At 46.3% G+C, this 120,782-nt stretch overlaps 3 protein-coding genes across 4 annotated transcripts; 2 read left to right on the forward strand and 1 right to left on the reverse strand.

The window, feature by feature from the left end:
- Positions 1 to 2,482: 2,482 nt before the first annotated feature.
- LOC110510110 (ubiquitin-conjugating enzyme E2 D2) lies at positions 2,483 to 9,426 on the reverse strand. The gene is made up of 7 exons (XM_021591449.3): positions 8,745 to 9,426; positions 6,106 to 6,169; positions 5,778 to 5,809; positions 5,612 to 5,689; positions 5,297 to 5,402; positions 3,943 to 4,036; positions 2,483 to 3,847 (listed from the first exon to the last, which is right to left on the reverse strand). The coding sequence occupies exons 1-7, from the start codon at positions 8,766 to 8,768 to the stop codon at positions 3,802 to 3,804; spliced, it is 444 nt and encodes a 147-aa protein (XP_021447124.1). The 5' UTR covers positions 8,769 to 9,426; the 3' UTR covers positions 2,483 to 3,801.
- Positions 9,427 to 13,967: 4,541 nt separating this feature from the next.
- Positions 13,968 to 112,840, forward strand: ppp3ca (protein phosphatase 3, catalytic subunit, alpha isozyme). Of its 2 annotated transcripts, XM_036968361.2 has the most exons (14): positions 13,968 to 14,287; positions 40,527 to 40,727; positions 86,839 to 86,963; positions 88,076 to 88,187; positions 89,719 to 89,864; positions 90,117 to 90,256; positions 96,043 to 96,120; positions 96,269 to 96,363; positions 106,038 to 106,163; positions 106,434 to 106,517; positions 106,775 to 106,859; positions 107,041 to 107,138; positions 108,728 to 108,778; positions 110,954 to 112,840. In XM_036968361.2, the coding sequence occupies exons 1-14, from the start codon at positions 14,233 to 14,235 to the stop codon at positions 111,142 to 111,144; spliced, it is 1,587 nt and encodes a 528-aa protein (XP_036824256.1). In that variant the 5' UTR covers positions 13,968 to 14,232; the 3' UTR covers positions 111,145 to 112,840. The 2 variants fall into 2 exon arrangements, with proteins under 2 accessions (XP_036824256.1, XP_036824257.1); XM_036968362.2 differs by lacking the exon at positions 108,728 to 108,778.
- Positions 112,841 to 112,922: 82 nt separating this feature from the next.
- ecscr (endothelial cell surface expressed chemotaxis and apoptosis regulator) lies at positions 112,923 to 117,208 on the forward strand. The gene is made up of 11 exons (XM_021591445.3): positions 112,923 to 113,646; positions 113,937 to 113,987; positions 114,159 to 114,275; positions 114,378 to 114,440; positions 114,630 to 114,752; positions 115,167 to 115,298; positions 115,415 to 115,510; positions 116,347 to 116,380; positions 116,480 to 116,550; positions 116,745 to 116,833; positions 116,962 to 117,208. The coding sequence occupies exons 1-11, from the start codon at positions 113,589 to 113,591 to the stop codon at positions 116,968 to 116,970; spliced, it is 843 nt and encodes a 280-aa protein (XP_021447120.3). The 5' UTR covers positions 112,923 to 113,588; the 3' UTR covers positions 116,971 to 117,208.
- The last annotated feature ends 3,574 nt before the right edge of the window (positions 117,209 to 120,782 follow it).

Consider the following 120,782-nt stretch of genomic DNA (forward strand, 5'->3'; position numbering starts at 1 on the left):
ATGGTGGGGGGACGATGACACATAATTACAAATCATTTGTAGACTGAAAATTGACTGCAAGAAGCCCAAACAGATACGTTTGACTGAAACAAAATCATTTTGAACCTTGCTTACATTTGTATATGATCAAGGGTCTCTCTATTATGCGTGGGAATACTTGGGAACACATTTCTTGAATTCAAATAATTTGGAGCTGATTTCCTGATGTTATTACTGACTTATGTTCAACAATGAAAATTCCACACAAAAGTATTATTTTTTTGCTCAGAAAACTTGGGAGCCAAATAAAACCACACGGGCAGCCAGTTGGGGCAGCCAGTTGGGGCAGCCAGTTGGGGCAGCCTGATGTAGGGTGTACATGTAAAAGAACAGCTCATTGGCGTTTGCACTGCAAGTGGTCCATATTTACCAAGTTACCAAAAGGTGGTGTTGTGACACTATTTTAACTCAAATCTTGCAATTGGTCACATAGGCCTACTCATTTCAAATTGATTGAAAGCATGCAGACTACAGTCCTCACTTGAATTTGGTATCCTGAAGAGCACGGGGCTTTTCCTTTTACAATGCCCAGACTGACCACATTCCTGTCCGCTCTACGCTTGTCTACATTCCTGCTCTTGACCCTCAGAAGTCAATCTTTCGCACTCTCTCTCACACACATATTAGGCATCAAAGTTTTAAAAAATGACATTTTTTCACGTGGTGGGTGGTGAGTCAGTCAGAGAGAGAGGGGACATAAAGTGAGTGAGTGAGAGAGAGTCCATGGGTAGGAGGGAGCAGCAAGCTGTGACAGGAGACGTTCTGGTGGGCGCACTGAGCCCTGGGGCTGCAGCCACACTCAGCTCTTTGTTGTTTTCTCTCTGTGCGAAGCGAGGCAGAGTACTTTCCTGAGCCGGCCGGGGGATTAGTGTTACACGGCCTCCTCCAGCTGCACACATGACCAGCGCCACAGGAGAGCCCCTAAAAACAACCTAAAAGTGGAGTGAGTGTAGGGAGAAAGAGAGAGATGAACGTCCGGTTTCTCAGACACTGAGGAATGTTGCAAGCTATGCAAGCTCTCCAAACAGTGCAGTCCCCCTTTCCCACTCCCCCTCTGACCTGCCTAACCCCACATCACTACCTCACCTCTATTGTTTTTCCCATTTTACACCTCCTGTCTTAGTCAAGAGGCTCATCCTATTCATCTGGCTGGCCCGTCTCTGTAGCTACCCCTGATCCACACCTCCCTTCCTCCCCTCTACGCTGCTCTCCTCCTTCTGGCTCATCAGTCCCCTCAGCATTGCCGAATTCAAGGACACAGACATTGGAGAAGGGGATTGGGCCCTGAAGTGAATGAAGAAAAAAAAATGTAGGTGATATGGGTACATTTCTTCACCACAAAGTATAGGATGTAAACATGCAGTGGAGTAGACTATACCTGAGCCTCATCACTCCAAGCTGCTGCTGGTCAACACTGGTGGGATGTTAAACAAGGATTTGCTGTTCAGGCAGCAACCAATCACATGCTCATTCTCTGCACTCGGAAGATAATTGGCCACAAACTACCCATAATATGTTCATATAGGTTATAGGTCATATCTATATAATGACTGTTTGTGGTATCTAATAACATTTAACCTAATTTATACTTCCACAAATCTGGTAAATTCCATAGTGACTAGCTGATTGTGGCCCTCATGAATGGCACAAGCAGTTAGGTACATTATGAAAAATTAAACAAACATGTTTGCCAAACCCAATGATAGAGCTCCATCTAGTGGCACAAAAATATTGAAAAATCGAATTTGCTGCCCGAAATAATTTAGTGTCATGGTGAGGCCATAGGAATAGGTCCATGTATATTATGCTGATCTGGCCCAGCTTTGTTGTTGTAGTCTTTCTCACAAGTCAGGACAGTTGTTTCTGAAATATGACATAATGCGAACTATCAGAGCAGCGTAGCACTAATATATACGACTGGAAATCATACAGTCCCTGGTTCGAATTCAGTCTGCATCACATCTGGCCGTGATTGTGACTCCCATAGGGCGGCGCACAGTTGGCCCAGCGTTGTCCAGGGTAGGCCGTCATTGTAAATAAGAATTTGTTCTTAATTAACTGACTTGCCTAGTTAAATAAAGTTAAAAATAAGAATAATCGAGGATAGTGTAGTTGCAGGTTCTGTAACTGTGCTTCAATAATGAATGAAATGAGTTGGCAGAAATAAGAACAGCAGCCAGGTGAAGTCCTAAGCTTCAATGTAGTTCGCTGTAAAACGGACATAGGTGAGACAAAGTGATAGTATTTTTATTCCAGCTGATTCATACCAAGTGTCCTTGTTGCTATCAAAACCTCAGCAATATACCTAACATAAATAGGACACATGCAAAATGAATAAATTGTACAAAATACTAATTTCTTTTCAAAATGACAAAGCTTTCATATAAATACCAAAAGTACGCATATTTGCGCATCAATGGCAAATAAAAACAGTGATAACTCATAACTTTAATAATCATGTTTATTACAGTTGAATTAAGACACAAGCTCAATGAGCTCTCAGGTAATTAAATATACAGAAGTTTGTTTGTCTGGAACTCAAGTCCAGGGTTCTGATCCAGACAGGGAGTAGTTGGAGCTTCAATGTCAACGATGGCAGCTCAAATATACAAAGTGTGATTACAGAATGAGGTCACTGTTCTATTTTATGAAAATACACCCCAATCAGACTGATTTCCTTCCATTTAGCCCACTTGAGGTAAGACTTTAAATTCATCATATTAGATTTTAGATATTGTCATTCGGCGTTGCCTTCGAACAACATGCTTTATTACTAATGCCAAATCGTTGTCCTTTCAGGCTGGACTTGAAACCAGAGAAAGAATGTAGATAAAAATAGAAGATCCAGATATATTAATACCATTTCAGTGTACTAGTACCACCCAATTTAGCTGCCAAACTTAGATCCAAACTAACTTTGGCCGTTTTAAAAATCAGACCATCACCCAGAAGACAAAGACTTGCCACAATTGAGAGAACTAAAATAATTTGATGAAGGCGCAAAGGGCGATCTAAAAGGGTACTATTTTTTCCTTTAGCAAAATCAACATCACAAGAGTATTTCATTTGACTAGGGTGAGGGAGAAGTTATTTTGGATGTAATATTCAGTAGATATATAGATATCAGTCTCATTACTTTATTGTCCCACGTCATACAGTGTGGAGGGTTCCATGGGTAACTACGATCTTAAATGATAGTGATTCACATTGTGGAGGGGCTATGAGGCAGGATCCTGGGCATCCCATTGCCAAACAGAGAAAGTCCCCTCGAGGTTTGCAGAACGATTGACAGATTGAAGGCTATTTCTTATTATAGCCAAATAGAAGACAAAAACATTCTCCAAGCCCCTTCTCTTCCCACCCCTCCCATCCGCTCACAGGACAGCTGGAAGCACAGAGGGAGAAAAACAACCAGAGAAACAAAGCACATACATAAAATCCCTCAATCTTGGAAAAAGCAAACCTTGGGTTCATAAAAATGATAAGGAATGCTTCCTGGAATCAAATAAGAGTGGTCCTACATGGGTCCTGGTGGACATTGTGGAGTATACAATTTGCTGTCTCAAATATGTACATCATGGCAGCTGGACAGGTTGAAGGGGGTGAGGCAGGGGGAAGGAGGTCAAGTGCGTAGGGAGAGGGAGGGTGTGGCTCAAAGAAATCACTCCAAAGGAAACCAACAATACTTTTTTCCTCTTTTCATTCAAAGCTCCCCCAAGCCTTTGAATATAAAGGCAGATTTTCCACTGTATTGCCTTGAGACTACATAGCATATTTCTGGGTCCATTCCCGGGCTATTCTGTTGTATCTGGAATGACAGGAGAATAAATAAATAAATAACTATCCTTGTAGCAGACAGGTTGTACAAAAAAAAAAATGGAATGTTGAAACTGTAAGACCTACTTTTCCCTGTCTGTCTTGTAGATGCGTGCGATCTCAGGCACTAGTGGATCGTCTGGGTTTGGGTCACAGAGAAGTGAGCAGATGGACAAGAGGACTGTAGGATGACCGACAACAACAGAGTCAACACAGTTCTGACAAATTACTGTAAAAATCAATGTAAATCTCCGACCACTTTATATACAAAAGTATGTGGACACCCCTTCAAATGAATAGAATCGGCTCTTTCAGTCACACCCGTTGCTGACTGGTGTATAAAATTGAGAACACAGACATGCAATCTCCATAGACAAACATTTGCACTAATTAAATTTGACAAACTGACTTGTTGGAAAGGTGGCGTCCTATCACGCTGACATGTTGAAAGTCACTGAGCTCTTCCACTGCAGTTTGGAGTGTTGCAACCGAGGACAGGCGATTTTTACGCACTTCGGCACTCGGCGGACCTGTTCTGTGAGCTTATGTGGCCTACCACTTCACATCTGAGCCGTTGTTGCTCTTATAAGTTTCCACTTCACAATAACAGCACTTACAGTTGACAGAGGCAGCTCTAGCAGGGCAAACATGTCCTCCATAACAACACTCACTACCTACCGGGTTCCAAACTGCCTCTGGAAGCAACGTCAGCACAAGAACTGTTCGTCAGGAGCTTCATGACATTGCCGAGCAGCTGCACACAAGCCTAAGATCACCATGCACAATGCAAAGAGTTGGCTGGAGTGGTGTAAAGCTCGCCGCCATTGGACTCTGGGGCAGTGGAAACGCATTCTCTGGAGTGATGAATCATGCTTCACCATCTGACAGTCTGACGGACGAATCTGGGTGCCTGCATCAATCATAGTGCTTCCAACTTTGTGGCAACAGTTTGGGGAAGACCCTTTCCTGTTTCAGCAGGACAATACCCCTGTGCACAAAGCGAGGTCCATACAGAAATTATTTGTCGAGATCAGTGTGGAAGAACTTGACTGGCCTGCAGAGCCCTGACCTCCATCAAACACATTGGGGATGAATTGGAACGCCAATCGCGAGCCAGGCCTAATCGCCCAACATTGGTGACCGACCTCACCAATGCTCATGGCTGAATGGAAGCAAGTCCCCAGATGCAATGTTCCAACATCTAGTGTAAAGCCTTCCCAGAAGAGTGTTATAGCAGTAAAGGGGGGACCAACTCCATATTAATGCCCATGATTTTGGAATGAGATGTTCAACAAGCAGGCATCCACATACGTTTGGTTATGTAGTGTACTTACCAGAATCTGCAGTTAAAAATTCAAAACCATACTGGTTTAAAACTAGCCATAACAAGTGATCTAACCCACATACAAAACATCAACCAAGAGCCCCATTCCGGAATTACCTTTGGAGATGGTGAGTGCTGGCGACCACTGCGACCTCAGGATGTCCAAGCAGATGCTGCCATTGCTGTTGATGTTTGGGTGATAGATTCTTGTGGTGAATGCAACCTTTAGAGGACACAAATGTATTGCATTTACAGCATCTCCTTTAGCACACTGACGGGACAGAAATGGTTGTCGGTTACATCTCATGTACTGAAAACAAACCGTTGTGAATTATTATTTCCCATCAATGTAGGTCTAATTCATAGCTCCATTAAAATAAATCTGTCACCACTTTTCTAACGTATAGCTGAGTTCCAGGACACATCCCTTACCTTTGGTGGTTTGAAGGGATAGTCCGTGGGGAAGTGAATGGTCAAGAAGAACACACCACCCTGATACGGACTGTCATTCTGTAAAAAGAAAAATAGATGGTTACTATTACATGACCCAGAGCAAAGCTGTGAACCACCAAACAACAGGACAGGAGGATATACTTACTGGTCCCATTATGGTAGCCTGCCAGTGAAACACTAGGTAAGAGAGGAGAAAACACTTAATACACTATAAGCACCTTTATAAAGTACATTGTTTGAATTAGATTTTTGTGCCATGATGCAGAAGAACACTGGTCATTCATCTTTATTGGCTTGTATCTACAGACTAGATTTCATTGCCAACAGTTTTCTTTTGGAGTCAAATCCTGTATTCTATGATAAACAAAGATATAATCCATCAACAATATTGAATGAAATGGGTAGTAAGTGATGTGCTTTGGATGGTGAACATAAACTGCGGGTGATGGTGTTGTGTGGTTGAGGAGACTTACTGTCATCTCCAACAGGTCCTGCGGAGCACTGTGCTGGAGGGTCACGAGCCAAATCATTTAACTCCTAGGGACAAAGACAAGAGCTTTAATTTCCTCAGAAAAGTATAATACTTTAACAATATGTATTGTTTCAGTGGTTTCAGTAGTTCAGCGAAACTGCATACCATGTCTCTAATGCTGAATGTGGGCTGGAAGTAGTAGACCTAAGCTTGTAGGCCTAGACTATCCCAATATTAGTTTATTATTTCATTAATTAATAAGATGAGGTATCTTTGGCCATTCCATTGCAACTACATTGAAGATAACTCATGGTCCAATGACTGTACCTGCTAGCAGCAATTGTCCCGTGTTTGAAGATATATCCATAAAAATTGGTTCTGATTGGACTGCGATTGCGTCGCCGGGCAGTGAAAAGAAAATGAAATCCCATTTAGATACCCTAAAATCAAAATCTAATATGGATCTCAATGTTTTGTTCTAGCTTCACACTCCAAGTAGTGGATTTGGTGGTGTGTGTGTGTGGGGGGAGGAGGGGGGTAAATCATTTAAACTAGATTTAATAGTTCCTTGTTTACGATGCAAAAAGCCAATAATGGATGTCGCTTCAGACATGGGACAGATGCTGCTCAACCTGGTCTCAGTGCATTTCGTATTATTCCATACGTAAATCCGATACACTCCCATTTAGTATGATATGTTACGTTTCGTTTGGTATCTAATAATTGTGGATGTCCATCACCAATTTCCGTCGGACTGCTAGATGGTGAAGAGTGATTCATCACTCCAGTGAACGGGTTTCCACTGCTCCAGTCCAATTGCGAGCTTTACACCACTCTAGCCGACACTTGGCATTGCGCATGGTGATCTTAGGCTTGTGTGCGGCTGCTCGGCCATGGAAACCCATTTCATGAAGCTCCCGACAAACAGTTATTGTGCTGACGTTGCTTCCAGAGGCAGTTTGGAACTCGGAAGTGAGTGTTGCAACTGAGGACAGACTATTTTTATGCTCTTCAGCACTTGGTGGTCCTGTTCTGTGAGCTTTTGTGGCCTATCACTTCGTGGATGAGCCCTTGTTGCTCCTAGACATTTCCACTTCACAATAACAGCACTTACAGTTGACCGGACCAGCTATACTTGTTGGAAAGGTGGCATCCTATGACGGTGCCACGTTAAAAGTCACTGACCTCTTCAGTAAGGCCATTCTACTGCCAATGTTTGTCTATTGAGATTGCATGTCTGTGTGCTCGATTTTATACACCTGTCATCAATGGGTGTGGCTGAAATAGCCAAATCCACTAACTTGAAGGGGTGTCCACATATACTTTTGTATATTTAGTGTCATACAAATTTGAGTGTCTCTGATTTACTTTTACTATGTTACATCTAGTCTATGAGACCAGGCTGTCCTGTTAGCAGGTACAGTCATTGGACCATGAGTTCTCGAATGTAGACGCTATGGAATGCCCTTAGACCTTGTCTTATTAATTAAATAATTAATCCGAGGTCTAATAGTGGGCTAAGGCCTACATCATCTGACAACAAATCTTTCAAGATTAAACTAATGTCACTCAAGGTCTACCAACAACATTGAGGTTAGACCTGAGCGAGCATCGTTTCTGCAGCAAGTCAGTGAATTCTCCAAATTGAAACACAGGAAAAGTACTGGATTCAGAATGACATTGATGGATATTTTTTATATTTTAAATTCAAATAAGTGTACTTCAGCAATCTGTCAACATCAATCATTTTCATGGATCATTAATCAGTCAGTGTCAGATGAAAGCAGCAGAGCATAATTTACTTTTGATACTGAAGACAACGGTAGAACAAAGTCTGCGTTTACCGATTTGTAACGAATTTAGCTAACATTATGCCAAACGTGAATTGCCATGGACTAAAGTGAACGATGCCAGCTAATGTGCATCTGTTTACTACTACTACAGTAGGAAGTAGCTAAGTGGGACAGTAACGATACTGGCAAGGAACGCGGAATAACAGGCCTATGACGGACTGAGGACTTCCCTGAAAACTAACGTCAGCTAACGTTACACTTGTCAAGTTAGGATTAAAACTAGTCAGCCAAACTAGCGAGCTAACGTTAATTAGTATATTGCCTACCTAACGTTAGCTACATACAGTATCAGTAACTAGCTAGTTAGGAGGCTAGTAGCTAACGTTACCGTTAATTGCATTTTATTTTTATCTAACTAGCGTGTTAATCTAGCTAACTGTTATCTAGCTACCAAGTTTAGCTAGTAGACAATCATTTCTAGTTATCTAGCTTGTTAGCAAGCTACATTCACCAGTTATCGATGTTGTCATATGCCGCTAAACTGTGTGAGCTAACTTTACTTGGGCTACTAGCCAGCTAGCTAGCATTCAAAAGCAAATTAATCAGTGATCACAAGTAGCCATCACAAGTAGCCATCACCAATATATGGCTTTGGTAGCCACTGACCAGGCGGCAGACGACGAAAGTGGTATGAAATAGCTAAGCAATTTGGGCTAGCAAGCTTTCTTGCTGTAGCCTACCAGTAGCTCGAAAGCGTGCCGAAAAAGAGAAGGCCAAAAGCGGCTAACGATTAACGTTAGATAGCCTGCTAGCTAGGTAGGTAAGCAAGCTAACGTTACTTCCTTACCTTATGAATTCTTTTCAGGGCCATTGCTGTGCTTGTGCGGCTGTCAATGTAACCTCGGTTTACCTATGTGAAATTAAGATTTTACTGCTAGCTACGTTTTTAAATTGTTCTTCTACAATACACTGCAACGACTGGGTAGCGGAGTAGTCTAGCGAAACTGAAATACACTACGGCTCATACTAGCAGCTGAGAGAACTGGGCACCGCATCACTTCTCCGAAGAGCTGTGATGCATTGCAAACGTCCGCCCACGCTACATCCGCTGGAAGCCGTGAGACAGGTTAGAGCTATGCAATTGACATAATTTCTGACTCACATGGGAATAAAGAAGGCATCCAAATTGAAGCAAATCATAAAAACTCGAAGTTTCAGAGCAACCTATACTGTGTGGCCACAGTTTAGGCTGCACTATGGTCAACCATAGCTGCATGTAATGAAAAGCGCGTTCGTAAATTCCCTCTGGTTATCTACTCGGATTTCAGAGCGTTCTCGTCTGAGTGTGCCAGACCGCAAAATAACTGATGAATTTACGAACGCTCAACACCTGTTGAATATGACCCGTGTCAGTAAACGTCGGCAAAAATAGGCGTAATTGCATTTTTGCCAGCAGCACAGTTACAGTCACGCTCTGGGTAACATGAAAACAGTCTAACCAGCTCCTCTATGGCGAGAAAATTGTCAGTGAGGTGTTCTCGTATTTGTGTCTGGCAAGCTAGCCACCGTTAGCCAGTTAGCTTGGGCGCTTGACTGCCATTGTGAGGTCAGAACGCTCGGACCAACCTTACTCCCTGGCTAGGGCGTCCAGTGTGCACTCTGAACGCTCCGAGAACGAAACGCTCTGAATTTACGAACGCCCAGAGCACACTCTGAGCAGAGTGAATTTACGAACGCACCCATAGTCAATTGTAACGTGTGTATGCAATAGACAGGTATTCAAGACACAGGTAGACTTCATGATAGCATTTACATTTTAGTAATTTAGCTGTCGCTCTTATCCAGAGCGACTTACAGTTTGTGCATTCATCTTAAAATAGCAAGTTGGGACAACCACATATCACAGGCATAGAAAGTACATTTTTCCTCAATAAAGTTGCTAACAGTAGAATCAGAGCTAGAAAGGGGCAAGTGCAACTGCTGGTTCAGGATGGGGGGGTCGAGGTAAGGAGGCAGATTATTTAAGATACTGTTCGAAAAGGTAGGGTTTCAGTTGTTTTCGGAAGATGGGCAGGGACTTTGTTATCCTAGCTTCATGGGGAAGCTGGTTCCACGCACCATAGGGTACCTGGCCGGCTAAAAAAGATTGATGGTAGGAAAATCGGAAAATAGTTTTGTGACAACACAGCCCCCTGTGTCTTTGAGTTGGCAGAACAAGTTGTTTGTCTTTTGTAACTGAAATTATAGAAATCACAGTGAATCGAATTAGCCTCAGGGAATGTGCAAACATTCAGCACCATGGACAGCACTGTGATGTCCATAAACTGACTGGTCACTGGTTCAGAACCACAGCTGCTGAACAGTGCTGAGCTCTGGCAGCTCATATAATGAGAAGATTCATTCAATGCACCTGTTGTGGTGCTGCAGTGGATAGCTTCCATCTTACACATTCTGCTATTTTGTGTTTTTTTTTAAAGCTGATCTTATCTTTTTTTGTGCAGAATATTTCTGCCAGCATTTCCTATGAGCGAAAACAGCTTCTGGACATCAGAACAGCGATCACTAATCTCGATTTGGATGAAGATTTCTACTTCAACGAGTTGTCAGCTGTGGATGGACTGGTCATTCCGACCCAGGCCCTATTCCCCGGGACTCGAAAGAGGAAGAGGCGGCGCAAGAGAGGTCAAAAAAGTGGGCTCCCTCAGAGAGTAAATAAACCGCCTCTATCCTCTGTTCTACTGGCAAACGTACAATCATTAGAGAACTAAATGGACATCATCAAAAGGTAACTGAAGAAAACTAATCCAGAAACTTACAAGAAATCCCGCTACGACCTCCCGTCGGAGGTCATCAAACTCCTCAGTAAAAGGCCAAAAGGCACCTAAAAGACACTCAGATCATGAGAAACAAGATTCTCTGGTCTGATGAAACCAAGTCTGGAGGAAACCTGGCACCATGCATGGGAAAGTTTTTCAGCAGCAGGGACTGGAAGACTAGTCAGGATTGAGGGAAATATGAACGGGGTAAAGTACAAAGAGATCTTTTTTTTTATTTTTATTTTATTTTTACCCCTTTTTCTCCCCAATTTCGTGGTATCCAATTGTTGTAGTAGCTACTATCTTGTCTCATCGCTACAAGTCCCGTACGGGCTCGGGAGAGACAAAGGTTGAAAGTCATACATTTTCCTCCAATACACAACCCAACCAGCCGCACTGCTTCTTAACACAGCGCGCATCCAACCCGGAAGCCAGCCGCACCAATGTGTCGGAGGCTACACCGTGCACCGGGCAACCTTGGTTAGCGCGCACTGCGCCCGGCCCGCCGGTGCGCGATGAGACAAGGACATCCCCACCGACCAAGCCCTCCCTAACGCTAAGCCAATTGCGCTTCGCCCCACGGACCTCCCGGTCGCGGCCGGTTACGACAGAGCCTGGGCGCGAACCCAGGGACTCTGATGGCACAGCTGGCGCTGCAGTACAGCGCCCTTAACCACTGCGCCACCCGGGAGGCCACAAAGATATCCTTGATGAAAACCTGCTCCAGAGTGCTCAGGACCTCAGACTGGGGCAAAGGTACACCTTCCAACAGAACAACAAGCACACAGCCAAGACATCTTAGAAGTGGTTTCGGGAAGAGTCTCTGAATGTCCTTGAGTGGCCCAGCCAGAGCCCGGACTTGAACCCAGTTGAACATCTCTGGAGAGACCTGAAATAGCTGTGCAGCGACACGTCCCATCCAACCTGACAGAGCTTGAGAGGATCTGCAGAGAAGAATGGGAGACGTTCCCCAAATACAGGTGTGCCGAGCTTGTAGTGTCATATCCAAGACTCGAGGCTGTAATCACTGCCAAGGGTGCTTAAAGAAAGTACTGAGTAAAGGGTCTGAATAAGCATGTAAATTTAATTTTTCCGGTTTTAATTTTTAAAACATTTTCTAAAATTTTCCAAAAACTGTTTTTGCTTTGTCATTATGGGGTATTGTGTGTAGATTGATGAGGGGGGGGGGAAACGATTTAATCTAATTTAGGATAAGGCTGTAAGGTGACAAAATGTGGAAAAAGTCAAAGGGTCTGAATACTTCCCGAATGCACTGTGCATGTTTTAAACAGAACACCGTAGTCCCTGTGCCCGCCCATGGTCATGGCTGACACCAACAGCATCATCCCAGGCACCCTGGACCCACTCAAAGTCGCATACTGCCCCAACAGATCCACAGATGACGCAATCTCTATTGCACTCCACACAGCCCTCTCCCACTTGGACAAGAGGAACACCTACTGTATGTGAGAATGCTGTTATTTGACTATAGCTCAGCGTTCAACTCCGTAGTGCCCTCCAAGCTCATCACTAAGCTCAGGACCCTGGGACTGAACACCTCCCTCTGCAACTGGATCCTGGACTTCCTGATGGACCGCCCCCAGGTAGTTACGGTAGGCAACAACACGCTGACCCAACACAGGGGCCCTCAGGGGTGCTTGCTTGGTCCCCTCCTGTATTCCCTGTTTACATACGACTGTGTGGCAGCGCACAACTCCCATCCCATCATTAAGTTTGCTGACAACACAGCAGCGGTTGGCCTGATCACCAATGACAATGAGACAGCCTATAGGGAGGAGGTCATTGACCTGGCAGTGTGGTGCCTGGACAACAACCTCTCCCTCAACGTCAGCAAGACAAAGGAGCTGATCGTGGACTACAGGAAATGGAGGGCCGAACACGTCCACATCGACAGAGCTGTAGTGGAGCGGGTCGAGAGCTTCAAGTTCCTCTGTGTCCACATAACTAAGGAATTATCATGGTCCACACACATCAACACAGTCGTGAAGAGGGCACGACAATGCCTCTTCCTCCTCAGGAGGCTGAAAAGATTATAAGGATCTGAGGGCCCATACCTAAAGTTATACAGCTGCACCATTGAGAGCATATTGACTGGCTGCATCACCGCTTGGTATGGCAACTGCTTGGTATCCGCCCGCAAGGTGATACAGAGGGTCGTGCGTACGGCCCAGTACATCACTGGGGCCGAGCTCCCTGCCATACAGGACCTCGATACCGGGTGGTGTCAGAGGAAGGCCCTAACAATTGTCAAAGACTCCAGACATCCAAGTCAGACTGTTCTCTCTGCTACTGCACGGCAAGCGGTACCGGTGCATCATGTCTGGAACCAACAGGACCCTGAACAGCTTCTATCCCCAAGCCATAAGACTGATAAATAGTTAGTCCGGATAGCTTTTAGTTAACTATTTAACTATCTGCATTGACCCTTTTTGCACTTACTATTTTGACTCATCATATACGCTGCTGCTACTGTATATTATCTATCATGTTGCCTAGTCACTTTATCCCTACCTATATGTACATATCTACCTCAATTACTTTGTACCGCTGCACATCGACTCTGTACTGGTACCCCGTGTATATAGCCAAGTATCGTTACTCATTGTGTATTTATTCTCTTTTTTTCTCCCTGCATTGTTGGGAAGGGCCCTTTGTTGTTGATGAAGCATGTGAAACATAACATTTGATTTGATTTGTGGCTGTAAGAAAGTCTTCTTCTGTTAGACTGATGTTTTTGGGATTGTTCAAGTCCCCATTTCCCCTGATAGGCATACTGCTCCCAGATTCTTTGGTATAAAAGCTACAAAGTTGTTGAGGCAGAACAGTTTGCCCCTGGCCATGCACACACACACATACACACACACAAGCCATTTTGACTTGTCTTTTGATTATTTGAAAATATTGGATAAATAACATCTTCCACAAAAAGGAATGACACAATGTTTTACCCCGGGAAGCTTCACTGATATAACCATAATTAATACCGTGCAGACCTATGCGTCTCAGGCCGCACCCCATCAGCAAGTGCATCGAATATAAAATCATGGCGTGCGTGTGTTGTTGGGAAATCCCGGCTCTGCCTCCACCTGATGGCAGCATCAGGCAGCCCCGTGAAACATTAGCGTGGGAGTTCCCTTCATTGCTAATGTCGGGGTGGTGCAGCGTGCAGTGAGGATCTCCTGAGCAGAGCCCCCCCCCCCCACACACACACACACACCCTATCTCGCTCTCTCACTCTCACTACCGCCCCCTCCCAATTCGTTCCCTCCATCCTCCCCCACACGACTGCTTAGCACAGCCTCCTCAGCAGCATCCACCTTAACTGTGTAGCAGTAGTCATCCCCAGACCCCAGCGCAGGCAGTGATAAACTGAGGGACGCATCCAAGTGATGCCACTGCACCAACCGCATCTCGCAACCGCGAAAACACACCGAGAGTAAAACAGTCACTTCTACAAGGAGGAATACACACGCATTTGCCTCGAGACCGCACCTGCCCATGAAGATGTCTAACGCTGACATAGTCTTAAATGCCACCGATCGGGTAGTAAAAAGTGAGTGCATTTTCATTATTTAAAAACATCTATTTTATATAGGCTACAAAAGGTATATGATATCAATTATTTACTGTATAAGATCTCGTAGGCTACAGAGTTGGGTATTGCGTCCTGTGGATGTCGGATGTGTTAAATGATATACAGAATGTTCTTTGCTCTAGACCTGTGATGTTGATAAACAGTGAAAGGCAGTGACTTGGTTTATGACTATAGGCCTACTGTCTGTGTGGGGGATGGGATGTTTTCTTAATAATCGTGTTCCGAGCAATATATTTTTCACTGTCCCAATGTGATTGAATTTAGTCACGGACAGGCAGAAGAGGAGACTAAATGAGGCAGAGTTGCCGATGAAGTCTTTGCGGTTAAGGCAGTGATGCAGCAGGATTTCGCTGGCGCTGTGATAAAGGGCGCTTGGCGAATACCTGGATCTGCTCATTGGGGGGGAAGGGGTGGTTTGCTATCTATATTGGCATTTATGTAACCGTTTTCACTGTCAATGAGTAAACCATAGGATGGCTATAGTGTTGCTTGGATCTTGAGTTTGAAACCACGCACTCATTTCGATTAGGCCTATATTCATATTTGTTCGGCACGCGTGCCAATACCGTCTGTCATTAACAGACTATTAGTCGAGATTTCATAAAAATATAGCCTACCACCAGTACATGTTATTACAGTGTAACTATGTGTTATTGCAATTAACTACAATACTTGTTACAGTGTAATTACATATTTAATTAGGCTAAACTGTAATAAGGATCCCTTAAAATTGAAGTGTTACCAAAATATAATATAATGTAGGCCTGTAGTAGTTTCTTTCAATAGGTCCAATGTCTCTACAATAACCTTTTCTTCCGTCAAAGGTGTTGTGGTCTGCAATGAAATGAATGGAGGCTGTGCCACAAGTACATGAGTGTTGACTGAGCTTCAGGAATACATAACTGTCTTTGCAGTCTCATTCATGTTAAATGGCGTTTCATTATAAATGTTACCGCTTTCCAATATTGGAGTTGTTTATTTCTGATGCATTTTATTTACTATTCGAGTCCCAATTGCACACCAAACGCTATTGCAGTTTTCTGCAATCGCAGACGAGGTTTAATTCAATGTAAACCCGAGTTCGACGCTGCACCTATCCAGGCTCGGACAGCAGCGCTGTGATATAAGATGCATTGTTCAAACAATAATAATACTTTAGCACCTAATTGAAAATAGGCCGGCAGGTTAACTCCTCGGTTTATCATAATGTGACCGGGTAGGAGCCATATATTTGGTCTGTGTTTCATAGGGGACTGTAATTAATGCAAAACACGTCAAAAGTATAAAACTATCACTGCCTGATATACCTACCAAGACCTTGACGACTGTCACATACACGCTTGATAGGCCTACAACACTGGGATAATGGCCAGTCTTGGATGTTGCCTCGGTTTTCTCTCCTCATGCAGGATTGGTAGTATTTTGATATGTTCCAGAACTAGCGGGCTCTTCAAAGCGTCTACAGTCGTATTTAGTATTTTATTAGGATCCACATTAATAGCTTTCAATAGCCGCTACTCTTCCTGGGGTCCAAACAGGAACAAAATGACATCTCAACAACAACAAAAAACTGTCTACATCATTAATAAAAACAACACATCACACAAGACATTGTGCACTATACATATTTTGCCTGCTCCACCATTATGAATGTACAATATAAAATGCCCAACTATGATGGGCAACATGATCTAATGATGATGGGACTATCCCCACCCACACCTCCAATACAAGACACATCAAATGTAGCCTATGATCATTTTTCACATACTGTAGCAGGCTCAGGCCTAGTTCTATACCGTTTAATTTTGCTTACAGGTACAGTATATGAAAATCAATGGCCCATAAGACTGGTACAGGATACATCTACTTATGGGGTGAATATTCATAGGCTATGTCTTCTCGTAATGTATTCTTGCATATTATCTCACGTATTGTTGCTAAGTAACCATTTACCTTTAATATATCAATCCTAATTTATTTGTTATTTATAGTCATTCTGGGGCTTTGCCAATGGGGGAATTGAATAAACTCTTTAGAAGCATAGCATATTTAAGTCATACTGAATTAGCAAATGAATGTGCTACAGGATAGTAAAGACTCTATTCACTCCACATCGTGGAAGTTCAGCTTTACAGTGTGATTGTAATCTAAAGCCAATGTTCTCTCATTAGCGGAGACTGCGTTTTACGGTAAACGCTGTGTTTATACCTCGATCGGAAATCACCTTTACATTTCCATCTCATAATCTGTAATGCTTCAGCGACACAGATTTAATAGAGCCCTGAGTTAGCAGACATTGCAAATATGGATCCCTTATTTCTCAATTCCATTCTGATGGCATAGCTACATATTTACGAACAGGTGACAGTACAGAGACAGCTTACGTGTGGCTTTGTTGCATCCCAAAGAGGGAGTGTTTGCAGAGAGGAGGAGGAGGGGTTAACAGTGGAATGGGTTCACTCAAAGTTGACTGTAGTTGTTTGTAATACAGAACACTATTATCTCGAAGGAACATCCCATCTGCTGTGGGCCAGTCTCATCATAAGGGAAGAGGGATTTGATGGATGAACCACGACGACTGTGTGTTTAATTTGAAGGGATTTCTACATAGAGAATCTATTCATGGCCACAGCAAGATCAATGGGAGGAGGAGGAGGCTGTACCGTCTCTGGTGGGACTGGTAAATGCACTATCGCGTTGCACTAGAAATTGATTAATCAATTGCAGCAATTCCTTCATGCTGCTCACACAAACATCTCGTTTGAGGTGGCTGAAGATTGCTGCATTGTGGCACTACTTAGTACTTGCTCAGAGATCCCAGTACCTTATACAGCTGTGGCAAATATGTAAAGGGTGCCATCACAAACGTGTTCGTCTAAACATATACCCTGGCAGCTGGAGGGCGGGGCGCTGCTATGTGCCTACTGTACTTTGATCTGTATTGTTGTGTTCTACAGGGCTCATCTGAAAAAGACACCATCGTCTCATCTTTGACTCCTTGTCAAGATAAAGGTTAAATAAATAAAAACATTTGGAAATTTACACTGGTCATTCTTTTGGGTTTGTAGTGCATCACTATTGGCTTCTCTATACCAACATACAATAGATTCTTAAAATAATCCAGATCAAAGCTGTGAGAGGGATGCCACTGTGGCAGGTGCATGTGCTCCTATTTCTCATCGAGTTAGACTGTAACAGTGTGGATGCATGGCACACGCAATGGGGACCTGCTGGAGCATCAGTGGTGGCAAAGTGGCTCCTCCACATCACAATAGGATTCTGCTCAACTCCTAAACCTCTCATTCCTGCTGAGAAACTGCTCAGAAATAGGGTTGGACCCCTCCCAGTTGATGTATAATTGACTAATTGTATCATGTACAAAGATAGCCACATCAATAAATAACTGCATATCCAATCCCAGTGATGTTGCAAGCGGAAATTGCATCCAATTTAACACACTACTTTCCTGCAGCACAGCTCAGCACATAGCTACACACACTGCCCTGTAAATGACTCATCTGTTTGTAAGTGTTTGTTTTCCTGTTTGATGTTACTCAGCGCTTATTTTTGCAATGTCACACTTACTTGTATGTTCTCTTACAGAATGAGGTGATACGATATTAACCTTTTCACGCTTCACAGATGTCATCACACAATTTTCCTCCCCTACTCAGCAATAGATTCTGTTATATTTCCACTTGCTACACTCTTAGAAAAAAAGTTTCCAAAAGGGTTCTTCAGTTGACCCCATAAGATAACCCTTTTTTGGGTCCAGGTAGAACCCCTTTTGGCTCCAGGTAGAAGCCTCTGTGGAAAGGGTTCTACCTGGAACCCAAAAGGGTTCTATCTTGAACCAAAAAAGTTCTTCAAAGGGTTCTCCTATGGGGACAGTCGAAGAACCCTTTTAGGTTCTAGATAGCACCTTTTTTTTCCAAGAGTGTACAATTCCAAGACAAGAATGGTCTCAGAATTGTAGTGTGTCTTGACCTCACTGATTGGCCCACACAGGAAATGGAACGGAGGGGGAAGATGGTTCTTTGAAAAAGCTGTCCTAGTGGCTGTTCCTCTCTGGCACACAGCTGGACCACTGTACCTACTCTGTGTTGGAAGGTGGGATCATGTGATTTGGAGTCTTGGTAGAGGAATGCTGATGTTAGTGATGTCTAGGAGTAGGGTTGTTGTGACCATGCAGGCAAGGGACTGGTTATTGGAGGAGACAGTGTCAGCCACTTGGCCTGGTCCCATGTCTGGGCCTCTCTGGGGAATGTGAACAGGCTCCAATAGGCCTACTTTCTCTTAGAGTGATTCTAGGACATTATCTGTGTTAGTTCTGGTGGGGCTTGGTGAATCACTGTGGATCCTGTGGATCAAATGCCTTTTGTCTGACAGAGGGGACCCTCACAATACCAGATTTATTTTCAGAACAAAACCGAGACAATCATGGAAAGGGCTGACCGATCAGTAAAGGCACTGGTGGATTTAGAGAGTCAGTCAGTCAGCACACGGCGAATCTCTCTTCTGAAATATGAATATGAAATAGAGCTCTGTTTTTGTCTCCCATAGATAATGCTGGAGAGAGATAATGCTGGAATGGTGACCATCCTTTGTACCTCCATATTTACAGTAAACATTCAGCCGTTTCTGATCCATTTCTCCACACCCACAATTAGATTTCTGACATTCACTGTGAAATGCAGCCTCATTGTGTGGTTGTGTTCTCACTGGTTGTGAAAGTAGTGGACAGGTGTCTGTTGACGGAAAGGTGTCACTCTTTGTTTATGTTTTGCTGTAGAAGTGTTGCTGTAGATATGTTTGTTGACAGGTCCTATTTTCATTGTGTGTAACTATATTAGAGGGTGTGTGTTTGGATATGTTTGGGATCGGAGGTGTGTAGGTCTGTTTTTATTGTGTGTTTATTTTTGAAAATAAGTTACACAGTGGCTCATTGGCCAGACACCGTAGAGTCCACCCCCTGAGATGGCCAATTGCGCCAGAGAGCATAAAGCCCACCCCCCTGAGATGATTCATTGGCCAGAGTACGTAAAGCCCATCCCCCTGAGTTTGCTCATTGGCCAGAGAGCGTAAAGCCCACCCCCCTGAGATGTCAAAATCAAATCAAAATCAAATTTATTGGTCACATACATGTGTTTAGCAGATGTTATTGCGGGTGTAGCGAAATGCTTGTGCTTCTAGCTCCGACAGTGTAGTAATATCTAACAATTAATATCTAACAGTTTCATAACATATACCCAAAATACACATACATCTAAGTAAGGAATTAAATATATATATATATACATGTATGTCAGAGTGGCATTGGACTAACACACCGTGGCATAGTATAGAATAAAGTATATACATATGAAATGGGTGATGCAATATGTAAACACAATTTAAAAGTGACTAAGATACCGTAGAATAGTGTGGAGAGCAGTTTATACATACAGTGCCTTGCGAAAGTATTCGGCCCCCTTGAACTTTGCGACCTTTTGCCACATTTCAGGCTTCAAACATAAAGATATAAAACTGTATTTTTTTGTGAAGAATCAACAACAAGTGGGACACAATCATGAAGTGGAACGACATTTATTGGATATTTCAAACTTTTTTAACAAATCAAAAACTGAAAAATTGGGCGTGCAAAATTATTCAGCCCCTTTACTTTCAGTGCAGCAAACTCTCTCCAGAAGTTCAGTGAGGATCTCTGAATGATCCAATGTTGACCTAAATGACTAATGATGATAAATAGAATCCACCTGTGTGTAATCAAGTCTCCGTATAAATGCACCTGCACTGTGATAGTCCTGGCCGTCCCTCTAAACTTTCAGCTCATACAAGGAGAAGACTGATCAGAGATGCAGCCAAGAGGCCCATGATCACTCTGGAAGAACTGCAGAGATCTACAGCTGAGGTGGGAGACTCTGTCCATAGGACAACAAATCTGCACAAATCTGGCCTTTATGGAAGAGTGGCAAGAAGAAAGCCATTTCTTAAAGATATCCATAAAAAGTGTCGGTTAAAGTTTGCCACAAGCCACCTGGGAGACACACCAAACGTGGAAGAAGGTGCTCTGGTCAGATGAAACCAAAATTGAACTTTTTGGCAACAATGCAAAACGTTATGTTTGGCATAAAAGCAACACAGCTCATCACCCTGAACGCACCATCCCCACTGTCAAACATGGTGGTGGCAGCATCATGGTTTGGGCCTGCTTTTCTTCAGCAGGGACAGGGAAGATGGTTAAAATTGATGGGAAGATGGATGGAGCCAAATACAGGACCATTCTGGAAGAAAACCTGATGGAGTCTGCAAAAGACCTGAGACTGGGACAGAGATTTGTCTTCCAACAAGACAATGATCCAAAACATAAAGCAAAATCTACAATGGAATGGTTCAAAAATAAACATATCCAGGTGTTAGAATGGCCAAGTCAAAGTCCAGACCTGAATCCAATCGAGAATCTGTGGAAAGAACTGAAAACTGCTGTTCACAAATGCTCTCCATCCAACCTCACTGAGCTCGAGCTGTTTTGCAAGGAGGAATGGGAAAAAATGTCAGTCTCTCGATGTGCAAAACTGATAGAGACATACCCCAAGCGACTTACAGCTGTAATCGCAGCAAAAGGTGGCGCTACAAAGTATTAACTTAAGGGGGCTGAATAATTTTGCACGCCCAATTTTTCAGTTTTTGATTTGTTAAAAAAGTTTGAAATATCCAATAAATGTCGTTCCACTTCATGATTGTGTCCCACTGGTTGTTGATTCGTCACAAAAAAATACGGTTTCATATCTTTATGTTTGAAGCCTGAAATGTGGCAAAAGGTCGCAAAGTTCAAGGGGGCCGAATACTTTCGCAAGGCACTGTATGAGATGAGTAATGCTGGATACGGAACATTATTAAAGTGGCTAGAGATCCATTTCTAAAAGTGACCAGTGATTCCTCATCTATGTCTATAGGCAGCCGCCTCTGATGTGTTAGTGATGACTGTTTAGCAGTCAGATGACCTTGAGATAGAAGCTGTTTTTCAGTCTCTCGGTCCCAGCTTTGATGCATCTGTACTGACCTCGCCTTCTGGATGATAGCGGGGTGACCAGGCAGTGGTTGATGTCCTCTGATCTTTTTGGCCTTCCTATGGCACCGGGTGCTGTAGGTGTCCAGGACAGCGGGAGGCTTGCCCCCGGTAATGTGTTCGGCAGACCGCACCACCCTCTGGAGAGCTTTGCGGTTGCGGGCGGTGCAGTTGCCGTACCAGGCTGTGATACAGCCCGACAGGATGCTCTCGATTGTACATCTGTAAAAGTTTGTGAGGGTGTTAAGCCAAATTTCTTTAGCCTCCTGAGGTTGAAGAGGCGCCGTTGCGCCTTCCTCACCATTCTGTCTCATTGGCCAGAGAGCGTAGAGCCCACCTCCCTAAGATGTGTGTGAGTAGACGTGGTGGATCTTGATGGTGTGATAGCCTTCAGAGGAAGAGAGGGGGCGAGCTGGGCGCAGGGTATCTGCATGCATGATATGTACAGGCTTTATTTAGCAGTGTGGGTGAATTATTTAAGCATTGGTTTTTCAGCAGTGTTTTACTGCACACAGGCCACTTACATAATGAAACTTCCCTGAGGTCTAGTGTTGAGAGTGTGTAGAGGAGGAGGGAGACAGAGATGGAGAGGCAGAGGAACTGAAGGGAGGGATAGAGACAGAAGGGAAGAAAAGAGGAACGATTGGAAGAGCATGGATATAGGAAAGGAGGGAGAAGGAAAGAAGATATAGGAAAGGAGGGAGAAGGAAGGAGGATATAGGTTAGGAGGGAGAAGGAAGGAGGATATAGGTTAGGAGGGAGAAGGAAGGAGGATATAGGTTAGGAGGGAGAAGGAAGGAGGTAAAGGAAATGGAGACAGAGAAAAGGAAAATAAGAGATGTATTAAAGAGAAAGCAACCCTCATACTACCCCCCCACACACACACAGCCTCACCCTCCACCCTCATACTACCTCCCCCCCACACACACACACACACAGCCTCACCCTCTACCCTCATACTACCCCCCCCACACACACAGCCTCACCCTCTACCCTCATACTACCCCCCCCACACGCACACTGCCTCACCCTCCACCCTCATGCTACCTTCCCCACACACACACTGCCTCACCCTCCACCCTCATACTACCCCCCCACACACACACAGCCTCACCCTCCACCCTCATACTACCTCCCCCCCACACACACACAGCCTCAACCTCTACCCTCATACTACCCCCCCCACACGCACACTGCCTCACCATCCACCCTCATGCTACCTTCCCCACACACACACTGCCTCACCCTCCACCCTCATACTACCTTCCCCCCCACCCTACACACAGCCTCACCCTCTACCCTGAAGCGACTTTCCTCCCCCTCTTCCCAGACACAACCTCAGCCCCTACCCTAATGCTACCTCCCCCCCCCCCCACACACATGGCCTTATCCCCTACCCTCATGCTACCTTCCCCCCCCCCCACACACATGGCCTTATCCCCTACCCTCATGCTACCCCCCTAAGGTTTTTATCAGAACAAGCGTAGATTACTTTCACCTTTTTTCTTTTCCCGACATTTGTTGTGTTTAAAAAAAATATTTATTAAAATTATAGCTCACGACTGTGTGGGGGGAGAGGGGTGGAGACACTAAGAAGTGCATTCACTTAAATCTACACACTTTCATACACACACCATTTTTTGTATTTTGTCATTACATTTTTTTATTCCCCCCCCCCCCCCACGGCCTAAACCCCTCCCCTCCCCTACCCTTATACTACCTTCCCCCCCACCCTACACACAACCTAAGCCCCTACCCTCATACTACCCCCGCACCCACCCTACACACAGCCTCAGACCCTACCCTCATCCTACCCCCCCAACACACAGCCTCAGCCCCTACCCTCATACTACCCCTACACACAGCCTCAGACCCTACCCTCATCCTACCCCCCCAACACACAGCCTCAGCCCCTACCCTCATACTACCTTCCCCCCACCACCCTACAAACAACCTCAGCCCCTACCCTCATACTACCCCCCCCCCCCCCCCCCCCCAAATAATGAGTTCTGTTCTGTCATTTTGTGAATATTCAAATGAATGCTCTACGCATAATTTAAGAGCCATGTGCATGTGACCTGTTATGGTTGTGGGCCATCATCAGTAATGTAGACTGGTCAACACACACTGCCTAGTGCCTGGCCTGTCCTGGCTTCTCTGTTCAGATCCCTGCTTCCTCATTGGCTCCTTCTCCTCCCAGTCTCTAGCATATTGGAGTTTCATGCATGGGCTGATCTGAAGGCTGCAAGCTGCCATTCGGCCAGGCAGACTATGCAAGCAGGCAGGAAGGATGCACTCACTTTAGGGGCCCTGCGCATTTGGTGCTTTGCACAGGAAAGAAATGGAGTCAGTGTAGGTCCAATCGGCGAACACACACATTTAGCCATTTGAAACATGTGCATCTCCGCCTGTTGAGTGCTATGATAACAAACCCTTCAGTTAGCCCAACAGCTACACTATCCCAATTAAATGAAGGAACCAGTTAATCAGGACAATACTAACAGACTGAACAATTGGTATTGTCTGGATAGTTAAAGGTCAGAGATATTCACGGTGCTCTGGAGATGGTACCACAGCAAAACATCTTGTCACCCAAATGAATATGCAACATTGTTTGCCAAGGTATTTATATTATCTCCAATGTTTGTCTGTTCAGTAAAATAAATGCTGGCAGCACTGCATATGGCTTAGGGCATCTGTAGCCAAGTAGTGTGATTCAGCAACTTGGAGTATTAGACATATGGTTCATCCCTCAATTGTGTGCAGAGTCCATTAAGGTTTTGAATTCCACTCCTAGTTATTATGCACATTACAAAGTTAGGATGACATAAACCACAAGAGCCATAGTCCTGGACCAACATCCCTCCCTGCTACATTATTGGGTGGTAATGAATATGTTACAGGCTCAGACAGAGGGGGTCAGCAGGTGTGGTAGAAGCAGGACTGAGACAAGGTAGAGGTGCAGCTAGCTAACACTGGGCCAGAGACCTGACAGACAGACAGACAGACAGACAGACAGACAGACAGACAGACAGACAGACAGACAGACAGACAGACAGACAGACAGACAGACAGACAGACAGACAGACAGACAGACAGACAGGTGCATCTAGTGGGGGCGTAGTGTGCTGTACATGTAAACATATTTGACTGGATGTCAGGGCTGGATGGAGAGTATTAATGTACTCCAGTGTCACTGCTGCCATGTGTTCTATAAGTTCAACCTACAGTCCTCTCGCTCTGCTAGACATTTCTCTGTCAGTCTGCAGCATCGAGAGAAAAGTAGCTGTGGTGTATTCTGGTGTGTTGTAGTATGGGGATGATTTAGGTACAAGGAACATCCTTCTGCTGTAACAAAGGAAAATGCATATATTACCATGAATTACTGAAGGTTGTTTCTTAGAAGTCTATCTGGTGGTAACGTTAATTAGCGTAGGCTACACAATGATGATAAGATGTTGGAATAACAGAATGGGTCAAAAGCTATATTTGTTTTGTTGGTCTCCAGTGTCCAGACAGCAGGAGTGGTAGAGATACTCTCAATGATCGGCTATGAAAAGCCAACTGACATTTACTCCTGAGGTGCTGACCTGTTGCACCCTCGACAACTACTCTGATTATTATTGTTTGACCATGCTGGTCATTTATGAACATTTTAACATCTTGGCCATGTTCTGTTATAATCTCCACCCTGCACAACCAGAAGAAGACTGATCACCCCTCATAGCCTGGTACCTCTCTAGGTTTCTTCCTAGGTTTTGGCCTTTCTAGGGAGTTTTTGCTTCTACACTTGCATTGCTTGCTGTTTGGGGTTTTAGGCTGGGATATAGGCTGGGATTCTGCAGATATCAGCTGATGTAAGAAGGGCTATATAAATACATTTTATTTGATTTGTTGAAATCCTTTTTCAATTTATTATAATGTCAAATATAAGGTTCCTTCCCTTTCAGTTGAGAATCGCTGCTCTTGGCAGGTGGGTCGCAACCTAAATTTGGGTCGCAGGAGGTTTTGAATGAGTCCCGAGTGTCTGAGTAAAATGTTTTATTATATACAGTACCAGTCAAACGTTTGGACACACCTACTCATTCCAGGGTTTTTCTTTATTTTTACTATGTTCTACATTTTAGAATAATAGTGAAGACATCAAAAATATGAAATAACACATATGGAATCATGTGTTAAACAAATGAAAATTGAGATTTTTCAAAGTAGCCACCCTTTGCCTTGATGACAGCTTTACACTCTTGGCATTCTCTCAATCAGCTTCACCTGGAATGCTTTTCCAACCGTCTTGAAGGAGTTCCCACATTTGCTGAGCACTTGTTGGCTGCTTTTCCTTCACTGTGGTCCAATTCATCCCAAACTATCTCAATTGGGTTGAGGTCGAGGTCGGGTGATTGTGGAGGCAAAGTCGTTTGATGCAGCACTCCATCACTCTCCTTCTTGGTCAAATATTATTATTATTTATTCATTTTTATGAAAAATACTCCAGTCTGAACCTAAACGACTAAAACCAGGTAGGTGTGTAGAAATGATAATGAACTTATATTTCTTCTAATTTAACCTCAGAACAAAAATAGTTCAATCACAGTATTTCCAATATAGAGTTATTAGCAGTGATACTTACTGTATTTGGTTGATTTTTGTGGTCTCAAACCAGTGAGCTTAACATTCTTCATCAAGAATATGGGCAAAATGGAATTACTACAATGAAAAAGGTGGAACTGTTCCCTTGTCATATAATTGGTATATTTACTATCAATGTAGTATTAAAAATAGTTTTCCAGATTGCAAAAAATAGTGATGCGAATATTGGATCGCAACTGAGACAACCTGGTTCAATTTGTGTCCCAATGCAAAACCAGTTGAGAACCAGTGCCCTAGAGCATTTTTTGGGGTAACGTGTGCTTCAGATAAGGAGAAAAATAAGGACTATATAGATCTGCATCTATGTGAGCCTCCCATGCAAATCACAGTATACAGCACTGGCTCTACTCCAATAGTCAGCTGCTGTTGCCCGGCAACATGCACCACAGTTCAACTCAGCCTGGGCTCCCAGTCGAAGTGAGCTGTCTCACATCTCACCCCTCTCTCTTTCTCTTTCTGTCCTCTGTCTCTCTCTGTCTGTTTGTCTGTCTGTCTGTCTGTGTCTCTCTCTCTTTCTGCCTCTGGCTTTCTCTCGTTAACTCTCAATGTACTAATGTGTTTTCACCAGGCCTCATGTTCTCTTCCTCATTACTGCCTTCCATGTGATTCAGAGGAGTTGGGTTAAATGTGGAAGACACAGTTCAGTTGAAGGCATTCAGTTGTACAACTGACTAGGCATCCCCCTTTCCTTTCCATTTCTCTCCGTCTAAATCCTCCCTATTTTTCTCGGTTTCTTCAAAGGTGTCTTTCTCTTTCTCTTTCTCTCCGTTCTCACCTCTCTCCCTCTTGCCCTCTGTTTGTCCCCGTCTCTAATTAACCTCCAGTATCTTTTAGAGTTGGAGAGTATCAGAAGGACAGTACGGTCTATTGAGTTAATACATACACAAGTCAATGATGCACACTCACATACTCAAACACACGTGTAATATTATACAGAACATGCAGTATCAGTATCTCTAGTCTCTTTATTTGGTCTCTACTATTACAGTTCTATCATTCTGGCTCTTTGGGTCCATTAGAATTGCTGTTCAGTGACGTCTGTTGGTCAGACTGAGTCACAGACGCATCAGACAGACCACTGAGATTGTGACACGTTCTCTTGATCAAAGAGATCTGCCTCTCCCCGTTTCTGCTAACAATGAGAACGCGATCTGCTTCATAGTATCGAGGGGGAACACTGGAACCTCCAAATTCACTAGAATGTACAGCGTGTCCTGACACAAGCACATTTATTTGGCTCCAAGTAGTTGCACAAACTTGTAGATATGCCTATATGTGGAAACACAATACAGTCAGGCATACATACCTACAGTCTATGTAAGCTCAGAAACAATCAGATTAACATTTACTGTTCAGTCAAATACAGAAGCCCAAAACACATATAGTATTAAGGCACAAGGCGAGACCCAGATGCAGACCCAGAAGGGAGATGGTTGGAGTCTTACAATGTTTAATAATCCAAAGGAGTAGATAAGAGAATGGTCGTGGACAGGCAAACATGTCAAAACCAGATCAGAGTCCAGGAGGTAAAGAGTGGCAGACGGGCTCATGGTCAAGGCAGGCAGAATGGTCAGGCAGGCGGGTAAAAACCGGGAGGACTAGAAAAAGGAGAATAGCAAAAGGAGTACGGAAAAAACACACTGGTTGACTTGACTGAACATACAAGACGAACTGACACAGAGAGACAGGAAACACAGGGATAAATACACCGGGGATAATAAGCGACACCTGGAGGTGGTGGAGACAGTCACGAGGACAGGTGAACCAGATCAGGGTGTGACATGACGAGCCGTCAGAAAGTTCACACCCCTTGACCTTTTCCACATTTTGTTGTGTTAAAGCCTGAATTTAAAATGGATTAAATCACTTTTTTTGTCACTGGCCTACACACAATACCCCATAATGTCAAAGTGGAATTCTGTTTTTAGATATTTTTTTACAAATTAATAAAAAATGAAAAGCTGGAATGTCTTGAGTCAATAAGTATTCAACCCATTTGTTTATAGAAAGCCTAATTAAGTTTAGGAGTGAAAATGTGCTTAACAAGTCAAATAATAAGTTGTATGGACTCATTCTTTGTTCAATAATAGGGTTTAACATGATTTTTGAATGACCACCTCGTCTCTGTACCCACACATCTGTAAGATCCCTCAGTCAAGCAGGGAATTTCAAACACAGATTCAACCACAAAGACCAGGGAGGTTTTTCAATGCCTCACAAATAAGGGCACCGATTGGTAGATGGGTAAAAAAAAATAAAAAATAAGACATTGAATATCACTTTGAGCATGGTGAAATTATTAGTTATGCTTTGGATGGTGTATCTATACACCCAGTCACTACCAATATACAAGCGTTCTTCCTAATATAGTTGCCGGAGAGGAAGGAAACCGGGTAGGGATTTCACCATGAGGCCAAGGGTGACCTTAAAACGGTTACATAGTGTAATGGCTGTGATAGGAGAACTGGGGATGTGTTGTATTTACTCCATATTATTCATCTAATTGACAGAATGGAAGAATTAAGCCTGTAAAGAATAAAAATATTCCAAAACATGCATCCTGTTTGCAACAAGGCACGAAAGTAAAACTGCAAAAATGTGGCAAAGAAATTCACTTTTTCTCCTGAATAAATGTTTGGGGAAAGTCCAATAAAACACATTACTGGGTACCATTCTCTATATTTTCAAGCCTGGTGGTGGTTTCATCATGTTATGGGTATGCTTGTAATCGTTAAGGACTGGGGAGTTTTTCAGGATAAAAAATAAACGTAATGGAGTTTAGCGCAGGCAAAATCCTAGAGGAAAACCTGGTTCAGTCTGCTTTCCACCAGACACTGGGAGATTAATTTACCTTCCAGCAGGACAATAATCTAAAACACAATATCAAATATACACTGGAGTTGCTTACCAAGAAGACAGTGAATGTTCCTGGGTGGCCTAGTTATAATTTTGACTTAAATCTTATTGAAAATGTATGGCAAGACTTGAAAATGGTTGTCTAGCAATCATCAACAACCTACTTGACAGAGCTTGAAGAATTAAAATAATAATAATGGGCAAATATTGTACAATCCAGGTGTGCAGAGCTCTTAAAGACTTATTCACAACTGTAATCACTGCCAAAGGTGATTCTAACATGTATTGACTCGGGAATGTGAATACTTATGTAAATTGATTATTTTTGTATTTCATTTTCATTTCCAATTTCTTGGAATACGTTTTCACGTAGTCATTATGGGGTATTGTGTGTAGATGGGTGAGAAAAAAAACATGTATTCAATTCAGGCTGTATCACAACAAGGTGGAATAAGTCAAGGGGTATGAATAGTTTCTGAAGGCCCTAACAAACCTACTTTCTCACACACACACACACACACACACACACACACACACACACACACACACACACACACACACACACATACACACACACACAGTTGACTGGGATGTCTTTACCCCAAAATTCCATGCCAAGCCTGGCTCATTATCCCAGCAGCAGCAACATGAGATTTCCCTTTTTCCCCCTCTAGTCAAACATCCATTATTTAGCAGCATGTTGATCACGTTGAGCCTCAAGTCACAGATCTCTCTCCTCTCTCTGTTCCATTCCATTCCCCAAGTGCTCAGCTCAGCAGCTCCCCATAGCCACATGCACAGAGCAACACAAATCACTAGACGAAAAACTTGGCCATAGTGCTATATAGACACTACAAGACCAAAAGTATGTGGACACCTGTTTGTCGAACATTTCATTCCAAAATCATGGGCATTAATATGGAGTAGGTCCTCTTTGCTGCTGTAACAGCCTCCACTCTTCTAGGAAGGCTTTCCACTAGATGTTGGAACATTGCTGCTGTAACAGCCTCCACTCTTCTAGGAAGGCTTTCCACTAGATGTTGGAACATTGCTGTGAGGACTTGCTTCCAAGTCATTAATGAGGTCGGGCCAGAGCCCGTCAGAATGTTGGACAATTAGGCCTGGCTCGCAGTCTGTGTTTCAATTCATCCCAAAGGTGTTTGATGGGGTTGAGGTCAGGGCACTGTGCAGGTCAGTCAAGTTCTTCCACACCAATCTCGACAGAATTGTCTAGAATGTCATTGCATGCTGTAGCGTTAAGATTTCCCTTCACTGGAACTAAGGGGTATAGCCCGAACCATGAAAAACAGTTCCAGACCATCATTCCTCTTTAACCAAACTTTAAAGTTGGCACTATGCATTCGGGCAGGTGGCCTTCTCCTGGCTTCCGCCAAACCCTGATTCGTCCATTAGACTGCCAGATGGTGAAGCGTGATTCATCACTCCAGAGAATATTCCACTGCTCAAGAGTCCAATGGCGGCGAGCTTCACACCACTCCAGCCAATGCTTGGCATTGCACATGCTGATCTTAGGCTTGTGTGCGGCTGCTCGGCCATGGAAACCCATTTCATGAAACTCCTGACAAACCGTTCTGGTGCTGACGTTGCTTCCAGAGGCATTTTGGAACTCGGTAGTGAGAGTTGCAACCAAGGACAGACGATTTTTACTCGCTACGTGCTTCAGCACTCGGCGGTCCCATTCTGTGAGCTTGTGTGGGCGACCACTTCGCGGCTTAGCCGTTGTTGCTCCTAGATGTTTCCACTTCAAAATAACAGCACGTACAATTAACCGGGGCAGCTCTAGCAGGATGTGACGGTGCCACGTTGAAAGTCACTGAGCTCTTCAGTAAGGCCATTCTATGGCCAATATTTGTCTATGGAGATTGCATGGCTGTGTGCTCAATTTTATACACCTGTCAGCAACGGGTATGGCTTAAATAGCTGAATCCACAAATTTGAAGGCGTGTCCACATACTTTTGAATATGCACTGTATACTGAGTGTACAAAACATTTAGAACACCTTCCTCATATTGAGTTCCACCCCCTTTTGCCCTCAGAACAGCCTCATGGACTCAACAAGGAGTCAAAAGCATTCCACAGGGATGCTGGCCCATGTTGACCTCAATGCTTCCCACAGTTGTATCAAGTTGGCTGGATGTCCTTTGGGTGGTGGACCTTTCTTGATACACATGGGACATACGGGAACTGTGTTTCAGTTCTTGACCCCAAACAATGAAAATAAAACCTAATATAACTCAAACGGAAAGCATTTGCATTTTTGTGCAGTCCAGGCAGTGCTGAGAGGGGTAGTTTGGCCTGCTATTTGTTGACCCTCTACCATACCCCGTTCAAAAGGCGCTCAAATCTTTTGTCTTGCCCATTCTGTCAGGTGCGTGAATGAGGACCCAAAAGCGAATTAACAAAACAGAGTTTCTTTAATGATGAAACACACGTAGGCTCAGATGGACAGGCAGATTCCGACAGGACAGGACAAGGTTAGATGAACAGGCAGATTCCGACAGGACAGGACAAGGTTGCAGCAAACACGACGATAGTCTGGTTCAGGCATGAGTAACACAAACGAGAATCCGACAAAGACAGAAGCAGAAAGAGAGAGAGATATAGAGACCTAATCAGAGGGAAAAAGGGAACAGGTGGGAAAAGGGGTGAACGAGGTAGTCAGAGAAGACAAGGGACAGCTGGGGGAAAGAGGGGAAGAAAAGGTAACCTAGTACGACCAGCAGAGGGAGACAGGGTGAAGAGAAAGGACAGAAACAAGACACAACATGACAATACATGACAGTACCCCCCCACTCACCGAGCGCCTCCTGGCGCACTCGAGGAGGAAACCTGGCGGCAACGGAGGAAATCATCGATCAGCGAACGGTCCAGCACGTCCCGAGAGGGAACCCAACTCCTCTCCTCAGGACCGTACCCCTCCCAATCCACTAGGTACTGATGACCACGGCCCCGAGGACGCATGTCCAAAATCTTACGGACCCTGTAGATAGGTGCGCCCTCGACAAGGATGGGGGGGGGGGGGGGAAGACGAGCGGGGGCGCGAAGAACGGGCTTAACACAGGAGACATGGAAGACCGGGTGGACGCGACGAAGATATCGCGGAAGAAGAAGTCGCACTGCGACAGGATTAATGACCTGAGAAATACGGAACGGACCAATGAACCGCGGGGTCAACTTGCGAGAAGCCGTCTTAAGGGGAAGGTTCTGAGTGGAGAGCCAAACTCTCTGACCGCGACAATATCTAGGACTCTTAGTTCTACGCTTATTAGCAGCTCTCACAGTCTGCGCCCTATAACGGCAAAGTGCAGACCTGACCCTCTTCCAGGTGCGCTCGCAACGTTGGACAAAAGCCTGAGCGGAGGGGACGCTGGACTCGGCGAACTGAGATGAGAACAACGGAGGCTGGTACCCGAGGCTACTCTGAAAAGGAGATAGCCCGGTCGCAGACGAAGGAAGCGAGTTGTGGGCGTATTCTGCCCAGGGGAGCTGTTCTGACCAAGACGCAGGGTTACGAAAAGAAAGACTGCGTAAGATGCGACCAATAGTCTGATTGGCCCGTTCTGCTTGACCGTTAGACTGGGGGTGAAAGCCGGAAGAGAGACTGACGGAAGCCCCAATCAAACGGCAAAACTCCCTCCAAAATTGAGACGTGAATTGCGGACCTCTGTCCGAAACGACGTCTGACGGAAGGCCATGAATTCTGAAAACATTCTCGATGATGATTTGTGCCGTCTCTTTAGCAGAAGGAAGCTTAGCAAGGGGAATGAAATGAGCCGCCTTAGAGAACCTATCGACAACCGTAAGAATAACAGTCTTCCCCGCTGACGAAGGCAGTCCGGTGACAAAATCTAAGGCGATGTGAGACCACGGTCGAGAGGGAATGGGAAGCGGCCTGAGACGGCCGGCAGGAGGGGAGTTACCGGACTTAGTCTGCGCGCAGACCGAACAAGCAGCCACGAAACGACGCGTGTCATGCTCCCGGGTGGGCCACCAAAAACGCTGGCGAATGGAAGCAAGCGTACCCCGAACGCCAGGGTGGCCGGCTAACTTGGCAGAGTGAGCCCACTGAAGAACGGCCAGACGAGTAGGAACGGGAACGAAAAGAAGGTTCCTAGGACAAGCGCGCGGCGACGGAGTGTGAGTGAGTGCTTGCTTTACCTGCCTCTCAATTCCCCAGACAGTCAACCCGACAACACGCCCCTCAGGGAGAATCCCCTCGGGGTCAGTGGAGGCTACTGAAGAACTGAAGAGACGAGATAAAGCATCAGGCTTGGTGTTCTTAGAGCCCGGACGATAAGAAATCACGAACTCGAAACGAGCGAAAAACAGCGCCCAACGCGCCTGACGCGCATTAAGTCGTTTGGCAGAACGGATGTACTCAAGGTTCCTATGGTCAGTCCAAACGACAAAAGGAACGGTCGCCCCCTCCAACCACTGTCGCCATTCGCCTAGGGCTAAGCGGATGGCGAGCAGTTCGCGGTTTCCCACATCATAGTTACGTTCCGACGGCGACAGGCGATGAGAAGAATACGCGCATGGGTGGACCTTGTCGTCAGAGAGGGAGCGCTGAGAAAGAATGGCTCCCACGCCCACCTCTGACGCGTCAACCTCGACAACGAACTGTCTAGAGACGTCAGGTGTAACAAGGATAGGAGCGGATGTAAAACGATTCTTGAGGAGATCAAAAGCTCCCTGGGCGGAAACGGACCACTTAAAGCACGTCTTGACAGAAGTAAGGGCTGTGAGAGGAGCTGCCACCTGACCGAAATTACGGATGAAACGACGATAGAAGTTCGCGAAGCCGAGAAAGCGCTGCAGCTCGACGCGTGACTTAGGGACGGGCCAATCAATGACAGCTTGGACCTTAGCGGGATCCATCTTAATGCCTTCAGCGGAAATAACAGAACCGAGAAATGTGACGGAGGAGGCATGAAAAGTGCACTTCTCAGCCTTCACAAAAAGACAATTCTCTAAAAGGCGCTGGAGGACACGTCGAACGTGCTGAACATGAATCTGGAGTGACGGTGAAAAAATCAGGATATCGTCAAGGTAAACGAAAACAAAGATGTTCAGCATGTCTCTCAGGACATCATTGACTAATGCCTGAAAGACAGCTGGAGCGTTAGCGAGGCCGAAAGGAAGAACCCGGTATTCAAAGTGCCCTAACGGAGTGTTAAACGCCGTCTTCCACTCGTCCCCCTCCCTGATGCGCACGAGATGGTAAGCGTTACGAAGGTCCAACTTAGTGAAAAACCTGGCTCCCTGCAGGATCTCGAAGGCTGAAGACATAAGAGGAAGCGGATAACGATTCTTCACTGTTATGTCATTCAGCCCTCGATAATCTATGCAGGGGCGCAGAGACCCGTCCTTCTTCTTGACAAAAAAACCCCCCGCTCCGGCGGGAGAGGAGGAGGGGACTATGGTACCGGCGTCAAGAGCTACAGACAAATAATCTTCGAGAGCCTTACGTTCGGGAGCCGACAGAGAGTATAGTCTACCCCGGGGGGGAGTGGTTCCCGGAAGGAGATCAATACTACAATCATACGACCGGTGTGGAGGAAGAGAGGTGGCCCTGGACCGACTGAACACCGTGCGCAGATCGTGATATTCCTCCGGCACCCCTGTCAAATCACCAGGCTCCTCCTGTGAAGAAGAGACAGAGGAAACAGGAGGGATAGCAGACATTAAACATTTCACATGACAAGAGACGTTCCAGGAGAGGATAGAATTACTAGACCAATTAATAGAAGGATTATGACAAACTAGCCAGGGATGGCCCAAAACAACAGGTGTAAAAGGTGAACGAAAAATTAAAAAAGAAATGGTTTCGCTATGATTACCAGAGACAGTGAGGGTTAAAGGTAGCGTCTCACGCTGAATCCTGGGGAGAGGACTACCATCCAAAGCGAACAAGGCCGTGGGCTCCCTTAACTGTCTGAGAGGAATGTTATGTTCCCGAGCCCAGGTCTCGTCCATAAAACAGCCCTCCGCCCCAGAGTCTATTAAGGCACTGCAGGAAGCTGACGAACCGGTCCAGCGTAGATGGACCGACAAGGTAGTGCAGGATCTTGAAGGAGAGACAGGAGTAGTAGCGCTCACCAGTAGCCCTCCGCTTACTGATGAGCTCTTGGCTTTTACTGGACATGAAGTGACAAAATGACCAGCGGAACCGCAATAGAGACAGAGGCGGTTGGTGATTCTCCGTTCCCTCTCCTTAGTCGAGATGCGGATACCTCCCAGCTGCATAGGCTCAGCACCCGAGCCGGCAGAGGAAGATGGTAGTGATGCGGAGAGGGGGGCAACGGAGAACGTGAGCTCCTTTCCACGAGCTCGGTGACGAAGATCAACCCGTCGCTCTATGCGAATAGCGAGTTCAATCAAGGAATCCACGCTGGAAGGAACCTCCCGGGAGAGAATCTCATCCTTTACCTCCGCGCGGAGACCCTCCAGAAAACGAGCGAGCAAAGCCGGCTCGTTCCAGTCACTGGAGGCAGCAAGAGTGCGAAACTCAATAGAGTAGTCTGTTATGGATCGATTACCTTGACATAGGGAAGACAGGACCCTGGAAGCTTCCTCCCCAAAAACAGAACGATCAAAAACCCGTATCATCTCCTCCTTAAAGTCCTGATACTGGTTAGTACACTCAGCCCTTGCCTCCCAGATTGCCGTGCCCCACTCACGAGCCCGTCCAGTAAGGAGAGATATGACGTAGGCGATACGAGCTGTGCTCCTGGAGTAAGTGTTGGGCTGGAGAGAAAACACAATATCACACTGTGTGAGGAACGAGCGGCATTCAGTGGGCTTCCCAGAGTAACACGGCGGGTTATTGATTCTGGGCTCCGGAGATTCGAAAGCCCTGGAAGTGGCCGGTGGATCGAGGCGGAGATGGTGAACCTGTTCTGTGAGGTTGGAGACTTGGGCGGCCAGGGTCTCAACGGCATGTCGAGCAGCAGACAATTCCTGCTCGTGTCTGCCTAGCATCGCTCCCTGGATCTCGACGGCAGAGTGGAGAGGATCCGAAGTCGCTGGGTCCATTCTTGGTCGGATTCTTCTGTCAGGTGCGTGAATGAGGACCCAAAAGCGAATTAACAAAACAGAGTTTCTTTAATGATGAAACACACGTAGGCTCAGATGGACAGGCAGATTCCGACAGGACAGGACAAGGTTAGATGAACAGGCAGATTCCGACAGGACAGGACAAGGTTGCAGCAAACACGACGATAGTCTGGTTCAGGCATGAGTAACACAAACGAGAATCCGACAAAGACAGAAGCAGAAAGAGAGAGAGATATAGAGACCTAATCAGAGGGAAAAAGGGAACAGGTGGGAAAAGGGGTGAACGAGGTAGTCAGAGAAGACAAGGGACAGCTGGGGGAAAGAGGGGAAGAAAAGGTAACCTAGTACGACCAGCAGAGGGAGACAGGGTGAAGAGAAAGGACAGAAACAAGACACAACATGACAATACATGACACATTCACCCACTGAAGGTTGACAATGCCTTTACCCCCTCAGGAGACTGAAAAGATTTGGCATGGGTCCCCAGATCCTCAAAAAGTTCTACAGATGCACCATCGAGAGCATCCTGACAGGTTGCATCACCGCCTGGTATGGCAACTGCTCGGCATCCGACCGTAAGCAATGACAGAGTGTAGTGCGTGCAGTCCAGTACATCACTGGGGCCAAGCTTCCTGCCATCCAGGACCTATATACTAGACGGTGTCAGAGGAAGGCCCAAAAAATTGTCAAAGACTCCAGTCACCCAAGTCATAGACTGTTCTCTCTGCTACCGAACATCAAGCGGTACCAGAGCACCAAGTCTAGGTCCAAAGGGCTCCTTAACACCTTCTACACCCAAGCCATAAGACTGCTGAATAATTAATCAAATGGCCACCCGGGCTATTTACATTGACCCCCCCTTGTCTTTACACGGCTGCTACTCGCTGTTTATTATCTATGCATAGTCACTTTACCCCTACCTACATGTACAAATTACCTCAACTAATCTGTACCCCCTTACATTGACTCTGTACTGGTATCTCCTGTATAGCCTCATTATTGTTATTTTATTGTGACTATATTATCAAAGTAGATTCCCCAAAACTGATCAAGGTCCTCAGCTCTATATAACTAGGAGTTCACAGGTATATTGTGCTGTAGGTCATAAAGGACCTGCCTGATGTTTGCTGCTGTTTATTCTAACAGGTCTCTGAGACACACACACACACACACACACACACACACACACACACACACACACACACACACACACTCACACACACGGTACCAGTACCGAGTTGAAGAGCATGGGTACGAGGTAATTGAGGTAGATAGAGTGCCTTCGGAAAGGATTCAGAGCCCTTGACTTTTGCCACATTTTGTTACGTTACAGCCTTATTCTAAAACGGATAAATTATTTTTTATCCCTCATCACTCTACACACAATACCCACTAATGACAAAGCAAAGAACTGTTTTTAGAAAATAAAAAAATGGAAATAATACATTTACATAACTTTTCAGACCCTTTACTCAGTACTTTGTTGAAGCACCTTTGGCAGCGATTACAGCCTCGAGTCTTCTTGGGTATGACGCTACAATCTTGGCACACCTGTATTTGGGGAGTTTTTCCCATTCTTCATTGCAAATCCTCTCAAGTGCTGTCAGGTTGGATTGGGAGTGTCGCTGCACAGCTATTTTCAGGTCTCTCCAGAGATGTTAGATTGGGTTCAAGTCCGGGCTCTGGCTGGGTCACTCAAGGACATTCAGAGACTTGTCCCGAAGCCACTCCTGCGATGTCTTAGATGTGTGCTTAGGGTCATTGCCCTGTTGGAAGGTGAACCTTCGCCTCAGTCTGAGGTCCTGAGTGCTCTGGAGCAGATTTTCATCAAGGATCTCTCTGTACTTTGTTCCAATCATCTTTCCCTCACACCCGACTAGTCTCCCAGTCCCTGCCACTGAAAAACTTTCCCATAGAATGATGTTGCCACCACCATGCTTCACCATAGGGATGGTGCCAGGTTTCCTCCACGCGTGACACTTGGCTTCATCAGATCAGAGAATCTTGTTTCTCATTTTTTGAGTCCTTTAAGTGCCTTTGGGCACTCTGCCATAAAGGCCTGATTGGTGGAGTGCTGCAGAGATGGTTTTCCGTCTGGAAGGTTCTCCCATCTCCGCAGAGGAACTCTGGAGCTCTGTCAGAGTGACCATCGGGTTCTTGGTCACCTTCCTGACCAAGGCCCTTCTCCCCCAACTGTTCAGTTTGGCCAGTCGCCCAGCTCTAGAAAGAGTCTTAGTGGATCCAAACTTCTTGCATTTAAGAATGATGAAGGCCACTGTGTTCTTGGGGTCCATCAATGCTGCAGAAATGTTTTGCCACCCTTACCCAGATCTGTGCCTCGACACAATCCTCTCTTGGAGCTCTACAGACAATTCCTTCAACCTCATGGCTTTGTTTTTGCTCTGACATGCACTGTCAACTGTGGAACCTTTATATAGACCGGCAGGGTGCCTTTCCAAATAATGTCCAATCAATTGAATTTACCACAGGTGGACTCCAATCTGTCACGCTGGTATAAAGGATTTGGAGACAGGCGCAGGAATACACAATAGGGTTTTTTAATACACCCAAAACAAACAGGTATACAAAAACACTGGGCTGTACCCAAACAAAAGAGCGAGGGTAAACCTCGTTGACCGACACGGGACGATACCCGTAATACACAATATATAAAGCACGCAGCATAACAGCTGCACTAGCTGCACTAGGTACTCACACAACCAACGGACATGGGAACAATAACCAACAAAGACAGAGGGAACAGAGGGCGCATATATAACATACTAATCAGGGGTAATGGGAACCAGGTGTGTGTAATCAGACAAGACAGTCTGGGGTTGATGATAATGATTCCCGTTCAGTGAAGCCTAGAAAGCCGGTGACGTAGACCTCCGGAACTGGTGAACAGAATGAGCATCAGTACCGAAGGGATCTGTGACACAATCAAGTTGTAGAAACTTCTTAAGGATGATCAATGGAAACAGGATGCACCTGAGCTCAATTTTGAGTCTCATAGCAAAAGGTCTGAATAACTATGTAAATAATGTTTTTTTATTTATAAATTTGCAAACATTTCTAAAAAACTGTTTCCGCTTTGTCATTATGGGGTACTTTGTGAAGATTGCTGAGGATGTTTTTTTTATTGAATCCATTTTATAATAAGGCTGTTATGTAACAAAATGTGGAAAAAGTGAAGGGTTCTGAATACTTCATGAATGCACTGTACTTAAGGGCACAATGGTGTCAGATTTATTTTAGTATCCAATCTGAATTAAACATAATTGCCTATGATTGATTGGAATGCAAACCTGAGTTCATAGTAAGGCCTCAGGTCCAGCAATGAGAAAGGCTGCTGCAGCAGCACGCGTGGCTACTTTGTGACTTTATATTAGGCAGAACACAAAAGACAACCAGTGTCTTCGACCACTGACACACACAGATCAGCTTCAGTGCAGAACATTACCTTTGTTGCTCCCAAAGCAATGAATTTGGGTTTGATGTGATGTTTCAGAAGATGCCTTATTTGGCAGTGGCTATCTAATTCAAGTATCGTTCAAGTATCGTTTCCTGTGCATTACAGTATTATTAGCTTTGCATCAGAAGACACTGCATCCCATGTTTGGATACAATACAATAATTTCCCTCATATTAGGGTTTAGAAATACATACAGTAACTACTCATTTGGACAGTGGTGGTAAATTAAGGGCTTTTTACTCTCTGTTGATCAGACATTAAACTGCTCATACATATTTCAGAATATGGATTGTTGAGCCTCGCATTAAAAGAGTCCATTTTTATTCTACACGTCACTTTGTCAATTTACAGCGATGAATAAATGATAATAGACTCTGGAAGCATCCATAATTAAAGTAGGCCACATTTTGGGAGGACTGACGGTAGACCTCACACACTCTGTTTACAGTCATGCAATCTGAGACAGAACTTTTCACCCTCTGCAATTTATAAGACACTTTTAGGGTTCTCTAAGGGCAGGGTTAGCTTTATGCATACAAACACCGTAATTGAAAAGTGGGTTGAGCAGTTTAATCTACAGTATTGGAGGATAGAGTCTATATAGGCCTTGTTGTGTCCTTATAGCGCCGCACAACCCTTCAACACCGCGGACAGCAACACGATCTGAACAGACTTAAACAAGGGACTGGTAAACCGGTTCAGCACCATGGCCATTGAACAGCGACATGCCGCAGCTCTTAACTAGCATTTGTATTTTTCCTCGCCACACAGCTCCGCCCATAATTTGGTTGCTAGCAAGCCGACAGCATGCTAAGTAGTGTTAGGTATCAACAGCCTATCCAGTAGGGGCTGGAAGGTGTAGTGAGCTTCGATTGGTCAATTGTGGCACAATCGCCTAGTATTTATATAAAGTTCAGCTTTCCCTAACTTAGGTCCTGCCCTGTTCACACTCTGTCACCCATGCTCACATCGCCCACTTCACTTCTCTTCCTTTGAAAATGAATGGCTTTCCATAGTTTCACTGTGTTCTCTGTCCCATTGAGTGGTGTTGTCTCTGTTCTCTCCACAGCCGTGCCCTTCCCCCTGAGTCATCGCCTCACGTTGAAGGAGGTGTTTGACTGTGAGGGGAAGCCCAGGGTGGACCTGCTCAAAGCCCACCTCACCAAGGAGGGCCGCGTGGAGGAGGCCGTGGCACTACGCATCGTCAACGAGGGCGCCGCCATCCTGCGCCAGGAGAAAACCATGCTGGACATAGAAGCACCAGTCACAGGTTAGGAGGAGGGATCACCTGTAACTCACACTCTGGTGAAACACACTTTGACTGACATTCCCAGTGTTCACGTAATGGTCCAACAGAGAGAAGGAAGGGTGGAAGTAGCATCAAACTGTGGAAGATGCCCATTCTGACAGTTGTATGATTTATGCTGGTTATTTTGACCAGTGGCGAGTGAGATAGAGTATTATGCCTAGGTAACTGGGAAAGTGGGTCAGTGTGCTTAAAGTGCTTCAGATTGAGGGACTCTTTTATGAGCAGGTTCGTCTGAGAGTCTGAGCTCTGGAGTAAACTCTGGGAGAATGTACTTTTGTTTGGTGTAGAAATATATGTCTGTGTATGAAGGTGTAGGATTGTAAGCAAATACTAGCAGGGAGACAAGAGAGACTGGGAGTGAATTCAATAGCAGAAATACAAAAATAAACTCCAAAGTACCTGTAGAGACATCAAAGCAGGACTGTATATGCAGCATCCCATAGCAGGTAGCTGTCACTTTCAGTATCATCTGCATTATGGTCATGTAAGAATAATACATTTCTTAAACACATCAGCACATCAAAAGCTCTGCATCTCTCTTTATCTTTTCAAGAATCAGATCAATGTTGAGTGTTGTTCTGCCTCTCAGACAGACATGGATAGACAGGCACTACAGTACGTGATGAGGAACACAGTCCATTGAGGCTTGTTCAACCAATCAATGCAGCAGTTTATCCTATGAGCCGTAGTGAAAGATAGTCACCTCACCTGCATATGACCTCACCATCATGTTGGGGTAACTCACCTCAATATATATGAGTACAGATGTATGATCTTAATTTGATCGCACTGTAATCCTGAAATGCAGGACATTTTATGCTTTTAGTGTATTTTAGGTTTAGAAAGGCTTCTGAAATTTCCACTTTGAAATATCATAGTTGATTTTTCCTTTTTTTTATGTATCAACCCCTACAAAAATGTCCTTTAATTATAATCCACATAATATTTCAAATTTCCTGTTGCTGCAGGATTATTTTCCTGCTGTAGCAAACTGGCTCAAATTAAGATCCTACATCTGTAGATGTGTTTCCTTTTTAAATCAATATGGCTGAACAGTCCAGCATATAGTTTGTGTGGTATTCTTCAGGCTTTTAGCTTGCTTATATTAAAATGCTTAGGTATGCCCTACTCTCTATGGGGACAGCCGAAGAACCTTTTTAGGTTCTAGATAGCACCTTTTTTTCTAAGAGTATAGTTATCAGTAAAGGCAGTGCTAGTAAAAAAGACAAGTGCAGGTTTGTTAAGCTGTGGGAATTATATTTGCTTGTTTGTTTACTCTAGCACCATTTGACTTTTTTACTATTGTGACAAGGTCACACAATACCCCTCTGGATTCCCCTAGTTCGGTATGCCTCTACACTGAGCACAGTGGCCCCTTTTGTCCCTGGGCTGACAGCCATCTAGCCCACAGTGATAGTAGTGTTGAACAACCCCTCAGTCCTGACTCATCCACACCACAGAGCATGATCACATCCCAGCCACAGCTGCCTGCCTGCCTGCCTGCCTGCCTGCCTGCCTGCCTGCCTGCCTGCCTGCCTGCCTGCCTGCCTGCCTGCCTGCCTGCTTGCTGTAGCACCAGCCAGGTGGTCCAAATGGACTGATATACCCTTTCAAAAATCTTATGCTCCTTTTGGATATTTTAAGTGTGAGAAGCCATTTAGATGCAGTTGCGAGAAAGGGAGATAGTTTATGTGTGCGAGCATGTTGGTTGTAGATAGACATATGGTATAGCTACACTGCTTTCTGATGGTACTGGGAAGCATGAGTAATGAGTATATTTGCCATTACGTCCAATCAGATAGGAGGTAGACCTATTTACTATGACAGCTACTAAGCATGCACATAGTTTATTGCATATTTGATAGTCTTGACATTAATAATACATGTTTTCAAGGTTTAATTCATCCTAGTTTTGACGAATCTGAGCAAGCTATTATGAACAAAGGGGTCAGACTAACTCACAACAGGTGAACACAAACAACCCTCACACAAAGGCGCTTACTGTAAAAACAGGCATGCACACACATAAACCTGAAAACACACAACAGCGCAGCAAAAGCACACTCACTCGCGCATCTCTTGATGCTGGATCACATACACATCCTCGTTGTTATCGGATTTAGTCGTTCCTCTGTCATTAAGCCCAGTAGTCATGGGATGCTAGATGCAGACAAACTTACATAATACTGCCTCCAGAAATGAAGACATTGAAGAATGCTGTTAGAGAGTGACAGAGAAGGGAATGACATAGAGGGAAACAGAAAAATAGTGGGCATGGGGGAAATGTGAACGAGTGAAAAACAGAATGGTAGTAGAGAGAAAGAGATAGAGAGATAATGGTAGAGGGAATAACAGGAAGGGGTGGTAGTGGTGGTTCTGTTCTGTTCTGTGCATATCAGCCTTTTCTCCCCTCCCCCAATGCTGAAAATCTTCCCATACTGAGGCCATGCAGGGACAGGATGGCTGGAATAAGGTATTAGAAATGGAGGAGAGGACGGCTGGAGTAAAATATTAAAGATGGAGGACAGGGGGGCTGGAGTAAGGTATTAGAGATGGAGGGAGAGGAGGACTGGAATAAGGTATTAGAGATGGAGGGAGAGGAGGACTGGAATAAGGTATTAGAGATGGGGGAGAGGAGGACTGGAATAAGGTATTAGAGATGGAGGACAGGAGCGCTGGAGAAAAGTATTAGAGATGGAGGGAGAGGAGGGAGAGGAGGACTGGAGTAAGGTATTAGAGATGGAGAGAGACAGGAGGACTGGAGTAAGGTATTAGAGATGGAGGGAGAGGAGGGAGAGGAGGACTAAGGTAAGGTATTAGAGATGGAGGACAGGAGGGCTGGAGTGAGGTAATAGAGATGGAGGGAGAGGAGGGAGAGGAGGACTGGAGTAAGGTATTAGAGATGGAGGGACAGGAGGACTGGAGGAAGGTACTAGAGATGGAGGGAGAGGAGGACTGGAGTAAAGTATTAGAGATGGAGGGAGAGGAGGACTGTAGTAAAGTATTAGAGATGGAGGGAGAGGAGGACTGGAGTAAGGTATTAGAGATGGAGGGAGAGGAGAGGAGGACTGGATTAATGTTTTAGAGATGGAGGGAGAGGAGGACTGGAGTAAGGTATTAGAGATGGAGGGAGAGGAAGGCTGGAGTAAGGTATTAGAGATGGAGGGACAGGAGGGCTGGAATAAGGTATTAGAGATGGAGGGAGAGGAGGGAGAGGAGGACTGGAGTAAGGTATTATAGATGGAGGGAGAGGAGGACTGGAGTAAGGTATTAGAGATGGAGGAGAGGAGGACTGGAGTAAAGTATTAGAGATGGAGGGAGAGGACGACTGGATTAGGGTATTATAGATGGAGGGAGAGGAGGACTGGAGTAAAGTATTAGAGATGGAGAGAGAGGAGGACTGGAGCAAGGTATTCGAGATGGAGGGAGAGGAGGGAGAGGAGGACTGGAGTAAGGTATTAGAGATGGAGGAGAGGAGGGTTGGAGCAAGGTATTAGAGACGGAGGGAGAGGAGGACTGGAGTAAGGTATTAGAGATGGAGGGAGAGAAGGACTGGAGTAAAGTATTAGAGATGGAGGGAGAGGAGGACTGGAGTAAGGTATTAGAGATGGAGGGAGAGGAGGGAGAGGAAGACTGGAGTAAGGTATTAGAGGAGGAGGGAGTGGAGGACTGGAGTAAGGTATTAGAGATGGAGGGAGAGGAGGAAGGTATTAGAGATGGAGGGAGAGGAGGACTGGAGTAAGGTATTATAGATGGAGGGAGAGGAGGACTGGAGTACGGTATTAGAGATGGAGGGAGAGGAGGACTGTAGTAAAGTATTAGAGATGGAGGGAGAGGGGGACTGGAGTAAGGTATTAGAGATGGAGGGAGAGGAGGCAGAGGAGGACTGGAGTAAGGTATTATAGATGGAGGGAGAGGAGGACTGGAGTAAAATATTAGAGATGGAGGTAGAGGAGGGAGAAGAGGACTGGAGTAAAGTATTAGAGATGGAGGACTGGAGTAAAGTATTAGAGATGGAGAGAGAGGAGGACTGGAGCAAGGTATTCGAGATGGAGGGAGAGGAGGGAGAGGAGGACTGGAGTAAGGTATTAGAGATGGAGGAGAGGAGGGTTGGAGCAAGGTATTAGAGACGGAGGGAGAGGAGGACTGGAGTAAGGTATTAGAGATGGAGGGAGAGGAGGACTGGAGTAAGGTATTAGAGATGGAGGAGAGGAGGACTGGAGTAAAGTATTAGAGATGGAGGGAGAGGAGGACTGGATTAGGGTATTATAGATGGAGGGAGAGGAGGACTGGAGTAAAGTATTAGAGATGGAGAGAGAGGAGGACTGGAGCAAGGTATTCGAGATGGAGGGAGAGGAGGGAGAGGAGGACTGGAGTAAGGTATTAGAGATGGAGAGAGAGAGGAGGACTGGAGTAAGGTATTAGAGATGGAGGGAGAGGAGGGAGCGGAGGACTAAGGTAAGGTATTAGAGATGGAGGACAGGAGGGCTGGAGTAAGGTAATAGAGATGGAGGGAGAGGAGGGAGAGGAGGACTGGAGTAAGGTATTAGAGATGGAGGGACAGGAGGACTGGAGGAAGGTACTAGAGATGGAGGGAGAGGAGGACTGGAGTAAAGTATTAGAGATGGAGGAAGAGGAGGACTGTAGTAAAGTATTAGAGATGGAGGGAGAGGAGGACTGGAGTAAGGTATTAGAGATGGAGAGAGAGGAGGCAGAGGAGGACTGGAGTAAGGTATTATAGATGGAGGGAGAGGAGGACTGGAGTAAAGTATTAGAGATGGAGGTAGAGGAGGGAGAGGAGGACTGGAGTAAAGTATTAGAGATGGAGGACTGGAGTAAAGTATTAGAGATGGAGGGAGAGGAGAGGAGGACTGGATTAATGTTTTAGAGATGGAGGGAGAGGAGGGCTGGAGTAAGGTATTAGAGATGGAGGGAGAGGAAGGCTGGAGTAAGGTATTAGAGATGGAGGGACAGGAGGGCTGGAATAAGGTATTAGAGATGGAGGGAGAGGAGGGAGAGGAGGACTGGAGTAAGGTATTATAGATGGAGGGAGAGGACTGGAGTAAGGTATTAGAGATGGAGGAGAGGAGGACTGGAGTAAAGTATTAGATATGGAGGGAGAGGAGGACTGGATTAGGGTATTATAGATGAGGGAGAGGAGGACTGGAGTAAAGTATTAGAGATGGAGAGAGAGGAGGACTGGAGCAAGGTATTCGAGATGGAGGGAGAGGAGGGAGAGGAGGACTGGAGTAAGGTATTAGAGATGGAGGAGAGGAGGGTTGGAGCAAGGTATTAGAGACGGAGGGAGAGGAGGACTGGAGTAAGGTATTAGAGATGGAGGGAGAGAAGGACTGGAGTAAAGTATTAGAGATGGAGGGAGAGGAGGACTGGAGTAAGGTATTAGAGATGGAGGGAGAGGAGGGAGAGGAAGACTGGAGTAAGGTATTAGAGGAGGAGGGAGTGGAGGACTGGAGTAAGGTATTAGAGATGGAGGGAGAGGAGGAAGGTATTAGAGATGGAGGGAGAGGAGGACTGGAGTAAGGTATTATAGATGGAGGGAGAGGAGGACTGGAGTACGGTATTAGAGATGGAGGGAGAGGAGGACTGTAGTAAAGTATTAGAGATGGAGGGAGAGGGGGACTGGAGTAAGGTATTAGAGATGGAGGGAGAGGAGGCAGAGGAGGACTAGAGTAAGGTATTATAGATGGAGGGAGAGGAGGACTGGAGTAAAATATTAGAGATGGAGGTAGAGGAGGGAGAAGAGGACTGGAGTAAAGTATTAGAGATGGAGGACTGGAGTAAAGTATTAGAGATGGAGGGCGAGGAGGACTGGAGTAAGGTATTAGAGATGGAGGAGAGGAGGACTGGAGTAAAGTATTAGAGATGGAGGGAGAGGAGGCAGAGGAGGACTGGAGTAAGGTATTATAGATGGAGGGAGAGGAGGACTGGAGTAAAATATTAGAGATGGAGGTAGAGGAGGGAGAAGAGGACTGGAGTAAAGTATTAGAGATGGAGGACTGGAGTAAAGTATTAGAGATGGAGAGAGAGGAGGACTGGAGTAAGGTATTAGAGATGGAGGGAGAGGAAGGCTGGAGTAAGGTATTAGAGATGGTGGGACAGGAGGGCTGGAATAAGGTATTAGAGATGGGGGGAGAGGAGGGAGAGGAGGACTGGAGTAAGGTATTATAGATGGAGGGAGAGGAGGACTGGAGTAAAGTATTAGAGATGGAGGGAGAGGAGGACTGGAGTAAGTTATTAGAGATGGAGGGAGAGGCGGGAGAGGAGGACTGGAGTAAGGTATTAGAGGAGGAGGGAGAGGAGGACTGGAGTAAGGTATTAGATATGGAGGGAGAGGAGGACTGGAGTACGGTATTAGAGATGGAGGGAGAGGAGGACTGGAGTAAGGTATTAGAGATGGAGGGAGAGGAGGACTGGAGTAAAGTATTAGAGATGGAGGGAGAGGAGGGAGAGGAGGACTGGAGTAAAGTATTCGAGATGGAGGGAGAGGAGGGAGAGGAGGGAGAGGAGGACTGGAGTAAGGTATTAGAGATGGAGGGAGAGGAGGCAGAGGAGGACTGGAGTAAGGTATTATAGATGGAGGGAGAGGAGGACTGGAGTAAAGTATTAGAGATGGAGGGAGAGGATGGAGAGGAGGACTGGAGTAAGGTATTATAGATGGAGGGAGAGGAGGACTGGAGTAAAGTATTAGAGATGGAGGACTGGAGTAACGTATTAGAGATGGAGGGAGAGGAGAGGAGGACTGGATTAAGGTTTTAGAGATGGGGGGAGAGGAGGACTGGAGTAAGGTATTAGAGATGGAGGGAGAGGAGGGAGAGGAGGACTGGAGTAAGGTATTAGAGATGGAGAGAGAGGAGGACTGGAGTAAGGTATTAGAGATGGAGGGAGTGGAGGGAGAGGAGGACTGGAGTAAGGTATTATAGGTGGAGGGAGAGGAGGACTGGAGTAAGGTATTAGAGACGGAGGGAGAGGAGGACTGGAGTAAGGTATTAGAGATGGAGGGAGAGGAGGAAGAGGAGGGAGATGAGGACTGGAGTAAGGTATTAGAGATGGAGGAAAGGAGTGTTGGAGCAAGGTATTAGAGACGGAGGGAGAGGAGGACTGGAGTAAGGTATTAGAGATGGAGGGGGAGGATGACTGGAGTAAAGTATTAGAGAGGTAGGGAGAGGAGGGAGAGGAGGACTGGAGTAAGGTATTAGAGATGGGTTGTAGAGGAGGACTGGAGTAAGGTATTAGAGGAGGAGGGAGAGGAGGACTGGAGTAAGGTATTAGAGATGGAGGGAGAGGAGGACTGGAGTAAGGTATTAGAGATGGAGGGAGAGGAGGGAGAGGAGGACTGGAGTAAGGTATTAGAGATGGAGAGAGAGGAGGACTGGAGTAAGGTATTAGAGATGGAGGGAGAGGAGGGAAAGGAGGACTGGAGTAAGGTATTAGATATGGAGGGAGAGGAGGACTGGAGTAAGGTATTAGAGATGGAGGGACAGGAGGACTGGAGTAAGGTATTAGAGATGGAGGGAGAGGAGGACAGGAGTAAAGTATTAGAGATGGAGGGAGAGGAGGGAGAGGAGGACTGGAGTAAAGTATTATAGATGGAGGGAGAGGAGGGAGAGGAGGACTGGAGTAAGGTATTAGAGATGGAGGGAGAGGAGGCAGAGGAGGACTGGAGTAAGGTATTATAGATGGAGGGAGAGGAGGACTGGAGTAAGGTATTATAGATGGAGGGAGAGGAGGACTGGAGTAAAGTATTAGAGATGGAGGACTGGAGTAAAGTATTAGAGATGGAGGGAGAGGAGAGGAGGACTGGATTAAGGTTTTAGAGATGGGGGAGAGGAGGACTGGAGTAAGGTATTAGAGATGGAGGGAGAGGAGGGCTGGAGTAAGGTATTACAGATGGAGGGAGTGGAGGGAGAGGAGGACTGGAGTAAGGTATTAGAGATGGAGGGAGATGATGGAGAGGAGGACTGGAGTAAAGTATTAGAGATGGAGGGAGAGGAGGACTGGAGTAAGGTATTATAGATGGAGGGAGATGAGGGAGAGGAGAGCTGGAGTAAGGTATTAGAGATGGAGGGAGAGGAGGACTGGAGTAAGGTATTAGAGATGGAGGGAGAGGGGGACTGGAGTAAGGTATTATAGATGGAGGGAGAGGAGGACTGGAGTAAGGTATTATAGATGGAGGGAGAGGAGGACTGGAGTAAGGTATTAGAGATGGAGGGAGAGGGGGACTGGAGTAAGGTATTATAGATGGAGGGAGAGGAGGACTGGAGTAAGGTATTAGAGATGGAGGGAGAGGAGGGAGAGGAAGACTGGAGTAAGGTATTAGAGGAGGAGGGAGTGGAGGACTGGAGTAAGGTATTAGAGATGGAGGGAGAGGAGGAAGGTATTAGAGATGGAGGGAGAGGAGGACTGGAGTAAGGTATTATAGATGGAGGGAGAGGAGGACTGGAGTACGGTATTAGAGATGGAGGGAGAGGAGGACTGTAGTAAAGTATTAGAGATGGAGGGAGAGGGGGACTGGAGTAAGGTATTAGAGATGGAGGGAGAGGAGGCAGAGGAGGACTGGAGTAAGGTATTATAGATGGAGGGAGAGGAGGACTGGAGTAAAATATTAGAGATGGAGGTAGAGGAGGGAGAAGAGGACTGGAGTAAAGTATTAGAGATGGAGGACTGGAGTAAAGTATTAGAGATGGAGAGAGAGGAGGACTGGAGCAAGGTATTCGAGATGGAGGGAGAGGAGGGAGAGGAGGACTGGAGTAAGGTATTAGAGATGGAGGAGAGGAGGGTTGGAGCAAGGTATTAGAGACGGAGGGAGAGGAGGACTGGAGTAAGGTATTAGAGATGGAGGGAGAGGAGGACTGGAGTAAGGTATTAGAGATGGAGGAGAGGAGGACTGGAGTAAAGTATTAGAGATGGAGGGAGAGGAGGACTGGATTAGGGTATTATAGATGGAGGGAGAGGAGGACTGGAGTAAAGTATTAGAGATGGAGAGAGAGGAGGACTGGAGCAAGGTATTCGAGATGGAGGGAGAGGAGGGAGAGGAGGACTGGAGTAAGGTATTAGAGATGGAGAGAGAGAGGAGGACTGGAGTAAGGTATTAGAGATGGAGGGAGAGGAGGGAGAGGAGGACTAAGGTAAGGTATTAGAGATGGATGACAGGAGGGCTGGAGTAAGGTAATAGAGATGGAGGGAGAGGAGGGAGAGGAGGACTGGAGTAAGGTATTAGAGATGGAGGGACAGGAGGACTGGAGGAAGGTACTAGAGATGGAGGGAGAGGAGGACTGGAGTAAAGTATTAGAGATGGAGGAAGAGGAGGACTGTAGTAAAGTATTAGAGATGGAGGGAGAGGAGGACTGGAGTAAGGTATTAGAGATGGAGAGAGAGGAGGCAGAGGAGGACTGGAGTAAGGTATTATAGATGGAGGGAGAGGAGGACTGGAGTAAAGTATTAGAGATGGAGGTAGAGGAGGGAGAGGAGGACTGGAGTAAAGTATTAGAGATGGAGGACTGGAGTAAAGTATTAGAGATGGAGGGAGAGGAGAGGAGGACTGGATTAATGTTTTAGAGATGGAGGGAGAGGAGGACTGGAGTAAGGTATTAGAGATGGAGGGAGAGGAAGGCTGGAGTAAGGTATTAGAGATGGAGGGACAGGAGGGCTGGAATAAGGTATTAGAGATGGAGGGAGAGGAGGGAGAGGAGGACTGGAGTAAGGTATTATAGATGGAGGGAGAGGACTGGAGTAAGGTATTAGAGATGGAGGAGAGGAGGACTGGAGTAAAGTATTAGATATGGAGGGAGAGGAGGACTGGATTAGGGTATTATAGATGAGGGAGAGGAGGACTGGAGTAAAGTATTAGAGATGGAGAGAGAGGAGGACTGGAGCAAGGTATTCGAGATGGAGGGAGAGGAGGGAGAGGAGGACTGGAGTAAGGTATTAGAGATGGAGGAGAGGAGGGTTGGAGCAAGGTATTAGAGACGGAGGGAGAGGAGGACTGGAGTAAGGTATTAGAGATGGAGGGAGAGAAAGACTGGAGTAAAGTATTAGAGATGGAGGGAGAGGAGGACTGGAGTAAGGTATTAGAGATGGAGGGAGAGGAGGGAGAGGAAGACTGGAGTAAGGTATTAGAGGAGGAGGGAGTGGAGGACTGGAGTAAGGTATTAGAGATGGAGGGAGAGGAGGAAGGTATTAGAGATGGAGGGAGAGGAGGACTGGAGTAAGGTATTATAGATGGAGGGAGAGGAGGACTGGAGTACGGTATTAGAGATGGAGGGAGAGGAGGACTGTAGTAAAGTATTAGAGATGGAGGGAGAGGGGGACTGGAGTAAGGTATTAGAGATGGAGGGAGAGGAGGCAGAGGAGGACTAGAGTAAGGTATTATAGATGGAGGGAGAGGAGGACTGGAGTAAAATATTAGAGATGGAGGTAGAGGAGGGAGAAGAGGACTGGAGTAAAGTATTAGAGATGGAGGACTGGAGTAAAGTATTAGAGATGGAGGGCGAGGAGGACTGGAGTAAGGTATTAGAGATGGAGGAGAGGAGGACTGGAGTAAAGTATTAGAGATGGAGGGAGAGGAGGCAGAGGAGGACTGGAGTAAGGTATTATAGATGGAGGGAGAGGAGGACTGGAGTAAAATATTAGAGATGGAGGTAGAGGAGGGAGAAGAGGACTGGAGTAAAGTATTAGAGATGGAGGACTGGAGTAAAGTATTAGAGATGGAGAGAGAGGAGGACTGGAGTAAGGTATTAGAGATGGAGGGAGAGGAAGGCTGGAGTAAGGTATTAGAGATGGTGGGAAAGGAGGCTGGAATAAGGTATTAGAGATGGGGGGAGAGGAGGGAGAGGAGGACTGGAGTAAGGTATTATAGATGGAGGGAGAGGAGGACTGGAGTAAAGTATTAGAGATGGAGGGAGAGGAGGACTGGAGTAAGTTATTAGAGATGGAGGGAGAGGCGGGAGAGGAGGACTGGAGTAAGGTTTAGAGGAGGAGGGAGAGGAGGACTGGAGTAAGGTATTAGATATGGAGGGAGAGGAGGACTGGAGTACGGTATTAGAGATGGAGGGAGAGGAGGACTGGAGTAAGGTATTAGAGATGGAGGGAGAGGAGGACTGGAGTAAAGTATTAGAGATGGAGGGAGAGGAGGGAGAGGAGGACTGGAGTAAAGTATTCGAGATGGAGGGAGAGGAGGGAGAGGAGGGAGAGGAGGGAGAGGAGGACTGGAGTAAGGTATTAGAGATGGAGGGAGAGGAGGCAGAGGAGGACTGGAGTAAGGTATTATAGATGGAGGGAGAGGAGGACTGGAGTAAAGTATTAGAGATGGAGGGAGAGGATGGAGAGGAGGACTGGAGTAAGGTATTATAGATGGAGGGAGAGGAGGACTGGAGTAAAGTATTAGAGATGGAGGACTGGAGTAACGTATTAGAGATGGAGGGAGAGGAGAGGAGGACTGGATTAAGGTTTTAGAGATGGGGGAGAGGAGGACTGGAGTAAGGTATTAGAGATGGAGGGAGAGGAGGGAGAGGAGGACTGGAGTAAGGTATTAGAGATGGAGAGAGAGGAGGACTGGAGTAAGGTATTAGAGATGGAGGGAGTGGAGGGAGAGGAGGACTGGAGTAAGGTATTATAGGTGGAGGGAGAGGAGGACTGGAGTAAGGTATTAGAGACGGAGGGAGAGGAGGACTGGAGTAAGGTATTAGAGATGGAGGGAGAGGAGGAAGAGGCGGGAGATGAGGACTGGAGTAAGGTATTAGAGATGGAGGAAAGGAGTGTTGGAGCAAGGTATTAGAGACGGAGGGAGAGGAGGACTGGAGTAAGGTATTAGAGATGGAGGGGGAGGATGACTGGAGTAAAGTATTAGAGATGGAGGGAGAGGATGGAGAGGAGGACTGGAGTAAGGTATTATAGATGGAGGGAGAGGAGGACTGGAGTAAAGTATTAGAGATGGAGGACTGGAGTAACGTATTAGAGATGGAGGGAGAGGAGAGGAGGACTGGATTAAGGTTTTAGAGATGGGGGGAGAGGAGGACTGGAGTAAGGTATTAGAGATGGAGGGAGAGGAGGGAGAGGAGGACTGGAGTAAGGTATTAGAGATGGAGAGAGAGGAGGACTGGAGTAAGGTATTAGAGATGGAGGGAGTGGAGGGAGAGGAGGACTGGAGTAAGGTATTAGAGATGGAGGGAGAGGAGGCAGAGGAGGACTGGAGTAAGGTATTATAGATGGAGGGAGAGGAGGACTGGAGTAAAGTATTAGAGATGGAGGGAGAGGATGGAGAGGAGGACTGGAGTAAGGTATTATAGATGGAGGGAGAGGAGGACTGGAGTAAAGTATTAGAGATGGAGGACTGGAGTAACGTATTAGAGATGGAGGAGAGGAGAGGAGGACTGGATTAAGGTTTTAGAGATGGGGGGAGAGGAGGACTGGAGTAAGGTATTAGAGATGGAGGGAGAGGAGGGAGAGGAGGACTGGAGTAAGGTATTAGAGATGGAGAGAGAGGAGGACTGGAGTAAGGTATTAGAGATGGAGGGAGTGGAGGGAGAGGAGGACTGGAGTAAGGTATTATAGGTGGAGGGAGAGGAGGACTGGAGTAAGGTATTAGAGACGGAGGGAGAGGAGGACTGGAGTAAGGTATTAGAGATGGAGGGAGAGGAGGAAGAGGAGGGAGATGAGGACTGGAGTAAGGTATTAGAGATGGAGGAAAGGAGTGTTGGAGCAAGGTATTAGAGACGGAGGGAGAGGAGGACTGGAGTAAGGTATTAGAGATTGAGGGGGAGGATGACTGGAGTAAAGTATTAGAGAGGTAGGGAGAGGAGGGAGAGGAGGACTGGAGTAAGGTATTAGAGATGGGTTGTAGAGGAGGACTGGAGTAAGTATTAGAGGAGGAGGAGAGGAGGACTGAGTAAGGTATTAGAGATGGAGGGAGAGGAGGACTGGAGTAAGGTATTAGAGATGGAGGGAGAGGAGGGAGAGGAGGACTGGAGTAAGGTATTAGAGATGGAGAGAGAGGAGGACTGGAGTAAGGTATTAGAGATGGAGGGAGAGGAGGGAAAGGAGGACTGGAGTAAGGTATTAGATATGGAGGGAGAGGAGGACTGGAGTAAGTATTAGAGATGGAGGGACAGGAGGACTGGAGTAAGGTATTAGAGATGGAGGGAGAGGAGGACAGGAGTAAAGTATTAGAGATGGAGGGAGAGGAGGGAGAGGAGGACTGGAGTAAAGTATTATAGATGGAGGGAGAGGAGGGAGAGGAGGACTGGAGTAAGGTATTAGAGATGGAGGGAGAGGAGGCAGAGGAGGACTGGAGTAAGGTATTATAGATGGAGGGAGAGGAGGACTGGAGTAAGGTATTATAGATGAGGGAGGAGAGACTGGAGTAAAGTATTAGAGATGGAGGACTGGAGTAAAGTATTAGAGATGGAGGGAGAGGAGAGGAGGACTGGATTAAGGTTTTAGAGATTGGGGAGAGGAGGACTGGAGTAGGTATTAGAGATGGAGGGAGAGGAGGGCTGGAGTAAGGTATTACAGATGGAGGGAGTGGAGGGAGAGGAGGACTGGAGTAAGGTATTAGAGATGGAGGGAGATGATGGAGAGGAGGACTGGAGTAAAGTATTAGAGATGGAGGGAGAGGAGGACTGGAGTAAGGTATTATAGATGGAGGGAGATGAGGGAGAGGAGGGCTGGAGTAAGGTATTAGAGATGGAGGGAGAGGAGGACTGGAGTAAGGTATTAGAGATGGAGGGAGAGGGGGACTGGAGTAAGGTATTATAGATGTAGGGAGAGGAGGACTGGAGTAAGGTATTATAGATGGAGGGAGAGGAGGACTGGAGTAAAGTATTAGAGATGGAAGGAGAGGAAGACTGGAGTAAGGTATTATAGATGGAGGGAGAGGAGGACTGGAGTAAAGTATTAGAGATGGAGGGAGAGGAGGACTGGAGTAAGGTATTAGAGATGGAGGGAGAGGAGGACTGGAGTAAGGTATTATAGATGGAGGGAGAGGAGGACTGGAGTAAGGTATTAGAGATGGAGGGAGAGGAGGACTGGATTAGGTTATTAGAGATGGAGGGAGAGGAGGACTGGAGTAAGGTATTAGAGATGGAGGGAGAGGAGGACTGGAGTAAGGTATTAGAGATGGAGGGAGAGAAGGGAGAGGAGGACTGGAGTAAGTTATTAGGATGGAGGGAGAGGATGACTGGATTAAGGTATTAGAGATGGAGGGGAGAGGAGGACTGGAGTAAAGTATTAGAATGGAGGGAGAGGAGGGAGAGGAGGACTGGAGGAAGGTATTAGAGGAGGAGGGAGAGGAGGACTGGAGTAAGGTATTAGAGATGGAGGGAGAGGAGGACTGGAGTAAGGTATTAGAGATGGAGGGAGAGGAGACTGGAGTACGGTATTTGAGATGGAGAACAGGAGGGCTGGGAGTAAGGTATTGATAGATGGAGGGAGAGGAGGACTGGAGTAAGGTATTAGAGATGGAGGGAGTGGGGGGAGAGGAGGACTGGAGTAATGTATTAGAGATGGAGGGAGAGGAGGCTGGAGTAAGGTATTAGAGATGGAGGGAGAGGAGGACTGGAGTAAGGTATTAGAGATGGAGGGAGAGGAGGACTGGAGTACGGTATATGAGATGGAGAACAGGAGGGATGGAGTAAGGTATTATAGAAGGAGGGAGAGGAGGACTGGAGTAAGGTATTAGAGATGGAGGGAGTGGAGGACTGGAGTAAGGTATTAGAGATGGAGGGAGAGGAGGAATGGAGTACGGTATTAGAGATGGAGAACAGGAGGATGGAGTAAGGTATTATAGATGGAGGGAGAGGAGGACTGGAGTAAGTTATTAGAGATGGAGGGAGTGGAGGGAGAGGAGGACTGGAGTAAGGTATTAGAGATGGAGGACAGGAGGGCTCGAGTAAGGTATTAGAGATGGAGGGAGAGGAGGGAGAGGAGGACTGGAGTAAGGTATTAGAGATGGAGAGAGAGGAGGGCTGGAGCAAGGTATTAGAGATTGAGGGAGAGGAGGGCTGTAGTAAGGTATTAGAGATGGAGGACTGGAGTAAGGTATTAGAGATGGAGAGGAGGACTTGGAGTAAGGTATTAGAGATGGAGGGAGAGAGGACTGGACTAAGGTATTAGAGATGGAGGGAGAGGAGGACTGGAGTAAGGTATTATAGATGGAGGGAGAGGAGGACTGGAGTAAGGTATTAGAGATGGAGGGAGAGGAGGGAGAGGAAGGAGAGAGGAGAGGAGGACTGGAGTAAGGTATTAGAGATGGAGGAAATGAGGGTTGGAGCAAGGTATTAGAGATGGAGGGAGAGGAGGGCTGGAGTAAGGTATTATAGATGGAGGGAGAGGAGGACTTGATTAAGGTATTAGAGATGGAGGGAGAGGAGGACTGGAGTAAGGTATTATAGATGGAGGGAGAGGAGGACTGGAGTAAGTATTAGAGATTGAGGGAGAGGAGGACTGGAGTAAGGTATTATAGATGGAGGGAGAGAAGGGAGAGGAGGACTGGAGTAAGTTATTAGAGATGGAGGGAGAGGAGGACTGGATTAAGGTATTAGAGATGGAGGGAGAGGAGGACTGGAGTAAAGTATTATAGATGGAGGGAGAGGAGGGAGAGGAGGAATGGAGTAAGGTATTAGAGATGGAGGGAGAGGAGGCAGAGGAGGACTGGGGTAAGGTATTATAGATGGAGGGAGAGGAGGGAGAGGAGGACTGGAGTAAGGTATTATAGATGAAGGCAGAGAGGACTGGAGTAAGGTATTATAGATGGAGGGAGAGGAGGGAGAGGAGGACTGGAGTAAGGTATTATAGATGAAGGGAGAGGAGGACTGGAGTAAAGTATTAGAGATGGAGGACTGGAGTAAAGTATTAGAGATGGAGGGAGAGGAGAGGAGGACTGGATTGAGGTTTTAGAGATGGGGGAGAGGAGGACTGGAGTAAGGTATTAGAAGTGGAGGGAGAGGAGGGCTGGAGTAAGGTATTACAGATTGAGGGAGTGGAGGGAGAGGAGGACTGGAGTAAGGTATTAGACATGGAGGGAGATGAGGGAGAGGAGGACTGGAGTTAAGTATTAGAGATGGAGGGAGAGGAGGACTGGAGTAAGGTATTATAGATGGAGGGAGATGAGGGAGAGGAGGGCTGGAGTAAGGTATTAGAGATGGAGGGAGAGGAGGACTGGAGTAAAGTATTAGAGATGGAGGGAGAGTATGCCTGGAGTAAGGTATTTAGAGATGGAGGGAGAGGAGGATGGAGTAAGGTATTATAGATGGAGGGAGAGGAGGACTGGATTAAGGTATTAGAGATGGAGGGAGAGGAGGACTGGAGTAAGGTATTATAGATGGAGGGAGAGGAGGACTGGAGAAGGTATTAGAGATTGAGGGAGAGGAGGACTGGAGTAAGGTATTATAGATGGAGGGAGAGAAGGGAGGAGGACTGGAGTAAGTTATTAGAGATGGGAGGGAGAGGAGGATCAGATTAAGTTATTAGAGATGGAGGGAGAGGAGGACTGGAGTAAAGTATTAGAGATGGAGGGAGAGGAGGACAAGAGGAAGGTATTAGAGGAGGAGGGACAGGAGGACTGGAGTAAGGTATTAGAGATGGAGGGAGAGGAGGGAGAGGAGGGCTGGAGTAAGGTATTAGAGATGGAGAGAGAGGAGGACTGGAGTAAGGTATTAGAGATTTAGGGACAGGAGGACTGGAGTAAGGTATTAGAGATGGAGGGAGAGGAGGACCGGAGTAAAGTATTAGAGATAGAGGGAGAGGAGGCAGAGGAGGAGTAAAGTATTAGAGATGGAGGGAGAGGAGGGAGAGGGCGGACTGGAGTAAGGTATTAGAGATGGAGGGAGAGGAGGCAGAGGAGGACTGGACAGATGGAGGGAGAGGAGGACTGGAGTAAAGTATTAGACATGGAGGGAGAGGAGGAGAGGAGGATGGGAGTAAGGTATTATAGATGGAGGGAGAGGAGGACTGGAGTAAAGTATTAGAGATGGAGGACTGGAGTAAAGTATTAGAGATGGAGGGAGAGGAGGACTGGAGTAAGGTATTATAGTATGGGAAAGAGGAGGACTGGAGTAAGGTATTACAGACTAGGGAGAGGAGGACTGGAGTAAGGTATGCAGATGGAGGGAGAGGAGGACTGGAGTAAAGTATTAGAGATGGAGGGAGAGGAGGACTGGAGTAAGGTATTATAGATGGAGGGAGAGGAGGACTGGAGTAAAGTATTAGAGATGGAGGGAGAGGAGGACTGGAGAAGGTATTAGAGATGGAGGGAGAGGAGGACTGGAATAAGGTATTATAGATGGAGGGGAGAGGGAGGACTGGAGTAAGGTATTAGAGATGGAGGGAGAGGAGGACTGGAGTAAGGTATTAGAGATGGAGGGAGAGGAGGACTGGAGTAAGGTATTAGAGATGGAGGGAGAGAAGGGAGAGGAGGGCTGGAGTAAGTTATTAGAGATGGGAGGGAGAGGAGAACTGGAGTAAAGTATTAGAGATGGAGGGAGAGGAGGGAGAGGAGGACTGGAGGAAGGTATTAGAGGAGGAGGGAGAGGAGGACTGGAGTAAGGTATTAGAGATGGAGGGAGAGGAGGGAGAGGAGGACTGGAGTAAAGGATTAGAGATGGAGGGAGAGGAGGACTGGAGTACGGTATTAGAGATGGCGAACAGGAGGGCTGGAGTAAGGTATTATAGATGGAGGGAGAGGAGGACTGGAGTAAGGTATTAGAGATGGAGGGAGTGGAGGGAGATGAGGACTGGAGTAAGGTATTAGAGATGGAGGACAGGAGGGCTCGAGTAAGGTATTAGAGATGGAGGGAGAGGAGGGAGAGGAGGACTGGAGTAAGGTATTAGAGATGGAGAGAGAGGAGGGCTGGAGCAAGGTATTAGAGATTGAGGGGGGAGGGCTGTAGTAAGGTATTAGAGATGGAGGACTGGAGTAAGGTATTAGAGATGGAGAGGAGGACTGGAGTAAGGTATTAGAGATGGAGGGAGAGGAGGACTGGACTAGGTATTATAGATGGAGGGAGAGGAGGACTGGAGTAAGGTATTAGAGATTGAGGGAGAGGAGGACTGGAGTAAGGTATTAGAGATGGAGGGAGAGGAGGGAGAGGAGGGAGAGGAGACTGGAGTAAGGTATTAGAGATGGAGGAAAGGAGGGTTGGAGCAAGGTATTAGAGACGGAGGGAGAGGAGGGAGAGGAGGACTGGAGTAAAGTATTATAGATGGAGGGAGAGGAGGAGAGGAGGACTGGAGTAAGGTATTAGAGATGGAGGGAGAGGAGGCAGAGGAGGACTGGAGTAAGGTATTAGAGATGGAGAGAGAGGAGGGCTGGAGCAAGGTATTAGAGATTGAGGGAGAGGAGGGCTGTAGTAAGGTATTAGAGATGGAGGACTGGAGTAAGGTATTAGAGATGGAGAGGAGGACTGGAGTAAGGTATTAGAGATGAGGCAGGGAGGACTGGACTAAGGTATTAGAGATGGAGGGAGGCCACCTGGAGTAAGGTATCATACACGGAGGGAGAGGGAGGATGGAGTAAGGTATTAGAGATGGAGGGAGAGGAGAGGGAGAGGAGGGAGGGACTGGAGAGGCACTAAGATGGAGGAAAGGAGGGTTGGAGCAAGGTATTAGAGACGGAGGGAGAGGAGGGAGAGGAGGACTGGAGTAAAGTATTATAGATGGAGGGAGAGGAGGAAGAGGAGGACTGGAGTAAGGTATTAGAGATGGAGGGAGAGGAGTCAGAGGAGGACTGGAGGAAGGTATTATAGATGGAGGGAGAGGAGGGAGAGGAGGACTGGAGTAAGGTATTATAGATGAAGGGAGAGGAGGACTGGAGTAAAGTATTAGAGATGGAGGGAGAGGAGAGGAGGACTGGATTGAGGTTTTAGAGATGGGGGAGAGGAGGACTGGAGTAAGGTATTAGAAGTGGAGGGAGAGGAGGGCTGGAGTAAGGTATTACAGATGGAGGGAGTGGAGGGAGAGGAGGACTGGAGTAAGGTATTAGAGATTGAGGGAGAGGAGGACTGGAGTAAAGTATTAGAGATGGAGGGAGAGGAGGACTGGAGTAAGGTATTATAGATGGAGGGAGATGAGGGAGAGGAGGGCTGGAGTAAGGTATTAGAGATGGAGGAAGAGGACTGGAGTAAAGTATTAGAGATGGAGGGAGAGGAGGCCTGGAGTAAGGTATTAGAGATGGAGGGAGAGGAGGGAGAGGAGGGAGAGGAGACTGGAGTAAGGTATTAGAGATGGAGGAAAGGAGGGTTGGAGCAAGGTATTAGAGACGGAGGGAGAGGAGGGAGAGGAGGACTGGAGTAAAGTATTATAGATGGAGGGAGAGGAGGGAGAGGAGGATTGGAGTAAGGTATTAGAGATGGAGGGAGAGGAGGCAGAGGAGGACTGGAGTAAGGTATTAGAGATGGAGAGAGGAGGGCTGGAGCAAGGTATTAGAGATTGAGGGAGAGGAGGGCTGTAGTAAGGTATTAGAGATGGAGGACTGGAGTAAGGTATTAGAGATGGAGAGGAGGACTGGAGTAAGGATTAGAGATGGAGGGAGAGGAGGACTGGACTAAGGTATTAGAGATGGAGGGAGAGGAGGACTGGAGTAAGGTATCATAGATGGAGGGAGAGGAGGACTGGAGTAAGGTATTAGAGATGGAGGGAGAGGAGGGAGAGGAGGGAGAGGAGGACTGGAGTAAGGTATTAGAGATGGAGGAAAGGAGGGTTGGAGCAAGGTATTAGAGACGGAGGGAGAGGAGGGAGAGGAGGACTGGAGTAAAGTATTATAGATGGAGGGAGAGGAGGGAGAGGAGGACTGGAGTAAGGTATTAGAGATGGAGGGAGAGGAGTCAGAGGAGGACTGGAGTAAGGTATTATAGATGGAGGGAGAGGAGGGAGAGAGGAGGACTGGAGTAAGGTATTATAGATGAAGGGAGAGGAGGACTGGAGTAAAGTATTAGAGATGGAGGGAGAGGAGAGGAGGACTGGATTGGATGGTTTAGAGATGGGGAAGAGGAGGACTGGAGTAAGGTATTAGAAGTGGAGGGAGAGGAGGGCTGGAGTAAGGTATTACAGATGGAGGGAGTGGAGGGAGAGGAGGGATGGAGAAGGGATCTAGATTGAGGGAGAGGAGGACTGGAGTAAAGTATTAGAGATGGAGGGAGAGGAGGACTGGAGTAAGGTATTATAGATGGAGGGAGATGAGGGAGAGGAGGGCTGGAGTAAGGTATTAGAGATGAAGAGGAGAGGAGGACTGGAGTAAGAGTATGAGACTGGCAGGGAAGAGGAGGAGGGGAGAAGGGATTAAGAGATGGAGGGAGAGGAGGAGACTGAGTAAGGTATTATAGATGTAAGGTATTATAGATGGAGGGAGATGAGGGAAGAGGCAGGGTCAGTAAGGTATTAGAGATGGAGGGAGAGGAGGACTGGAGTAAGGTATTATAGATGGAGGGAGAGGAGGACTGGAGTAAAGTATTAGAGATGGAGGAGAGGAGGACTGGAGTAAGGTATTATAGATGGAGGGAGAGGAGGACTGGGAGAAAGTATTAGAGATGGAGGGAGAGGAGGACTGGAGTAAGGTATTAGAGATGGAGGGAGAGGAGGACTGGAGTAAGGTATTATAGATGGAGGGAGAGGAGGGATGGGAGTAAGGTATTAGAGATGGAGGGAGAGGAGGACTGGAGTAAGGTATTAGAGATGGAGGGAGAGGAGGACTGGAGTAAGGTATTAGAGATGGAGGGAGAGAAGGGAGAGGAGGGCTGGAGTAAGTTATTAGAGATGGAGGGAGAGGAGGGAGAGGAGGACTGGAGTAAGGTATTAGAGATGGAGGGAGAGGAGGACTGGAGTACGGTATTAGAGATGGCGAACAGGAGGGCTGGAGTAAGGTATTATAGATGGAGGGAGAGGAGGACTGGAGTAAGGTATTAGAGATGGAGGGAGTGGAGGGAGAGGAGGACTGGAGTAAGGTATTAGAGATGGAGGACAGGAGGGCTCGAGTAAGGTATTAGAGATGGAGGGAGAGGAGGGAGAGGAGGACTGGAGTAAGGTATTAGAGATGGAGAGAGAGGAGGGCTGGAGCAAGGTATTAGAGATTGAGGGGGGAGGGCTGTAGTAAGGTATTAGAGATGGAGGACTGGAGTAAGGTATTAGAGATGGGAAGAGGACTGGAGTAAGGTATTAGAGATGGAGGGAGATGAGGACTGGACTAAGGTATTAGAGATGGAGGGGAGAGGAGGGCTGTAGTAAGGGATTAGAGATGGAGGACTGGAGTAAGGTATTAAGAGTATGAGAGGAGGACTGGAGAAAGGTATTAGAGATGGAGGGAGAGGAGGACTGGACTAGGTATTAGAGATATAGGGAGAGGAGGACTGGAGTAAGGTATCATAGATGGAGGGAGAGGAGGACTGGAGAGGCATGCAGAGATGGAGGGAGAGGAGGGAGAGGAGGACTGGAGTAAGGTATTAGAGATGGAGGAAAGGAGGGTTGGAGCAAGGTATTAGAGACGGAGGGAGAGGAGGGAGAGGAGGACTGGAGTAAAGTATTATAGATGGAGGGGAGAGGGAGGGAGAGGAGGACTGGAGTAGGCATTAAAGATGGAGGGAGAGGAGGGCAGAGGAGGACTGGAGTAAGGTATTATAGATGGAGGGAGAGGAGGGAGAGGAGGACTGGAGTAAGGTATTATAGGATGAAGGGAGAGAGGAGGATGGAGTAAAGTCTTAGAGATGGAGGACTGGAGTAAAGTATTAGAGATGGAGGGAGAGGAGAGGAGGACTGGATTGAGGTTTTAGAGATGGGCGAGAGGAGGACTGGAGTAAGGTATTAGAAGTGGAGGGAGAGGAGGGCTGGAGTAAGGTATTACAGATGGAGGGAGTGGAGGGAGAGGAGGACTGGAGTAAGGTATTAGAGATTGAGGGAGAGGAGGACTGGAGTAAAGTATTAGAGATGGAGGGAGAGGAGGACTGGAGTAAGGTATTATAGATGGAGGGAGATCAGGGAGAGGAGGGCTGGAGTAAGGTATTAGAGATGGAGGGAGAGGAGGACTGGAGTAAAGTATTAGAGATGGAGGGAGAGGAGGCCTGGAGTAAGGTATTAGAGATGGAGGGAGAGGAGGACTGGAGTAAGGTATTATAGATGGAGGGAGAGGAGGACTGGAGTAAGGTATTAGAGATGGAGGGAGAGGGGACTGGAGTAAGGTATTATAGATGGAGGGAGAGGAGGACTGGAGTAAGGTATTATAGATGGAGGGAGAGGAGGACTGGAGTAAAGTATTAGAGATGGAGGACAGGAGGGCTCGAGTAAGGTATTAGAGATGGAGGGAGAGGAGGGAGAGGAGGACTGGAGTAAGGTATTAGAGATGGAGAGAGAGGAGGACTGGAGTAAGGTATTATAGATGGAGGGAGAGGAGGACTGGAGTAAGGTATTAGAGATGGAGGGAGAGGGGGACTGGAGTAAGGTATTATAGATGGAGGGAGAGGAGGACTGGAGTAAGGTATTATAGATGGAGGGAGAGGAGGACTGGAGTAAGGTATTAGAGATGGAGGGAGAGGGGGACTGGAGTAAGGTATTATAGATGGAGGGAGAGGAGGACTGGAGTAAGGTATTATAGATGGAGGGAGAGGAGGACTGGAGTAAAGTATTAGAGATGGAAGGAGAGGAGGACTGGAGTAAGGTATTATAGAACGAGGGGAGAGGAGGACTGGAGTAAAGTATTAGAGATGGAGGAGAGGAGGACTGGAGTAAGGTATTATAGATGGAGGGAGAGGAGGACTGGAGTAAGGTATTAGAGATGGAGGGAGAGGAGGACTGGAGTAAGGTATTATAGATGGAGGGAGGAGGACTGGAGTAAGGTATTAGAGATGGAGGGAGAGGAGGACTGGAGTAAGGTATTAGTAGATGGAGGGAGAGAAGGAGAGGAGGACTGGAGAAGGTATTAGAGATGGAGGGAGGAGGACTGGAGTAAAGTATTAGACAGGAGGGAGAGGAGGGAGAGGAGGAGAGGAGGACTGGAGGAAGGTATTAGAGGAGGAGGGAGAGGAGGACTGGATTAGGTATTAGAGATGGAGGACTGGAGTAACGTATTAGAGATGGAGGGAGAGGAGAGGAGGACTGGAGTAAGGTTTTAAGAGATGGGGGAGAGGAGGACTGGAGTAAGGTATTAGAGAAGGAGGAAAGGAGGGTTGGATCAAGGTATTAGAGACGGAGGGAGAGGAGGACTGGAGTAAGGTATTAGAGATGGAGGGGGAGGATGACTGGAGTTAAGTATTAGAGAGGGAGGGAGAGGAGGACTGGAGTAAGGTATTAGATATGGAGGGAGAGACTGGAGTAAGGTATTAGAGATGGAGGGACAGGAGGACTGGAGTAAGGTATTAAGAGATGGAGGGAGAGGAGGACGGGAGAGAGATTAGAGATGGAGGGAGAGGAGGGAGAGGAGGACTGGAAGACAGTATTCAAGATGGAGGGAGAGGAGGGAGAGGAGGCAGAGGAGGACTGGAGTAAGGTATTAGAGATGGAGGGAGAGGAGGACTGGAGTAAAGTATTAGAGATGGAGGGAGAGGAGGGAGAGGAGGACTGTAGTAAGGTATTATAGATGGAGGGAGAGGAGGACTGAAGTAAAGTATTAGAGATGGAGGGAGAGGAGGGAGAGGAGGACTGGAGTAAAGTATTCGAGATGGAGGGAGAGGAGGGAGAGGAGGGAGAGGAGGACTGGAGTAAGGTATTAGAGATGGAGGGAGAGGAGGCAGAGGAGTACTGGAGTAAGGTATTATGGAGGGAGAGGAGGACTGGAGTAAAGTATTAGAGATGGAGGACTGGAGTAACGTATTAGAGATGGAGGGAGAGGAGAGGAGGACTGGATTAAGGTTTTAGAGATGGGGAGAGGATGACTGGAGTAAGGTATTAGAGATGGAGGGAGAGGAGGGAGAGGAGGACTGGAGAAGGTATTAGAGATGGAGGGAGAGGAGGGCTGGAGTAAGGTATTAGAGATGGAGGGAGTGGAGGGAGAGGAGGACTGGAGTAAGGTATTATAGGTGGAGGGAGAGGAGGACTGGAGTAAGGTATTAGAGATACGGAGGCAGGAGGACTGGAGTAAGGTATTAGAGATGGAGGGAGAGGAGGAAGAGGAGGGAGAGGAGGACTGGAGTAAGGTATTAGAGATGGAGGGGGAGGATGACTGGAGTAAGGTATTAGAGATGGAGGTAGAGGAGGACTGGAGTAAAGTATTAGACATGGAGGGAGAGGTGGAGAGGAGGCCTGGAGTAAAGTATTAGAGATGGAGGGAGAGGAGGACTGGAGTAAGGTATTAGAGGAGGAGGGAGAGGAGGACTGGAGTAAGGTATTAGAGATGGAGGGAGAGGAGGACTGGAGTAAGGTATTAGAGATGGAGGGAGAGGGAGGGCTGGAGTAAGGTATTAGAGATGGAGGGAGAGGAGGGAGAGGAGGACTGGAGTAAGGTATTAGAGATGGAGAGAGAGGAGGACTGGAGTAAGGTATTAGAGATGGAGGGAGAGGAGGGAAAGGAGGACTGGAGTAAGGTATTAGATATGGAGGGAGAGGAGGACTGGAGTAAGGTATTAGAGATGGAGGGACAGGAGGACTGGAGTAAGGGATTAGAGATGGAGGGAGAGGAGGACAGGAGTAAAGTATTAGAGATGGGAGGGAGAGGAGGGAGAGGAGGACTGGAGTAAGGTATTAGAGATGGAGAGAGAGGAGGACTGGAGTAAGGTATTAGAGATGGAGGGAGAGGAGGGAAAGGAGGACTGGAGTAAGGAATGGCCATATGGAGGGAGAGGAGGACTGGAGTAAGGTATTTGAGAGATGGAGGGACAGGAGGACTGGAGTAAGGTATTATAGATGGAGGGAGAGGAGGACAGGAGTAAAGTATTAGAGATGGAGGGGAGAGGAGGGAGAGGAGGACTGGAGTAAGGTATTAAGAATATGAGGTAGAGGAGGACTGGAATAAGGGTATTAGAGATGGAGGTAGAGGAGGACTGGGTAAAGTATTAGACATGGAGGGAGAGGTGGGAGAGGAGGCCTGGAGTAAAGTATTAGGGATGGAGGGAGAGGAGGACTGGAGTAAGGTATTAGAGGAGGAGGGAGAGGAGGACTGGAGTAAGGTATTAGAGATGGAGGGAGAGGAGGGAAAGGAGGACTGGAGTAAGGTATTAGATATGGAGGGAGAGGAGGACTGGGAGAAGAGGATCAGAGATGGAGGGACAGGAGGACTGGAGTAAGGTATTAGAGATGGAGGGAGAGGAGGACAGGAGTAAAGTATTAGAGATGGGAGGAGAGGAGGGAGAGGAAGACTGGAGTAAAGTATTATAGATGGAGGGAGAGGAGGGAGAGGAGGACTGGAGTAAGGTATTAGAGATGGAGGGAGAGGAGGCAGAGGAGGACTGGAGTAAGGTATTATAGATGGAGGGAGAGGAGGACTGGAGTAAGGTATTATAGATGGAGGGAGAGGAGGACTGGAGTAAAGTATTAGAGATGGAGGACTGGAGTAAAGTATTAGAGATGGAGGGAGAGGAGAGGAGGACTGGATGACCTAGATGGGGAGAGGAGGACTGGAGTAAGGTATTAGAGATGGGAGGGAGAGGAGGGCTGGAGTAAGGTATGACAGATGGAGGGAGTGGAGGGAAGAGGAGGACTGGAGTAAGGTATTATAGATGGAGGGAGATGAGGGAGAGGAGGGCTGGAGTAAGGTATTAGAGGAGGAGGAGAGGAGGACTGGAGTAAGGGATTAGAGATGGAGGGAGAGAGGAGGACTGGAGTAAGGTATTAGAGATGGAGGGAGAGTAGGGCTGGAGTAAGGTATTAGAGATGGAGGGAGAGGAGGGAGAGGAGGACTGGAGTAAGGTATTAGAGATGGAGAGAGAGGAGGACTAGAGTAAGGTATTAGAGATGGAGGGAGAGGAGGGGAAAGGAGGACTGGAGTAAGGTATTAGATATGGAGGGAGAGGAGGACTGGAGTAAGGTATTAGAGATGGAGGGACAGGAGGACTGGAGTAAGGTATTACAGGGAGGGAGAGGAGGACAGGAGAGGAGCATGATGGAGGCAGAGGAGGCAGAGGATGAGAAGGTATTAGATGGAGAGAGAGGAGGACTGGAGTAGGTATTAGAGATGGAGGGAGAGGAGGGAAAGGAGGACTGGAGTAAGGTATTAGATATGGAGGGAGAGGAGGACTGGAGTAAGGTATTAGAGATGGGAGGACAGGAGGACTGGAGTAAGGTATTATAGATGGAGGGAGAGGAGGACAGGAGTAAAGTATTAGAGATGGAGGGAGAGGAGGAGAGGAGGACTGGAGTAAGGTATTAGAGATGGAGGTAGAGGAGGACTGGAATAAGGTATTAGAGATGGAGGTAGAGGAGGACTGGAGTAAAGTATTAGACATGGAGGGAGAGGTGGGAGGAGGTTGTAGAAGAACATGCAGATGGAGGGAGAGGAGGACTGGAGTAAGGTATTAGAGGAGGAGGGAGAGGAGGACTGGAGTAAGGTATTAGAGATGGAGGGAGAGGAGGACTGGAGTAAGGTATTAGAGATGGAGGGAGAGGAGGGCTTGGAGAGGAGGACTGGAGTAAGGTATTAGAGATGGAGGGACAGGAGGACTGGAGTAAGGTATTAGAGATGGAGGGAGAGGAGGACAGGAGTAAAGTATTAGAGATGGAGGGAGAGGAGGGAGAGGAGGACTGGAGTAAAGTATTATAGATGGAGGGAGAGGAGGGAGAGGAGGACTGGAGTAAGGTATTAGAGATGGAGGGAGAGGAGGCAGAGGAGGACTGGAGTAAGGTATTATAGATGGAGGGAGAGGAGGACTGGAGTAAGGTATTATAGATGGAGGGAGAGGAGGACTGGAGTAAAGTATTAGAGATGGAGGACTGGAGTAAAGTATTAGAGATGGAGGGAGAGGAGAGGAGGACTGGATTAAGGTTTTAGAGATGGGGGAGAGGAGGACTGGAGTAAGGTATTAGAGATGGAGGGAGAGGAGGGCTGGAGTAAGGTATGACAGATGGAGGGAGTGGAGGGAGAGGAGGACTGGAGTAAGGTATTATAGATGGAGGGAGATGAGGGAGAGGAGGGCTGGAGTAAGGTATTAGAGATGGAGGGAGAGGAGGACTGGAGTAAGGTATTAGAGATGGAGGGAGAGGGGGACTGGAATAAGGTATTATAGATGGAGGGAGAGGAGGACTGGAGTAAGGTATTATAGATGGAGGGAGAGGAGGACTGGAGTAAAGTATTAGAGATGGAGGGAGAGGAGGACTGGAGTAAGGTATTATAGATGGAGGGAGAGGAGGACTGGAGTAAAGTATTAGAGATGGAGGGAGAGGAGGACTGGAGTAAGGTATTAGAGATGGAGGGAGAGGAGGACTGGAGTAAGGTATTATAGATGGAGGGAGAGGAGGACTGGAGTAAGGTATTAGAGATGGAGGGAGAGGAGGACTGGAGTAATGTATTAGAGATGGAGGGAGAGGAGGACTGGAGTAAGGTATTAGAGATGGAGGGAGAGGAGGACTGGAGTAAGATATGAGAGATGGAGGGAGAGGAGGGAGAGGAGGACTGGAGTAAGTTATTAGAGATGGAGGGAGAGGAGGACTGGATTAAGGTATTAGAGATGGAGGGAGAGGAGGACTGGAGTAAAGTATTAGAGATGGAGGGAGAGGAGGGAGAGGAGGACTGGAGGAAGGTATTAGAGGAGGAGGGAGAGGAGGACTGGAGTAAGGTATTAGAGATGGAGGGAGAGGAGGGAGAGGAGGACTGGAGTAAGGTATTAGAGATGGAGGGAGAGGAGGACTGGAGTACGGTATTAGAGATGGAGAACAGGAGGGCTGGAGTAAGGTATTATAGATGGAGGGATAGGAGGACTGGAGTAAGGTATTAGAGATGGAGGGAGTGGAGGGAGAGGAGGACTGGAGTAAGGTATTAGAGATGGAGGACAGGAGGGCTCGAGTAAGGTATTAGAGATGGAGGGAGAGGAGGGAGAGGAGGACTGGAGTAAGGTATTAGAGATGGAGAGAGAGGAGGGCTGGAGCAAGGTATTAGAGATTGAGGGAGAGGAGGGCTGTAGTAAGGTATTAGAGATGGAGGACTGGAGTAAGGTATTAGAGATGGAGGGAGAGGAGGACTGGACTAAGGTATTAGAGATGGAGGGAGAGGAGGACTGGAGTAAGGTATTAGAGATGGAGGGAGAGGAGGGAGAGGAGGGAGAGGAGGACTGGAGTTTGTTATTAGAGATGGAGGAAAGGAGGGTTGGAGCAAGGTATTAGAGACGGAGGGAGAGGAGGGAGAGGACTGGAGTAAAGTATTATAGATGGAGGGAGAGGAGGACTGGAGTAAGGTATTAGAGATGGAGGGAGAGGAGGCAGAGGAGAACTGGAGTAAGGTATTATAGATGGAGGGAGATGAGGGAGAGGAGGCAGAGGAGTAAGGTATTATAGATGAAGGGAGAGGAGGACTGGAGTAAAGTATTAGAGATGGAGGACTGGAGTAAAGTATTAGAGATGGAGGGAGAGGAGAGGAGGACTGGATTGAGGTTTTAGAGATGGGGGAGAGGAGGACTGGAGTAAGGTATTAGAAGTGGAGGGAGAGGAGGGCTGGAGTAAGGTTTTACAGATGGAGGGAGTGGAGGGAGAGGAGGACTGGAGTAAGGTATTAGAGATGGAGGGAGATGAGGGAGAGGAGGACTGGAGTAAGGTATTATAGATGGAGGGAGATGAGGGAGAGGAGGGCTGGAGTAAGGTATTAGAGATGGAGGAAGAGGAGGACTGGAGTAAAGTATTAGAGATGGAGGGAGAGGAGGCCTGGAGTAAGGTATTAGAGATGGAGGGAGAGGAGGACTGGAGTAAGGTATTATAGATGGAGGGAGAGGAGGACTGAATTAAGGTATTAGAGATGGAGGGAGAGGAGGACTGGAGTAAGGTATTATAGATGGAGGGAGAGGAGGACTGGAGTAAGGTATGAGATATGGAGGGAGAGGAGGACTGGAGTAAGGTATTAGAGATGGAGGGACAGGAGGACTGGAGTAAGGTATTAGAGATGGAGGGAGAGGAGGGCTGGAGTAAGGTATTAGAGATGGAGGGAGAGGAGGGAGAGGAGGACTGGAGTAAGGTATTAGAGATGGAGAGAGAGGAGGACTGGAGTAAGGTATTAGAGATGGAGGGAGAGGAGGGAAAGGAGGACTGGAGTAAGGTATTAGATATGGAGGGAGAGGAGGACTGGAGTAAGGTATTAGAGATGGAGGGACAGGAGGACTGGAGTAAGGTATTAGAGATGGAGGGAGAGGAGGACAGCAGTAAAGTATTAGAGATGGAGGGAGAGGAGGGAGAGGAGGACTGGAGTAAAGTATTATAGATGGAGGGAGAGGAGGGAGAGGAGGACTGGAGTAAGGTATTATAGATGGAGGGAGAGGAGGACTGGATTAAGGTTTTAGAGATGGGGGAGAGGAGGACTGGAGTAAAGTATTATAGATGGAGGGAGAGGAGGACTGGAGTAAAGTATTAGAGATGGAGGACTGGAGTAAAGTATTAGAGATGGAGGGAGAGGAGAGGAGGACTGGATTAAGGTTTTAGAGATGGGGGAGAGGAGGACTGGAGTAAGGTATTAGAGATGGAGGGAGAGGAGGGCTGGAGTAAGGTATGACAGATGGAGGGAGTGGAGGGAGAGGAGGACTGGAGTAAGGTATTATAGATGGAGGGAGATGAGGGAGAGGAGGGCTGGAGTAAGGTATTAGAGATGGAGGGAGAGGAGGACTGGAGTAAGGTATTAGAGATGGAGGGAGAGGGGGACTGGAATAAGGTATTATAGATGGAGGGAGAGGAGGACTGGAGTAAGGTATTATAGATGGAGGGAGAGGAGGACTGGAGTAAAGTATTAGAGATGGAGGGAGAGGAGGACTGGAGTAAGGTATTATAGATGGAGGGAGAGGAGGACTGGAGTAAAGTATTAGAGATGGAGGGAGAGGAGGACTGGAGTAAGGTATTAGAGATGGAGGGAGAGGAGGACTGGAGTAAGGTATTATAGATGGAGGGAGAGGAGGACTGGAGTAAGGTATTAGAGATGGAGGGAGAGGAGGACTGGAGTAATGTATTAGAGATGGAGGGAGAGGAGGACTGGAGTAAGGTATTAGAGATGGAGGGAGAGGAGGACTGGAGTAAGGTATGAGAGATGGAGGGAGATAAGGGAGAGGAGGACTGGAGTAAGTTATTAGAGATGGAGGGAGAGGAGGACTGGATTAAGGTATTAGAGATGGAGGGAGAGGAGGACTGGAGTAAAGTATTAGAGATGGAGGGAGAGGAGGGAGAGGAGGACTGGAGGAAGGTATTAGAGGAGGAGGGAGAGGAGGACTGGAGTAAGGTATTAGAGATGGAGGGAGAGGAGGGAGAGGAGGACTGGAGTAAGGTATTAGAGATGGAGGGAGAGGAGGACTGGAGTACGGTATTAGAGATGGAGAACAGGAGGGCTGGAGTAAGGTATTATAGATGGAGGGATAGGAGGACTGGAGTAAGGTATTAGAGATGGAGGGAGTGGAGGGAGAGGAGGACTGGAGTAAGGTATTAGAAATGGAGGACAGGAGGGCTCGAGTAAGGTATTAGAGATGGAGGGAGAGGAGGGAGAGGAGGACTGGAGTAAGGTATTAGAGATGGAGAGAGAGGAGGGCTGGAGCAAGGTATTAGAGATTGAGGGAGAGGAGGGCTGTAGTAAGGTATTAGAGATGGAGGACTGGAGTAAGGTATTAGAGATGGAGGGAGAGGAGGACTGGACTAAGGTATTAGAGATGGAGGGAGAGGAGGACTGGAGTAAGGTATTAGAGATGGAGGGAGAGGAGGGAGAGGAGGGAGAGGAGGACTGGAGTTTGTTATTAGAGATGGAGGAAAGGAGGGTTGGAGCAAGGTATTAGAGACGGAGGGAGAGGAGGGAGAGGAGGACTGGAGTAAAGTATTATAGATGGAGGGAGAGGAGGACTGGAGTAAGGTATTAGAGATGGAGGGAGAGGAGGCAGAGGAGGACTGGAGTAAGGTATTATAGATGGAGGGAGAGGAGGGAGAGGAGGCAGAGGAGTAAGGTATTATAGATGAAGGGAGAGGAGGACTGGAGTAAAGTATTAGAGATGGAGGACTGGAGTAAAGTATTAGAGATGGAGGGAGAGGAGAGGAGGACTGGATTGAGGTTTTAGAGATGGGGGAGAGGAGGACTGGAGTAAGGTATTAGAAGTGGAGGGAGAGGAGGGCTGGAGTAAGGTTTTACAGATGGAGGGAGTGGAGGGAGAGGAGGACTGGAGTAAGGTATTAGAGATGGAGGGAGATGAGGGAGAGGAGGACTGGAGTAAGGTATTATAGATGGAGGGAGATGAGGGAGAGGAGGGCTGGAGTAAGGTATTAGAGATGGAGGAAGAGGAGGACTGGAGTAAAGTATTAGAGATGGAGGGAGAGGAGGCCTGGAGTAAGGTATTAGAGATGGAGGGAGAGGAGGACTGGAGTAAGGTATTATAGATGGAGGGAGAGGAGGACTGAATTAAGGTATTAGAGATGGAGGGAGAGGAGGACTGGAGTAAGGTATTATAGATGGAGGGAGAGGAGGACTGGAGTAAGGTATGAGATATGGAGGGAGAGGAGGACTGGAGTAAGGTATTAGAGATGGAGGGACAGGAGGACTGGAGTAAGGTATTAGAGATGGAGGGAGAGGAGGGCTGGAGTAAGGTATTAGATATGGAGGGAGAGGAGGGAGAGGAGGACTGGAGTAAGGTATTAGAGATGGAGAGAGAGGAGGACTGGAGTAAGGTATTAGAGATGGAGGGAGAGGAGGGAAAGGAGGACTGGAGTAAGGTATTAGATATGGAGGGAGAGGAGGACTGGAGTAAGGTATTAGAGATGGAGGGACAGGAGGACTGGAGTAAGGTATTAGAGATGGAGGGAGAGGAGGACAGCAGTAAAGTATTAGAGATGGAGGGAGAGGAGGGAGAGGAGGACTGGAGTAAAGTATTATAGATGGAGGGAGAGGAGGGAGAGGAGGACTGGAGTAAGGTATTATAGATGGAGGGAGAGGAGGACTGGATTAAGGTTTTAGAGATGGGGGAGAGGAGGACTGGAGTAAGGTATTAGAGATGGAGGGAGAGGAGGGCTGGAGTAAGGTATTACAGATGGAGGGAGTGGAGGGAGAGGAGGACTGGAGTAAGGTATTAGAGATGGAGGGAGATGATGGAGAGGAGGACTGGAGTAAAGTATTAGAGATGGAGGGAGAGGAGGACTGGAGTAAGGTATTAGAGATGGAGGGAGAGGAGGACTGGAGTAAGGTATTAGAGATGGAGGGAGAGGGGGACTGGAGTAAGGTATTACAGATGGAGGGAGAGGAGGCCTGGAGTAAGGTATTATAGATGGAGGGCTGGAGTAAAGTATTAGAGATGGAGGGAGAGGAGGACTGGAGTAAGGTATTATAGATGGAGGGAGAGGAGGACTGGAGTAAAGTATTAGAGATGGAGGGAGAGGAGGGCTGGAGTAAGGTTTTAGAGATGGGGGAGAGGAGGACTGGAGTAAGGTATTAGAGATGGAGGGAGAGGAGGGCTGGAGTAAGGTATTAGAGATGGAGGGAGAGGAGGGATGGAGTAAGGTATTAGAGATGGAGGGAGTGGAGGGAGAGGAGGACTGGAGTAAGGTATTAGAGATGGAGGGAGAGGAGGGCTGGAGTAAGGTATTAGAGATGGAGGGAGAGGAGGGAGAGGAGGACTGGAGTAAAGTATTAGAGATGGAGGGAGAGGAGGACTGGAGTAAGGTATTATAGATGGAGGGAGATGAGGGAGAGGAGGGCTGGAGTAAGGTATTAGAGATGGAGGGAGAGGAGGACTGGAGTAAGGTATTAGAGATGGAGGGAGAGGGGGACTGGAGTATGGTATTATAGATGTAAGGTATTATAGATGAGGGAGAGGAGGACTGGAGTAAGGTATTATAGATGGAGGGTGAGGAGTTCTGGAGTAAGGTATTAGAGATGGAGGGAGAGGAGGACTGGAGTAAGGTATTATAGATGGAGGGAGAGGAGTTCTGGAGTAAGGTATTAGAGATGGAGGGAGAGGAGGACTGGAGTAAGGTATTATAGATCTGGAGAGGAGGACTGGAGTAAGGTATTATTGACGGAGGGAGAGGATTTCTGGAGTAAGGTATTAGAGATGGAGGGAGAGGAGGACTGGAGTAAGGTATTATAGATGGAGGGAGAGGAGTTCTGGAGTAAGGTATTATAGATCTGGAGAGGAGGACTGGAGTAAGGTATTAGAGATGGAGGGAGAGGAGGACTGGAGTAAGGTATTATAGACGGAGGGAGAGGAGGACTGTAGTAAAGTATTAGAGATGGAGGGAGAGGAGAGGGGGACTGGTGTAAGGTATTATAGATGGAGGGAGAGGAGGACTGGAGTAAGGTATTATAGATGGAGGGAGAGGAGTTCTGGAGTAAGGTATTAGAGATGGAGGGAGAGGAGGACTGGAGTAAGGTATTATAGATGGAGGACTGGAGTAAGGTATTAGAGATGGAGGGAGAGGAGTTCTGGAGTAAGGTATTATAGCTGGAGGGACAGGAGGACTGGAGTAAGGTATTAGAGATGGAGGGAGAGGAGGACTGGAGTAAGGTATTATAGCTGGAGGGAGAGGAGGACTGGAGTAAGGTATTATATGGAGGGACAGGAGGACTGGAGTAAGGTATTATATGGAGGGACAGGAGGACTGGAGTAAGGTATTATAGATAGAGGGAGAGGAGGACTGGAGTAAGGTATTATAGATGGATGGACAGGAGGACTGGAGTAAGGTATTATAGATGGAGGGAGAGGAGGACTGGAGTAAGGTATTATAGATGGAGGGAGAGGAGGACTGGAGTAAGGTATTAGAGATGGAGAGAGCGGAGGACTGGAGTAAGGTATTAGATTTGGAGGGAGAGGAGGACTGGAGTAAAGTATTAGAGATGGAGGGAGAGGAGGACTGGAGTAAGGTATTAGAGTTGGAGGACAGGGGCCTGGAGTAAGGTATTATAGATGGAGGGAGAGGAGGACTGGAGTAAAGTATTAGAGATGGAGGGAGAGGAGGGCTGGAGTAAGGTTTTAGAGATGGGGGAGAGGAGGACTGGAGTAAGGTATTAGAGATGGAGGGAGAGGAGGGCTGGAGTAAGGTATTAGAGATGGAGGGAGAGGAGGGATGGAGTAAGGTATTAGAGATGGAGGGAGTGGAGGGAGAGGAGGACTGGAGTAAGGTATTAGAGATGGAGGGAGAGGAGGGCTGGAGTAAGGTATTAGAGATGGAGGGAGAGGAGGGAGAGGAGGACTGGAGTAAAGTATTAGAGATGGAGGGAGAGGAGGACTGGAGTAAGGTATTATAGATGGAGGGAGATGAGGGAGAGGAGGGCTGGAGTAAGGTATTAGAGATGGAGGGAGAGGAGGACTGGAGTAAGGTATTAGAGATGGAGGGAGAGGGGGACTGGAGTATGGTATTATAGATGTAAGGTATTATAGATGAGGGAGAGGAGGACTGGAGTAAGGTATTATAGATGGAGGGAGAGGAGTTCTGGAGTAAGGTATTAGAGATGGAGGGAGAGGAGGACTGGAGTAAGGTATTATAGATGGAGGGAGAGGAGTTCTGGAGTAAGGTATTAGAGATGGAGGGAGAGGAGGACTGGAGTAAGGTATTATAGATGGAGGGAGAGGAGTTCTGGAGTAAGGTATTATTGACGGAGGGAGAGGATTTCTGGAGTAAGGTATTAGAGATGGAGGGAGAGGAGGACTGGAGTAAGGTATTATAGTTGGAGGGAGAGGAGTTCTGGAGTAAGGTATTATAGATCTGGAGAGGAGGACTGGAGTAAGGTATTAGAGATGGAGGGAGAGGAGGACTGGAGTAAGGTATTATAGACGGAGGGAGAGGAGGACTGTAGTAAAGTATTAGAGATGGAGGGAGAGGAGAGGGGGACTGGTGTAAGGTATTATAGATGGAGGGAGAGGAGGACTGGAGTAAGGTATTATAGATGGAGGGAGAGGAGTTCTGGAGTAAGGTATTAGAGATGGAGGGAGAGGAGGACTGGAGTAAGGTATTATAGATGGAGGACTGGAGTAAGGTATTAGAGATGGAGGGAGAGGAGTTCTGGAGTAAGGTATTATAGCTGGAGGGACAGGAGGACTGGAGTAAGGTATTAGAGATGGAGGGAGAGGAGGACTGGAGTAAGGTATTATAGCTGGAGGGAGAGGAGGACTGGAGTAAGGTATTATATGGAGGGACAGGAGGACTGGAGTAATGTATTATATGGAGGGACAGGAGGACTGGAGTAAGGTATTATAGATAGAGGGAGAGGAGGACTGGAGTAAGGTATTATAGATGGATGGACAGGAGGACTGGAGTAAAGTATTATAGATGGAGGGAGAGGAGGACTGGAGTAAGGTATTATAGATGGAGGGAGAGGAGGACTGGAGTAAGGTATTAGAGATGGAGAGAGCGGAGGACTGGAGTAAGGTATTAGATTTGGAGGGAGAGGAGGACTGGAGTAAAGTATTAGAGATGGAGGGAGAGGAGGACTGGAGTAAGGTATTAGAGTTGGAGGACAGGGGCCTGGAGTAAGGTATTATAGATGGAGGGAGAGGAGGACTGGAGTAAGGTATTAGAGATGGAGGAAGAGGAGGGAGAGGAGGACTGGGTTAAGGTATTAGAGATGGAGGACAGGAGGGCTGGAGTAAGGTATTAGAGATGGAGGGAGAGGAGGGCGAGGAGGACTGGAGTAAGGTATTAGAGATGGAGAGAGCGGAGGACTGGAGTAAGGTATTAGAGATGGAGGGAGAGGAGCGAGAGGAGGCCTAAGGTAAGGTATTAGAGATGGAGGACAGGAGGGCTGGAGTAAGGTATTAGAGATGGAGGTTGTGGAGGGAGAGGAGGACTGGAGTAAGGTATTAGTGATGGAGGGAGAGGAGGACTGGAGTAAGGTATTAGAGATGAAGGGACAGGAGGACTGGAGTAAGGTATTAGAGATGGAGGGAGAGTAGGACTGGAGTAAAGTATTAGAGATGGAGGGAGAGGAGGACTGGAGTAAAGTATTAGAGATGGAGGGAGAGGAGGGAGAGGAGGACTGGAGTAAGGTATTAGAGATGGAGGGAGAGGAGGCAGAGGAGGACTGGAGTAAGGTTTTATAGATGGAGGGAGAGGAGGACTGGAGTAAAGTATTAGAAATGGAGGGAGAGGGAGAAGGGCTGTCCTGGAGTGAAGTATTAGAGATGGAGGGAGAGGAGGACTGGATTAAGGTTTTAGAGATGGAGGGAGCGGAGGACTGGAGTAAGGTATTAGAGTTGGAGGGAGAGGAGGACTGGAGTAAAGTATTGGATATGGAGGGAGAGGAGGGAGAGGAGGCCTAAGCTAAGGTATTAGAGATGGAGGACAGGAGGGCTGGAGTAAGGTATTAGAGATGGAGGGAGAGGAGGGAGAGGAGGACTGGAGTAAGGTATTAGAGATGGAGAGAGAGGAGGACTGGAGTAAGGTATTAGAGATGGAGGGAGAGGAGCGAGAGGAGGCCTAAGGTAAGGTATTAAAGATGGAGGACAGGAGGGCTGGAGTAAGGTATTAGAGATGGAGGGAGAGGAGGGAGAGGAGGACTGGAGTAAGGTATTAGAGGAGGAGGGAGAGGAGCGAGAGGAGGCCTAAGGTAAGGTATTAGAGATGTAGAGAGAGGAGGACTGGAGTAAGGTATTACAGATGGAGGGAGAGGAGCGAGAGGAGGCCTAAGCTAAGGTATTAGAGATGGAGGACAGGAGGGCTGGAGTAAGGTATTAGAGATGGAGGGAGAGGAGGGAGAGGAGGACTGGAGTAAGGTATTAGAGATGGAGAGAGAGGAGGACTGGAGTAAGGTATTAGAGATGGAGGGAGAGGAGCGAGAGGAGGCCTAAGGTAAGGTATTAAAGATGGAGGACAGGAGGGCTGGAGTAAGGTATTAGAGATGGAGGGAGAGGAGGGAGAGGGGGACTGGAGTAAGGTATTAGTGATGGAGGGAGAGGAGGACTGGAGTAAGGTATTAGAGATGAAGGGACAGGAGGACTGGAGTAAGGTATTAGACATGGAAGGAGAGTAGGACTGGAGTAAAGTATTAGAGATAGAGGGATAGGAGGGAGAGGAGGACTGGAGTAAGGTATTAGAGATGGAGGGAGAGGAGTCAGAGGAGGACGGGAGTACGGTATTATAGATGGAGGGAGAGGAGGACTGGAGTAAATTATTAGAGATGGAGGGAGAGGAGGACTGGAGTAAGGTATTATAGATGGAGGGAGATGAGGGAGAGGAGGGCTGGAGTAAGGTATTAGAGATGGAGGGAGAGGAGGACTGGAGAAAAGTATTAGAGATGGAGGGAGAGGAGGGAGAGGAGGACGGGAGTACGGTATTATAGATGGAGGGAGAGGAGGACTGGAGTAAAGTATTAGAGATGGAGGGAGAGGAGGACTGGAGTAAGGTATTATAGATGGAGGGAGATGAGGGAGAGGAGGGCTGGAGTAAGGTATTAGAGATGGAGGGAGAGGAGGACTGGAGTAAGGTATTAGAGATGGAGGGAGAGGAGGACTGGAGTAAGGTATTATAGATGGAGGGAGAGGAGGACTGGAGTAAGGTATTAGAGATGGAGGGAGAGGAGGACTGGAGTAAGGTATTATAGATGGAGAGAGAAGAGGACTGGAGTAAGGTATTAGAGATAGAGGGAGAGGAGGACTGGAGTAAGGTATTATAAATGGAGGGAGAGGAGGACTGTATTAAGGTATTAGAGATGGAGGGAGAGAAGGACTGGAGTAAGGTATTATAGATGGAGGGAGAGGAGGACTGGAGTAAGGTATTAGAGATGAAGGGAGAGGAGGGCGAGGAGGACTGGAGTAAAGTATTAGAGATGGAGGGAGAGGAGGACTGGAGTAAAGTATTAGAGATGGAGGGAGAGGAGGACTGGAGTAAGGTCTTATAGATGGAGGGAGATGAGGGAGAGGAGGGCTGGAGTAAGGTATTAGAGATGGAGGGAGAGGAGGACTGGAGTAAGGTATTAGAGATGGAGGGAGAGGAGGACTGGAGTAAGGTATTATAGATTGAGGGAGAGGAGGACTGGAGTAAGGTATTAGAGATGGAGGGAGAGGAGGACTGGAGTAAGGTATTATAGATGGAGAGAGAAGAGGACTGGAGTAAGGTATTAGAGATAGATGGAGAGGAGGACTGGAGTAAGGTATTATAGATGGAGGGAGAGGAGGACTGTAGTAAGGTATTAGAGATGGAGGGAGAGAAGGACTGGAGAAAGGTATTATAGATGGAGGGAGAGGAGGACTGGAGTAAAGTATTAGAGATGGAGGGAGAGGAGGGAGAGGAGGACTGGAGTAAGGTATTAGAGGAGGAGGGAGAGGAGGTCTGGAGTAAGGTATTAGAGATGGAGGGAGAGGAGGACTGGAGTAAGGTATTAGAGATGAAGGGAGAGGAGGGCGAGGAGGACTGGAGTAAGGTATTAGAGATGGAGAGAGGGGGGGACTGGAGTAAGGTATTAGAGATGGAGGGAGAGGAGCGAGAGGAGGCCTAAGGTAAGGTATTAGAGATGGAGGACAGGAGGGCTGGAGTAAGGTATTAGAGATGGAGGTAGAGGAGGAAGAGGAGGACTGGAATAAGGTATTAGTGATGGAGGGAGAGGAGGACTGGAGTAAGGTATTAGAGATGAAGGGACAGGAGGACTGGAGTAAGGTATTATAGATGGAGGGAGAGTAGGACTGGAGTAAGGTATTATAGATGGAGGGAGAGGAGGACTGGAGTAAAGTATTAGAGATGGATGGAGAGGAGGACTGGAGTAAGGTATTATAGATGGAGGGAGAGGAGGACTGGAGTAAAGAATTAGAGATGGAGGGAGAGGAGGACTGGAGTAAAGTATTAGAGATGGAGGGAGAGGAGGACTGGAGTAAGGTATTATAGATGTAGAGAGAAGAGGACTGGAGTAAGGTATTAGAGATGGAGGGAGAGGACGACTGGAGTAAGGTATTATAGATGGAGGGAGAAGAGGACTGGAGTAAGTTATTAGAGATGGAGGGAGAGAAGGACTGGAGTAAGGTATTATAGATGGAGGGAGAGGAGGACTGGAGTAAGGTATTCGAGATGGAGGGAGAGGAGGGAGAGGAGGACTGGAGAAGGGATTAGAGATGGAGGGAGAGGAGGACTGGAGTAAGGTATTAGAGATGGAGGGAGAGGAGGACTGGAGTAAGGTATTATAGATGGAGGGAGAGGAGGACTGGAGTAAGGTATTAGAGATGGAGGGAGAGGAGGACTGGAGTAAGGTATTATAGATGGAGAGAGAAGAGGACTGGAGTAAGGTATTAGAGATAGAGGGAGAGGAGGACTGGAGTAAGGTATTATAAATGGAGGGAGAGGAGGACTGTATTAAGGTATTAGAGATGGAGGGAGAGAAGGACTGGAGTAAGGTATTATAGATGGAGGGAGAGGAGGACTGGAGTAAGGTATTAGAGATGAAGGGAGAGGAGGGCGAGGAGGACTGGAGTAAAGTATTAGAGATGGAGGGAGAGGAGGACTGGAGTAAAGTATTAGAGATGGAGGGAGAGGAGGACTGGAGTAAGGTCTTATAGATGGAGGGAGATGAGGGAGAGGAGGGCTGGAGTAAGGTATTAGAGATGGAGGGAGAGGAGGACTGGAGTAAGGTATTAGAGATGGAGGGAGAGGAGGACTGGAGTAAGGTATTATAGATTGAGGGAGAGGAGGACTGGAGTAAGGTATTAGAGATGGAGGGAGAGGAGGACTGGAGTAAGGTATTATAGATGGAGAGAGAAGAGGACTGGAGTAAGGTATTAGAGATGGAGGGAGAGAAGGACTGGAGAAAGGTATTATAGATGGAGGGAGAGGAGGACTGGAGTAAAGTATTAGAGATGGAGGGAGAGGAGGGAGAGGAGGACTGGAGTAAGGTATTAGAGGAGGAGGGAGAGGAGGTCTGGAGTAAGGTATTAGAGATGGAGGGAGAGGAGGACTGGAGTAAGGTATTAGAGATGAAGGGAGAGGAGGGCGAGGAGGACTGGAGTAAGGTATTAGAGATGGAGAGAGGGGGGGACTGGAGTAAGGTATTAGAGATGGAGGGAGAGGAGCGAGAGGAGGCCTAAGGTAAGGTATTAGAGATGGAGGACAGGAGGGCTGGAGTAAGGTATTAGAGATGGAGGTAGAGGAGGAAGAGGAGGACTGGAATAAGGTATTAGTGATGGAGGGAGAGGAGGACTGGAGTAAGGTATTAGAGATGAAGGGACAGGAGGACTGGAGTAAGGTATTAGAGATGGAGGGAGAGTAGGACTGGAGTAAGGTATTATAGATGGAGGGAGAGGAGGACTGGAGTAAAGTATTAGAGATGGATGGAGAGGAGGACTGGAGTAAGGTATTATAGATGGAGGGAGAGGAGGACTGGAGTAAAGAATTAGAGATGGAGGGAGAGGAGGACTGGAGTAAAGTATTAGAGATGGAGGGAGAGGAGGACTGGAGTAAGGTATTATAGATGTAGAGAGAAGAGGACTGGAGTAAGGTATTAGAGATGGAGGGAGAGGACGACTGGAGTAAGGTATTATAGATGGAGGGAGAAGAGGACTGGAGTAAGTTATTAGAGATGGAGGGAGAGAAGGACTGGAGTAAGGTATTATAGATGGAGGGAGAGGAGGACTGGAGTAAGGTATTCGAGATGGAGGGAGAGGAGGGAGAGGAGGACTGGAGAAGGGATTAGAGATGGAGGGAGAGGAGGACTGGAGTAAGGTATTAGAGATGGAGAGAGCGGAGGACTGGAGTAAGGTATTAGATTTTGGAGGGAGAGGAGGACTGGAGTAAAGTATTGGAGATGGAGGGAGAGGAGGGAGAGGAGGGAGAGGAGGACTGGAGTAAGGTATTATAGATGGAGGGAGAGGAGGACTGGAGTAAGGTATTAGAGTTGGAGGACAGGGGGCCTGGAGTAAGGTATTATAGATGGAGGGAGAGGAGGACTGGAGTAAGGTATTAGAGATGGAGGAAGAGGAGGGAGAGGAGGACTGGATTAAGGTATTAGAGATGGAGGACAGGAGGGCTGGAGTAAGGTATTAGAGATGGAGGGAGAGGAGGGAGAGGAGGACTGGAGAAAGGTATTAGAGATGGAGAGAGAGGAGGACTGGAGTAAGGTATTAGAGATGGAGGGAGAGGAGGGAGAGGAGGACTGGAGAAAGGTATTAGAGATGGAGAGAGAGGAGGACTGGAGTAAGGCATTAGAGATGGAGGGAGAGGAGGGAGAGGAGGCCTAAGGTAAGGTATTAGAGATGGAGGACAGGAGGGCTGGAGTAAGGTATTAGAGGTGGAGGTAGAGGAGGGAGAGGAGGACTGGAGTAAGGTATTAGAGATGCAGGGAGAGTAGGACTGGAGTAAAGTATTAGAGATGGAGGGAGAGGAGGACTGGAGTAAAGTATTAGAGATGGAGGGAGAGGAGGGAGAGGAGGACTGGAGTAAGGTATTAGAGATGGAGGGAGAGGAGGCAGAGGAGGACTGGAGTAAGGTTTTATAGATGGAGGGAGAGGAGGACTGGAGTAAAGTATTATAGATGGAGGGAGAGGAGGGAGAGGAGGACGGGAGTACGGTATTATAGATGGAGGGAGAGGAGGACTGGAGTAAAGTATTAGAGATGGAGGGAGAGGAAGAAGGGCTGTACTGGAGTGAAGTATTAGAGATGGAGGGAGAGGAGGACTGGATTAAGGTTTTAGAGATGGAGGGAGAGGAGGACTGGAGTGAGGTATTAGAGATGGAGGGAGAGGAGGGAGAGGAGGGCTGGAGAAAGGTATTAGAGATGGAGGGAGAGGAGGGAGAGGAGGGCTGGAGTAAGGTATTAGAGATGGAGGGAGTGGAGGACCGGAGTAAGGTATTAGAGATGGAGGGAGAGGAGGACTGGAATAAGGTATTAGAGATGGAGGACAGGAGGGCTGGAGTAAGGTATTATAGATGGAGGGAGAGGAGGACTGGAGGAAGGTATTAGAGATGGAGGAAGAGGAGGGAGAGGAGGACTGGAGTAAGGTATTAGAGATGGAGAGAGAGAAGGACTGGAGTAAGTTATTTGAGATGGAGGGAGAGGAGCGAGAGGAGGCCTAAGGTAAGGTATTAGAGATGGAGGACACAAGGGCTGGAGTAAGGTATTAGAGATGGAGGGAGAGTAGGACTGGAGTAAAGTATTAGAGATAGAGGGAGAGGAGGGAGAGGAGGACTGGAGTAAAGTATTAGAGATGGAGGGAGAGGGGGGAGAAGAGGACTGGAGTAAGGTATTAGAGATGGAGGGAGAGGAGGCAGAGGAGTACTGGAGTAAGGGTTTATAGATGGAGGGAGAGTAGGACTGGAGTAAAGAATTAGAGATGGAGGGAGAGGAGGGAGAGGAGGACGGGAGTACGGTATTATAGATGGAGGGAGAGGAGCACTGGAGTAAAGTATTAGAGATGGAGGGAGAGGAGGACTGGAGTAAAGTATTAGAGATGGAGGGAGAGGAAGAAGGGGTGGACTGGAGTGAAGTATTAGAGATGGAGGGAGAGGAGGACTGGATTAAGGTTTTAGAGATGGAGGGAGAGGAGGACTGGAGTGAGGTATTAGAGATGGAGGGAGAGGAGGGCTGGAGTAAGGTATTAGAGATGGAGGGAGAGGAGGGAGAGGAGGGCTGGAGTAAGGTATTAGAGATGGAGGGAGAGGAGGGAGAGGAGGACTGGAGTAAGGTATTATAGATGGAGGGAGAGGAGGACTGGAGTAAGGTATTAGAGATGGAGCGAGAGGAGGGAGAGGAGGACTGGAGTAAAGTATTAGAGATGGAGGGAGAGGAGGGCTGGAGTAAGGTATTATAGATGGAGGGAGAGGAGGGAGAGGAGACTGGAGTAAGGTATTAGAGATGGAGGGAGAGGAGGACTGGAATAAGGTATTATAGATGGAGGGAGAGGAGGACTGAATTAAGGTATTATAGATGGAGGGAGAGGAGGACTGGAGTAAGGTATTATAGACGGAGGGAGAGGAGGACTGTAGTAAAGTATTAGAGATGGAGGGAGAGGAGAGGGGGACTGGAGTAAGGTATTAGAGATCGAGGGAGAGGGGAACTGGAGTAAAGTATTAGAGATGGAGGGAGAGGTGGGAGAGGAGGACTGGAGTACGGTATTATAGATTTAGGGAGAGGAGTTCTGGAGTAAGGTATTAGAGATGGAGGGAGAGGAGGACTGGAGTAAGGTAATAGAGATGGAGGGAGAGGAGGACTGGAGTAAGGTATTATAGATGGAGGGAGAGGAGTTCTGGAGTAAGGTATTATAGATGGGCAGAGGAGGACTGGAGTAAGTTATTAGAGATGGAGGGAGAGGAGTTCTGGAGTAAGGTATTAGAGATGGAGGGAGAGGAGGACTGGAGTAAGGTATTAGATATGGAGGGAGAGGAGGACTGTAGTAAAGTATTAGAGATGGAGGGAGAGGAGAGGGAGGAGGACTGGAGTACGGTATTATAGATGGAGGGAGAGGAGTTCTGGAGTAAGGTATTATAGATGGAGGGAGAGGAGTTCTGGAGTAAGGTATTATAGATGGAGGGAGAGGAGTTCTGGAGTAAGGTATTAGAGATGGAGGGAGAGGAGGACTGGAGTAAGGTATTATAGCTGGAGGGAGAGGAGGACTGGAGTAAGGTATTATAGATGGAGGACTGGAGTAAGGTATTATAGATGGAGGACTGGAGTAAGGTATTATAGATGGGGAGAGGAGTTCTGGAGTAAGGTATTAGAGATGGAGGGAGAGGAGGACTGGAGTAAGGTATTAGAGATGGAGGGAGAGGAGGACTGGAGTAAGGTATTAGAGATGGAGGACTGGAGTAAGATATTATAGATGGAGGACTGGAGTAAGGTATTAGAGATGGAGGGAGAGGAGGGAGAGGAGGACTGGAGTAAGGTATTAGAGATGGAGGGAGAGGAGTTCTGGAGTAAGGTATTAGAGATGGAGGGAGAGGAGGACTGGAGTAAGGTATTAGAGATGGAGGACTGGAGTAAGGTATTAGAGATGGAGGGAGAGGAGTTCTGGAGTAAGGTATTAGAGATGGAGGGAGAGGAGGACTGGAGTAAGGTATTATAGATGGAGGGAGAGGAGGACTGGAGTAAGGTATTAGAGATGGAGGGAGAGGAGGACTGGAGTAAGGTATTAGAGATGGAGGGAGAGGAGGACTGGAGTAAGGTATTAGAGCACACAGGAACCCCCAGTTCTTCACCATGTTACATCAGTATTACAAGTGTTCATCCAGCAACAATGAGACTGGGCTGTAACATGAGGCTTTTGCTTTCTCGGATAACTGACATTTGTATTTTTATCTTGTGTTTATACAGGTGATCCCATTGAGATTAGAAGTCTATTTGTACAGGGGGCAGGGGCTATCCTGTGCTATGATTTACTTTAAAATAGGCACACTGTGTATCACTGACATTAGGGGACATAGGTTCTTAAAAATATTTGATTAATTTGGTATCATTACCCATTTTCATTTAATTCCTGCTCTTAAAGTCCTTAGTTGCCATTGTACACATGATGCCAGTTGTACACAATATGAATTAACATAGCACACAGACGTTTCCTCCGCTTGGGACTGTCTAATTGGTAGACAGACCTTGACTGATTGGTGGACTGACTGATGAAATGGTTGATTGATTGTTGGGAGATGGTAAATGGAGACAGGATACCTTAGTTACAGTGCAGGAGTAGTCCTTGCCCCCTCCGGTAAACTAGCACCACAAAAGGAGGCTAACATGCTTTATTTATTCAGCATGAAATATGGATGATGATGTGTATATCAGTGCATGGACATCTGTCTGCATGGAGCTGCAACTGTGGAGCTCTATGTAGGACTACTGGACTACTGTGCCCTCGCTAGCACTGTGTGTAAACATATGTGCGTACTTGTGCATGAATGTGTGTCTGTGTGTGTTTATGCATTCATGTACTACTGTATGTGGTGTTCACATATGCTATTTGTGCGTATGTCTGTGTGTGTGTTTGATTCCTTTAGTCACACAAGCAGAGGCTCCCACATACTCACATTGCTCTGAGCTTTGAGTGGGCGAAGGCCAGAGTGGAGCTGATAGGAGGAGAGAATAGGGGGGAAGGGGGAGAGGGCAGGGGATGCAGGAGTGGAGTGGGAGGAGAGGAGAGAGGATGCAGGAGTGGCGTGGGAGTAGGGGAAGGAGGAGTGGAGAGGAGAGGGATGCGAGGAGAGGACAGAAGAGGAGGAGGAGAGGAGGAAGAGAGGAGACGAGACGAGACGAGACGAGAGGAGAGGAGAGGAAGGAAGGAAGGAAGGAAGGAAGGAAGGAAGGAAGGAAGGAAGGAAGGAGAGGAGAGGAGAGGAGAGGAGAGGAGAGGAGAGGAGAGGAGAGGAGAGGAGAGGAGAGGAGAGGAGAGGAGAGGAGAGGAGAGTGGGAGAGAAATAGAGTGAAAGAGTAGAAAACAGGGGAAAGATGAAATAATAAAATGTATGTTTGCACTGTAGTGCCACAGTGTTGAGCTTGCAGAGTCCAGTTGTTATTGTCTTCAGGGGAGTGGAGCAGCCAGCCAGTCCCAAGCTCCCAGGCTCCCTCTCCCAAGCCCAGGGTCACGGAGCCACCCACACCTCCTACTAGGGGTAGAAAGAGAGAGGCATCTGGGGCATAAACCCAGGCAGCATCTCCATGCCAACACTGCGTGAGGGCGAGAGAAATGAAAACTATTTTATTTCATTATTTCTTCTCATAAAAATCACGTTGCCACGGCAACAAGAGTTTGCAACTTCTACAGCTCTCTCTCTCTCTCTTTCTCACTCTTTCTTTCTCTCTCTCTCTCTCTCTCTCTCTCTCTCTCTCTCTCTCTCTCTCTCTGGGAGAATCAATGAGCCAAGAAGCGGCACAGATCTTCTACTGTCTAACTTACACAGGGAAAGCATGCATCACACACTCTCTTTTTTTCTCTGTACCACACACACAGACAAGCATCCAAGCACACACACACACACTTGTATCCTTCATCTTCTATAAAAATCCCCTCTGTTATGTACAGTATGTAGTAGTGCTAACAGACCCAGTGATAATGTGTTAATGTGTTCTCATGGTGTGGGAATTGATGTTTTGCAGTGTGTGGGGACATCCATGGGCAGTTTTTTGACCTTATGAAGCTGTTTGAGGTGGGTGGCTCACCGGCTACGACGCGGTACCTCTTCCTGGGAGACTATGTGGACCGGGGATACTTCAGTATCGAGGTAAGAGACACCCACCGAACATCCTCCTCCCTTAATCCTCATAAACTATTAGTATCTTTGTCTGTACGTATACCAGTGTTTAATTCAACACCTCAATTGAATCCAATGCACAGAGAGAGATATACCATATACACACACAAGACCAGTGGAGGCTGGTGGGAGAAGCTATAGGAGGACAGCAAATTGTAATGGCTGGAATGGAACGGAGTCAAACGTGGTTTCTATATGTTTGATACCGTTCCATTGATTCCATTCCAGCCATTACAAGGAGCCCCGTCCTTCTATAGCTCCTCCCACCAGCTTCCTCTACTCCAGACCTGGTTATGATGATTTCTGCCCAAGCTCCCAATCCCCGAATATTATCTCTCTACCTGTTTGGTTGTGACTGGAGGGCTTTCCTATAAGGAGCCATCGGGAGCTCTCCTTTAAATTGAAGGCATTCTGCTGTTTCCACCGAGATGTGATCCCTCCCTGTGCCCCTCCTTGCACTCTGCTGCTTCCACGCTCTGCGTGACGAGGAGCTATAGTGCACTGAAGCCCTGGAAAAACCGCGAGGAGGAAGGACGAATCATCAGTCACAATGCAGATGCTGACACGCTGCATTTGCATAAAGGAGGGCTTTCCTGTTGGCATGAGGGGTTGATTGTCCTTAAACAGACTGGCTCCACCAATTCTCATGATTATCATACTATCTTTATCAGCTGTCACCAAATCAATGACTGGGGGTCGCTCATCTGAGGTGATGCATAATCATCTATGATTAGATGGAGGACAATTAGAGTTCAAATAAAGGTCAATTTGAGACTTTTTTCTGATTTGAGCTTAGGGCAGTCATTGATCGTGTTACAGTCTGATTTTATCATTCTGATTTGAGCTTAGGGCAGTCATTGATCGTGTTACAGTCTGATTTTATCATTCTGATTTGAGCTTAGGGCAGTCCTTGATCGTGATGCAGTCTGATTTTGGCATTCCTATGTCATGTTATACAACGTTGATTTGTTATTGTCAAGCTGCAGCCTGGTGCATGGCCCCGAACTGTGTATTTTATCATGGTGTGTATTTGTGTGTATATAAACTGAGCTAATAACCCTCTTTATCTACTCTCTTGACAGTGTGTTTTGTATCTTTGGTCGTTGAAAATCCTCTACCCAAAGACGCTATTTTTACTGCGAGGAAACCACGAATGTAGACATTTGACAGAATACTTCACCTTCAAACAAGAATGTGAGTTCTGTCTCTCCAGACACGTTCTATTTCTTTCTGTTTACTTCTGACGGGGACTTATCAATACCATGTCTCACCTGGAGCACTATTGATGAAAACATATCTCATGCCTTGTTCCTTGAGACAGAAGGTTAGGAGGACAGGTAGATATGGGAGAGGAGCAAGCAAGAGGTGAGGAGGTAGAGTTGTTGTCTGGAGAGGAATTGGACAGAAGGTAGAGTTGTTGTCTGGGGAGGAATTGGACAGAAGGTAGAGTTGTTGTCTGGAGAGGAATGGGACAGAAGTTAAGGTGTTGTCTGGAGAGGAATGGGACAGAAGGTAGAGGTGTTGTCTGGGGAGGAATTGGACAGAAGGTAGAGTTGTTGTCTGGAGAGGAATGGGACAGAAGGTAGAGTTGTTGTCTGGGGAGGAATGGGACAGAAGGTAGAGTTGTTGTCTGGAGAGGAATTGGACAGAAGGTAGAGTTGTTGTCTGGGGAGGAATGGGACAGACGGTAGAGTTGTTGTCTGGGGAGGAATGGGACAGAAGTTAGAGGTGTTGTCTGGGGAGGAATGGGACAGAAGTTAGAGGTGTTGTCTGGGGAGGAATGGGACAGAAGGTAGAGGTGTTGTCTGGGGAGGAATGGGACAGAAGTTAGAGGTGTTGTCTGGGGAGGAATGGGACAGAAGTTAGAGGTGTTGTCTGGGGAGGAATGGGACAGAAGTTAGAGGTGTTGTCTGGGGAGGAATGGGACAGAAGGTAGAGTTGTTGTCTGGAGAGGAATGGGACAGAAGTTAGAGGTGTTGTCTGGGGAGGAATGGGACAGAAGGTAGAGGAGTTGTCTGGGGAGGAATGGGACAGAAGTTAGAGTTGTTGTCTGGGGAGGAATGGGACAGAAGGTAGAGGAGTTGTCTGGGGAGGAATGGGACAGAAGTTAGAGTTGTTGTCTGGGGAGGAATGGGACAGAAGGTAGAGGAGTTGTCTGGGGAGGAATGGAACAGAAGTTAGAGTTGTTGTCTGGGGAGGAATGGGACAGAAGGTAGAGGAGTTGTCTGGGGAGGAATGGGACAGAAGTTAGAGTTGTTGTCTGGGGAGGAATGGGACAGAAGGTAGAGGAGTTGTCTGGGGAGGAATGGGACAGAAGTTAGAGTTGTTGTCTGGGGAGGAATGGGACAGAAGGTAGAGGTGTTCTCTAGGTCTCTATTCATACATCCATGAAGAAGTGCATGATGAGGGTCATCTTGTTTATCTCTGCTCAGTTTCATCTCACAATACAGCATATCTTCTGTGTGTGTGTGAGTATAGAAAGAGGATGGTTGGATGCTCTTGAGGATGAGATATTGTGTTGGATCTTTCTTGGAGTATCCATTCCAGGCTGAAATCTCTGTTACTTTTGAATCATGCGTTAATGTCAATGGTCAGCTTCTATAACAATTGAAGCTATTAGCCCATATCTGATATCAGGCTTTCACCTTTACTGATGATGAGTCCCTGTGTGTATCATTATTTTGATCTAGTTGTCTCTCTGTCTGCCCCTCTCTGTGGAAATCAGGTAAAATCAAGTACTCGGAGCAAGTGTACGATTCATGTATGGACGCTTTTGACTGCCTTCCCCTGGCTGCCCTCATGAACCAGCAGTTCCTGTGTGTCCACGGAGGACTCTCACCAGAAATACACACCTTAGATGACATAAAGAAGGTACTGAACCACACCCTAGCAGTACCGAGCCATGCATAGGAATATCACATTGACTGTGTCTCTTGTCCTTGCGTACTTGAGTACAGTATATGTGCATTTTGTTTGTGTGTGTGTGTGTGTGTGTGTGTGTGTGTGTGTGTGTGTGTGTGTGTGTGTGTGTGTGTGTGTGTGTGTGTGTGTGTGTGTGTGTGTGTGTTTGAAAATGTGTGTATTTGCTTGTGTCTGAATTCAGCATGTTTCTCTCTGCTGTAGATAGACCGGTTCAAGGAGCCTCCAGCGTTTGGGCCCATGTGTGACCTACTGTGGTCTGATCCTCTGGAGGACTTTGGCAACGAGAAGACCCAGGAATTCTTCAGCCACAACACAGTCCGAGGCTGCTCCTACTTCTACAGGTCAGCTCTCTCTCCACCTCAACCCTTTCTCTCATTACTGTTCCTTGTGTTTTAGAGCCATCAGGTACCACCGTCTGGATCTGTTGTCCAAACAATTACAGGTGTAGGATCTTAATTGGATCACTCTTTTGTTGTTGAGAATTTTCCTGCACAACTGGAAGTGCACGTTTGTTGGGCATTTTAGTTTTAAAACTTCTTTTAAAGTTTGCCATTTCCACTTTAAAATGTCAGACTTGATTTGCACTAAGGAAAAATGTATCAACTGTTACAAAAAAATGTATATTAATTACAATGCACATAATAATTCACATTTCCTGTTGCTTCAGGGTTATTCTCCTGCTGTAGCAAACTGGCTCAAATGAATATCTTACATCTATAACTCCAAACCAAAAGGAATAAATCCTATCTCACACACACACACACACACACACACACACACACACACACACACACACACACACACACACAATTGTACAGACACACAGATATACAGCACATAAATACACACCACATATGTGCATCCGTGTTGCCTCTGCTCTGTATCCTGTAAGCCATAGTGTGTGGCGTCATATGTCATGTCTGTGTGAGATGCAGCCGCTGCTCTGACCTACATTCTGGGTGCAGAGGGAATTTGGGCGGAAAGCCCTGGATCTATGGACTTCATACAATAGGCTCTCCAGGAGCTCAGGGCACGGACGTTATTCTGTTGTTTGTTTTTCTTTCCTGAGTAAACCTTCTCACACTTAAATATTTAACACGCTGACGAAACTTTGATGGGGCTGTGGATGGCAGTGGCTGAGGTGAGGGGTAGAGGGGTTGGTGGCAGGAAGGATGGGTCAGCTCAACCTCTGCCTATACACAGACTACAGACTACTGCGGGTATCCTACTGCGGGTATACTACTGCGGGTATATTACTGCGGGTAGACTAATGCCCTCCTCGACCGCTAGGGGGCCCCCAAAAAAGAAACTCAATCTGGGTCTCAAATTAGTTTTGAGAGTTAGCAAGTAGAGCGGTCTAAGGCATTACATCTCAGTGCTTGAGGTGTCACTACAGAAACGAGTTTGATTCCGGGCTGTGTCGCAGCCGGCCGCGACTGGGAGACCCATGAGGCGGCACACAATTTGACCGGGTTAGGGGAGGGTTTGGACGGCAAGGATGTCCTTGTCCCATCACGCTTTAGCGACTCTTGTGGCGGGCCGGGCGCATGCACACTGACTTCGGTCACCAGGTGTACGGTGTTTCCTCCGACACATTGATGCGACTGGCTTAAGGGTTAAGCGTGCAGTGTGTCAAGGAGCAGTACGGCTTGGCAAGGTTGTGTTTTTGAGGACGAAATGGCTCTCAACCTTCGCCACTCCCGAGTCCGTAAGGGATTTGCAGCGATGGGACAAGATTGTAACTACCAATTGGATATCACGAAATTGGGGAGAAAAAGGGGTCAAAAGTACACACACAAAAAGTAGAATACACAATGTGCAATTTCAAAATTTGGTAGTGCATCAGCAGTTTTGAAATTGAGTTTCATTCCAAAACGCTATATCCATTTTCAGAAATGTTGTTAAATTAGGTTTTATTGTTTACAGAAATTATGGAAGAGATTGGTGTGTTTTTTCACTATCTAATAAAGGCATGGGTTTGTTCAATGACAGACCTGTATTTGTTTCAAATCTATCACTTGATGGTTTCATTTCAGAGAGACAAATACTCGTGTTTTTTTTACAAAAATGTTATATACCCGGCTCACTCTCAGAGAAATAAGTAGCGCTGCTAGGTTTTACACAGTTTTACACAGTCAAATGTAACAAATAACTATATTTTTTAATAAATAAATGTACAAATAATAGATTTGTGACACCAATATTAACACAAAAAAAGAACAATAATAATTCAGTACAGTAATATGAGATCTGTATGTAGAACATTTACATTTGACATTTGAGTAATTTAGCAGACGCTCTTATCCAGGGTGACTTACAGTTAGTGCCTTCATCTTGAGAGAGCTAGGTGGGACAACCACATATCACTGTCAAATACACAGGATACGGACATCGCATTCCAACTAAACACTGGATATATCATGAATGGTAAATTATGTATTGTGTCATTGTGGAGGCAATTTATTGCAAATAAGAATAGAATATGTTTCTTAACACTTCTACATTCATGTGGATGCTACCACAGATAATCCTGAATAAATCCTGAATAATAATGAGTGAGAAGGTTACAGAGGGTCAAAGATCATACCCCCAAGACATGCTAACCTCTCACCATTACCTCTCACCATTACCAATAAAAGGGGAGGTTAGCATGTCTTGGGGATATGATCTTTGACCCTCTGTAACTTTCATTTCATAATTCATTCAGGATTATTCATAATCATGGTAGCATCTACATTAATATAGAAGTGTTTAGAAACATATTCTATTCTTATTTACAATAAAAGTGACTCCAAAATGACACAATACAAGATTTACCGTTCATTCCCATTGGGCACAAAATCACATAAAATACAACCAAAACAAACTGTAAAATGCATCCAACTAGTATGTAGAGTCACAAGCTTGATGTACTGTACTCATTGCATGCGAATATGGGACCAAATTCTAGACTTTTGACTACATTATTCATAAGAATCTTTAGGGGTGTCTAATTTTGACCCTTACCTTTTCTTTTATTCTCAAACAGAATCTCTTTCTCTGAGCAATTATATTAGAATAAAATAATAGAATTTCAAAATGTTTTGAGCACGCAACGTACTCAGTATTTTAATTATTTATTTTATACAGTCATAATTCCTCATCTTTATTAAGGGTGTCAATCATTTTGGACCCCACTGTATCTAAACCTTGTAGTAATTATCACCAAATTACCAACTGGGCAAGAAGGGCATGTGCCCATGGGCCCTGACCCCCAGGGGGCCCTCAATGATTTTGCTAGTCACTCTCACTCAGATATCATTTGAACATGGCATAAGTCATGGCAAAAATATTTAGAACTGCAGGAAATTAACTTTAAAACTACAAAACTTCTCTCCACTTCATGGTAAAATGTGTAGAGTTGCGGGAAATTAAGTCTAACACTGCAAAAAAAAAATCCACTGCCAAGAGGGAGGGCACTAAAATGTTTTGCCCGCAAGGTGGGCCACCCCAAAAAACTAGGGGTGGCCCTGGGATGGGATGGAGAGTTTTGTACAATGCATGGCTGTGTTAGATTAACACATCCTCATTAGATGCATTTACACACAGAAACAAGTGCACCTCTCAGGGCGTTGGCCAGTCAGTTTGTGAGGGGGACTATGGTATCCCTGGTGATAGTAGGTGGTGTGGATGCATCCCAGCTGGCTTATGTCCATGTTTAAAAGGCTTTGTGTGTTTATGTGTGCTGTCTCATTCTGACTGACCACAGTAATACATTAAGGGAACTATCAGACAGCAACAAAACACTTTATGTAGTTCCACCCAGCATCCTTGTTGCTAGGTGATGGACTGAGCTTGTTTTGATATGATGAGGTGAAAAGGCTTATGGCCTGGTTTGTCAGTGAGGGGTTATAATGTTTTCTTCAGGGAAATTCTCTGTAATGATTCTCATCAGTCACTCTGTAACCCTAAGGTTTCAGCACCTGAACGTTTTACCAGTACACAGGTTCAGAGAAACGCCCCAGGTGCCAAATCTGACACAGATATGAGAAGACCCCCTCCTCTGACCCACTGAGCCATGGATTAAAAAACTATGCACATTCGGGCCAATCAATATGTGAGCTTGAGTCGTCAGCATGTGCATACCATTTTTTCATAACCTTTGTTATCCTGTTATTTTATGAATCTGATAATTTAACAGAAATGTGCATGTTTTAATTATGGCGATCATAGTCTCTCTTTTTTCTGTTCATCATCTCACAAAATAGACTATACGATTATATGACCATATACATTTTCAGACCTTCAGGAATTGGAATGGAATCAAGCTGAAGCTAAAACTGTATCTCTGTCTGAATCAGCAGGACGGAGTGACATACAGAGGGGTGATACATTAGACTGCTGGTGGGGGTTGTGAGGTTGAAGGAGAGGGATGTAGAGGAGATGAGAGGAGGAGTAGACATGTGCATAGGAACCTCCTACTCCAAACCAGGCGGTTGAAATGCATCATGGGTGTAAAACAAGAGTCCGGGCAGGGGCCGGTATCAGCTCAACACTGCCATCTATCCCACAATTCCCCTGGGGCTCTGGAATGAGCTGTTGCTATGACAACCCACTCCTCCAGCCCAAACTGGAGCACGTGATAGGAAGAGAGATGGAAGGGAAGGAGTGATCTGTGTCGAGGGAGAAGAGAGAGGCGGAGGAACAATGCTGTCAAACCGGCCATCTTGTTAACAGTTGGCTTAAAGGATGGGGAAATGTAGCAAAAAATCTCACATTACCTGTCAGGGTAGAACTGACAGCCAGTTAGCAGTCAAATAATAGCTGACATGGTTTGTTGTGTTTTTGAGCCAGTGAGTGGTATTAGGTTGCTTTGGGGTGAACTGGGAGCTGTGTGATGTGATGGGCTGGGCTGGGATGGGCTGGGTTGGCCTGGGATGGGCTGGGCTGGGCTGGGTTGGCCTGGGATGGGCTGGGTTGGCCTGGGCTGGGCTGGGCTGGGATGGGCTGGGTTGGCCTGGGATGGGCTGGCCTGGGATGGGCTGGGTTGACCTGGGATGGGCTGGGCTGGGTTGGCCTGGGATGGGCTGGGTTGGCTTGGGATGGGATTGGCTGGGTTGACCTTGGATGGGCTGGGATGGGCTGGGTTGGCCTGGGATAGGCTGGGTTGACCTGGGATAGGCTGGGCTGGGTTGGCCTGGGATGGCTTGGGATGGGATTGGCTGGGTTGACCTTGGATGGGCTGGGATGGGCTGGGTTGGCCTGGGATGGGCTGGGTTGGCCTGGGCTGGGCTGGGCTGGGATGGGCTGGGTTGGCCTGGGATGGGCTGGCCTGGGATGGGCTGGGTTGACCTGGGATGGGCTGGGCTGGGTTGGCCTGGGATGGGCTGGGTTGGCTTGGGATGGGATTGGCTGGGTTGACCTGGGATAGGCTGGGCTGGGTTGGCCTGGGATGGCTTGGGATGGGATTGGCTGGGTTGACCTTGGATGGGCTGGGATGGGCTGGGTTGGCCTGGGATGGGCTGGGTTGGCCTGGGATAGGCTGGGATGGGCTGGGCTGGGTTGACCTGGGATGGGCTGGGCTGGGATGGGATGGGTTGGGCTGGGATGGGCTGGGCTGGGCTGGGATGGGCTGGGTTGGCCTGGGATGGGCTGGGCTGGGATGGGCTGGGCTGGGCTGGGATGGGCTGGGTTGGCCTGGGAAGGGCTGGGTTGGCTTGGGAAGGGCTGGGTTGGCTTGGGATGGGCTGGGTTGACCTGGGATGGGCTGGGATGGGCTGGGTTGGCCTGGGATGGGCTGGGCTGGGATGGGCTGGGTTGGCCTGGGAAGGGTTGGGCTGCTCTGTCTCACATCATATTGAGCAGTGCTCTGATAACACACTGACGCCTGCTGACGCTCTGAACTGTTTTGTTGTGTTATAGGACAATGTCAATGTTCTAGTCTGTGGCTGGACCAGAGGTATCATATTGTAGTGTTTTTCCACTGTGTATTCAGATATGCTCCGTTACACAATACTTACAGTATGTATTCTGCATTTTGTTTGGTTACATAGGTCAGTGCTAGCTGTGTTGCTCTGTTATATGTGTCAAACAGTGTGAATTTAGATATGCCATCCCCCAAACCTTTTCTCCTTTTTCTGCCGTGCAGTTATCCAGCTGTATGTGAGTTCCTACAGAACAATAACTTATTATCAGTCATCCGAGCACATGAAGCACAAGATGCTGGGTATGTACCAACACCACATCTTTCTCTCTCTCTTTATATCTTTTTCTTTCTCTCTCTTACAAACACTTTTAGCTTTAATACGATTCATGATTCATCCAGATGATTAACCTGAAAACCCGTCCCCCTCTCTATCTGTGCTGTCTTATAGCTACCGCATGTACCGGAAGAGCCAAACCACCGGCTTCCCCTCCCTCATCACTATCTTCTCAGCGCCAAACTACCTTGACGTTTACAACAACAAAGGTCAGTCTGTCTATTCCATGTATTTGTGGAGTTTTTATATACATACATATACATTTAAACTCAGTTTTTCACAATTCCTGATATTTAATCATAGTAAAAATTCCCTGTCTTAGGTCAGTTAGGATCACCACTTTATTTTAAGAATGTGAAATGTCAGAATAATAGTAGAGAGAATGATGTATTTCAGCTTTTATTTCTTTCATCACATTTCCAGTGGGTCAGAAGTTAACATACACTCAATTAGTATTTGGTAGTATTGCCTTTAAATTGTTTAACTTGGGTCAAATTTTTCGGGTAGCCTTCCACAAGCTTCCCACAATAAGTTGGGTGAATTTTGGGCCCATTCCTCCTGACAGAGCTGGTGTAACTGAGTCAGGCTTGTAGGCCTCCTTGCTCGCACACACTTCCTCTATCATCTATTTTGTGAAGTGCACCAGTCCTTCCTGCAGCAAAGCACCCCCACATCATGATGCTGCCACCCTTGTGCTTCACGGTTAGGATGGTGTTCTTAGGCTTGCAAGCCTCCCCCATTTTCCTCCAAACATTACGATGGTTATTATGGCCAAAGAGTTCTATTTTTGTTTCATCAGACCAGAGGACATTTCTCCAAAAAGTACGATTTTTGTCCACATGTGCAGTTGCAAACCGTAGTCTGGCTTTTTTATGGCGGTTTTGGAGCAGTGGCTTCTTCCTTGCTGAGCTGCCTTTCAGGTTATGTTGATATAGGACTTGTTTTACTGTGGATATAGATACATTTGTACCTGTTTCCTCCAGTATCTTCACAAGGTCCTTTGCAGTTGTTCTGGGATTGATTTGCACCAGAGTACAGCCTCCCTGAGCGGTTTGAAAGCTACATGGTCCCATGGTGTTTATACTTGCGTACTATTGTTTGTACAGATGAATGTGGTACCTTCAGGCGTTTGGAAATTGCTCCCAAGGATGAACCAGACTTGTGGAGGTCTACAATTATTTTTCTGAGGTCTTCTTTTGATTTTCCCATGATGTCAGGCAAAGAGGCACGGAGTTTGAAGGTAGGCCATGAATTACATCCACAGGTACACCTCCAATTGACTCAAATGATGTCAATCAGCCTATCAGAAGCTTCTAAAGCCATGACATAATTTTGTGGAATTTTCCAAGCTGTTTAAAAGCACAGTCAACTTAGTGTATGTCAATTTCTGACCACTGGAATTGTGATACAGTGAATTATAAGTGAAGTTTATGTAAACTTCCGACTTCAACTGTACACAGTACCAGTCAAGGGTTTGGAGACACCTACTCAAACTGTACACAGTACCAGTCAAGGGTTTAGAGACACCTACTCAAACTGTACACAGTACCAGTCAAGGGTTTGGAGACACCTACTCAAACTGTACACAGTACCAGTCAAGGGTTTAGAGACACCTACTCAAACTGTACACAGTACCAGTCAAGGGTTTAGAGACACCTACTCAAACTGTACACAGTACCAGTCAAGGGTTTAGAGACACCTACTCAAACTGTACACAGTACCAGTCTAGGGTTTAGAGACACCTACTCAAACTGTACACAGTACTAGTCAAGGGTTTGGAGACACCTACTCAAACTGTACACAGTACTAGTCAAGGGTTTGGAGACACCTACTCAAACTGTACACAGTACCAGTCTAGGGTTTGGAGACACCTACTCAAACTGTACACAGTACCAGTCTAGGGTTTAGAGACACCTACTCAAACTGTACACAGTACCAGTCAAGGGTTTAGAGACACCTACTCAAACTGTACACAGTACCAGTCAAGGGTTTGGAGACACCTACTCAAACTGTACACAGTACTAGTCAAGGGTTTAGAGACACCTACTCAAACTGTACACAGTACCAGTCAAGGGTTTAGAGACACCTACTCAAACTGTACACAGTACTAGTCTAGGGTTTGGAGACACCTACTCAAACTGTACACAGTACCAGTCTAGGGTTTAGAGACACCTACTCAAACTGTACACAGTACCAGTCAAGGGTTTAGAGACACCTACTCAAACTGTACACAGTACTAGTCAAGGGTTTAGAGACACCTACTCAAACTGTACACAGTACCAGTCTAGGGTTTAGAGACACCTACTCAAACTGTACACAGTACCAGTCTAGGGTTTAGAGACACCTACTCAAACTGTACACAGTACTAGTCAAGGGTTTGGAGACACCTACTCAAACTGTACACAGTACTAGTCTAGGGTTTGGAGACACCTACTCAAACTGTACACAGTACCAGTCTAGGGTTTAGAGACACCTACTCAAACTGTACACAGTACCAGTCTAGGGTTTAGAGACACCTACTCAAACTGTACACAGTACTAGTCTAGGGTTTGGAGACACCTACTCAAACTGTACACAGTACCAGTCTAGGGTTTAGAGACACCTACTCAAACTGTACACAGTACTAGTCAAGGGTTTAGAGACACCTACTCAAACTGTACACAGTACCAGTCAAGGGTTTAGAGACACCTACTCAAACTGTACACAGTACTAGTCTAGGGTTTGGAGACACCTACTCAAACTGTACACAGTACTAGTCAAGGGTTTAGAGACACCTACTCAAACTGTACACAGTACCAGTCAAGGGTTTAGAGACACCTACTCAAACTGTACACAGTACTAGTCAAGGGTTTGGAGACACCTACTCAAACTGTACACAGTACCAGTCAAGGGTTTAGAGACACCTACTCAAACTGTACACAGTACCAGTCTAGGGTTTAGAGACACCTACTCAAACTGTACACAGTACCAGTCAAGGGTTTAGAGACACCTACTCAAACTGTACACAGTACTAGTCAAGGGTTTAGAGACACCTACTCAAACTGTACACAGTACCAGTCTAGGGTTTGGAGACACCTAATCATTCTACATAGTAGACTAATTGTGAAGACATCAAAACTATGAAATAACACATATGGAATCATGTAGTAACCAAAAAAGTGTTAAACAAATCTAAATATATTTTACATTTGATATTAGCCACCCATTGCCTTGATGACAGCTTTGCACACTCTTGGCATTCTATCAACCAGCTTCACCTGGAATGCTTTTCCAACAGTCTTGAAGGAGTTCCCACATATGCTGAGCACTTGTCTGCTTTTCCTTCACTTTGCGGTCCAACTCATCCCAAACCATCTCAATTGGGTTGAGGTTGGGTGATTGTGGAGGCCAGATCATCTGATGCAGCACTCCATCACTCTCCTTCTTGGTCAAAATAGCCCTTACACAGCCTGGATGTGTATTGGGTCATTGTCCTGTTGAAAAACAATAGTTAGTCCCACTAAGCGCAAACCAGATGGGATGGCGTATCGCTGCAGAATGCTGTGGTAGCCATGCTGGTTAAGTGTGCCTTGAATTATAAATAAATCACTGAAAGTGTCACCAGCCAAGCTCTCCCAAATAATAATTTGTGGAAATGTTCATTTGTTGAATTTCTTTCCTTCTTAATGCGTTTGAGCCAATCAAAATTGAGCTCATTGGCCAGATGGAAGCCCCTCCTCAGCAAAAGGCACATGACATCCAAAATGCACCTAAAGACTCTCAGACCATGAGAAACAAGATTCTCTGGTCTGATGAAACCAAGATTGAACTCTTTGGTCTGAATGCCAAGTGTCACGTCTGGAAGAAACCTTGCACCATCCCTACGGTGAAGCATGGTGGTGGCAGCATCATGCTGTGGGGGTGTTTTTCAGCGGCAGGGATTGGGAGACGAGTCAGGATCAAGGCAAAGATGAACGGAGCAGAGTACAAAGAGATCCTTGATGAAAACCTGCTCAAGAGTGCTCAGGACCTCAGACTGGGGTGAATGTTCACCTTCCAACAGGACAACGACCCTAAGCACACAGCCAAGACAACGTAGGAGTGGCTTCGGGACAAGTCTCTTTATGTACTTGAGTGGCTCAGCCTGAGCCCAGACTTGAACATCTCTGGAGAGACCTGAAAATAGCTGTGCGGCGACGCTCCCTATCCAACCTGACAGAGCTTGAGAGGATCTGCAGAGAAGAATGGGAGTAACTCCCCAAATACAGGTGTCCCAAGTTTGTAGCAAATTACATAAGAAGACTCAAGGCTGTAATCGCTGCCGAAGGAGCTTCAACAAAGTACTGTGTAAAGGGTCTGAATAGTTATAAGGTATTTCTGTTTTTTTATTTTAATAAATTAGCTAACTTTTCTAAAAAACTGTTTTTGCTTTGTCATTATGGGGTATTGTGTGTCGATTGATGAGGGAAAAAAATCTATGTAATCAATTTTAGAAGAAGGCTGTAATGTAATTGTAATGATGTGCGCTGAGAGTCTGGAAGCAAATTCAGGGAGTGAGTGTTAATAAAATAAACAGAACATAATACAAAACCAGAACCTTGAACAACGCAGACATGAAACAATGGCACCTGGGGAAGGAACCAAAGGGAGTGACATGTATAGGGCAGGTAATCAAGTAAGTGATGGAGTCCAGGTGAGTCTGACGTTGCGTAGGTGCGGGTAACGATGGTGACAGGTGTGCGCCATTGTGAGCAGCCTGATGACCTAGAGGCGGAGAGGGAGCACACGTGACAGAAACAAAATGTGGAACAAGTCAAGGGGTCTGAATATTTCTCCATATTTTTTTGTGTATTGTATTTGATATATAAGGGTATGTATTTGTAGTGTTAACGTATGAGTCTATGTGAACCAGTATATACAGTGCCTTGCGAAAGTATTCGGCCCCCTTGAACTTTGCGACCTTTTGCCACATTTCAGGCTTCAAACATAAAGATAGAAAACTGTATTTTTTTTGTGAAGAATCAACAACAAGTGGGACACAATCATGAAGTGGAACGACATTTATTGGATATTTAAAACTTTTTTAACAAATCAAAAACTGAAAAATTGGGCGTGCAAAATTATTCAGCCCCCTTAATAAGTTAATACTTTGTAGCGCCACCTTTTGCTGCGATTACAGCTGTAAGTCGCTTGGGGTATGTCTCTATCAGTTTTGCACATCGAGAGACTGAATTTTTTTCCCATTCCTCCTTGCAAAACAGCTCGAGCTCAGTGAGGTTGGATGGAGAGCATTTGTGAACAGCAGTTTTCAGTTCTTTCCATAGATTCTCGATTGGATTCAGGTCTGGACTTTGACTTGGCCATTCTAACACCTGGATATGTTTATTATTGAACCATTCCATTGTAGATTTTGCTTTATGTTTTGGATCATTGTCTTGTTGGAAGACAAATCTCCGTCCCAGTCTCAGGTCTTTTGCAGACTCCATCAGGTTTTCTTCCAGAATGGTCCTGTATTTGGCTCCATCCATCTTCCCATCAATTTTAACCATCTTCCCTATCCCTGCTGAAGAAAAGCAGGCCCAAACCATGATGCTGCCACCACCATGTTTGACAGTGTGTTCAGGGTGATGAGCTGTGTTGCTTTTATGCCAAACATAACGTTTTGCATTGTTGCCAAAAAGTTCAATTTTGGTTTCATCTGACCAGAGCACCTTCTTCCACATGTTTGGTGTGTCTCCCAGGTGGCTTGTGGCAAACTTTAAACAACACTTTTTATGGATATCTTTAAGAAATGGCTTTCTTCTTGCCACTCTTCCATAAAGGCCAGATTTGTGCAATATACGACGGATTGTTGTCCTATGGACAGAGTCTCCCACCTCAGCTGTAGATCTCTGCAGTTCATCCAGAGTGATCATGGGCCTCTTGGCTGCATTTCTGATCAGTCCTCTCCTTGTATGAGCTGAAAGTTTAGAGGGACGGCCAGGTCTTGGTAGATTTACAGTGGTCTGATACTCCTTCCATTTCAATATTATCGCTTGCACAGTGCTCCTTGGGATGTTTAAAGCTTGGGAAATCTTTTTGTATCCAAATCCGGCTTTAAACTTCTTCACAACAGTATCTCGGACCTGCCTGGTGTGTTCCTTGTTCTTCATGATGCTCTCTGCGCTTTTAACGGACCTCTGAGACTATCACAGTGCAGGTGCATTTATACGTAGACTTGATTACACACAGGTGGATTGTATTTATCATCATTAGTCATTTAGGTCAACATTGGATCATTCAGAGATCCTCACTGAACTTCTGGAGAGAGTTTGCTGCACTGAAAGTAAAGGGGCTGAATAATTTTGCACGCCCTATTTTTCAGTTTTTGATTTGTTAAAAAAGTTTGAATTATCCAATAAATGTCGTCCCACTTCATGATTGTGTCCCACTTGTTGTTGATTCTTCACAAAAAAATACAGTTTTATATCTTTATGTTTGAAGCCTGAAGGTTGCAAAGTTCAAGGGGGCCGAATACTTTCGCAAGGCACTGTACGTAGTGAATGTATGTTGGATCATATGTGTGTTGGTGGGTGCTGTTCATTGTGTGGCTTGATGGAGATGGATAGTGAGCCATGGTAAGAGTGTGGGAGGGACTGTCGGTATGGCTGGCCATCTCCATGTTGCTTTATATCTCCTGATGAAACAGTGTCCGCACTTCACTTCTGGGGCTCCTAATGGTTGATCATCTCATCTCCTTTCTCTGTCACTGTCACTGTCCTGTGCCACTGTTTCTCTCTGTCTCTTTCTGTGTATGTCTCTATTTCTGTCCCTTTCTCTTCCTCTTTCTGTCTCTGTCCCTTTCTCTTCCTCTGTCTCTGTCCCTTTCTCTTCCTCTTTCTGTCTCTGTCCCTTTCTCTTCCTCTTTCTGTCTCTTCCTCTGTCCCTTTCTCTTCCTCTTTCTGTCTCTGTCCCTGTCCCTTTCTCTTCCTCCTTCTGTCTCTGTCCCTTTCTCTTCCTCTTTCTGTCTCTGTCTCTGTCTCTGCCTGTTGCTATGTCTTTTTCTCTGTCTGTCTCTGCCAGTCTGTCTCTTTCTCTTTGTCTGTCACTATGCCTCTGTCTCTGTCCATTTCTCTTCCTCTTTCTGTCTCTGTCTCTTCCTCTGTCTCTGTCCCTTTCTCTTCCTCTTTCTGTCTCTGTCTCTATCCCTTTCTCTTCCACTTTCTGTCTCTTCCTCTGTCCCTTTCTCTTCCTCTTTCTGTCTCTTCCTCTGTCCCTTTCTCTTCCTCTGTCCCTTTCTCTTCCGCTTTCTGTCTCTGTCCCTTTCTCTTCCTCTTTCTGTCTCTTCCTCTGTCTCTGTCCCTTTCTCTCCCTCTTTCTGTCTCTTCCTCTGTCCCTTTCTCTTCCTCTTTCTGTCTCTTCCTCTGTCTCCGTCTCTGCCTGTTGCTATGTCTTTTTTTCTGTCTTTTTTTCTGTCTGTTTTCTGTCTTTCTCTTTGTCTGTCACTATGCCTCTGTCTCTGTCCATTTCTCTTCCTTTTTCTGTCTCTGTCTCTTCCTCTGTCTCTGTCCCTTTCTCTTCCTCTTTCTGTCTCTGTCCCTAACCCTTTCTCTTTCTGTCTCTTCCTCTGTCTCTGTCCATTTCTCTTCCTCTTTCTGTCTCTTCCTCTGTCTCTGTCCATTTCTCTTCCTCTTTCTGTCTCTGTCTCTGTCCCTTTCTCTTCCTCTTTCTGTCTCTGTCCATTTCTCTTCCTCTGTCTCTGTCTCTGTCCCTTTCTCTTCCTCTTCATGTCTCTGTCCCCTTCTCTTCCTCTGTCTCTTCCTCTGTCCCTTCCTCTGTCTCTGTCCCTTTCTCTTCCTCTTTCTGTCTCTGTCCCTTTCTCTTCCTCTTTCTGTCTCTGTCTCTTCCTCAGTCCCTTTCTCTTCCTCTTTCTGTCTCTGTCTCTGTCCCTTTCTCTTCCTCTTTCTGTCTCTGTCCCTTTCTCTTCCTATTTCTGTCTCTGTCTCTTCCTCTTTCTGTCTCTGTCTCTTCCTCAGTCCCTTTCTCTTCCTCTTTCTGTCTCTGTCTCTGTCCCTTTCTCTTCCTCTTTCTGTCTCTGTCCCTTTCTCTTCTTCTTTCTGTCTCTGTCCCTTTCTCTTCCTCTTTCTGTCTCTGTCTCTTCAGCTGTCCCTTTCTCTTCCTCTTTCTGTCTCTGTCCCTTTCTCTTCCTCTTTCTGTCTCTGTCCCTTTCTCTTCCTCTTTCTGTCTCTGCCTCTTCCTCTGTCCCTTTCTCTTCCTCTTTCTGTCTCTGTCCCTTTCTCTTCCTCTTTCTGTCTCTGCCTCTTCCTCTGTCCCTTTCTCTTCCTCTTTCTGTCTCTGTCCCTTTCTCTTCCTCTTTCTGTCTCTGTCCCTTTCTCTTCCTCTTTCTGTCTCTGCCTCTTCCTCTGTCCCTTTCTCTTCCTCTTTCTGTCTCTGTCCCTTTCTCTTCCTCTTTCTGTCTCTGTCCCTTTCTCTTCCTCTTTCTGTCTCTGCCTCTTCCTCTGTCCCTTTCTCTTCCTCTTTCTGTCTCTGTCCCTTTCTCTTCCTCTTTCTATCTCTGTCCCTTTCTCTTTCTGTCTGCCTCTTCCTCTGTCTCTGTCTCTTCTTCTGTTTCTGTCTATGCCTGTTGCAATGTCTTTTTCTCTGTCTGTCCTCTGTCTCTTCCTCTGTCTCTGTCTCTTCCTCTGTCTCTGTCCCTTTCTCTTCCTCTTTCTCTTTCTGTCTCTGTCCCTTTCTCTTCCTCTTTCTGTCTCTGTCCCTTTCTCTTCCTCTTTCTGTCTCTGTCTCTTCCTCTTTCTGTCTCTGTCTCTTCCTCAGTCCCTTTCTCTTCCTCTTTCTGTCTCTGTCCCTTTCTCTTCCTCTTTCTGTCTCTGTCTCTTCAGCTGTCCCTTTCTCTTCCTCTTTCTGCCAGTCTGTCTCTTTCTCTTTATCTGTCCTGTGCCTCTGTTTCTCTCTCGTTCCGTTTGCCTCTGTTTCTCTCTCGTTCCGTTTCTCTCTTTCTTTCTGTCACTATGCCTCTGTCTCTTTCTCTTCCTCTGTCTCGGTCTGTTTCTTTCACTGTGTCAATGTCTCTCTCACACACAAACACATACACATATCAAGATGTGCAGCCCCATAAGACTATGAATGTTGCTCCAGCCTACTATCTTCAGGATACTCTGAACAGCCGGTGTGTAATTAGACCTCTACTCTTGGTGTGATTAGATCGATTATTAGATGTCCTTCATTGTTTTATACAGATGTCTTCTATTTTTTTTAGACAAATAGTTTGTTTGATTTCATGGATTGTGTTACCTCTTTGAATAAAAAGGTTCCTTCCTGTAGTATCTGTTTGTCAAGAAACAAAAGTCATATCATGCTTATTCTGTATATAGTGGAAGTAAAATAGGAAAGCACTGTCATAATAATCCAAGAGCTAGCTCCCATCAACCACTGCTGTTTCAAAGACGTGCTTTTTTCTTCTCAAATTGTTGTCTTCAAAATAACCTTCTTTGGTCCTTCCAGTCACTGTGAATATGCCTGCAGAAGAAGCACATCATTATGCTCCGTTTTCTGTCCGCAACTGGAGGCATGAAACGTTGGTGTGAGAGGGAAAAAACAATGCCGTCTCGGGAATTGACAGGATTTCAAACGTATTGTCATGCATATGCGTGCAGCCAAATAACGCATGCTGCGCCATTGATGTAGGAGTGGGCTCAAAATGGAGAAATACACGGCATTAATGATGTACAGCGTGATGAATGTACCCCTCAGTGATGTACAGCGTGATGTGCTCAACACACTGATGGATGTTTCTTACTGTGTCCTTTCTGTAAACCTACTATGTTTTGTGTAGTATGTGTGTATCCTTGTAGATGCAGACATTTTTATGTTTACGTGACATGTATGATTACATTCCCCTCCACAGCTGCAGTACTGAAGTATGAGAACAACGTGATGAACATCCGGCAGTTCAACTGCTCCCCTCATCCCTACTGGCTGCCCAACTTCATGGACGTGTTCACCTGGTCCCTGCCGTTTGTGGGGGAGAAAGGTACCACTACCACCCTTTCCCAATCCTTAGGAGACCATGTCTATGCGTAATGATGACTCTACTGTACTGTTTTAATCATTTGAATCATTCATTTGAGCTGAGTGCTGAGAGTCATCTTCATTTGCTAGTCTAGACAAACATTCCGCAGGACACGTCCATGTTCTCTGACGGATGGGCTCAGAGATGACCGATTTACCCTCTTGCTACATTTTATCGTAAACCAATATGTACAGCAGCGCCCTCCTCTCATAGCTTTTGACCTCTCTCCAGTCACAGAGATGCTGGTGAACGTGTTGAGCATCTGCTCTGACGACGAGCTCATGAACGACGGAGACGACCAAGAGATCTTAGATGGTGAGTCACTGGTATCCAGTACTGTTGAGAGCCCATTAGAACTGCAGTGTCTCACACTCCTCTCCCTGGCATACAGTAGGTCCCTATAAACAAGTAAAAGCACATACTATTATGGTATTCGTAGATGATATGTCCTCTGGGTGTTTATTTGTTATGAGGGGCTCATTGAATTACCAGTAAAGAATATAAATGGATCATTTCAATGTGGCCCATAGACTCCCTCCTGATATCTGAAAATGAGTGTTGTCTCTTTCTAGCCAACGCAGCTGCAGCTCGGAAGGAGGTGATCAGGAACAAAATCCGCGCCATTGGGAAAATGGCCACGATGTTCAAAGTGCTTCGGTGAAAACGTTCTCCACCTCGCCTCACATCAGCCTTCTACTGTAGCTGTTGCACATGAGCACATCTCTAATACTGAACATAGAGTTATTATAATAGAGTGGATATACAGTAGAAGCATACAGGAGTGATCATTGTGGATGTCTTCTGACCTGTGTGTGGTGCTGTTCCGTGTGTCCTGCAGGGAGGAGAGTGAGAACGTGTTGACGCTGAAGGGTCTGACGCCTACTGGCATGCTGCCCAGCGGTGTGCTCTCCGGGGGCAAACAGACCCTACAGAGTGGTGAGGACGAGGCCCAGGCCAGGGCTGTTCTATCCCTCCCTCCATTCCCTCACTGTCTGTCCGTTCCTCTTTCTATCACTGTGACTCTTCTCTTTGTCACAGTCTCCGTCGCTCTCCCTCTCTCCGTGGGTCTTTGTCTTCGTATTCGTCCTCTGGTCCCTTTGTTTCTGACCCAGGTTTGGGCAGCGACCCTTGACTCTGGAGGCCTGCAGATTCTGCCCCCTTTAGCCACAGCTGACACTAGAGAGACAGTTATCTCACCTCACCAGTCATCTCACATCACCAGTCATCTCACCTCACCAGTCATCTCACCTCACCTCACCAGTCATCTCGCCATCTCACCTCACCAGTCATCTCACCTCACCAGTCGTCTCACCTCACCAGTCACCTCATCATCTCACCTCACCAGTCATCTCGTCATCTCACCTCACCAGTCATCTCGTCATCTCATCTCACCTCACCAGTCATCTCGTCATCTCACCTCACCAGTCATCTCGTCATCTCACCTCACCAGTCATCTCGTCATCTCACCTCACCAGTCATCTCGTCATCTCACCTCACCAGTCATCTCGTCATCTCACCTCACCAGTCATCTCGTCATCTCACCCCACCAGTCATCTCTTCATCTCACTTCACCAGTCATCTCGTCATCTCACCTCACCAGTCATCTCACCTCACCAGTCGTCTCACCTCACCAGTCATCTCGTCATCTCACCTCACCAGTCATCTCGTCATCTCACCTCACCAGTCATCTCGTCATCTCACCAGTCATCTCTTCATCTCACCTCACCAGTCATCTCTTCATCTCACCTCAGCAGTCATCTCGTCATCTCACCAGTCACCAGTCATCTCGTCATCTCACCAGTCACCTCACCAGTTACCTCGTCATCTCATCTCACCAGTCAGCTCGTCATCTCACCTCACCAGTCAGCTCGTCATCTCATCTCACCAGTCATCTCGTCATGTCATGTCATCTCATCATCTCACCTCGCCAGTCATCTCACCTCGCCAGTCGTCTCACCTCGCCAATCGTCTCACCTCACCAGTCGTCTCACCTCGCCAATCGTCTCACCGTCTCACCTCACCAGTCGTCTCACCTCGCCAATCTTCTCACCGTCTCACCTTGCCAATCGTCTCACCGTCTCACATCGCCAGTCATCTCACCTCGCCAATCATCTCACCGTCTCACCTCGCCAGTCGTCTCACCTCGCCAGTCGTCTCACCATCTCACCTCACCAGTCGTCTCACCATCTCACCTCAACAGTCATCTCACCATCTCACCTCACCAGTTGTCTCACCTCACCTGTGTTTACTCCCATTGAGTTGACCTTTGAAATTCTGGATGCCTCCCACAATGTTACCCGAGTTCAGTCAGGTCCTGTGGCCCTCCAGAGTCTCTCAAGCCCAGCCCTGGGGTGTTCCCCAGGCCTCTGGCCACTCAGTCTGGCTGTGTTGCTGCGGTACATGCGTCTCTCACTGCCTGGTCTCTTGCTGGTCTCTAGCTAGCTGCCTACCTACCGCCGGGGGCTGCATTCTGCATTCTGCATGGCTTTGTCAGAAGTAACTCGCTCCCCTCCTTTCCCCCCCAGCCACCACCGAGGCCATTGAAGCAATCGACACAGAAACTGAGGATGGAGAAGGTAAAGCTGTGTCCCCCACCCCACCCCTATCAGCAGGCTGGCCTGCAGGACATGCATTGGGTCAACTACCCATCAGTTACAATAGTAGTACATATTCAGCCTGCATTTAACAACTTATCAGGGGGACAGTTGGATTTAGAATGGGTAGCACAGAACTTTGCAGTATCTTGATTACAAGATATCTCAACTATATCAGTTATGATGTAAGGATCAAGAGATGTATTTTACATGAATTACATGGTGTGCTCAGGAAAAGCAAAGCCTTTTCGAAGTTTGATCAAGTTTGATACCTTACATATAAATATAAACACATGGATTTGTTATTGTATGCAAGTAATTTAAGCCATGCAAAGTGAGGTGCTACCAAGAGCTGCATGATAGTTTCGGGTATTTTATGCTCAGGCATGATTCCTTCTTTTATTTTTTGGGATTTGGCTTATCTTCCGCCCCCATCTGGTTGAAAGATGCATCGCATGCAGGGAGAACAGGAGACAGGCGAGTGCTAAGGTGAAATACAGTATGCATCATGAAGTCAAATGAATGATATCATGAGCATGATGTGTAATCTATGTGAACAATAGAGTCTCCAAAGATAGTGAATAAATGAAGATGTCCCACTCAGGCCATTTACCATTGAAAAAAAATGGTTAGAGATCCGGTCTGCTTAAGGGGTGGCTCTCCAATAGGCACCAATGTGTTAGCAGCTGGGTCTGGTCCGCTTAGTTCATTGTCTGTATATGAACCAGAAAAAAGGAGCGAGTGAGATGACTCGCTGCTTCTTCTTCCGACGATGTACGGAGCAACATGATTATGTCATGCAACTGGTACTGTAATGTCATGTTGGCTTCATGATCCATAATTATAACAACCGTAAACAAGGGTGCTATTCTAGCAAACAAGGTTGCTTTTCCACGAGGGGAAGTTTGTCTAAGTTACTAAAGGAGGGTGCCATTCTAGTAAACAAGGGTTCTATTGTTGTAAACAAGTGTGCTATTCTAGTAAAGAAGGGTTCTATTGTTGTAAACAAGTGTGCTATTCTAGTAAACAATGGTTATATTGTTGTAAACAAGTGTGCTATTCTAGTAAACAAGGGTTCTATTGTTGTAAACAAGTGTGCAATTCTAGTATAGGAGGGTGCTTTTGTTGTAAACAAGTGTGCAATTCTAGTAAACAAGGGTTCTATTGTTGTAAACAAGTGTGCAATTCTAGTATAGGAGGGTGCTTTTGTTGTAAACAAGTGTGCAATTCTAGTAAACAAGGGTTCTATTGTTGTAAACAAGTGTGCAATTCTAGTAAACAAGGGTTCTATTGTTGTAAACGTTGTAAGTTGTGGTTGTTTGTCTGTGAGTTGCTGGCTGAGTGTCGTTGACTCACTCTCTCAGATATTTCTCTCAGAGGTGCCTGTGGATATCTTAAGGTTTCTGATATCACTCTGTCCACAATTAAATCTATTCAAATCGTCTTTATTTACTCTAAACTGTGTTCAGATGTCTTTCTAGACTCACAATGCTAGCTTTGACTGAGAGAGAACCCACGTGGGAGAGAACTGCTGTGTGACATGAACGTAGCAAAAATAGAAACACTTTCAAAGGCTGCGTTTAGACAGGCAGCCCATTTCTATCCTCTGCCGAGTCCCCAACCACTGGATCTTCCGATTTCCATGGGAAATGGAAAGAAAGCCTGTGACACGACTTCCACTTTTGGACGTTAAACTAGGCGACACTCCATCTTAACACCTGCTCCACCTTCACTGGATTGGTTGAACAGTGCAGAAGAGAACCTCCCCCCGGCAGTTTTTTCATCTTCTCAAGACCAGTATGTTTCTTTTACGCCTGCAACATTAGGTGATATTTTGATCAATCACATCAGATCTTTTCACAGCAGATTTTTTTTCAGAGCTGATTGGTCAAAAGACCAGAATTTTGTTGAATTAGAATTGGGTTGCCTGTCTAAATGAAGCCTATTACATTCAGGCCAAAGTATGGTACTTCCCAATAATATTTTATGTAAAAAGCATATAATGTAGGTTATGTTTAACCATTTTCCTATGAGAGTGCACAAAGAGGTATATCAAAGGATTTAAAATCAATGTTTCTAATGTATAAATGATGTCATGATACAGTGATACTGATCCCCTGTATGTCCTCTCTCTCCTCCCACCTGTCCTCCCTGCAGCCATCCGTGGGTTCTCTCCCCAGCATAAGATTGCCAGCTTCGAGGAGGCCAAGGGCCTAGACCGTATCAATGAGCGCATGCCTCCCCGAAGAGTCGGGGTCAACCACGTGGGACAGTCCATGGGCAAGATGAACATGTCCGAGGCCAACGGCACGGAAGACAATGACAATGACAACAGCAACAGTCAGTGATGTTTCGCCCCACGGCCCGCCCCAGAGTCCATGTGACTGCCTTGCTGTGCGCCAAGACATCGCCAAATCGTGATATCAGGCCTCAGAATATAGACATAACATAACACACCCACAGACACAACACAACATCTGCATCTACCGCCTGCTGCTCTTTCATCCAATTAGAGAAACAAATCAAATGTTACATCTCGTTCAAATTGGTGGTTTATTTTTTATACGCCAGGTCCCCACAAAGGGAAGGGAGTGGGGCCAGAGCTTAGGACAGGGGGGAGGAAAGGAGGCCAGCGGGGCGGGATGTAGGGGAACCTGTTGGGATGAGGGCGTGTGGTCCTGTGGGCATGTTTGTTGTTCCCGCTCTCAATCCACTCACAGACCAAGAGGGCAGGGTTTGGAGTCCCACGCGTTCTCCCATGTCTGTTACAGTACGTCCACATGGGGTCTGACACAAGACACTCTTGTACAGTACCCATGTCACACACACATGTTACTATTTCGAATCAGAGTTTCATTCAAGATCTCATCTCCTACAGAAATGATCTCGCTAGTCAACATGTTTTGCTACTAGTATTAATGAATACAAATTTAAAAAAATACTAAATCTTGTTTGTAAGAAAGGACATTTGAAAATGAAAAATATGTAGATTTTACTACTTGCAATGCGATCTTACCTGAAAACTCTTCTTTCTTGATTTATTTTGTGGTAAGATGCCATGAGCCTGCGGGGGAAGGGGTAGAGGTGGAACATGGGCTTGACTGTGGCCTCTCCACCAACCAAAGCCACAGTCTGTCATGTTTAGGTGCTGCAGTCCCAGCTCTGGGTCTACCTTCTGTCACCCTCTACCTGATTGTTTCTCACCTGCCTGTAACTAAAGAGAGAATGCACATAGAACGTCAAATCTTCTGTTGCAGTAAAAAATGATCTAAAATATATATATATATAAGGAATTATAAAGATGGACAATAACGAAAACAACGTTTTTTTAACAGCATCCACGGTATGGAACGCATCGGTGCATGCAATTAAGTTCCTTATTGATATGTGAAATTATAATTGTGATGTTTCAATATAGTAGACTTGAATTATTTATTTCATCAAATTTTATTTGTAAAGTTCCCCTTTGTTTTATATATAATCATTTTTTATTCTTGCTTCCTTTGATTATTATTTTTTCATTTTTTTCATCAATATTTGGAGTTTTTTATATTACTCTTGATTTATTTAATTGGATTGTTTTGCTGTACAGGCAGATATGCTCTTTTTAAGGTGTGAAGCCTTTTTCTGTTCTGTTGGTGTACAGAAGTTGTTCAATTGTGTGAATGAACATATTACTCAGTGAAAAGCAACATTCAGGCTGCCAAAGCATGATCGCATGGTTTGTTCAAATGTAAACAAATTGGACACAATGAAAATCCTGTCTCACTTCCTTTTAAAAGGAAAACACTATATTCTCATTATAATTCTTGATGATATTGGTATTATTCTCACGATTAAGCTTAAGGTTATTTTTTCCTTCCACTGTTTTCTGATCCTTGTTTGGTCTAGACGTGGTTTATTTTGAAGAAGGAATTTTATGAATTTTGTGACAATTTTTTCTTGTAATTTTTTTGGGGCCATTTGACTTCATAAACACATTGTAAGCATGCCCTATGGGACAAATCACGTTTTTTACTCTTGAATAAAATATGCATGAACCAATAGTGTGGCTTCCAGTTTCTCATCGATAGATAGGAAATATATTCTCACATTGTGCAACATGATGGGAATAGGATGCCTTTTCACAATTTAGGCCGCGCCCAAACAATATGCTCCGTGGGATGAAGTGTGTGTGTGTGTGTGTGTGTGTGTGTGTGTGTGTGTGTGTGTGTGTGTGTGTGTGTGTGTGTGTGTGTGTGTGTGTGTGTGTGTGTGTGTGTGTGTTTGTGTGTGTGTGTGTGTGTGTGTGTGTAAAATGGGCAGCTTCACAGTTTAAGGGAACTGCTTTTTCATAGTCAACCTGAATCCCAAACAGTGGGCGAATGTGCTTTTCTCTACCGTTTCCATGAGGGCATTCCATCTGCTTCCTGCCATTCTTCCACAGGAAACTCTGGGAACAGCGTCAGACAGGTCCTGGCAACCACTCCCACCTCACACTGAACCCACGGTAGAGGGCAAGTAGCTACTAACCACCACTCTATGCAACACAACGGCAACATCTCGCTTCCAGGACCTTAACCATACTCTCTCATTAACACAGGCAAATACACACAGACACACACCCAGGCCACAAGTTGAGACAGCTGCCACACACGGACACACTCAGAGAGACTCCATACTCTCTCTAGTACGTTCATGACAGTGGGTTCTCTTGCCCTGAGTGACCCCACACATTTTACACATTCAATAATACATACACACAGTGGGAATTTGCAAAGCTCCAGACAGAGGAAACGCTGTGGATTTGGACATGGATCTGCTTCTGTATCCTATCCCTCTGCTGAGTGTGTTTCTCCTCATTCCAGCAGGTAGGTTTAGATGAATAAAGGCAATGCGGACAGATTACGGGCACTAGTCTTACGTAGATATTGCTTCAATAGTCTTTCAACTCTCTGTTTGACAGAAGTTTGAAAAGTTTCCTCTCTCTTGATAGAAATTGTAGTTATACATTAACTGTATCACGCTAGAAAAACAGGAGATGACTAAATATAGTGCTTTTTAATGATATCAGATGTGTTTAATTAGCCAGAGGACAAAAGCTGTTTTGATACTGTAGTTTTCAGAGGAAGCCAGACCTTACTAGAGCTGTTTGTTACAGTTTCAGCCCAATCTGCCATCAATCTGACCAACCAGACAGATGTTCCCATGGGTGAGTTTAGGCCTAGTTTGCTGTAACTCTCTGATAAATTATTTTGACTAGGGAACTGCTTGATCACCAGAGCTGTTTAACCATCATCAGAAACTGATAATGTAGTCAAAATTCAAGAATCACCTGACCATGTAGGTCACTGTTATTTGATGAAGATGTTTCAACCCACAGTGACCTCACCCACAACACTGTCATCCAACACTATGCATGTGGCTGGCAGCGCAACAACCCCAACTACAGCCCATCCAATGACTGATGTGACATCATCCCCAGCACTCTCACCGCCAGGTAACTCTGGTCTTCTATAGGGCTTATCTGCTGTGTTTTCTCATTGCTACTGTTTGAGTAGAACTGAGAGGAAGTATTGCATTCATTTTGTTGTTTTTCTAGGGAACAACCCTCTTGTGACAACCCTCAGTGCCCTGCAGTCAAATCAATCAACAGCCTCACCTGGTAATACAGAGAAAATGTAGCATTCTGTACTAAATCAAAATCAAATCCAATGTTATTGGTCACATACACATATTTAGCAGATGTTATTGCGGGTGTAGCAAAATCCTTGTGTTACTAGCGTCCAACAGAGGGCTACAATAAACCTAGGGCAGTAAGAGTTTTGTTGATGTTATTGTGGACGTGTTTCAGGAAATGCCAGCAGTGACAATGAGGCACCCACATCCTCACCTCGACTATCGTGTCCTAACGTCAGAAGCTCTGCTCAGGCTAAAATACCTAGTACCCCCTCACAAGACACTGCTGCTGGACCAGGTAAACACTATTTCTCTGTCTGTCTTAGTCCTCTGTCTGCTGATGATAAGTTGATGTGCCTTTTGTCTGAATGGTGTGCACATCCTGTTATTGGATAGTATTCGGAAATCATGAGCCAGGAAATTCTGATTCTGCTTTACAGAGGTGAGGAATTCTGAGAAAGCCATGTGTCATTCACAGTGCACGTTTAAAAAAATATATATTTCACCTTTATTTAACCAGGTAAGCTAGTTGAAAACAAGTTCTCATTCACAACTGTGACCTGGCCATGTCACTTGTGTGTTATGATCACAAGCTGCATTTACGGTCATCCTTACATGTATAACAATCTCCTAGTCCTAATATCTTTGAAAATGAGCATTTCTCATGTAGTGTTTTCTGTAAGTTGACTTACATGCCTGTTTATGTGTTTAGTCTTCGGATCAACGGCTGCTGCAACAGCAACCACTTCGACCTCTGTGACTTCCCCTGAGGGACCCAAAGGGACACACACAGACATCCCTCCCACTCAGTCACCGGGCAAGAGCCTCACCATGCTTGCCTTTGGTATGCTTAACGATACATGATGATGATTAAAACGTTGTTATGTAACAGTGCAACGTTAATGTCCTATACTCAGGTGGAGTACAACTAACTCTGTCTGGGATGTTGCTCCCCTACAGGTGTCATGACTTTAATCCTCATTCTCATCATTATCATGGTGGTTTTAGTAACAGTGGTCAACCTAAAAGACAAGTGCAGCAACTCCAAGGAGGAAGGTAAATGTAAAGGATTCATGTGAGAGAATGGATACATGAGAGTAACAGTATCTATAGGTATGTTATGTGTATCCATGTTAACACCTGTAAAGATCTCTCTTCTTAGACGCTAACTACCATTAACGTTTATTCATGACGGTATCTTCTGGCCAGGGGAAGTTTTGTTAAGAGCCCTGACGCTTGTTCTGAACGTTAACACACTTTGGCTTGCGGTACAGTTTTGGAAACATAAGGAATGTATGTTTCATATCAGTGAGAAATTATATTTAAAAAAATATATATGTAAATTCCCACACAGCTTTATAGGGTTAGGGTTAGTGTTCCCCCACAGCCATATTCCCATGTTACAGCATTTGTTTAAGGAAGACAGACAACGGAGACAACCACCTGTACTAATTAGCTATATAGCATGCTCCGAACATCTGTGTGTAAGCAGAACTCGGAAGGAGGTGTAGCGGAACTGTAGTTTGTCAGCTGGAGACAAACAGCTGTATGCATCTGTGCAAACCTGCGACAGTACGTGTATATTATTTATTTGAAAGATTATTTCTCACTGATATGAAAGATAAGTTCCATATGTTTAGAAAAAAGTGTATCGCAAGCAATGATTATTGACGTTTCTAAACATTAAAACAGAGCGTACAGTTCACATGGTCCCACCGGTAAGCAGCGCTTATAGCTGAGAACCCTTGGGATAAGGCAGAATGCCTTGTTAATGCCTGGGGTTCTCCAGAGTTATGGCCATGCCCGCTTGAGAAGAGAGTAGTTATAGTAAGTGAATAACATCATGTCAAACATGCCAGACAAAGAGAATCACCACAGTTTCTGTTCCACAGGTAAAAAGAGCAGTGATTCTGTGGTGTCTGAAAGGTATGCACACCAAAGTATACACATGCATAGTGTTGATAGGGTACGACAACACTGAATGTGTCTCTGTTTATGTTTGTAATTCATCTATTTTCTCCATAGCAATGTCACGTTTAGTGGAGAAAAAGAGAGCATCACTTTGATCTCCATGAAGACCATTAACACAGAAACTGGTAGGGAAAATGTCACAGTAGTGCTTCACTTTGAAATAGTCCCCAAACCAATATTGAGGGACCTCTGTTTTTGTTCCTTATAATAGCTATAATTGCTGATGATTATTGGGGGGGAAATGGGCTCGCTATTCACAGTGATACAAGACACGTGGGAGCATGGTGTGAGCCTAAAACATCTCTCTCTTTTTCCCCAGACACAGACTCCCCCCAGGTCTCCTCCATTCACAGTACAACACTGGACTATGAGGAGCAGGAGCAAAACAGGGACCTATTGAACAACAAGGTGGGCTCAGGAAAATACTCTTCACCAGCACTAACTGCAATGGATACAACCACTTCTTATAGAGAATAGATAAAAGCAAATATCCAATGGTTTGAAGTTAATACTACATATTGTGTTATTTTTTTCAGCTGGTGTGAAAATAAAGACCCTAGATGTTCCGTTCCAAAACACAGAAATCACCAAACTACTCAAACAAAATAGTACAGTGGTTGTTCTATACACCTGAGATCAAGTTACCGGGAGTCCACACAGCACCTGAATTCATAGCTGTGGAGATATTATACATTAAGCTACAACTAGGCTGATGTGTCTGATGTGTCTACATGTTGCCATTCTAATACAAATATCACATGTATTTGTGTGATGATATCAAAACTGCCTTTATGGAGACAATGTTGTGTGTTCTGTTTCATATATATATATATATATATTTTATTTATTTATTTCACCTTTATTTAACCAGGTAGGCCAGTTGAGAGCAAGTTCTCATTTACAACTGCAACCTGGCCAAGATAAAGCAAAGCAGTGCGACAAAAACAACACAGAGTTACACATGGGATAAACAAACGTACAGTCAATAACACAATAGAAAAATCTGTATACAGTGTGTGCAAATGAAGTAAGGAGGTAAGGCAATAAATAGGCCAATAGTGGCGAAGTAATTAAAATGTAGCAATTTATGTGTGCAAAATAGCAGAAAAACAAAAACAAATATGGGGATGAGGTAGATAGTTGGTTGGATGGGCTATTTACAGATGGGCTGTGTACAGCTGCAGCAATCAGTAAGCTGCTCTGACAGCTGACGCTTAAAGTTAGTGAGAGAGATATAAGTCACCAACTTTAGTGATTTTTGCAATTCATTCCAGTCATTGGCAGCAGAGAACTGGAAGGAAAGGCTGCCAAACGAGGTGTTGGCTTTGGGGATGACCAGTGAAATATACCTGCTGGAGTGCGTGCTATGGGTGGGTGTTGCTATGGTGACCAGTGAGCTGAGATAAGGTGGAGCTTTACCTAGCAAAGACTTATAGATGACCTGGAGCCAGTGGGTTTGGCGACGAATATGTAGCGAGGACCAGCCAACGAGAGCATACAGGTCGCAGTGGTGGGTAGTATATAGGGGCTTTCATGACAAAATGGATGGCACTGTGATAGACTGCATCCAATTTGCTGAGTAGAGTGTTGGAGGCTATTTTGTAAATGACATCGCCGAAGTCAAGGATCGGTAGGATAGTCAGTTTTACGAGGGTATGTTTGGCAGCATGAGTGAAGGAGGCTTTGTTGCAAAATAGGAAGCCGATTCTAGATTTAACTTTGGATTGGAGGTGCTTAATGTGAGCCTGGAAGGAGAGTTTACAGTCTAATCAGACACCTAGGTATTTATAGTTGTCCACATATTCTAAGTCATAACCGTTCAGAGTAGTGATGCTAGTCAGGTGGGCGGGTGCGGGCAGCGATCAGTTGAAGAGCATGCATTTCGTTTTACTTGCATTTAAGAGCAGTTGGAGGCCACAGAAGGAGTGTTGTATGTCGTTGAAGCTCGTTTGGAGGTTGTTAACACAGTGTCCAAAATAGGGCCAGATGTGTACAGAATGGTGTTGTCTGCGTAAAGGTGGATCAAAGAATCACCCACAGCAAGAGCGACATCATTGATAAATACAGAGAAAAGAGTCGGCCTGAGAATTGAACCCTGTGGCACTCCCATAGAGACTGCCAGAGGTCCGGACAACAGGCCCTCCGATTTTACACAATGAACTCTATCTGAGAAGTAGTTGGTGAACTAGGCGAGGCAGTCATTTGAGAAACCAAGACTGTTGAATCTGCAAATAAGAATATGGTCATTGACAAAATCGAAAGCATTGGCCAGGTCGATAAAGACGGCTGCACAGTACTGTATTTTATTGATGGTGGTTATGATATCGTTTAGGGGGTGCAGAGCTGTTGGCCGGGGTTGGGGTAGCCAGGTGGAAAGTATGGCCAGCCGTAGAGAAATGCTTATTGAAATTCTCGATTATCGTGGATTTATCAGTGGTGACATTGTTTCCTAGTCTCAGTGCAGTGGGCAGCTGGTAGGAGCTCCTCTTATTTTCCATGGACTTTACAGTGTCCCAAAACTTTTTGGAATTAGTTCTGCAGGATGCAAATTTCTGTTTGAAAAAGCTAGCCTTTGCTTTCCTGACCGTGTGCATTGGCTCCTGACTTCCCTGAAAATGAACATATCGCGGAAACTATTCAAAGCTAGTGCAGTATGCCACAGGGTGTTTTTGTGCTGGTCAAAGGCAGTCAAGTCTGGAGTGAACCAAGGGCTATATCTGTTCTTAGTTCAATTTTTTTTGAAAGGGGCATGCTTATTTAAAATGGTGAGAAAAGCACTTTTAAAGAACAAGCAGGCATCTTCTGACGGGATGAGGTCAATATCCTTCCAGGATACCCTAGCCAGAGGCCTGCTCGCAGAAGTCTTTTAGGGAGCGTTTGACAGTGATGAGGGGTGGTCGTTTGACCGCGGACCCATAACGGATGCAGGCAATGAGGCAGTGATCGTTGAGATCCTGGTTGAAAACAGCAGAGGTGTATTGGCCAGGATGATATCTATGAGGGTGCCCATGTTTACGGATTGAGGGTTGTAACTGGTAGGTTCCTTGATCATTTGTGTGAGATTGAGGGCATCTAGCTTAGATTGTAGGACTGTCGGGGTGTTAAGCATATCCCAATTTAGGTCACCTGACGATAGACAGTTAACCCACTGTGCAATCAATTCATATATGGTGTCCAGGACACAGCTGGGAGCTGAGTGGGGTCTATAACAAGCAGCAACAGCGAGGGACTTATTTCTGGAGAGATGTATCTTTAAAAGTAGAAGCTCGAACTATTTGGGCATAGACCTGGATAGTATGACAGAACTCTGCAGGCTATCTCTACAGTAGATTGCAATTATGCCCCCTTTAACAATTCTGTGTTGATGGAAAATGTTGTAATTGGGGATGGAAATTTCTGAATTTTTGGTGGCCTTCCTAAGCAAGGATTCAGTCACGGCTAGGACATCAGGGTTGGAGGAATGTGCTAAAGTAGTGAATAAAGCAAACTTAGGGAGGAGGCTTCTGATGTTAACATGCATGAACCCAAGGCATTTACGGTTGCAGAAGTCAACAAATGAGAGCGCCTCTGGACACACAGGGCCTGGGTTAACCTCTACATCACCAGAGGAACCGAGGAGAAGTAGGACGAGGGTACGGCTAAAGGCTATAAGAACTGGTCGTCTAGTGCTTTGGGAACAGAGAATAAAAGGAGCAGAATTCTGGGTGTGGTAGGATAGATTCAGGGCATAGTGTACAGAAAAGAGTATGGTAGGGTGTGAGTAAAGTGGGGGTAAACCTAGGCATTGAGTGACTATGAGAGAGGTTGCATCTCTGGAGGCGCCAGTTAAGCTAGGTGCGGTCTCCGCATGTGTGGGGGGTGGGACAAGGGGGCTATCTGAGGCATGTTGAGCGGGACTAGGAGCTCCGCAGTAAAATAAAACAATGAGAGCTGCCCTAAACAACAGTATACAAGGCATATTAACATTAGAGAAAGGCATAAAGCAATCAGGGGGGGCAGAGTAGCCTAGTGGTTAGAGCGCCGGACTAGTAACAGTAAGGTTTCAAGATCGAATCCCCGAGCTGAGAAGGTAGAAATCTGTCGTTGTGCCCCTGAGCAATGCAGTTAACCCACTGTTCCTAGGCCGTAATTGAAAATAAGAATTTGTTCTTAACTGACTTGCCTAGTAAAATAAATATTTTTAAATCACAAGTGTTTATTGGGAGAGCTAAGACAACAATGGGTAACTGGCAAAGAGGGTCAGTTAGCTACACACAGGGCCTGAGTTTGAGGCTGGGGCTGACAGATAAACAAAATGAAGTACTGTGTTAACGAACTATCCAGCAGGCATCAACTGTGTAGCTAAGTTATCATAGGG

This window comes from Oncorhynchus mykiss, chromosome 29, assembly GCF_057628025.1.
Source record: "Oncorhynchus mykiss isolate SJ-2025 chromosome 29, ASM5762802v1, whole genome shotgun sequence".
Taxonomy (NCBI): domain Eukaryota; kingdom Metazoa; phylum Chordata; class Actinopteri; order Salmoniformes; family Salmonidae; genus Oncorhynchus; species Oncorhynchus mykiss.

Bases quoted from the DNA above. Each gene is read 5' to 3' on its own strand.
- ecscr (XM_021591445.3), top strand. From the start codon at position 113,589: ATGGATCTGCTTCTGTATCCTATCCCTCTGCTGAGTGTGTTTCTCCTC. The intron at 114,276-114,377 runs GTAACTCTGGTC...TTGTTTTTCTAG, and splicing joins CCCAGCACTCTCACCGCCAG to GGAACAACCCTCTTGTGACA. The intron at 115,299-115,414 runs GTATGCTTAACG...GCTCCCCTACAG, and splicing joins CCTCACCATGCTTGCCTTTG to GTGTCATGACTTTAATCCTC.
- ppp3ca (XM_036968361.2), top strand. From the start codon at position 14,233: ATGAAGATGTCTAACGCTGACATAGTCTTAAATGCCACCGATCGGGTA. The intron at 96,364-106,037 runs GTCAGTCTGTCT...TCCCCTCCACAG, and splicing joins TGACGTTTACAACAACAAAG to CTGCAGTACTGAAGTATGAG. The intron at 106,860-107,040 runs GTGAAAACGTTC...TGTGTCCTGCAG, and splicing joins ACGATGTTCAAAGTGCTTCG to GGAGGAGAGTGAGAACGTGT.
- LOC110510110 (XM_021591449.3), bottom strand. From the start codon at position 8,768: ATGGCCCTGAAAAGAATTCATAAG. The intron at 6,170-8,744 runs GTAAGGAAGTAA...CTTTGTCCCTAG, and splicing joins CCCTGAAAAGAATTCATAAG to GAGTTAAATGATTTGGCTCG. The intron at 3,848-3,942 runs GTAGGTCTTACA...CTGTCATTCCAG, and splicing joins TACAAGACAGACAGGGAAAA to ATACAACAGAATAGCCCGGG.